Raw genomic sequence first — 136,088 nt, forward strand, 5'->3', positions numbered from 1 at the left:
CACTCCTAATGAGATCAAAACAGAGCTCTCAGCTGGAAAGAACCACCTAAATAAGCCCTAAAGTAAACTAATAATGAAAGCTTGGATTCTCCTGATCCCAGCCTCCCTCTCTGTGTGAGATTGTCTCAATGTTCCAGCATGCTGTTGGAGGCTCTGGTGATGCCAGGCAGATGGAGTTACAAAAATAATCGCCCAGCCAGAATGTTCACTACCAAGTGGCAATGAATTCGTGTCATGACTGCACATGCCCGAGTGATTTCACCATCCAAACAAGATGAAGTTACTCTAATGGCTCCCACTGGCTCCATATGGCCTCTCGATGTTCTATTCCCTGCGGTGGGATTTCCTTTGGTCTTATTTCTTGCTGTGAAATTTATTAAGAGGAAGAAAGGGAATAATAATGAAACACAAAACCCTTACTTACCTGAGTTTGTCTGAAGAAAAGGAAATTCTATGGAAAATACATGGAAAGAAAAGACCAAATGAAACTGTAGCACCTCTTCAGTCTTTGACCACATCTTCAGTAAAATAAAATAAGAACTTCTTGAACTAAAATTTTATGATGCTATTTGTTCTGGGTATATTGTGTGTTTCTGTTAATACTCTTGAAGACAGTTGTGTCAACATCTATAGAGATTTGAAGTAATTAACAATATCAATTTCACCAAAAATATTCAAATAATTGAATAGAAAGTTAAAAGCATGCATATTGGGTTATCAGTTTATTACCTTCTAGCTGTGGAAGTTTGGGCAAATTACTTAACAGCTCCACTTCATTTTTCTCATCTTTAAACTAGCCATAAAATGATGGTCTTGTTGAGTTTTATGAAAATTCTATAGGTAAAGGGAAAACTAAAGCATGTTATCAAAAGTTGGTGAAAAAAGTAGGGAATGTAGAGTTATAAAGGTAAATATTAGAAACTAAAATTGTTAATATAAATATCAAGTTTTAGGAGGGCAGGAGGAAGAGGTATAGTGTGTGAGAACTTAAGCCTCATCTTTTTATTGAAAAATTAACAAAATGTCATTTGTAGGTGATAGATTTTAAAATGGAAGTATATAAATATTAATTAAATTTAGTGTAAACCACCATAAAAGCAAAGGACAGCAATGTTAAAGGTTGATTCTGGGATGTGGGGCAGGGATGAGTGAGTGTTGTATGCAAGGCTATTAGTTTTTATCATAGTCTCTTCTGTATTCTTGGATCTACTTCCACATGCAAACATATGCTTCTATTTAATAAAAACTGAAGCATCATAAAATTAACAAGAATCAAAAATACAAAAAGGTTTAAATCAAAATAATACTGTGAAAAAAATTAACATATAGTTTCTTTTTTTACAAGTCTAATATTTTATTAATTATACAATATAAGAAAACTTTTCAACTATTTTTCGTGTGTTATAATTAACCGTAGCACATAATTTAAAATATTAATCAAATATGAGGGAAAATACTTTCATCAGATATACATCCAGTTATTGCCTATCATTTGATGTCTAATGAGACATATTTCTTCAGCTCTATTTTGAAGCATATTTAATAAACATTGATTCAGAGAAGTACAAATATAACTTTTTCAGTAAACATAATACACATAGTTATGAAACATTATCTTAAAAAATTGTCTTTTACTCTAGGCAAGAGAAACTTTTCCAATTATCCTTTAGTCTTCCAATTATCTTTAAATACTTAGTCTTAAAATAAGACAAAGTGTTTATTATCTAATGTAATAGTACAAGTGTATTACAGTATATGAGTAGGAGGATGTGATCTGGAACTAGGCTGCATAGCTTCAAAACTTAGCCCCTTATGTGTTTCTGTACAAGCTATTTAGACTTTTAGAAACACTTTTCTTTTCTGTAAAATGAAAATAATATTGACTACCTAATAGAGTTTTCATGAGAATTAAATATATTTAATACCCGGAAGCTCTTAGAATATTGCCTCTCCCTATGCCCTATGCCATTGGCAAGTATCAATAAATGTCAGCTATTATTACTACTACCTCCTATTTTCAGCAAAATTTATCTTTTTAATTTTTTTTATTATACTTTAAGTTCTAGGGTACACGTGCACAATGTGCAGATTTGTTACATATGTATGCATGTGCCATGTTGGTGTGCTGTACCCATTAACTCGTCATTTACATTAGATATTTCTCCTAATACTATGCCTCCCCCATCCCCCACCCCACAACAGGCCCCACTGTGTGATGTTCCCCACCCTGTGTCCAGGTGTTCTGATTGTTCAATTCCCACCTATGAGTGAGAACATGCAGTGTTTGGTTTCCTGTCCTTGTGGTACTTTGCTCAGAATGATGGTTTCCAGCTTCATCCATGTCCCTACAAAGGACATGAACTCATCCTTTTTTATGGCTGCATAGTATTCCCTGGTGTATATGTGCCACATTTTCTTAATCCAGATCTATCATTGATGGACATTTGGGTTGGTTCCAAGTCTTTGCTATCGTGAATAGTGCCACAATAAACATACATGTGCGTGTGTCTTTATAGTAGCATGATTTATAATCCTTTGGGTATATACCCAGTAATGAGATTGCTAGGTCAAATGGTATTTCTGGTTCTAGATCTTTCAGGAATCGCCATACTGTCTTCCACAATGATTGGACTAGTTTACACTCCCATCAACAGTGTAAAAGTGTTCCTATTTCTCCACATCCTCTCCAGCACCTGTTGTTTCCTCACTTTTTAATGATTGCCATTCTAACTGGTGTGAGATGGTATCTCATTGTGGTTTTCATTTGCATTTCTCTGACGACCAGTAGTCCTAAGCTGAGCCAGAGTATATGGGGACTCTAAACCTTCACCCCTCTAACACTCGCCCTGTGTGCAGTTTCTGCGGGTACCTGGGGTGAGAAACCAGCTTAGTATGTGTGCCCCAGGCCTGTACCCTGGGAACAGAGAAGACAAAAAAATCTAGAAGATATTTCTCTCGAGTAATTTCTGGGCCGTTTTGGGATCCACATATCATAGCTTAATGGGAAATGAGGGAAGGGGCATGCTGCCATTGCTTTGAGGAATTCCGTAGGGCCCCAGCTCAGGAAGCACCAGAGCCTGGAGGAGGATGTGGCGGAGAGGGGTGGGATTTACAGTTTGGGGAGCACTGGGAGTCACACCCTAAAGTGGGAAAGTGATGTCCCCATGGACGGTAGAATCACAGTGGCACGTTATGGAGGGCTCACAGGCCACAGGCCACAGTAGGGTACATGGGACACAGCCCTGCATTACCTGAAATATTTGGGACAACTTTAAGGGTGGTGTTGAAGTTCTGAAGGTCTATAGATAGGGCTCTGAAATAACAAAATTTAGGAAACCATTTTAACATGACCCCATTAGTGTCCACAGGCCTGAGGAAAGGTGTATTTCATAAGTAGTCCTGACTGAGATAAAGATGGAAGCTGACGCTTGTTCTTCATCCTTCCAATTAAAGATGGATTCATATCATCTTGTTGATGGCTTAAGAGTGCACCTGCCTAGAGGCATTGCTGGACAACAACTTCCCATAGTCACTAATAGTTCCTGTTTCTACAATTATGTGGCAACTTCTTCTTTTAAAATGTCTCACAGCCTCTCTTTAAAATGTTGTTGGCCGGGCGTGGTGGCTTATGCCTGTAATCTTAGCACTTTGGGAAGCTGAGGTGGGTGAATCACGAGGTCAAGAGATCGAGATCATCCTGGCCAACATGGTGAAACCCCATATCTACTAAAAATACAAAAATTAGCTGGGCGTGGTGGTGCGTGCCTGTAGTCCCAGTTACTCGGGAGGCTGAGGTAGGAGAATCACTTGAACCCAGGAGGCACAGGTAGCAGTGAACCGAGATTGTGCCACTGCACTACAGCCTGGCAACAGAGGGAGACCTTTGAAAACTGGCACAAGACAGGGATGCCCTCTCTCACCACTCCTATTCAACATAGTGTTGGAAGTTCTGGCCAGGGCAATCAGGCAGGAGAAAGAAATAAAGGGTATTCAATTAGGAAAAGAGGAAGTCAAATTGTCCCTGTTTGCAGATGACATGATTGTATATTTAGAAAACCCCATCATCTCAGCCCAAAATCTCCTTAAGCTGATAAGCAACTTCAGCAAAGTCTCAGGCTACAAAATTAATGTGCAAAAATCATAAGCAGTCTTATACACCAATAACAGACAAACAGAGAGCCAAATCATGAGTGAACTCCTATTCACAATTGCTTCAAAAAGAATAAAATACCTAGGAATCCAACTTACAAGGGTTGTGAAGGACCTCTTCAAGGAGAATTACAAAACTGCGCAATGAAATACAAGAGGACACAAACAAATGGAAGAATATTCCATGCTCGTAGGGAGGAATAATCAATATCGTGAAAATGGCCATACTGCCCAAGGTAATTTACAGATTTAATGCCGTCTCCTTCAAGCTACCAATGACTTTCTTTACAGAATTGGAAAAAAAAACTACTTTAAAGTTCATATGGAACCAAAAAAGAGCTCTCATTGCCAAGACAATCCTGAGGCAAAAAACAAAGCTGGAGGCATCATGCTATCTGACTTCAAACTATACTACAAGGCTACAGCAACCAAAATAGCATGGTACTGCTACAAAAACAGAGATATAGACCAATGGAATAGAATAAAACCACACATCTCCAACCATCTGATCTTTGACAAATCTGACAAAAACAAGAAATGGGGAAAGGATTCCCCATTTAATAAATGGTGCTGGGAAAACTGGCTAGCCATATGTAGAAAGCTGAAACTGGATCCCTTCCTTACACCTTATACAAAAATTAATTCAAGATGGATTAAAGACTTAAACGTTAGACCTAAAACCATAAAAACCCTAGAAGAAAACCTAGGCAATACCATTCAGGACATGGGCATGGGCAAGGACTTCATGTCTAAAACACCAAAAGCAATGGCAACAAAAGCCAAAATTGACAAATGGGATCTGATTAAACTAAATATCCTCTGCATGGCAAAAGAAACTACCATCAGAGTGAACAGGCAACCTACAGAATGGGAGAAAATTTTTGCAATCTACTCATCTGACAAAGGGCTAATAACCACAATCTACAAAGAACTTAAACAAATTTACAAGAAAAAATCAAACAACCCCATCAAAAAGTGGGCAAAGGATATGAACAGACACTTCTCAAAAGAAGACATTTATGCAGCCCGCAGACACATGAAAAAATGTTCATCATCACTGGCCATCAGAGAAATGCAAATCAAAACCACAATGAGATACCATCTCACACCAGTTAGAATGGCGATCATTAAAAAGTCAGGAAACAACAGGTGCCGAAGAGGATGTGGAGAAATAGGAACACTTTTACACTGTTGGTGGGAGTGTAAACTTGTTCAACCATTGTGGAAGACAGTGTGGCGATTCCTCAAGGATCTAGGACTAGAAATACCATTTGACCCAGCCATCCCATTACTGGGTATATATCCAAAGGATTATACATCATGCTGCGATAAAGACATATGCACGCGTATGTTTATTGCAGCACTATTCACAATAGCAAAGACTTGGAACCAACCCCAATGTCCATCAGTGATAGACTGGACTAAGAAAATGTGGCACATATACACCAGGGAATACTATGCAGCCATAAAAAAGGATGAGTTCATGTCCTTTGTAGGGACATGGATGAAGCTGGAAACCATTATTCTCAGCAAACTATCTCAAGGCCAAAAAACCAAACACTGCATGTTCTCCCTCATAGGTGGGAATTGAGCAATGAGAACACTTGGACACAGAAAGGGGAACGTCACACACTGGGGCCTGTCGTGGGGTGGGGAGAGGGGGGAGGGATAACATTAGGAGATATACCTAATGTAAATGACGAGTTAATGGGTGCAGCACACCAACATGGCACATGTATACATATGTAGCAAACCTGCACATTGTGCACATGTACCCTAGAACTTAAAGTATAATTAAATAATAAAATAAAATATCATTGTTCCTGAGTGTTAAGTATAAAATGTTTGACAATTATCTAATCAATAATAGTAGTTAAACTATATATATATCTCTAACTAATAATTCTAGTAAGGCTATACATATCAAGAATCCACAATGCATGCCTACATTTTAAATGTCTTAAAATATGACCTAAACTTTGATTTGTTCTATATATTTATCAAATTACTCAGGGAATTCTAACAAAATATTTGTTAAGACAGAAAAGCTATAGTTATGTCATTTCAGGAGATAAGAAATCTAATTCCATTGATAGAAAATATTATAAATTACATTTTAAATTTCTTAATACCTATTAAAAATAAGAAAGTTATGCTTATTTTATTATTATCATTCAGATATATGACAAATTCATTCCAGAGATATGCAGATCAAGTTTGCGGTATATATATTTCAGAAAAAATCAGATTATGTGGCCTTGAGTAAGTTACTTAACCTCTCTTAGCCCCAGTTACCTAAACTAAGCATTCATTTATTCATTTATTTGTTCATTCAAGAGGTATTGATTGGGTTCCTACTGTGTGCTTAGCACTATTTTGAGTATCCTCAGTGAGTACTGAGTACTGAGGATATACTGAGTACTGATGATACAGTCTTTCAAGAAAGACAAGTTCCTTGCTCTCAATGGAGTTGACATTTCTAATGGGAAAGAAAGACAATTAGAATATTGAAAATTCAATAAATCAAAAATAATACCTGCTACCGAATAATCGTAATAGCTCTTTCTGGCATCCAGATCACAGCTAAAATATCACCCCCTTAGAAGAACTCCCTGTCCATTCAGTGGTTCCCTTTGTATGTAATCTAACTACATTTGATCCAATACAAATAGAAGGATTGAATGACAAGAAAAAGCAAGCCATGAAAATGTTAGGGGAAGAGCATTTGAAATGGAGAGAATGAAAACTACAAAGCCACTTCGATGGAGGAGAGCTTGGTGTGTTCAAGAATGAAAGAAAAATTCTGCCTGGCTGGAGCCTGATGAAAAGGGAAGAGGGTGGTGCCACAGTTGGCTCGCTGGATAGGTAGGTAAAGGAGAATTTGAAAGGCTATGATTAAGTAAAGAAATTAATTTTAAAAATAAAACCATTAGAGGTTTTATTCTGAATGTGATGGAAAGTTTATCTATTGCTGTGTAACAAATTAAAGGTTGCTGCAAAAGATTTGAAGTTTGTCGCAAAGCCATTTCTTAATCTTATCATCCTTTGCCATTAGAAGCAGCTGAGAATTTTCAGAACCTCCAAGTCCAGGCTCCTTCTGTTTAGAAGTACTTCTTTAATCTTATCTCTTTCCTCTTGCTTTTTAATGTAAGCAGGAAGAAGAAACCAGGAGTCACCTTTAACACTTTGCTTGCGAATCTCTCTTACCTAGGAAACGTAGCCTGTTAGGCACATTTTCTGCTTTCTACATTATCAGCCAGGCACGATGGCTCACAGCTATAGTCCTAGCACTTTGGGAGGCCAAGGCAGGAAGGTCACTTGAGCTTAGGAGTTCGAGGTTACAGTGAGCTATGATTCCACCACTGTACTCCAGCCTGGGTGATAGACACATTAACACAGTTTAGTGTTGCTAAACTTTCTGCCCCTATATGGGAAGGATGATCCTCTATCCTCTAATTTCCAATACCATTTTCTTTTTGAGTCTTCACCAGTACCTCTTTGAAAGCCATTGGGCTTCTGCTAACACTTAGTCAAAACACCTTATGCTTTCACTAACACATTTTCTTAAAAGTTCTTTCTACTTCCACCCACTGCTGGATTCCAAAGCTACTCCCACAGTTTTTGTTATGGTAGCACCCAGTGTTCATGTACTAACATCTATGTTAGTTACCAACTGCCATGTAACAAATTGCTCCAAAACTTAGTGCAAAAAGCAACAGATATTTTTAATTTCTGAGAGTCAGGATCCTGGGAATAGTTTACCTGGGTGGTCTTACCCTGAGTAACTCATGAGATTTTAATCAAGGTGTTAGCTAATAGGGTGTAGTCATCTGAAGTCTTGACTGAGACTAAAGTATCCAATTCCAAGATGCTTCATGTAAATAGCTGGCAAGTCTGTGTTGCTGGTTGGCCGTGACTGCTTGTCATGCAGTCCTCTCCATGGGGCTGCTTGAGTGTCACGACATGACAGCTAGCTTCTTTCAGAGTGTGTGACATGGGAAGAACAAGATTCAAGCCACAATGTCTTTAATGTTTGAGCACTGAAAATTTCAAATAATCAGTTCTACGATATCCTAGTGTTTGTACAGTTCTAACCCATTTAGGGCAAGATGGGAATACACAAGGGCATGAATACAAGGAGGCAGATATTGGGACCATCTTTTTTTTTTTTTAAGATTCAAGGGTTTCGTGTGGAGGTTTGTTACATGAATAAATTGCATAATGGTGAGGTTTGGGTTTCTAGTGTACCCATCACTTAAATAGTAAACATTGTTCCCAATAGATAATTTTCCAACCTTCACCCACTTCCTTTCTGTTCCCTTTTGGAGTCCCTGTGCCTATTATTTCCATCTATATGCCTGTGTGTACCTATTGTTTAACTCCTGCCTATTAAGTGAGAACATGCAGTATTTGATTTTCTGTTTCCGAGTTATTTCACTTAAGATAATGAGCTCTAACTCCATCCATGTTGCTGCAAATGACATGATTTCATTCTTTTTATGGCTGCATAGCATTCCATGGTTTATATATCCCACATTTTCTTTATCCAGTAAACCATTGATTAGACACTTAGGTTGATTTCATCACTTTGCTATTATGAATATTGCTACGATAAACATACAAGTGCAGGTATCTTCTTTAAAAAATGATTTCTTTTCTTTTGGCATATACCCAGTAGCGGGATTTCTGGGTTGAATGATAGTTCTATTTTTAGTCCTTTGAGAAATCTTCACACTGTTTTCCACAGACATTGTACTAATTTACACTCCCATCAACAGTGTATATGCATTTTCTTTTCCCTGCATCCATGCCAACATCTGTTATTTTTTTTTACTCTTCAATAATCCATTCTGATTGATGTAAGATGATATCTCATTGTGGTTTTAATTTGTATTTCTCTGATGATTAGTGAAGTTGAGCATTGTTTTCATATGTTTGTTGGTCACTTACAGATTTTCTTTTGAGAAATGTTTATGTCCTTAGCCTACCTTTTAATGAGGCTGTTTGTTTCTTTCTTGTTGAATTTTTGAATTCTTTGTAGATTCTGGATATTAGTCTCTTGTCAGAGGCATAATTTATAAATATTTTCTCCCATTCTGCAGGTTATCTGTTCACTCTGTTGATTATTTATTTTGCTGTGCAGAAGCTTTTTAGTTTAAGTCCCATTTGTCTATTTTTGTTTTTGTTTCATTTGCTTTGGGATATTAGTCATAAATGCTTTGCCTGAGCCAATGTCCAGAAGAATTTTTTTCTGGGTTTTTTTCTAGGACTTCTATAGTTTCAGGTCTTATTTAAATCTCTAATCCTCCTTGAATTAATTTTTGTATATGTTGAGAAATATAAGTTCAGTTTCTGCATATGGCTAGCCAATTTTCCCAGCATGGTATATTGAAAAGGGTGTCCTTTCCCCTTAGTTTTTGTTGACTTTGTTGAAGACCAGCTGGTTCTAGGTATGTGGCTTTATTTTGAGGTTCTCTATTCTGTTCCATTGATCTATGTGTTTGTTTTTTGTACCAGTACCATGCTGTTTTAGTTATTATAGCCTTGTAGTATAATTTGAAGAGAATGTGATGCCTCCAGCTTCATTCTTTTTGTTTAGGATTGCTTTGGCTGTTCAGGTTCTTTTTTTGGTTCCATATGAACTTTGGGATTGTTTTTCTAACTCTGGGAAGGATGACATTGACAATTGGATATAAATTATATTGAATCTGTAGATTTCTTTGTGCAGTATGATCATTTTAACAGTATCAGTTCTTCCAATCCATGAGCTTGGAATGTTTTTCCATTTGTTTGTGTCATCCATAATTTCCTTCATCAGTATTTTGCAGTTCTCCTTGTAGAGATCTTTCATCTCCTTGGTTAAGTGCATTCCTAGGGGTGTGTGTGCGTGCGCGCACATGCGTGTGTGTGTATTGCAAACGGGATTGAGGTTTTTTGTTTTTTGGATTTTTTTTTAAAGCAAAGTTTCACTCTGTGACCCAGGCTAGAGTGCAGTGGTGAAATAATGGCTCACTGTAGCCTCAACCTCCCAGACACAAGTGATCTTCCCATCTCAGCCCCCTGAGTAGCTGGGCCTACAGGCACTCGCCACAACACCCAATGAATTTTCTTACTTTTTGTAGAGATGGGAGTCTCACTATATTGCCCAGGCTGGTCTCAAACTCCTGGGTTCAAGCAATCCTCCACCTTAACCTCCCAAAGTGCTGAGATTACAGACAAGGGTCACTGTGCCCACAAGAATTGAGTTCTTGATTTGGTTCTCAGCTTGAATGTTATTAGTATATAGAAATGCTACTGATTTTTATACATTGATTTCTTATCCTGAAACTTGACTGAGGTTGTTTATCAAGTCTAGGAGTCTTTTGAAAGAGTCTTTAGGATTTTTTAGGTATTAAATTATATCATCAGTGAGCAGAGATAATTTGACTTCTTCCTTTCCAATATGGAAACCTTTTATTTCTTTCTCTTGCCTGATTGTTCTGGCTAACACTTTCATTACTATGTTGAATAGAAGTGGTGAGAGTGGACGTCCTTGTATCATTCCAACTCTTAGGAGAAATGCTTTCAACTTTTGCTCATTCAGTATGATGTTGGCTATAGGATTGTCATATATGGCTCTTATTATTTTGAGATATGTTCCTTGAATGCCTAGTTTGGTGAGGGTTTTTATCATAAAAGGATGTTTGATTTTATAGAATGCTTTTTCTGCATGTATTGAGATGATCATATGGTTTTTGTCTTTATTCAGTTTATATGGTGAACCACATTTATTGATTTGTATATGTTGAACCATCCTTGCACCCTTAGAATTAACCTCAGTTTACTGTGATGTACTGTCTTTTCAATGTGCTGTTGGATTTGGTTTGCTAGCATTTTGATGTGAATTTTTGCATCTATGTTCATCAGGGATATTTGCCCGTATATTTTTTTTGGTCATGTCCTTTTTTTTGGTTGTGTACTGGTTTATTGTCTAGTCTTCTGCCTTCTACTCTTGCTCCTCTACAATCAATTCTCTCCACAGCAGCAAGTGAACTTTTAAAGACACAAATCAGATCATGTCACTCTCTTGCTTATAAACCTAATGGCTTTTTGTAGTAGCCAGCCTTTAAGATGGCTCCAAGGAAGGCCTATGTTTAGCCTCCTTAAGGAAAATAAACGGGCTGGGTGCAGTGGCTCACAACTATAATCACAGCACCTTGCAAGGCTGAGACAGGAGTATGGCTTGAGCTCGGGAGCTCAAGACCAGTCTGGGCAACAAAGATCCCCATTTCTACCAAAAGAAAAAAAAAAAAAAAAGCCAACCAGGCAAGAATTTTATATTCTGCCAAACTAAACTCTATAAATGAAGGAGAAATAAAGTCTTTGCAAGGCCAGAAAATATTAAGAGAAATCATCATCATGAGACAAGCCCTACAAGAAATGCTCAAAGTTGTTCTAAACATGAAAACAAAAGGACAATACTCACCAACACAGAAGCACACATGAGTAGAAAGCTCACAGATCCTGTAAAGCAGTTACACAATTGAGACTTCAAGACAACCAGCTAACAGCACTATGACAGAAACAAAATCTCATATATTAATATTAACCTTGAATCTTATATTGATTTGGGTAATATTACTATCTTAACAATATTTAGTGGTCTAATCCATGAACATTAGATGTTTTCTAATTACTTAGGTCTTCTTTAGTTGATTTCCACAATATTTTATAGTTTTCATGGTAAAAGTCTCACATTTGTTTTATTAAGCTTATTTCTAATTATTTTTTAAATTTTTGACACTATTATAAATGGGATTGTTTTCTTAATTTTATTTTTGGACTTTTCTTTGTTAGTGCATAGGAATAAAATTTATCTTTGTATGCCAGTCTTACATCCTGCAACCTTGCTGAGCTCATAAGTTCTTTTGTGGATTTATTAGAATTTTCCACATATAAGATAATGCCATCTGAGAATAGCCAGCACTTTCAACATTATGTTGAATTAGTGGTGACAGCAGACATCCTTGCCTTGTTCCAGATCTTAGCAGAATATTATTCAATTTTTTACCATTAAGTACGATTTAGCTGTCAATTTTTTGTAAATACCTTATCAGTTTGAGGAAGTCCCCTTCTATTTCTAGTTTGATACATATGTTTATTATGAAAGGGTCTTGGATTTCATCAGATACTTTTTCTTCATCTTTTGAGATGGTCATGTGATTATTGTCCTTTATCCTATTAATATGGTATATTACATCAATTTATTTTTCTGATGTTAAAAAATCAAACCTGTGGAGTTTTTTTGTTGTTATTAAATCCTACTTGGTCAAGTTGTGTAATCCTTGTTTAAATATGTTCTTGAATTCACTTGACTACAGTTTTCTTGGGAATTGTTGCATGTATGTTTATAGGGAGATTAATCCATAGTTTTTTTGTGATTTGTCTGTGTGGCTTTGGTCACAGGATAATATTGGCTTCATAGAATATGTTAGAGAGTATTTCCTTCTCTTCTACTTTTTGGAAGAGCTTATGAAGTGTTGGAATTAATCTTTTTAAAATCACTAGAATTTGATGGTGAGGCATGTCATCTGGGCCTGAGGTTTCTTTTTATGTAACATTTCAAAATTACTAAGTCAATCTTTTTTTCTTGTTATAAGTCTATGTATTAATACATGTTCCAATTGTTATTCAGTCAGTTTAGGTAGTTTGTATTTTGTAGAAATTTCTCCAGTTTATATAGATGATCCATAGATAATCAGTTATTCACAATATTTCTTTGTAATCCTCTTTTTTTCTGTAAGGTCAGTATGAATGCTCTCTCTTTCATTCCTGACGTTAGTAATTTGAGTCTTCACTCTTTTGTTCTTGCCAATCTAGCTAAAGTTTTTCGATTTTGTAGATCTTTTCAAAAAGCTAACTTTTGGTTTGTTAGATTTTTTTTTTTCTATTGTTTTTGTATTCTCATTGGGAGAAGCTCAGAGATTCCAAACTTTGCCCTTCAAGAGAGATCCAAATATACAGCATCGCGATGTATATAGCACTAGAGACTTAGCAATCAATCTTTTATGGTTATTCCTCACAGCTTGTATATGAGGTCAGATCGAAAGAATTTGTTTTGATCTGCTCAGAGGTCAAAAAAGATTTTTAGAAGTCAATGGGAGAAATGGCTTTCCATTCCTAACTTCATTCCATGCATCTTGAATGCTCCCAGTTTGTAACAGTTAAATATTTCCAATGGGAATCCTTGTTCACTTCAAAGTAATCATTTCTCCAGACAATGGCTATAAAGCTCCCTCTAATAAAAATGTAGTCCCATCCAACATTTAAGATAAATTTAACATGAGACGAAGTTTTAATTTAAGATTATCAGGTGCATATTTTAACAGTAGGAGCCAATACACAAAATCTGTGGTGCTGTGAAAATAACTGAAACTGTGATTACCCTTGAACAAATATTAGCATGGTCACACTTTTTTGCATAGCAGGTGTTTTTAATTATCTTACCCATTCACAGACTGTCTCTCTGCAGAGTTCATAAGAATTTTTATGACAAAATGCTATCATACTTTCACCTACAGCTTTTGGCTTGCTCTCCTACTCTAATTCCTGAATAGTTAATTAAAACTCTCAAATTTTGTCAGGAGACTGGAACATTTATTGAGCATTTACTGTATGCATATAGGATATTGGATTAGGCACAATAAGTGAGAAACCTTAAATAAATCAAACACTGCAATAATAAATGTCGTGTTTTGGGGAGATCGTGTACTGGAGGATAGATTCAATATGTGCTTCTCTTCAACTTCAGAAAGGGAAAAAGTTTGTAACCCATGGAAGCATCCTAGAACTGTCAAAAGTATATTAAATCTATGAATGCTGTGATAAATAAGGACTTGTTTTATTTGTTTCTTCAACAACGTGAAAAATACAAATTGTTCTTGGAAACAGAATAAAAACACAAGTAAACTAGTTGTACTTTGCTATGACAACTGACAGTGAAACTTCTTTTGAAACACATTGCGAAAATAATCAGCATTACAACTTCTGACAAGGCTGTATGCCCTAGTCCTTATTGGCTTCTTCCCTAATCCGCAAATATTTTCTTCACCTGTGCCCAGGACTGACCCTAGTGTTAACATACATCCCTGGAAGAACTTATTTACAATGCATATTCTTGCTTCTATGCTGTTAATATGGTATAGATCCCGGATTCTGCATTTTAAATAAGTATCTATATTTTTTTATTCTGGTAGAACCAGGACCACACCTTTAGAAACTTGGACCCATTGTGTTTCTGCTCTATGCAAGGCAGAATCTGTACTGGAGAAGCTTAAAATTTAGTCAGAGAGTCAAAACACAGTAACAAAACAAAACAAACTGGAGAAAGAGATAGCAATATTCATTCATTCAACAAAATTTATCAAGTGCCTACTATGAATCTACGAGTTTACCAGAAAAATAATAGGGTGTTTAAACTTTTCTTGTTTCCAGTTTGAAGTTTCAAGATATGGATACCACATTTTAAAGTGAGACTTGAAACCATCAGGCAGGACTTGCAATAGAAGGTTGTGGGAAACTGGAATTTTCCATAGCTGATTGCCAATCTTCAGCCTTCAAGGCTGAGGAAAGATTTGGAGGTGTGAGAAAGAGTGTCCAAGAGAATAGCTGGTGGGCTGTGTGTCCCACCCTCTTTTATGGGAATGGAAAGGGAATCTTCCTTTTTTACTGAAAATCAACACAGAGGGACTCTAAAGTAGGTTAATACGAGTCCCCACAGCTGGGGGACAAGACGCACTGGTTTCTGACTAATGACTGAGGAATCTATGGGGTAGGAGAGGAATATCTGGTTTGCTAGAGGGATTTTCCCATCATATTGCTCTGCCTTTTCTGCCAAGGGGGGTTCTTTGTCCTGACTGAGTTTCATGATGTTTTTCAACTAAGGGCCACAAAGTGATTAATTGTTGAACTCCTCAACACCCTGGTGAGGTAGTTAGGTATCATTATCCCTGATGTCCAGCTAGACAAACAGTGAAGGTTGGCTGCATTGACTTAGATCACACAGGGAGCAGGTTTAGGAAGAGAAATGGGTTGTAGCCTCCTGAAACCAGAGTGAGAACTTGGTCTGATCTCCCTAGGAAGATTCCCAGTTGGCCAAAATGTTCACTATGCCTCCTTCAAGTGCAACAATGTGTGGGGCATTTTGCAATTGTCAGTGTATGTGAACTGAGAGCAGCTGTGTGATAAAATATGAGGGAGGGAAAGCTTTTCTGAAATGTCTGGTTTCCAATTTGTGCTTGACTGGCAGTCAGAGAAAATTGTGCTGATTTAATTGGCAAGGGAAATGTGCACCCAAGGCACTTGCTGGGGTTTCCTTGCAAGGAAAATATATATAAATGTATATTATATAAATATTTATATATAAATATTTATATTTATATATTGTATAAATATTTTATTTTTCAATTTAAAAATATGTTTTGAATGAGTGCTACACATCTTAGCATGCAAGCCTTTGGCAGCATCAAACTGTTCTCAGAGCTCTCTAGAAGTGCTGCCCTATGCAACAAATGGTTAATAACTACAAAACCATTCAATCGAACAAACATTGAATTAGCCTGGGAGCAGATTTGGGAGGTAGGTGGACAAAGAGATAAATATAATACAGTCCCCACCCTCTAGAAGATTACAACCTATCCTGAGAGGTGGAGCTGGATGGTAAAACACACAACCAAATAAACAAAATGCAAAAACAGAAGTTTACAACCTAAGCATTGATAAATATAGCAGAGTTCCCTTTTAATTGGGGTTGGGTTCTAAAATCAGAGAATAAATAGAAAATCTCATTTATTCAAAATTACCCTTGAAGGTTTCATTAACTTGTCCATAAAGTGTTACATATATGGGTCATAGATATAAGTCTGTGCAATAATTCTTATGTCCTTTAAATTTTTAAGAATCAATGGAGTTAAAATATAAGGAACATAAACAAAGGGCAGGTGCTTTGTGTGAACATTCAAACTTGCCCACCAATGAGATGATTATTGAAGACCTAGCTGGGAATGGAGGTTGGAGTGTAAAATCATACAGTGCATCTGCTTGATTTTTCTGCATAAGAAACAACTCCAAATCTCAGTGGCTTAATATAACAATCGTTTATTCTCATAGAACTGTTGGTCAGTTGAATGTCAGCTCTCTTGCCTGGGCTTGGCTGGGACAGTTCAGCTTTGCTCCACAGTTTCTCCATTCTCCCTGTAATACTATTGAGCTATCCTGGACATGTTTTTTCCATGGCGATTACAGAGACTCAAAATCCCAAGCCTGGCCGGGCACAGTGGCTCACGCCTATAATCCCAGCACTTTGAGAGGCTAAGGTGGGGAGGATCACTTGAGGTCAGGAGTTCCAGACCAGCCTGGCTAACCCCATCTCTACTAAAGATACAAAATTAGCTGGGCGTGGTGGTGGTTGCCTGAAGTCCCAGCTACTCAGGAGGCTGAGGCATGAGGATTGCTTGAACCCAGGAGACGGAGGTTTCAGTGAGCCGAGGTCATGCCACTGCACTCCAGCTTGGGCAACAGAGTGAGACCATGTCAAAAACAAAACAAAACAAAACAAAACAAAAACAGTCAACAAAATCCCAAGACATTTCACTCAAGCGCCTTTTAAGATTTTGCTTGGTTGGGTGCAGTGGCTCATGCCTGCAATCCCAGCACTTTGGGTGGACAAGGCAGGTGGATCATGAGGTCAGGAGTTTGAGACCAGCCTGGTGAAACCCTGTCTCTACCAAAAATGCAAAACTTAGCCAGGTATGGTGGCGGGCACCTATAATCCCAGCTACTTGGGAGGCTGAGGCAGGAGGTTGCAGTGAGCCAGGATCGCACCACTGCACTTCAGCCTGGGCAACAGAGCACGACTCCATCTCAAAAAAAAGAAAAAAAAAGACCTTGCTTACCTCACACTGGCTATGACTGAAGGAAGTCACCTGACAAAGACCAAAATCAAGTGATGGGGAGATAAGTTCTGCATCTTTAGTGATTGGAACTGTAAAATCACATAGCAAACAGTATAGACACAAAGGAGGGTGGAGTCAGTCCATCACTGGAATTTATTTCATTTCACATTTCAGAGTTTAGTCTCTAGCCTTCTTATTCATAAAGCAAGCTACTTTCCCATAAGTTCCTTTTCTGCTTGAGTTGTAAACAGTGTTAGTTTCTCTTTGCAACAAATAAAAGTTAAATGTGCATAGCAAGTGTAGGGGCAAAGGGGATTTCCTTTCGCCCCTAGAAGATTTGAGTCTTTAAGTCTGCTGAAAAAAGCAGGAGGAAAAGCATACAAATTTATTACCATGAATGAGGACATCACAGGGAGGTGAGCACCCAGTAACCCAATGAAGTTCAGAAGCTTAGAGACCCTTCTTCATAGGTGAGAGGGAAATGGGAAGTGTAGGAAATAATCAATTGTAGAGGTGTAAAAAGTGACTTTACGGTAGATATGGGCCCAAGAAAACAGACAGTAGCCTCAGAAAAAGTTTGTCTTGGCTCTAGGTATAGTGTTTGGTTTTTAGTCTCTTCTTCCGTGATTTGTGTTTAATCTTCCCTGGTTAATGAAATTGCAGTAAGAAGGTTGAAGGCAATTCTGTGCCTTTTTAGCAGATTTGATCTTTAGGTTGATAAGAGAAAAGCCTCATGTAGCATCTACTGATCCCCATGTGCCTTTAATTTTAAATTGTCAGCATACCAGGTTGCTATATTTTGGGGTGACTTTTCTAGGACTTCTTCAGAAGCAGCTCCTCTGCCAGGCAGACTGTGAGATACACATAAAGTGAAATGGAGACACGTTAATTTTAGCAGGGAGAGGACATCCAAGAAGACTTTTTGGAAAAGTTGCGATTTATCTGGAATTGTGGGGAATGGGTAGGATTTGGATATTCCAGGCTGAAGTGAGGTTTCAGAGAGAAGGTGAGAAGCTCACTCTCTGTTTGGAAAGCAAGTCCTTTTTTTTGTTATCTATATAATCACCTGTAGCTCTGGTCTCAAATTATTTCTATAGATAGAAAATAAGCACTTTAGAAATCACCACTGTGTGCATATAAAGTAACACATGTCTCCTACAAACATGCCAGAACTCAGCTTAATCAAGCTTTCCTCTCAAAGCACAGTCAAAGCAGACATCAGGAAGGATCCAATGTGGGGACTGAAGGAAAGTAAAGCTGGCTTCATTGTATTTAGCTTATGCTGCCCTGAAACACAGTTCAGTTTTCACAGAGCCTCGGTTTCCATGCCTATGTGCTCGACAGTGTTGCCTAAGCTTGGGTCATGGGGAGATTTGTTCCCAGAGAGAAGCTTGACCTCCACCTTCACATCAGAATGGGACCATCTCCAGTGCACAGTACTAAGAATGGAACTAAACTTTGATGACTACAGAATTTAGCTAGACTTTAAACAAGAAGAGGAAAAGGATGATGGTTTTGGGAGATGGGGAGAGTCAGAATAAAAGGATTCTTTTTCACTCAAATGGTGAAAAAGAGTAGATAAGGGAGGAAAATTCTAAAGAATGAATACTTAGAAAGTCAGGAGTGGGAATTCATCAAGGTTTTGGAGAAGGGAAGACTAAGTTTTATGAAGACCCAAATTATCTGTTTTGTTCATTGTTATTTTCCTAATATCTGGCATATGATACAATTATACAAAGCAATAATGAAATATATGAATGAAAACAATTATATAGATACACAATACATATGTTCATATAGGTATATAAACATAGTTCAAAATTTTTACTTGTCAATAGTATACAAATTGATACTTGCAAAAAAGTCAATTAAAATGTATGTAAAGCAACAGTGAAAGCTGTTTTTCACTAACCCTGTAATTTCACTCTCTTCCCCAGAAGTAATTGCAGCTGTGAATTTGATATGTGACCTTTCAGATAGTTTTCTCTGACTAGATGGCCTACAATGTGAAATGTAACTCACCCTCTACTGGATTGATCTAAATTACCCCTTAAATAATGTCAAAAGCAGTACATTTACTTGTAATCTACATTCATTCTTTCTTCACTCATTACATGAAACTTTCTCATTCTAAGTGGAGTGATATGCCAAATTCTAAGAAAGTTGTCTAACTTAAGGAGTTCAACCCCCATTTAAAAGGCCGTACCAGAACCACTTAGGCTTTTAGCCAACCATAAACATCGTGTGTGTGTGTGTGTGTGTGTGTGTGTGTGTGTGTGTGTGTGTACTCCACAATTCTTCCTCTTCAATTCAGAAAGAGTTGCTCCCAAGGCAGCTCCTAAATGCTGGAAGTATTCCTTCTCTAGGGCTGCTATAAGAAAGTACCACAACTGGGTGGCTTAAACCAGAGAGATGTATTGCCTCATAGTTATGGAGACTGGAAGTCTGAGACCAAGATATTGGTAGGGTTGGTTCCTTCTGAGGGCTAGGAGGGAGCGATCTGTTGATTACCTCTCTTCTTGGCTTATAGATGGCCATCTTCTCCTAGTATCTTCACATTGTCTTCCCTTTGAACACATCTGTGAAAGTGTCCACATTTTTCCCTTTTATAAGGACATGAGTCATATTGGGTGAGAGCTCACCCTAATGACCTCATTTTAACGTGATTACCTTTGGAAAGGTTTTAGCTCCAAATAAGGTCACATTCTGATGTGCTGGATGTTAGGATTCCAACATATATTTTTTGTAAGGACACAATTCAACCCATAACACTCAATTACTAGGGATTATATTCATAAAACACTCTCTCAGGAATCATTCTTTTAGTTGCTTTGAATTATTGTATTTGGAGGAAGCCAGACCATTAAAGATCCTGAACCATATTGTTGTGGCCACTTGTACATTTGTTGTCGGTGAGGCAGTTCGGGTTCTTGAGTTTGCTGCACAAAATAATTTGAGAGTGAGTCCAAGATAAGGGTAGCACAAGAAGTTTATTGCAAAGCAAAAGTACACCTGCAGAGGCAAAGCAGGCTGCTCAAAGGGTGAGACAGCCCCTAGTGTCTTAAGGGAAACTCCCTTGATGCGAACTGTACATACATATTCATAAAATACTGGTGAGGTCAAGCATGCAAAGGTGGACCTGAAGCTGATGCATGTACTCAGCATCTAGATGCTCTAATATGCATCACATACATCATTGGCATCTAAAATCTCTATCTAGTGGTGTGTTTTTTCTATTAAAATGAGGAAAAGTTCACTATAAGTTAAATCTTGAGCCTAGCTGCACAGATGGGACCCGGAAAAGTCCCTGCCTCCCCAAGGCAGGAATTTGTAGCTAATAGCTTCTTGGGCTTTTGGTGCTGATTGGCTGGAAATTAGGGAAGCCACATCATGAATAAGGGGTTCTTGTTTTCTTTCCCAGGCTATTTTGGGTGTCAGAAGCTTGAAACCATCTGGCAGTCAGTCGGTTGACATCCTGTAGGATTGCTTATCATGCAAAAGAGTTAGGTGTTGAGGCAGAAGGGTGTGAGGATGTGAGACAAGCCCGCAAGGCTTCACACAAGGGGACAAGTCAGTGTAGCCTCCTAACTTTACTTATCCTACCTCGAGTTGGCTTTTATTGACATCTCTCACACATTAACAACATTTTACTTATCAGACTTTTTCATGAAAAATGAAAATGCAGCTTAGCTGATGAATAAACTTAGCAAATAAGATGGGTAGAAAAGCTCAACCCTCCACTCCCCTACTTTAAGATAGAGAATACAACAATTCTTTGGGAAATAGGGACAACTTCATAGACTCCAGGTGGACATATTTTTTCGGGTGCCACCACTCAACATATTATACTAGCATATGAGAAAGAAGAGGCAAAATAGGTGGGTGTGGGATTCAGAAACGATCAGGAGAGAGTGCCAAGGATCAAATTTGCTGTCTTTGTAATCCTGCCTTGGAATTGGAAGCAGCTGATGCACCCTAGAACACTGCTGCCAAAAGCTGTTGATGCCGCATTAAGCTACTAGAACTGGCTCAGATAGTTGAAATTAAAGGTTCTCTAATTTTGCCTAATTTTTCAGCATTCTATTTGTGGCAGAGCCACAGTATGTATTAGCCCTCAGTATCTATTCTTTCCTTCTTTCTTTTAGTAATAGAATCTCCAACTCAAGTATTTTTCATATTTTTATTGTTTTATTTTGTTTTAAATTGCCGAATAATCAATTTACATTTTTATGGGGTAAAGTGTGATGTTTCAATACATGAATACATTGTGTAATGATCAAATCAGAGTAATTAGAATACCCATCACCTCAAACATTTATCATTTATTTGTGGTGAGAGCATTCAAAATCCTCTTTTCACTATGTTGAAACAAGCAATACATTATTGTTAACTATAGACATCCCACTATGCAATAGAACACCATAACTTATTCCTCCTAACTGTAATTTTGTACTTGCTGACCAGCTTTTCCTATCTTTACTCCTTCCTCCCCTGTCCAGTCTGTGGTAACCACTATTCTACTCTCTACTTCTATGAGATCAATTTTTGCAGATTCCACATATAAGTGAGATCATGTGATATTTGTCCTTCTGCTTGGCTTATTTCACTTAACATAATGTCCTCTAGGTTCATCCATGTTTTTGCAAATTGCTGGATTTTGTTCTTTTTTATGGCTTAATAGTATTTCATTGTGTATATATACCACATTTTCTTTATCTATTTTTCTGTTGATGGGCACTTAGGTTGATTCCATATCTTGGTTATTGTGAATAGTGCCACAATAAACATGGGAGGCCAGATATCTCTTCAACATATTGATTTCCTTTCGCTTGGATATACACTCAGTAACGGAATTATTAGGTCATATGGTAGTTCTATTTTTAATTTTTTGAGGAATGTGCATACTGTTGTCATAAGGGCTGTACTAATTGACATGCCTACTTATAGTGTATAAGAATTCCCCCTTTCTCTACATCCTTCGCAGTATTTTTAATGTTTTTGCCTTTCTGATAATACTCATTCTATCTGGGGTGAGGTGATATCTCATTGTGGTTTTGGTTTGCAATTCCCTGATGATTAGTGATGTTCAGCATTTTTCCATTATATCTGTTGGCCCTTCTCATGTCCTCTTTTGAGAACTGTCTATTTAGGTTTTTTGCCTGTTTTTCAAATTGGATTATTTTTTTGTTGCTATTGACTTGAGTTTCTTATAAATTCTGGATGTTAACCTCTCATCAGATGCATAGTTTGCAAATATTTTCTCCTGTTCTACAGGTTGTGTATTCTGTTGATTGTCATGCAGATTTTTGTATGACATAATCCCATTTGTCAAGATTTGCTTTTCTTGCCAGTGCTTTTGGGGTGCTATCCAAAAATTCCTCACTCAGACCAGTGTCATAAAGTGACATTTCCTCTGGTTTTTTTTTTTTTCAGTAGTTTCATAGTTTGGGGGTTTTAGATTTGTCTTTAATCTATTTTGAGTTGATTTTGTACCTGGTGAGAAACAGGGGTCTAGTCTTATTCTTCTGCATGTTGATATCCACTTTTTCTAGCATGCTTTATTGAAGAGACTGTTGTTTCTCCAATGTTTTGTTACCTTTCTCAAAAATAAATTGTCTGTAAATACCTGGATTTATTTCTGGGTTCTCTATCTCTTCTATTCGTCTGTGTGTCTGTTTTTGTGCCAGGACCATCTCTTTTGGTTACTATAGCTTTGTAGTATATTTTGAAGTCAGCTAGTGTGATGCCTATAGCTTTGTCCTTTTTGCTCAAGTTTGTTTTTGCTATTTGGGTTATTTTGTTGTTTCATATGAATTTTAGAATAGCTTTATCTATTCCTGTGAAGAATGCCATTGGTATTTTGATAGGGATTGCACTGATTTGGTAGATCACTTTGGATAGTATTAATATATACATTTTAATGATATTAATTATTCCAATCCATGAACATAAAATATCTTTCCATTTGTGTCCTTGTCAATTTCTTTCATCAATATTTTATAGTTTTCTTTGTAGAGATTTTCACCTTCTTAATTAAATTTTTTCCTACTTGTTTTGGTAGCTGTTGTGAATGGGATTATTATCTTGATTGCCTTTTTAGATAGTTCACTGTTGGCATATAGAAATGCGACTGATTTTTGCACGTAGATTTTATATCCTGCAAGTTTACCAAATTTATTAGTTCCATTAGTTTTTTTGGTAAAGTCTCTAGGGTTTTTTATATAAAAAGATTATGTTGTTCCAAAACAGGGCTAATTTGACTTCCTCCTTTCCAATTTGAATGTTCCTTATTGTTTTTTTCTTGCCTGATGGCTCTGGCTAGGGGTGCCAGTACAATGTTGACTAGATATTAAAAGTTGGCATCCTTTTCTAGATTTATATCTTACAGAAACCTTTCAGCTTTTATCCATTCAGTATGATGTTAGCTGTGGGTTTGTCATACATAGACGTTATTGTTAAGTACATTTCTTCTATACCTAGTTTATTGAGGATTTTTAATTATTAAAGGCTGTTGAATTATCAAATGCCTTTTCTGCATCTAATAAAATGATCTTTTGGTGTTTCTCTTCATTCTGTTAATGTAATGTATCATGTTTATTGGTGTATGCATGTTGAGCTATCCTTGCTTCCCTGGGATGAATCCCATTTGGATGTGGTGAATGCTCTTTTTAATGTGCTGTTGAGTTTGGTTTGCCAGTATTTTGTTGAACATTTTTGCATTTGTATTCATCAACGATATTGGCTTCTGATTTACTTTTTTTTGTTGTGTCTTTATCTGGTTTTTTCATCAGGGCAATGTGCTGTCCTCAAACAATGAGTTTGGAAGAATTCTTTCCCCTTCAATTTTGTTGAATAATTTTAGAAGAATTTGTGTTAGTTCTTCTTTAAATGTGAGGTAGAATTCAGCAGTAAAGCTGTCAGGTCCTGGACTCTTCTTTGATAGGAGACTTTTTATTACTGATTCGATCTTGTAACTCATAACTGATCTATTCAGATTTTCTATTTCTTCATATTTCAATCTTGGTAGGTTGTATGTGTCCAGAAATTTATTATTCATTTCCTCTAGATTTTCTAATTTGTCAGTATATAATTTTTCATAATAGTCTTTTATGATCTTTTGTATTTCTGTGGTGTCTATTGTAATGTCTCCTTTTTATCTCTTATTTGAATTATCTCTCTTATTTTTAGTTAGTCTAGCGAAAATTTTGTTAATTTTGTTTATCTTTTCAAAAATCCAACATTTTATTTATTTTTTGTAATTTTTTAGTCTTTATATTGTTTATTTCTGCTCTGATCTTTAGCATTTCTTTCTGACTACTAATTTTTGATTATTTTTCCTTGTTTTTCTAGATCCCTGAGGTACAACTTTATTTATTTGAGACCTTTCTACTTTTTTGATGTTGGCATTTATTGCTATAAAATTCCCTCCTAGAATTGCTTTTGCTGTATTCTCTAGGTTCTGGTTTGCTATGTTTCCATTTTCATTTGTTTCAAGAATTTAAAAAATTTCTTTCTTAATTTCTTTATTGACCCATTGGTTATTCAGGAAAATGTTGTTTCATTTTCATTTATTTGTACAGTTTTGAAAGTTTCTCCTGTTATTGATTTCTAGGTTTATTCTACTGTGGTCATGAAAGACATTTGATATTATTTTGATTTTTAAAAAAATTGTTGAGTATTGTTTTGTCACCTAATATGTGCTCTATCCTGGAGAATGTCTCATGTGCTGTTGAAAAGAATGTATATTCTACACTGTTGGATGGAATGTTCTGTAAATATCTTTGGTCCATTTGGTCTACAGTCTGGTTTATTTGGCATGTTTCTTTGTTAATTTTCTGTCTGGATAATCTGTTCATTGGTGAAAGTGGGATGGTGAAGTCCCCTACTATTATTGTATTGCAGTGTCTCTCTCCCTTTAGATCTACTAAAATTGGCTTTTACATTTAGGTGCTCCAATGTTGGCTGTATATATACTTATAATTGTTGTATGCTCTTGTTGACTCACCCCTGTATCATTATATGACATTCTTCTTTGTCTCTTTTTACAGTTTTGGCTTAAAGTATATTTTATCTTATGTAAATAGAGTGACACCTGCTATTTTTTCGGTTTCCATTTGTATGGAATATCTTTTTCCATCCCTTTACTTTCAGTCGTGAGTATCCTTACAGATGAGGTGAATCTCTTGTAGGCAGCATATAATTGGGGCCTTTTGAAAAAAATCCATTTACCCACTCAATGTCTTTTAATTGGAGAATTTAATCAATTTACATTGAAGGTTAGTATTGTTAGTCAAGGGCTTCCTCCTGCCATTTTGTTACTTGTTTTCTAGCTGTTTTATAGATTCTTTCTTCCTTTCTTCTTTTCTAACTCTTTTTCTTTGTAGTTAAGTGATTTTCTCTAATAGGATGTTTTGATTCCTTTCTTTTTATTTTTAGTGTATTCATTATAGATTTTTGTTTTGTGGTTACCACCGGCTTACTAAGAACATCTTATAGTTATAACAAATTGTTTTAAACTGATTAGAACTTCACTTTGGTAACAGACAAAAGAAACATAAAACCCTGTACAGTTTGCCTTCATTCTCCCTCCACATTTTGAGTGTTTGGCATTACAGTTTGTATCTTTTAGTATTGCCTATCTCTTAACAAATTGTCTTACCTATTATGTCTTTAATAATTTTATATTTTAATCTTCATACTAAAGATATAAGTGATTTACTCACCAAAAATTATGGTGTTAGAGTATTCTGAATTTTTCTGTATACACACTTTTACCAGTGAGTTTTATACTTTCAAATGTTTTCTTGTTATACATCAGTATCTTTTTCATTCAGTATGAAGAACGAGCTTTGGCATATCTTATAAGACAGGTCTGGTCATGACAAATTCTCTTACCTTTTGTTTGGGAAAGTCTTTGCCTCACCTTAATTTCTGAATGACAGCTTTGCTGAGTACAGTATTCTTGGTTGCCAGTTTGTGTTTTTTCAGTACTCTAATTATATTATTCCAATTTCCTCCTGGCCTGCAAGGTTTCTGCTGGGAAGTCTATTGCCAGACATATTGGAATTTCCTTATTTGTTATTTACTTCTTTTCTCTCACCAATATAGCATCCTTTCTTGGTCTTTGACCTTTACAATTTTGATTATAACATGTATTGGGGTAGTTTTAATTGGAATGACTCTGATTGGTGACCTTTGACCTTCTCTACCTGGATATTTATATCCTTTTTTAGGTTTGGAAAGTTTTCCGTTATTTCTTTGAGTAAGACTTCTACCCTTTATTCTTTTCCTGCTCCCACTTGAATTCCAGTGACCCAAATGTTTTCTCTGTTAATGCAATTCCATAGGTACTGTAAGCTTTCTTTGTTCCTTTTTATTATTTGGTCTTTTTTTATCTCACTGTGTATTTTCAAATAGTCTATCTTCAAGCTTACTGATTATTCTGCTTGATTAATTCTGCTTTTGATGCTCTCTATTGCATTTTTTAATTTCACTAATTGTATTTTTCAGCTTCCACATTTTTGTTTCATTTTTTAACATTTTAATCTCTCTGTTAAATTTTTAAAATAAAGTTCTGAATTCTTTTCTCTTTTCTTGAGGTTCACAGAATTTTCTTAAAGTAGAGATTTTGAATTTTTTGTCTGTCAGATCACATGTCTCCATCTCTTTAAGGTCTGTCACTGGCACCTTGTTTTGCTCATTTGGTGAAATCCTAATTCCCTGATTGTTCTTATTTTTGTGGACATATGTTATTTTTCTGGACTTATTTTGTGTGACATATGTCAATGTCTGTGCACTGAAGAATTGGGTATTTATTCCAGTTTTTGAAGTTTGCCTTTGTGTTGATCTTTCTTCAGTGGGTCTGTCCAGAAATCTAAGCAGACTGACTATTATCAGAGCCCATAATCACTGAAGTCATTTCAGCACTAGTGGATATCCTGAACCTGTGTTTGCTGTGAGTCTTGCAAAGGCTCTAAGGTTGATACAGCACCTTGGCCTAGAGGGACCTGGGGAATACCCAAAGAGTATACCCAGGCTGTGTAGGATAACACCGAAGGGGCCAAGTGTGAAAGTCTCTACTATTGGCCCAGACAGGCATGCGTTTCATAGCAGATCTCTGAACAGGTGAGACAGTTCTCTGACTGTACCCTCATGATAAACTGTGGAATGGGAATCAGTGGGCTTACCCTAGTGGCCCTGATGTGTATGCTTGTGAGCATTCTTCTGCTCAGGCAAGATCTCCTTGATTATGATAAGAGAGTGGAAACTGGCCCCTTAAGAGCTGCTGTGGGACAGACAACTGTGAGGCTTTTCCAGTAGCCCAGGCAAGTATGCATTCCCCAGCAGTTCCCCACAAGGGTGGGTGAGCTCCCTGAGTGCAGCAAGCTGAGACTGGCCCCCTCAGTCTCTACTTTTGGATGGAGAACAGAAGGTACATTTTGGAGGCTTAGATGGATATGAAATATGAGTGAGTCTTGCTCAGGATCCTTGTATGTGCAGTAATAAGTAGGAACCATGCTGAGGGAGCTCAGCCAAGTTATAGGGTAACTATCAGATCCAGTCTTGAGAACGATGGCAGGCAGAAAAGCTTTTCTGCTGAGGCAGTAGTGTGCATGATTCCTTCTAAACCTTTGGCAGATGGTTTTAGTCACAGGATCAAGGACAAACAGGGTTGTAGCCATACCCAAAGGGGAATGGGTTTGAATCTAGGAGCACAATTGGCAGGTCTGCTACCTGGTTATTGGTCTGCAATCTCAAATCAGCCTTCCTAGGTTTTAGGCTCCACCAGGACCTCAAAACCTCCTACTTGAATTCTGAGGCTCTCACAGACAGACTTTTGTCTGTAGATGGGTGTAGACTTCTTGTTGTTGTTGAGGGATATGAGCACGTTATATTCTATTCTGCCATCTTGCCAATGTCACTATAGCCCAACCCAAGTTCTAACAGAGCATATGTCTACCCATCTAAAGACTACAATTCACAGGCCTTTCAAAGCTAGGCCATATGACTGTGTTCTGGTCAATCGGGTATATGAAACCATGTATACAACTTTTGCATGTAGGACCCACATCTCTAGCAATGAGGATGTGAGGAAAGAAGGAGATCTGAGAGAAACAGGCAAGAGGTCAGAGGTATAGCCAAATGAACTGCACTAAGGTTAGTCCCCAGGGAAAAATTTTAACTCCAGTGTGGGAAACTGGTGTACTATTAGCAAATCAAGGCAGAAGCCAGATCATACACAAGTTCTGGAAAAGTAAGACCAATATAATCAGAGTAATATAGTTCAGAACAATTGAATTTAGAAGGCACACAAAGCTAAAGACAGTAAGATTAATTTCAACACGATGTAGTAATAGTTCTTGATGCTGGCTTTCATAGGGACTGTCAGACTCTGGAAGAGGCTGAAATTGTAGTTCAAAGATGCTCAGGAGAATTGCGTGAGCAAGGCTGGGGAGTTAGGGATTGGAAGCACAGGTGAGACTAAAACACAAAGGGAAAAAGTTACTGAAGCCTTCAAATCACTTCTAATGCATTCTATAAGGTTTTATCACCATAAATGCCACTATTGTAAACAAATAAATGTAAAAAAATGGTTTAAACTTGTATTTATTCTTTTTAAAAAGTAGATGGAGCCAGGTGCAGTGACTCACATCTGTAATCCCAGCACTTTAGGAGGCTGAAGCAGGTGGATCACTTGCAGTCAGGAGTTCAAGACCAGCCTGGCCAATGGGGCAAAACCCTGTCTATACTAAAAATACAAAAACTAGCCAGGCACTGTGGTGTATGCTTGTAATTCCAGCTACTTGGAAGGCTGAGGCAGGAGAATCACTTGAACCTGGGAGGCAGGGGCTGCAGTGAGCCGAGCTCATTCTATTGCACTCCAGCCTGGGTAACAGAGTGAGACTTCATCTCAAAATAAAAATAAAAATAAATTTTTTAAAAAAGAAAAGTAAATGGAAGTGATTTTCATGTGTTAAGTTAATATCTGATGGAACACTACCATTGCCTTTTCCCTCATCTCAGGTTTGCTGCCTCATCTGTTTTTCTTTGTGTGAGGCTCAAGTCCTATTACTGGCTCAGAGTGTATGAAATTGTATCAGGTAAAGCGTAAAATCATTACACCTTCTGAAAGAATCTAAGCACTGAAGACAATAATCTATGATCCTTACTACAGATCAGCAGGGCCCAAATCAACTTTCCTCAGCCTCCCAGGGAAGGGAAACGTTGCTACGAGTCTTGTGTTTTATAATTGAAAGTAACGCATACTTTCTGTTTCCAATGGTTGTAAGTCTTAATGAATATTTTGTGTGTGTGTGTGTGTGTGTGTGTGTGTGTGTGTGAATATATACACACTTTGTTTTAATCTGATGTTTTCCCCCAACTATATTATCATATAAATCAAGAACATATCTGTTTGAGCTACAGGGAAAATAACTTCTTTCCTTTTTTTTTTTTTTTCCTGAAATGGGGTCTTACTCTGTCACCCAGGATGGAGTGCAGTGGAACGACCTCGGCTCATTGCAATCTCCGCCTCCTGGATTCAAGTGATTCTCCTGCCCCAGCCTCCCGAGTAGCAGGGATTACAGATGCCTGCCACCACAACCGGCTAATTTTATACTTTCAGTAGAGACGGGGTTTTTCCATGTTGGCCGGGCTGGTCTTGAACTCCTGACCTCAGGTGATCTGCCTGCCTCAGCCTTCCAAAGTGCTAGGATTACAGGCATGAGCTACCACGCCTGGCCACTTCTCTACTTACATATAGAATTTTAATACTAAAATAGGCATGCAGATTTTCCAGAATTAATTATTATGTTAATTTAGAAAACTAAAGCCAAAAATATCAACCTTAAGTAGTCATTCTTCAATAGTGAATGGATTCAGCCCAAATATGAAATATTACAGTGATATACAAAACCAATAACTTTGCAAAGGAGTTTATAAAAAAAAAAAAAAATAGGCCAGGCACAGTGGCTTACACCTGTAATCCTAGCACTTTGGGAGGCTGAGGTGGGCAGATCACCTGAGGTTTGGCGTTCAAGACCAGCCTGACCAACATGGAGAAGCTCCATCTCTACTAAAAATACAAAATTAGCCAGACATGGTGGCACATGCCTGTAATCCCAGCTACGTGGGAGGATGAGGCAGGAGAATTGTTTGAATCCGGTAGGCGGAGGTTGCAGTGAGCCAAGATCGCACCATTCCACTCCAGCCTGGGCAACAAGAGTGAAACTCCGTCTAAAAAAATAAAAACGAATAAATAAATAAAGTTACTAAGAAACTAAATTAATCCAAATAAAAACAATAAACCTATTAGAAAGTTTTTGAGAGAAAAATAAGTTTAGAAATGTAGTAAACGGAATCAAAATAAACCAAACTGTTTTAGTCTAATGTCTGGAAAACATTTTTAATTCTAAAAGTAATACAATAAATCCTTAAAAGTCACCAGAACCAGATGGTTCTACAGGTGATATTTTTTAAAAAGTTCAAAGAATGTGTAAGTCCTATTTTACAAAGACTTACTCAGAATATTAAAAAGAAGTAAAACATATTATCTCAGTGTTAAAACTAGCCTAATACTAATTTAAAAACCAGACACACTTGGTACAAAGAAAGAAAATAGCAAGTTAATTTTACTTTTAAATACAGATGCAAAAGTTCTAAATAAAATATCAGCAAATCCCTATCATAAATAAAGTGTTAGCAAATCAAATTCAGTAGTGTTTTGAAGGAATATTACATCATAGTTATGTAGAATTTAGTCTAAAATTGCAAAAATATGGTTCAAAATGTTTTCAAAAACTACCAATTGTGATAATAATGAATAAAGTCCCCATGATTATCTTAATCACTGCTAAAACTATTTACTAAAATTCAGCACTCATTCCTCATTTTAAACTAACACAGACACATACAACAAAGCACAGACTAAGAGCAGCAGCAACCAGTGAAAAACAACAGAAAATCCTGTGACAAAATATGAAATATACAAATCAATGATTTTCCTATGTAGCAGCAGTAACCAGTTAAAAGGAAAATGATCCCACTAATAACAGCAACAACAATACATGTGCAAGATGTACATGAAGGAAACCATTAACTTCACTTCAGTGAAAACCTGGATAAGTGAAGTAATGTATCATGTTTCTAGAATGGAACATACAATATTATAAATATTGTATATTTATATTATAATAAAATATATAAGTATTTACATACTCTGAATTAATTTATAAATGTAATGCATTTCCATTGAAAATATTAACAGGATTTTTTAATGGAAGTTACAAGCCAATTCTCAATTTCGTAATAGAGTTTTGGAAAACAGTAATGTGACAAAACCTGGACTACCAGATATCAAAATATACTATCAGCTCATCAAATTCAAGACAAAATTAAGACACAAGTACACAAATAGATTATTGGACAGACAAAAAGTAAGAAAAACATATTTGCATGCACATGAAAGTGATATACCTAATCAATGACCAAAAATTAGACTCTTCATCATATGGTGTTGCAACAATTGGCTATCCTCTTGGAGCAAAAGGAAAGTAGGTCCTTAGTCCATCCCACTTACAGAAGTAAATTACAGATAATTAAACAATCATGGTAACTAAGTGTGGCTGCAGTCACCTCAAGGATCAATTGGAGAAAAACCCACATTCAAGATCACTCACATCGTTTAGAGTAGGATGTGGCTTCCTGTGGACTGCTGGGATGAGGTCCTCAGTTCCTTATTGGCTGTCTTTGACACTTGGGTCTCTCCAAAAGGGAGCTCACAGCATGCCAGCAGGCCTCATCATAGTGGGCAAATGAGAGAAAGCCAGAGAGAGCTCCAGCAAGATGTCACATTTTTGTAATCTAATCTCAGAAAAGAAATCCCATCATTTTGTAAATATTCTGTTTGTTAGAGGTAAATCATTAGTTTCATCCCGGATTAAAGGGGAGGTGATTATACTAGGGTGTGGGTACTGGGAGGAAAGGATCGCTAAGTTCTATTTTAGGAAGCAGCCTGACACAATAAGCAATGGTTACAAATGGGAGATTCATAGAAGAGGGAAATGAAAGCTCAGCAAACTTAAAACACTGTGGAGGAGCTCAGATTGTCCAGAGAATTCAAATAGAAACAGCATTTCATTTTTCTTCCATTTGACTGGCAGAATGTAAGCTCTGGGATCATGTTGCCTGAGTTAGTATTCCAGCTTCACCATTTCCTAACTGTGTTACTTTGAGCATTTGCTTAATTTCCCTGGCCTCTATTTCCTCACCTGTAAACAAAAGATAAAAATAGTACCTACCACACAGCAGTGTTTTGATGAATAAGTAAGTTGATATATGCAGAGCACTTAGTGCCTGAGACATAGTAAGTGCTCAATAATTACTTTAAAATATCATTGTTATCCAAGGCATAGAAAAGTAACATACATTGCTGGTTAAGAACATGAATTTGTGAAGTATTTTTGGCTATGATTTGAGAGACTCTTTTATTATACTAGTAAATAGTATACAGTAAACCCTCACTTAACATCATCGGCAAACTCCTGGAAAAGGTGACTTAAGTGAAACAACGTATAGCAGGTAGTTGAATAAAATTTCCTTCAATGATGTTTCATTATAATACTGATGAGAAAAAAAATTGGTTTTGTTATATGCTGTTTCACTTAAAGTTGAAGTTTCTAAGAACCTATCAATGACACGGAGGACTTACTATATTCCCTTTCAACCAGCAATTCTACTTGTCTAGAGTTGTAGTCACACGGTTGCTTGAAAATATATGTTTAAGAATTTTTGTTTGTAATAAAGAAAAATTTTCTAACAAAATGTTCATCAGTACAGAAAGGGCAAACATAATCTGATACAATTACATACTTTGCAATTCTTTACAGCAGTTGAAACTTTTTTAAATGTAGCAAAGGCCTAAAGTTACAAAATATACAGCAAACATTGAAACCTGTCATCAAAGTGCTTAACATTTGTTGAATGAATGAATTATTACATTAAAAAGTAATTCTATATATAGTGAAATGGAAAGGCTGCTAAGAAATATCATTACTGAAAAAAATGAAATGCAGAATAGTGTTTAGTGTGGTACTGTATCTACAAATGACCACAATTAACCTATGTGTAGATAAATGGCTTAAACAAGGATCTGGAAAGATTCATGCCAAACTGATAAGGAATATTAGCTCTGAGGAAAAAACTAAGATCTCAGGTTTTGGTGAAGGGAGCCTGTATATGTATTTATTGCTTGATTTTTTACAACCGTGTATGTATTCTATATTGTATAATTTTTAAGGAAATACATATATTTATTATTTAATATGTAGAAAATTATAAAAAAATTAAAATGTCCATAGACCACTGCACAGAGTCTTAGCATTTAGTGATATAGTCTAGTTTTCTTTACACATGTAACTGTATGTGTGTTTGTATCTATATATGTGTGCATATAAGAAGAATCTTATAATTTCAGGAAAAGGTATAAAAGCTCCATTACCACTTTGCTACAGACTGAATGTGTTCCTCCAAAATTCATACGTGAAACTCTAATCCCCAATGTGATGATATTTAGAGATGGTGACTATGGGAGGTGCAAAGGTTTGAATGTGTCCCCTCGAAAATTTAGGTAGTGCCAACCTGATACTATTAAGTGAAAAGTCATTAGGCCATGAGGGCTCCTCTGTTGTGAATGGGATTAGATTACCTTATAAAAGAGCTTGATGGAGGGAGTTGGCCCTCTCTTGCTCGTTTGTCATCTGCCATGTGAACATGTTGGCATCTTGGTCTTGGACTTAGCCTCAAGAACTATAAGAAATAAATTTCTGTTAATTGTAAATCACCCAATTTGCGGTATCCTGTTATAGTAGCACAAAACAGATTAAGGCAGAAATTGGTATGTAGAGTGTTGCTATAACACATACCATACAACTGTGTTAGCAGCTTAGGAATTGGGTAATAACTAGAGGCAGGAACAATTTTGAAGTGAACATCAGGAAAAGCTATCTTGCTGTGAAGACAGCATTAAGGGTGATTCTGGTGAAGGCTCAGAAGAAGAAACCTCTAAGGAAAGCCTCATTCTTTTTAGAGATGAGTTAAACTACTATAAACACAATGTTCGTAGAAATATGGACAGTAAAGGCCATTCTGATGCGGTCTCAGAAATGAGGAACAAGGTATTGGAAACTGCAAGAAAACTCATTCTTGTTATAAAGTGGCTAAGAAATTGGCTGAATTTGTCTGTTCTAGGACTTTATGGAAGGCAAAACTTAGCAATAAACTAGGATATTTGGTTAAAGAAAACGTTAAGCTATCAAGTGTTCAGGATGCTGTGTGGCTTCTTTTAACCACTTATAGTAAAATGTGAGAAGAAAGAAACAATTTAAAGACAAAATGTATAATCTAAAGGGAAGCAGAATGTAAACCTTTGGAAAATTATCCCGGCCATGTAAAGAATAAAAACTGTGTTTGGGCCAAGGATTTGGCCCAAGTGACCATTTTATAAAAAAAGCAGTATGGATATAAGGAAGTCATGTGATATTCATCAAGACAATGGGAGAATGACCCTGAAGCCATTTTAGAGAGCTTCAAGACTGCTGCTCCCATCACAGGCCCAGAGTGCTGGGTCCTTGAGGGCAGAATGGCTTAAGGGGAGGGGCCCAGGAACAACTGGGGCCTCAGGGCTCACTGCCCAGGGCCACCTCAGTCTATGCTCCCTGAATTCTGATGCAGTGCTCCTTAGCTGCACCACCTGTGGCTCAAGCAGACCTAGATGCTGCTCGGGTCACTTCTCTGGAGTGTGCAAGTTGTGAACCTTGGAAGCATCTACGTGGTGCAAATTCTGTAGCCCCAAAGAGCAAAAGAGCTGTGTAGTCATGGCTTCCTCCACTTAGATTTCAAAGGATACCTTGAACAGTTCTGGGGCCTAGGCTGAGACATAACATCATGTCAGAGCTTCCACAGAAAGTCCCCATTAGGGTAATGCTAGTAGAGTTATGAGCAAGGTTGTCCCTGAGACCTCAGACCTGTAGAGATACCAGCATGCAGCAACAACCTGGGAAAGCTGTAGGCATGTAATTTCAGTGCATGAGATCTGAAGCATTAGCAAAGCTATGGGGATGGGGCGGGGCTACTCTGGGGACTTGGGGCCCAACCCCTGCCCCAGTGTGTCTGGAAGGTAAGATATGAAGTCGAAGAAGATTATTCTAAGCTTTAAAATTTAATGTTCCCTGCTCTGTTGTGTTTTGGACTTACTTGGAATGTGTTACTCCTTTCTTCTTTTCCATTCTCCATTTTGTAATGGAAACGTCTTTCCTGTGCCTATCCCATCACAGTATTTTGGAAATACATAACTTGTTTGATTGCACAGGCTCACAGTTGGAGGGAAATTTGCCTCAGGATGAATCATACCTTGAGTCTCACCCACAAGATGTTTAGATGAAACTTTGAACTGGACTTTAAAGTTGATTCTGGAATGAATTAAGAATTTTGGGAGCTATTGGGATGAAATGAATGTGTTTTGTATATGTGAAGAACATGAATTTTGGGGGATCAGGGATAGAATGCTATTACTTAAATGAATCTTCTCCAAAATTCAGGTTTTGCCAGTGTGATAGTATTAAGAAGTGGGACTTTAAGAGGTGATTGGGCCATGAGGGCTCCTCTGTTGTGAATGGGATTAGGTTCCCTTATAAAGGAGCTTGATGGAGGGAGTTGGCTCTCTTGCTCTTTTGTCTTCTGCCACGTGAGAATGCTGCATCTTAATCTTGGACTTCTCAGCCTCAAAAACTATGAGAAACAAATTTTTATGCTTTATAAATCACCCATTCTATGGTATTCTGTTAGAGCAGCACAAAATGAATTAAGACAGGAAAAATTAGAAGTATGGAGCCCTCTTGATGGGATCAGTGACCATATAAGAAAAGGCAGAGAGAGATTGCTTTTTCCCTCTCTCCTCTTCACCATGTGTGACCACAATAAGAAAGTGACCATCTGCAAACCAAGAAGGGGGGCCTTCATTGGACATCTGATCGGATGGCAACTTGATCTTGGATTTCTTAAGCCTCCAAAACTGTGTGAAATAAGTGTTTCTTGTTTAAGCCACCCAGTCTATGGTTGGTTTTTTTTAATAGAAGGCTGAATAGACAAAGACATATTCTGAACCAATATGTCTTTCACCTTCTCACTGATGTTTCTTTTGTCTAGAATCACGTTAATTTCCACCATTATTTAAAAATCCCTCCTTGTACATGATCCCAGCTATTCTCTCCTTCACTCCTTATCTTTGCTGTCACTTGTCATTCTGCCAATTAAATTATTTTAAACAAAACTTGCCACATTTCAGAAGTTAGCCCTCTCAACATTATTTTGATAAAAACATGCCCCACTTTTTGTATTTGTCTGTGCTTATATGACCCACATATCATCTTTTACACATTTATTTAAAAATTAAGTTCAGAGACTTCCTCATGGAGCCAGAAAGGCTTTCTTTACTTCACTCCTGCTACATCCTCAATCTTGATGTTTTCTTCATCAAGGTTCTTCATGGCTATCTTGTGATAGGGAAAGTGTCTGAATTAGTCCATTTTCACACTGCTATAAAGAACTACTTGAGACTGGGTAATTTATGAAGAAAAGAGGTTTAATTGACTCACAATTCTGCAGGTTTAACAGGAAGGCATCAGGAAACTTACAATCATGGTGGAAGAAGAAGGGGAAGCAAGCACATCTAACCATGGCACAAGCACATCTTACCATGGCAGAGCAGGAAGGAAAGAGACATAGCACAAAGTGGGGAAGTTTCACACACTTGCCAACAACCAGATCTCATGAGAACTCACTATCATGAGAAAAAAAAGGGGGAAGTCTGCCCCAGTGATTCAATCCCTCTCACCAGGTCCCTGCCCTGACATGTGGGGATTACAATTTGAGATGAGACTTGAGTGGGGACACAAAAACAAACCATATCATTCTGCCCCAGCCCCTCCCAAATCTCATGTCCTTCTCACATTTCAAAATGCTATCATGCCTTCCCAACAGTCCCCCAAAGTCTTAACTCATTCCAGAGTTAACCCAAAATCTCAAGTCCAAATTTTCATCTGAGGTAAGGCAAGTCTTTTCTTCCTATGAGCCTGTAAAATAAAAAAAAAAAACAAGTTAGTGACTTCCAAGATACAATAGGGGCACAGGCATTGAGTAAATGCTCCCATTCCAAATGGAAGAAATTAGCCAAAACAAAGGGGCTTTAGGCCCCATGTGGGTGTGAGACCCAACAGGGCAGTCATTAAATCTTAAAGCTCTGAGATAATCTCCTTTGACTCCATGTCTCACATCCAGGCCCCACTCATGTAAGCGGGGGGCTCCCAAGGCCTTGAGCTGTTCTACTCCTATGGCTTTTCAGGGTACAGTCCCTGCAACTATTTGTATAGGATGACATTGATTGCCTGCAGGCACACGGTGCAAGCTGTCAGTGGATCTACCATTCTGGGACCCAGAAGGCAGTGGCCCTCTTCTCACAGCTCCACTAGGCAGTGCTCCAGGGGGGGACTCTGTGTGGGGTATCCAACCCCACATTTCCCCTCCACGCTGCCCTAGTAGAGGTTTTTCATGAGGTCTCTGCCCCTACAACAGGTATTTCCATACATCCTCTGAAATCCAGGTGGAGATTCCCCAACCTCAACTCTAGCTTTCTGCACACATACACACCACACACACACACGCCCAACAGCACATGGAAGCCACCAAGTCTTAGGACTTTCATCCCCTGAATCAATGACCCAAATTGTACCTTGGCCCCTTTTAGCTACAGTGGGAGCTGGAGCAGCTGGGATACAGGATGTCATATCCTGAGGCTTCACAGAGCAGCTGGCCTCTGGGACTGGCCCATGAAGGTATTTTTTCCCCAGGCTTCAGGGCTTGTGATGGGAGGAGCTGCAGCAGAGGTCTCTGAAATATCCTGGAGACCTTTTCTTTATTGTCTTGGTTATTAACATTCAGCTTCTCTTTAGTTATGCAAATTTCTGCAGCCACCTGAATTTCTCCTCAGCAAATGGGTTTTTCTTTTCTACCACATGGTCAGGCTGCAAATTTTCCAAACTTTTATGCTCTGCTTTCCTTTTAAACATAAGTTCTAATTTCAGACCGTCTCTTTGTAAACACATATGACCATGTGAACCCTGAGTACCTGAGACAGGTCTCAGTTAATTTAGAAAGTTTATTTTGCCAAGATTGAGAACAGACACCCATGACACAGCTTCAGGAGGGCCTGATGACATGTGTCCAAGGTGGTCGGGATACAGCTTGGTTTTATACATTTTACAGAGACATGAGACATCAATTAATATATGTAAAATGTACATTGGTTCAGTCCAGAAAGGCAGAACAACTCAAATAGGGAGGGTGCTTCCAGGTCACAGGTAGATGAGAGACAAACTGTTGTATTCTTTTGTTTCTGATTAGCCTTTCCAAAGGAGGCAATCAGATATGCATTTATTCTCAGTGAGCAGAGGAATGACTTTGAATAGAATGGGAGTCAGGTTTGCCCTAAGTAGTCCCCAGCTTGACTTTTCCCTAACTTAGTAATTTTGGGGCCCCAAGATTTATCTTCCTTTCACAACTTATACTGTTAGGAGCAGTCAGACCACATCTTGAATGCCTTGCTGCCATGAAATTTCTTTTGCCAGATACCCTAAATCATCTCTCTCAAGTTCAAAGTTCCACAGATCACTAGGGTAGGGGCAAAATTCCACCAGTCTCTTTGCTAAAGCAAAGCAAGAGTGCCCTTTACTACAGTTCTCAATAAGTTCCTTATCTCCTTATAAGACCACCTCACCCTGGATTTCACTGTCCACATCAGTGTTACCATTTTGGTCACAACCATTCAGCAAGTCTCTAGGAAGTTCTAAACTTTCCCACATCTTCCTGTCTTCTTCTGAGTGCTCCAAACTGTTCCAACCTCTGCCCATTACCCAGTTCTAAAGTCGTTTCCACATTTTCAGGTATCTTTATAAAAATGTCCCACTTTCCTGGTACCAATTTTTTTGTATTAGTCTATTTTCACACTGCTATAAAGAACTACCTGAGACTGGGTAATTTATGAAGAAGAGAGGTTTAATTGACTCAAAATTCTGTAGGCTTAACAGGAAACATGACTAAGAGGCCTCGGGAAACTTACAATCACTGTGGAAGGAGAAAGGGAAGCAAGGCACATCTTCCCATGGTGGAGCAGGAGAGAGTGCAAGCAAAGAGGAAGTGCCGCCCACTTTCAAACGACTAGATTTCATGAGAACTCACTCACTATCACGAGAACTGCAAAGAGGAAGTGTGCCCCCACGATTCAATCACCTCCACCACACCCATCTCCTGACATGTGGGGATTATATTTTGAGATGTGATTTGGATGGGAACGCAGAGTCAAAAAATATCAGCCCCCATCCTCCCTAAGCTGGATTTTTTTCTTTTCCTTTCTGTTTAGTATGTGACTGATATAGCTTGGATATTCGTCCAAGCCCAAATCTAATATTGAAATAGAATCCCCAGTGTTGGAGGTGGAGCAGGCCTGGTGGTAAGTGTTTGGATCACGGGGGTGGAACTGTCATGAATAGTTTGGGACATCCTCTTGGTGATAATTGAGCTCTCTCTGAGTTCTCACAAGATCCAACCATTTTAAATGTGTGGTGCCTCCCCCTGCCCCACTCTCTCGCTCACTCCTGTCCCCCTTCACCTTCTACATGAGTAAAAGCTCCCTGAGGCCTCCCCAGAAGCCACACAGATGCCATTACCACGATTCCTGCAGAACATGTTCTGCATGCAGAACAATGAGCCAATTAAACCTCTTTTCTTTATAAATTACCCAATCTCTGGTATTTCTTTCTAACAGTGCAAAGAATTGCCTAATACACTGACTATGTTATTAGTTATTAGTTCTTTGAGTTTCTAGAGTCTGTATGTACTTGTATATAATCAATATTTCCTTCATTGTTATTATTATTCCAAGATACGTGATCATTTTCTTTCCAGACTCACTTTTACTTCCATGGTCACTTTTAAATTTTTGATTGATACCAAGTGCACAGTTACCATTTCCCTGATTATTCCTGACTTCTGAGAGAGTTCACATTTTCAAAATGGCAATCAAGAATTTGCCTAATAATCTTCTTTGAGCGGACCAAGACTTCCTGCAGAGATCTGCATAGCTGAGGGCCCTCATCACCACTCATTTTTACTGCGCTAGTTGTGTTTGTGCATGTGTATGTGCTTCATTTGCATTGTAATATCTCACTTATTCTGCTATTTAGCTGGATATCGCAGTAAAATTCCACAATTGAAGCATTGGGTTTGCTCTCCCCTCATAGCCTCTCTCAAATAATGATCATTGAACTTACAATTTCATATTCATGGATTTACATCCAGATATACATCTTATCGGCATGCAATGCTGACCTCCGTTCTCCTACTATACATGTTTCTTTTGAAGAATGTCCTCAGTCATTCTTCAAAATGGACAATGAAATGTCCTACCCATGGACAATGAAAATGAAATCCTAAGGCCCCTCAACCAACTGAATGAAAACCATGTTGGCCAAAGAGACCCCAGAGAAACCTTGAAAACTGAGTTCCCAGCCATGCTGGGATGGGAGGTCAGACATACCTCATTATATTTTCTCCTTGGGTCTTCCCTAAGGGTTAAAAAGAAAGAAACTAGCCCTTTGGAAAGACTTGCTGCATCTCTGATATCAACCAACTGCCTAGCGCTACCTCTCCCTTTTGCAGTTTTAACAAAACAACTGACCAGCATTCCTTCCTGATAGGCCAATGACAAGGAGTGGTTCTGGCTGGTTAAGGGAGGATGTGCAGTGAGGGTTTTTGTGTCCTCCGCTTCACGCTTTGACGTCAGAGGGCTGAAAACGCCTCCTTTGGATCATGCTACCGCTACCATTTTTTTTTTTTTTTAACATGGGTCTCAAGGAGAGGCTTCAGCTCAGTTGTAAATGCACATATTTTTCGTTTCATAAATATTCATGATTCCTCATGTAACTAATTAAATACGTATATTTGCCCACCTGATTCAGCACAAATCTCTGTCTTATTCTTCTCACCCTTGAGGTGTCTGTTTCTGGCTTCTGGCCAGAGGCTACACCACCCAGCCTGTCAGAATGGCCACCCTGTAAGCTCCAACCCTTATTGAAAAATAAGGTTCTTTTTTCCAAATGTATAAACCTCATTCTTCAAAAGACGGTCATATTACAGTTATTGTTTTGGTCCTTAATACAGATTATACTTATTTCCTTGTGTTAAGATTTTAATGTCATTTTGTCATATTATGCCATTTATTTACAATTTGTTTTATATAATGATACACATAGCATATGATACTCATTTATAATACACACAAACAGGAGCATATTGAGATTCTGACTCAACACCTCACCTTTGTGGGAGAAGTAGAGGCCTGTAACAATTTATAATTGTTGTAACTCTTAAAGGAAAGGGGTCCCAATCCAGACCCCAAGCGAGGGTTCTTGGATCTTGCACAAGAAAGAATTCAGGGCAAGTCCACAGTGCAAAGTAAAAGCAAGTTTATGAAAAAAGTACAGTGATGAAAGGACAGCTACTTCCTAGACATAGTAGGACAATCCTAAACGTAAAAGGAAGAACAAATTTACCCCAGGTACAATGCTTGTATATATAGGGAGATGTGCTCTGCTACAAGGGTTTATGATAAAAAATTAGTTTTCTTAATTACTATATTTTGCAAGAATTGATATTATTATCTTTAAAGCAAAATTAGGAATGCCTTCATTCGCAAGATATTGGGATATTAGGACACTCCCAAGTCCGAGTCTGTTTAGTAAACTTTACTAATCTGCTCCCTTAACCATAAACATCTAGAGGCTAGGAATACCTTTCTTTCTGAGAACACAGCCCAGGAAGTCTCAGCCCCATTTTCCCAACCCTCACTCAAAATGGAGTTGCTCTGGTTTGAATGCCTCTGACATATCTCCCCATCCCTTTACCAGAGGACCTTTAATCCTAAGGGTTGCAGAGGGATGAAGATCCATCTTCTGTAACTTCTTCAGGCTGAATAGGGGCAATGATATGCCTGCCTAACTATTAGGGTCTCTTGTATTCAGGGTAGAGAGAAGCTGAGTCAGAGAGTGTTGGTATGGTGGTCATTCATAACTCCAAGTTCTGACAAAAGGTGATATCTGAAAGATTAATAAGTGTCCAATTTAAGAAAGTGTTGAGTGAGTGTGTCTTGCATTCCTACACAAAGAGTACAACTGCAATATATCCCACAACGGCAAAGCAAAATAAGTAAAATCATTCCAAGGAAACTAAACAGAAAGGCTTTCCAAGAACTGGGCAGTTCTTGGAACCAAGCATATATAGTGCATCAATGGCGTAGATATGAGTATCTGCAGCTTTCATAGCCTGGGTAATATGTGAACAGTTTGGAGCATACACACAACATTCAGTTTTGATCAAAGCACAAGTTCCCCCTTGGGCCGCTGTTAAAATGTCCACATACCTAACAGTTTGTCTGATTACGTAGAGAGGCTAAAGTCTATGCCCATCAGTAAATAAGTAACTGTCTGCATGATTCCAACTTATATCTAGGGGAGGAGACCACTCCTCATATCATCTTATGCCCAATTTCTGCCTCCAAAGAAAGAAGTAAAAACTAAAAGGCAGCAATGAAATCCACAGGCAGATAGCCCGGCACCACACTCTGGGCCTGGTAGTTAAAGATCGACCCCTGACCTGATTGGTTATATTATCTATAGATTACAGACATTGTATAGAAATGCACTGTGAAAATCCCTATCTTGTTTTGTTCCAATCTAATTACCGGTGCACGTAGCCCCCAGTCACATACTCCCTGCTTGCTCAATCAATGATGACTCTCTCACATGCACCCCCTTAGAGTTGTGAGCCCTTAAAAGGGACAGGAATTGCTCACTCAGGGAGCTCAGCTCTCGAGACAGGAGTCTTGCCGATGCCCCCGGCCGAATAAATCCCTTCCTTCTTTAACTTGGTGTCTGAGGAGTTTTGTCTGCCACTCGTCCTGCTACATATCCAAAGGTAGAATGCCAATCCATATCTTTATATTACCCATCCCTTTCATTTTTTCTGAATGGGAGTCAGAGGTCACTGATTGGATCACAGGAATAAACAGGATCAGTCTCTTGTGTTCTGTTGGCCTGTGGGACTTCATAAGAGACAGGTTTAATTTGAGATAAGTGGACCCAGCTGTTTATTCCCAGAAGTTTAACTGCAGTTGGGATGCTAAGGAGAACTTGCTGCGGTCACTTACATTTTGGAGAAAGCTGACCTGCTGGGATCCTTCCCTCCAACTTTTTAATAGGATGCAGTCTCCCAACTGGGTTGTCACAACCAGCTTAGTTCTTCCTTCATGGGGAAAGGGTGTCTTTGATTTCCATATTCAAGGAGTGCATTTTGCACTTGTCCTAAGTTAATCACATAATTCTACAGCTTGAAATTATCTATGTCTATTAAGAGGACTGTAGTTAAGAAAGGCCTTCCATACATTATTTCGAAAGGGCTGAGCTGCAGATTTCCCTTACGGACCACTCGAACCTATAATAAGGCTACAGGCAATAAAGACAGTCTGATTTCTGATGTCTCTTGGCATAGTTTAGCAAAAGTCCTTTTTAGAGTTTGACTAGCTCTTTCTACTTTTCCCGAAGACTGTGGCCTCCATAGTAAGTGAAGGCGGTACTGAATTCCTAGGGCTGAAGATATGTTTTGGTTAATTATCACTGTGAAAGATAGGTCATTATCACTCTGTAAGCTCCTAGGCAGCCCAAATCTAGGAATTATTTCCTTTAGTAGGAGTTTAGAAACCTCATTTGCCTTTTCAGACTGGGTAGGAAAAACTTTGATCCAACCCGTAAAGGTGTCAACAAATATTAATAAATATTTAAACCCTTTAGATGTGGGCATCTGAGTATAGTCTGTTTACCAGTCTTCATCAGGGTATGTTCCCCTATGCTGAACAGGCCTTACTAGAGGAGGAGGTAAAGACTGATTATTTAGGTTATTCCAGGCACGCAGTTCACAAGCCTGAGTTACCCACTTTATTGTTTTAAGTAAGCCTTTTCCTATAAAAAGCTGGGACATTAATTGAAATAGGGAATCTCTTCCCAAATGAGTACATTCATGCAAATGTTAACTATTTTTCACTGATGAGCACCTGGTATTAACAGTTTGTTTTCATTGATAAACCAGCCAGAAGGATCTTGCATTATACCCTGGCCTTTAGCCCATTCTTGTTTCTCTTTAGTATACCTAGGTTCTGTCATTATCCTGGCTTGGGGCATTAGCATGCGGACAAGCCCAACTAGCTCCTTTAACGCTGCTGCCTTAGCAGCTGCATCTGCAAAAGAATTTCCCTTAGCCACACTAGAGTCTCCTTTTTGATGTCCTCTGCAATAAATTACAGCTTCTTCCTTGGGCAGGAAAACAGCACCCAGTAGATTTAGAATTTCTAACTGATGTTTTATAGGAGAACCCTTAGCAGTTAAGAGTCCCTGTTCCTTCCAGATAGCAGCATGAGCATGAAGTACCAGAAAGGCATACTTAGAATCAGTATAAATGTTAATTCTTAAGTCCTTTCCCAATTGCAGGGCTCTAATAACAGCTATTAATTCTGCCCTTTGAGCTGAGGTAGAAGCTAGTAAGGCCTAAGATTCAGTTACCTGGTGTTCACTGACAACAGCATACCCAGCTTTCCTGTTTCCCTGGTGCACAAAGCTACTTCCATCTGTAAACCATTCTACCTCAGGATTACCTAGAGGCTCATCCTTTAAATATGGATGACTGGAGTAAACTTGCTCCATAACTTGTATACAAGAACGATCCAGGGCACCTGTGGATTCAGGCAAATAGATGCTGGATTCAAAGTTTGACATACTTTAAGTCTTATATCAGGAGCATCTAGCAACAAAGCCTGATATTTACTCGAAGGAAAGGAGAAGGAGGAATTTCTTGTCTACCTGTGATTTCCAAAAGAGACTACTGTTTGCAGTTGAGTCAACAAATCCCTTCTCAACAAGGGAATGGGGCATTCAGGAGAAAACCAAACTCCCTGAAGATCAGCTTAGAGGATAGGTAAAATGATGTCTATGGGCTTGTCCATCTATCCCCTTGACCATACAGTTTTGGGGTGACAGAAGCCCATTATAATGGGTCAAAACAGAGTAAGCAGTCCAGAAGGAAGTTAATGTTCTTACCTGCCATGTCAAGGGTTACCAAGGCTCATCCGGAGATATGTTGTCCAACAGGAGCTGTGACGGAACATCCTGGGCCCTGTCACTCTTGGGCTTGCCTGGCTATTTCGGCCATCATTGGTTTGGGTGTCGATGGCTCCCTTCAGGATGCCAGGCAACCCCTCTTCCAGTGGCCAGTTTTTTTATAGTGTATACACTGATTTATGCTCAAGGTGCAGTGACTTAGATGCCCAGCTTTGAGCTTCCCACCTTTCAGTTCCCCTTGTTCAAGCCAAGAGCCAGGAGGGTAACCCCATGTGGGAAGTGAGCTTAAGGCTGCAGCCAAGAGCTGCACATTGTGGGAAGTTCCTCTTGCTCTTTCGGCTTCCTCTGCTTTGTCCCTGTCATTAAAAACTAAAAATGCCATATCCAAAAGCTGTCCTATAGGAGTTTGGGGACCATAGCTGCTTTTTTTAGTTTCCTATGAGTATCAGGGGCAGAGTAGGTTCTAAAATGTGTTCCCAAAAGGGTTTGTCCTTCCCTTGAGGCAAGATCAGTGTTAGTATATTTCCTGATGGCCTCAACTAAACACCCTTGAAACAAAGCTGGATTCTCCTCTTCACCCTGAGAAATTTCCTTAACCTTTTATTAGTTAACAGGCTTTTTCATACACTTCTTCATCTCTTCCAACAAACAAGTGACCCTATGATTTCTCCTCCCCAAGTCCTCACTGCTCCGTTAATAGTTCCACTCTGGATCTTGATCTGGAACTCCTGTACCTCCTGCTTAATATATCGTATGGTTCAGGTTGCGAGCCAATACCTCATCTGCATGGGTCCTAGCTGTACCAAAAATGCATTGTTTCCCTTCCACTGTACAACACAGAGACAACAAAACATGCAGATCCTGCCAAATTAAACCATAGGTCAGAGTTAATTTCTCAAACTTACCTATGAATTTTATTGGATCTTCAAAAAAATGACCAAATTTCTCTTTACATAGAGCCAAATCAGACATGGAAAAGGGAACATGTACTCTCACAATGCCTTCTTCCCCATTTGCCACCTCCAAGTGGACAAAGGTTTGGCTTTGGAGGTTGACAGGAGGCTCCACTATAAGTAGTACTCACTGGGCTAAGTTCCTTAGGGAGTGGTGGGTGGGTGTAGAGTGGGACTAGATGGGTACAAAGGAGGGGATGAATGGTTCTCAATACAACTTTCAGGTGGACTACAGGGAGAAAGGACCAACACATCTGAACCTTCAGAGTTGACAGAAGGAAGTGTTGCTCCACCCGAAACTGCCCGCCAATTCTGGGGCGGGAGGGCAGTGCGTGGGGCGGGGTGGGTGTTGCATTAAAGGATCATCTAGTATGTCCAGCTCTTTTTCTTCTTTTCCTCTCATCAAACATGTTCCACATTATCCATATAATATTAGTGAGCTGAGACATGAATCTTAAATAAATCACAAGGACTTTGACAAAAATGTTGAATAAGGAAAAGGAAATGAAGAGGATTTAGATGGGAATGACCAGAGTAAGCAAGCAGGTTCTGGCCAATAGTGGCAGTGTGGATTGGACAAGTAAAGCTGGTTTGCCCGAATCCAGGAAAGGAAAGAAGTTTTTCATGTGCAAAATGAGACAAATGAAAGGACACAAAGATAGATGTGTACCCGCCCCCCACCCGCTACACCCTTGTTCTGCTCTCTAATCTTTGCACGTACCAGAGGTTTCGTAAGTTCTGTAAGTACATGTTTCTCTTTCTGAGGCCAGGTCACAAGGAATGTTTAAGTAAGATAGCCAGGTCACAAGGTGTGTTTAAGCAAGATAGCCATAAACTGGTCGTGCAACCTGATGCAATATAATTAACTGCCTTTGTGTAAAAATGCTCTTCCGCCTCAAGGGTTGTACTGAAATATCAGAAATGGCGGGAACCAATCATAGTTTGCCAAATCGCTTTGTTCAAACTCCAGCCAATCATACCTCTAATTTGTATAATGATTCTATGCCTACTTTCCTTAGACTATATAACATTGTTCGGAGCTCAGTAGGAGAGCTCTCCTGCCCGTCTCGTTTCACGAGCAAGTGAGAGCTCCAGGTTCGAACCTGTAATAAAGATCCTTGCTGCTTAGCTTTGACTCTGGACTCTGGTGGTCTTCCTCGGGGAATAAACGGTCTGGGCATAACAAATGGGGGCTCGTCCGGGATTTCCCCCAAGCCCACCAGACCCCCAAGTCAACGGATCTTAATCTGTAGGTAAGCCGGCTTTGTCACTGTCTCTGTCTTTGTCTCTGTCTGTCTCCCTGAAATTTCGCGAAATCCGTAATCTGTAATCTGTATTGGTCTGTTCTGTAAGTGGCACGGTCTTGGCGGACGCGCTAGAAGACAGCCACTCGGGACTGGTGGGAGACGTTCCCCAGTGCCCATCTGGGGGCCTCCATCCTTGGTTGCCCCGTCTGACTCAGGTCGGAAGTCCGACACGCGCTCGCGAATGCTCATCGTTATTACTGTCTGTCCGTTATTGTTAAGTGTTAAGTGTAAGCCCAAAACGAAACATAAAACCTTTTCTTCCCCCTCCAGGACCGGACCTGTCGGATACTCCCCTCTGCTTCACACTCATTTTCGTCCCCCCTTCTCTTTGTAGGAGCAGTCCAAAGATGGGCAACAACCAGAGCACGCCGCTCTCACTCCTTGTTACCAATTTTAAGGATGTGAAGGCTCGGGGGCGTAACTTAAGCGTAGAACTAAAGAAGGGAAAGCTAGTTACTTTCTGCCGTTCGGAGTGGCCCTCTTTCGGCGTAGGGTGGCCCTCTGAAGGAACTTTCTGTCTCTCTATTATTACTAAGGTAAAAACTAAGATTTTCCTGCCAGGGCAGTCAGGACATCCTGATCAAATTCCTTATATTCTAGTGTGGCAGGATCTTGTGGAAAACCCACCACCCTGGATAACTCCATTCATCCTTGAGCCCTGCAAAGTCCTAGTAACGCGACCTACAAGACAAAAGACTCCCTCTGCTCCCTCGGCCCCTGTGCTGCCGGACAGCCAGGACCCCCTAACGTTAGAACCCACATTTCCCCCACCATATCAGCACCTTATCCCGCAGGACCCAGTCCCCCAGGGTGGTGCTTCCGTAGAGGGAAACCGAGAAGCGGAAGCAGCCGAGAGTGAAAGTAACCTGGGGGGGCCGGCCGGCCGAACACGAGGCCGCGTACAGCGGGACCAAGCTTCCCGACTCCCTGACTCCACTGTAGCCCTGCCTCTCAGAGAAATAGGATCGCTCGATGATACCGGGCTCTCCCGTCTCATGTATTGGCCTTTTTCCACCAGTGATTTATACAATTGGAAGTCCCAAAATGCTCGGTTCTCAGATAATCCCAAAGATCTAACCTCGTTGTTAGACAGTGTCATGTTTACTCACCAGCCGACCTGGGATGACTGTCAACAGCTCCTCCGAATCCTGTTCACAACGGAGGAGCGGGAAAGAATCCAAGTTGAGGCCAGAAAACTGGTTCCAGGAGATGACGGCCAGCCAACTGCAAATCCTGACCTCATTAATGCGGCTTTCCCTTTGACCCGGCCCAGATGGGACTACAACACGGCAGAAGGTAGGGGACGACTGCTCATTTATCGCCAGACTCTAATGGCGGGTCTCCGGGCTGCAGCTCGCAAGCCCACCAATTTGGCTAAAGTATATTCTGTGTTACAAGGTAAGACAGAAAGCCCCGCTGTGTATTTAGAGAGATTAATGGAAGCCTTCAGGCAGTTTACCCCTATGGACCCGGAAGCACCGGAAAATCAGGCAGCGGTAGTAATGTCCTTTGTAAACCAGGTAACACCAGATATTAAAAGAAAACTCCAGAAATTAGAAGGTTTAGAGGGAAAGCAGATTCAGGACCTCCTTCAGATGGCCCAGCGAGTTTATAATAATAGGGATACTCCAGAAGAAAAACAGTTCAAGGCAACCAAAGAAATGACCAAAGTCTTAGTAGCAGCTTTCCCCCAGGCAGGAAATGGCCAAAACAGAAAGCAGAAAAAGCAAGGCCCTAGGCAAGGATTAGAAAAAGATCAGTGTGCTTATTGCAAGGAACGTGGCCACTGGATTAAAGACTGCCCAAAGAAACGGAGACCAGCTAACCCTACCTCCGTACTCGTTACCCAGGACTCTGACTAGGGAGGACGGGGTTCGGACCCCCTCCCCGAACCCAGGGTAACTTTGCAAGTGGAGGGGTCCCCAGTTCGCTTCTTGGTCGATACTGGGGCGGAACGCTCAGTCCTAACCAAACCAATTGGAAAAATGTCTAAGAAAACATCCTGGGTGCACGGGGCCACAGGCATCAAAAAATACCCCTGGACAACCCAGAGGACTGTAGACTTAGGAACGGGAAAAGTCTCCCATTCCTTCCTAGTCATCCCAGAGAGCCCCTGCCCTCTACTAGGGAGGGACTTGCTGACAAAGATGGGGGCCCAAATCCACTTTGAGCCAGAAGGGCCCAAGATAACTGATTCCCAAAACAGGCCAATATCTATCCTGACTGTCACCTTAGAAGATGAGTACCGACTCCATCAAGAGCAAAAGCCCCCCGATCAGGGAATTGACTCTTGGCTCCAGCGTTTCCCTGAAGCGTGGGCAGAAACTGGGGGCTTGGGGCTAGCTAAACATCGACCTGCCATATTTGTGGAAGTTAAGCCAGGGACGGACCCCGTTCGGGTTCGGCAATATCCTATGCCCCTGGAGGCAAGAGAAGGAATTATGCCCCATATCCGCCGACTCCTAGACCAGGGAGTCCTACGGGCTTGCCACTCATCCTGGAATACTCCACTGTTACCTGTTCGTAAACCCAACAGTACGGACTACAGGCCAGTACAGGATTTAAGAGAAGTTAATAAAAGGGTCATGGACATACATCCCACTGTGCCCAATCCATACACCCTTCTGAGTGCCTTACATCCCAAAAAACAGTGGTATACCGTTCTTGATCTAAAAGACGCTTTCTTCAGCCTTCCTCTGGCTCCCAAAAGTCAAGAACTCTTTGCATTTCAATGGACGGATCCTGAGAGGGGCATCAACGGTCAGCTAACATGGACCAGACTGCCACAAGGGTTCAAGAACTCGCCAACTCTGTTCGATGAAGCCCTTCATGAAGATCTGGGTGAGTACCGGCGGCAACACCCTGAAATAACTCTTTTGCAATATGTTGATGATCTCTTAATAGCGGCCAGGTCCCCGGAAACTTGTGTTCGAGGGACTGAGGACCTCCTGAAGACTCTGGGGGAGCTAGGCTACCGAGCCTCAGCAACAAAGGCTCAGATCTGCAAGTCGGAGGTAACTTATCTGGGGTACCTATTAAAAGGGGGGCAACGCTGGCTAACCAAAGCCCGAAAGGAAACAGTCCTACGCATCCCTAGACCCCAGTCAACACGGCAAGTGAGAGAATTCCTGGGGTCGGCAGGGTTCTGTAGGTTATGGATACCCGGATTTGCTGAGTTAGCCAAGCCCCTATACCAGGCAACAAAGGAACGGCAGCCCTTCAATTGGACGGAAGAGGCTGAGCTGGCCTTTCAGCAAATCAAAACTGCCTTGTTATCAGCCCCCGCGCTGGGGCTCCCTGATGTCTCCAAACCCTTCCACTTATACGTGGATGAAAGTAAGGGTGTTGCAAAAGCCGTGTTAACACAGTACCTAGGCCCCTGGCAGAGGCCAGTTGCCTATTTGTCAAAAAAATTAGATTCAGTGGCTGCTGGCTGGCCACCCTGCCTCCGGATAATCGCGGCGACCGCCCTAATGGTCCGAGACGCTGATAAACTTATCATGGGGCAAGAGTTGCGCGTTATAACCCCGCATGCCATTGAAGGCGTCCTCCGGCAGCCGCCGGACCGATGGATGAGTAACGCCCGGCTCACCCACTATCAAGGACTGCTGTTAAACCCCCTCAGAATAACTTTTCTGCCCCCAACCTCTTTAAACCCTGCTTCACTGCTGCCAAATCCAGACTTGGACGCCCCGTCCCATGAGTGCACTGAGATACTGGCTCAGGTGCATGGGGTGCGGGAGGACTTGCAAGATCGTCCGCTCCCCGACACAGAACTCACCTGGTTCACTGATGGCAGCAGCTATGTCCACCAAGGCCAGCGGTATGCAGGAGCGGCTGTAACGTCAGAGACTGAGGTAATCTGGGCGGAACCCTTGCCTCCAGGGACATCGGCCCAAAGAGCCGAACTGATAGCCCTTACACAGGCCCTCACCCTAGGGGCAGAGAAAAAACTAACAGTATACACGGATAGCCGCTATGCTTTTGCTACTGCGCACATACATGGGGCCATCTACAGAGAAAGGGGACTATTAACAGCCGAAGGCAAAGAAATAAAAAACAAGCAAGAGATCCTAGCTCTTTTAACTGCTTTGTGGAAACCAAAGAAATTGGCTATTGTACATTGCCCTGGGCATCAGAAACCAACTACGCCAATTGCTCGAGGCAACTTCTTAGCCGACCAAACCGCAAGGAGCATAGCAAAAGCTCCCAGTCAGCTCCTCGCGCTCCAGCTCCCCGATCCTGGCCCGCGAAATTTGCCATGTTTTCCCGACTATACCGAACAGGATCGCGAATGGATGAACACGCTTCCACTAAAACAGGTTAAAAATGGGTGGTGGACTGATATAAATGACCAAACCATCCTACCAGAAAAATTAGGACGGCAGGTGTTGGAACACATCCACCGGACAACCCACCTGGGTGCCCGGCGAATGATGGACTTAATCAGGCACGCCAAGTTTAGAATCAGGCGCATAGCTGAACTGGCCAGCGATGTCACAACAAATTGCAAAGCCTGCCAACTAAACAACGCTTGCCCCCAAACCCAGACCACCACAGGAATTAGGTATAGAGGAACTAGGCCTGGTATCTATTGGGAAATAGACTTTACTGAGATAAAGCCTGGAAAATATGGGTATCAGTACTTACTTGTCTTTGTAGATACTTTTTCAGGATGGACAGAAGCGTTCCCAACTAAGAGAGAAACTGCTCAGGTTGTAGCAAAGAAAATTTTGGAAGAAATCCTCCCCAGGTATGGCTTTCCCGTCCAAATAGGGTCAGACAATGGACCAGCCTTCGTTGCTAAGGTAAGTCAGGATTTGGCTTCCATTCTGGGGGCAAATTGGAAATTACATTGTGCTTATAGGCCCCAAAGCTCAGGACAGGTAGAAAGGATGAATCGGACTCTGAAGGAGACCTTAACTAAATTGACCATGGAGACTGGCGCTAATTGGGTAGTACTTCTCCCCTACGCTCTGTTCCGGGCCCGAAATACCCCTTACAGACTAGGCCTCACACCATATGAAATCATGTATGGCAGACCCCCACCCCTGGTCCCCAGTCTAAAAGATGACTTACTCAAACCTGAAACTGAAAATGTCTCTGAGCTCCTGTTCTCCTTACAAGCCTTACAGAAAATTCACCAGGAAATTTGGCCCAGACTACGAGAACTGTACGAGGCAGGACCTCCGCCGACGCCTCATCCGTTCCAGCCGGGAGACTGGGTCCTAGTCAAGCGCCACCGGCAAGAAACTCTTCAACCCAGGTGGAAAGGACCACTGCAAGTACTCCTGACTACTCCCACCGCTCTCAAAGTAGAAGGCATCGCTTCGTGGATCCACTACACACACGTCAAACCAGTGGACCCAACATCCGACCTTCTCGAGCCGTCTGGAGCACCGGTTACATGGACTGTAGACAAAGCTAAGAACAATCCCTTAAAGCTAACCCTGCGCCGTCATCCCCATAGCCGTAACCATGTCTAGCTTACCTATGCTTTTATGCCTTATGCATCTGACTCTCCTCACTGCTGCGCCGTCTAATCCCTATGTCTGGAGGTTCTGGCTCTATGAAAACAAAACTCACCCCGGGGAAACCCCCCAAGCGGGTAAACTGCTAGCTAGCACAGACTGCCCCCCCTCAGGGTGTAATACTATAGTTTACCTCAATTTCACTAGGTTCCAGATTGCCCAACCAGCAACACCCATGATCTGTTTTGAATATGATCAAACTGAATATAATTGTAAAAATTATTGGTGGCACCAGAGTGCAGGTTGCCCATATAGCTACTGTAAGACGCACTCTGTCCGATACTGGAGAGAACGACAAGGGTGGTATTTTTACAAAACTGAGTCTCCCGTCACTTACACTTGGATAATTAGAGACCCATGGGACTCTCGGTGGACAACCCCACAACATGGGGGAGTATATTACTCATCAACTAGTACCTGGCCCAGTAGCCATTTATATCTGTGGAGAAGTCTAGTCCAGATTCAACCCTTAATCCACACACAAATCCACAGGCAAGAAACCAAGTTATCACAAGACTTGCAGCCCTTCTCCTGGCTAACTCTATTACGGGAAGGGCTAGCATTCGCCAACCTCACTAGGCGACCTGTCCTCTTGCTTTATGTGTGCAACCCTAGGAAGACCACCATTAACGGCTGTTCCTCTATCCTCCCCTCCCACAAACTATACAGGTTTTAACTCATCGATAGTCACGATACCCGATGTAGCCCTGTACCGTGACCCATACCAAGAGAAATACCCCTATTGTTATTCGGCATTTAGCAACAGCCTCTGCAACCAATCGGCTACATACCCTAATAGTCCCATATATGCTCCCCCTGGTGTGTTCTTCTGGTGTAATATGACTCTGTTAAAAACTCTGTCCAAAAGCATCTCTGATGGACAGTTGTGTATCCCTGTTACCCTAGTTCCCCGACTGACACTGCTAACCCCGGCAGAGTTCATAGGCTGGGCAGGGACCGCCCCAACTAAAACTGCGCGACATAGACGAGCAGTTTTTCTACCACTAATTGCCGGAATATCCTTAACCACCTCTGTCGTCGCAGCGGGGTTAGCAGGAGGGGCCCTACAACACTCCATGATAGAAAACGACAAGCTGTTACAACAATTCTCTGTTGCTATGGAAGACTCCGCCTATTCCCTAGCCTCCCTTCAGCGGCAGCTCACCTCCCTAGCACAGGTCACCCTTCAAAACCGCAGAGCCTTAGACTTACTCACGGCTGAGAAAGGAGGTACCTGTATGTTCCTCAAAGAAGAATGCTGTTTCTATATAAATGAGTCAGGGTTAGTTGAGGAAAGAGTGCAACGCCTACACGAACTAAGCTTAGAAATGAAAAAGCAACAATTCACTACAGCCGCTAACAATTGGTGGAGCTCTTCAATGTTTTCCCTTCTGGCACCCCTTTTAGGCCCTCTAATGTCTTTACTACTTCTATTCACTATAGGCCCCTGTGTGGTAAATAAAATTTTACAATTTGTCAGAGAAAGGTTTGATACCATCCAACTAATGGTCCTCCGTAGCCATCACCAGCCTCTCCTGCACCCAGAAAGTGAGGCTATATTATAAGACTCTGGAAATCCAAGATTGGACATCCAGTTACTTATGAGAAGGGAGAAATGAAAGGACACAAAGATAGATGTGTACCCGCCCCCCACCCGCTACACCCTTGTTCTGCTCTCTAATCTTTGCACGTACCAGAGGTTTCGTAAGTTCTGTAAGTACATGTTTCTCTTTCTGAGGCCAGGTCACAAGGAATGTTTAAGTAAGATAGCCAGGTCACAAGGTGTGTTTAAGCAAGATAGCCATAAACTGGTCGTGCAACCTGATGCAATATAATTAACTGCCTTTGTGTAAAAATGCTCTTCCGCCTCAAGGGTTGTACTGAAATATCAGAAATGGCGGGAACCAATCATAGTTTGCCAAATCGCTTTGTTCAAACTCCAGCCAATCATACCTCTAATTTGTATAATGATTCTATGCCTACTTTCCTTAGACTATATAACATTGTTCGGAGCTCAGTAGGAGAGCTCTCCTGCCCGTCTCGTTTCACGAGCAAGTGAGAGCTCCAGGTTCGAACCTGTAATAAAGATCCTTGCTGCTTAGCTTTGACTCTGGACTCTGGTGGTCTTCCTCGGGGAATAAACGGTCTGGGCATAACACAAACAGCAGAGAAAAGTCCCCTGATTTCCATCCCAGTGCTTCTCAATCACACATAGTCTGCATAGCAGCAACAAAACATAGCTACATCTATCTGATCTTATTGCTCATAGCTGTTAAATATCGATCTCAATCAGCAATTTTAGAGATGAAGCATTCAATGATTTTTGTCCCAATGTTTCACAAGCGAGTGGACAGAAATCAGGAGTCACATAGGAAATGAGTAAGGTAAAATCCCTAAGACTAGTTAAATAAAGTCTCCTGAAAATGACACTGAAACACAGACAGCAACCAAGACATTGATTTATGCAGCAAGGATGACAAGGCAGATTAATATGAAGAGCATAGCTTGAGGTGCCAAACCCATTTTCAGCCAAGAAGGACTTTACTTAGAGGAGCCTCTAACCCCCTAAATCTTAGAAGGGACTCTAACCTTCCTAAGTTGGGCCTCTAATACGAGGTCAGTTAAGCGTCCTTGCCTTTTTGTTAAGAGGGGCCTACAATCCACTCGGTCTTAGGAGAGACTCTACCTACCCTAAGTTGGGCCTCTAACCCCATCTCATTCTTTACCCAGGTACCCCACCACTTATCCAAAGTCGTCCAATCAGTGCTGCAGTCTATTTCGTTTGGGTTGGGGGGGTTTCTTCTGTGGTCTCCAGAAATATGTTACAGGAAAGGGGTCCCAATCCAGACCCCAAGAGAGGGTTCTTAGATGTCATTCAAGAAAGAATTCAGGGAGAGTATACAGTGCAAAGCAAAAGCAAGTTTATTAAGAAAGTACAGTGATGAAAGGAGAGCTACTCCACAGACACAGTAGGATGCTCCTGAAAGTAAGAGGAGGAACACATCCACCCTAGGTACAATGCTTGTATATCATGAGGAGATGTGCTCTGCTACAAGGGTTTGTGATAAAAAATTAATTTTCTTATTACTACATTTTGCAAGAATTGATGTTATTATTTTTAAAGCAAAATTAGGAATGCCTTTGTTCTCCAGATATTGGGATATTAGGATGCTCCCAAGTCTGGGTCTGTTTAGTAAACATTATTAATCTGTTCCCTTAACGGTAAACATCTAGAGGCTAGGAATACCTTTCTTTCTGAGAATGCAGCCCAGCAAGTCTCAGCCTCATTTTCCTAGCCCTCACTCAAAATGGAGTCGCTTTGGTTAGAACACTTCTGACATAACTATTAGCAATACATTTCAGACATAGAAACTCATAACTGGCTCTAGTATAGATAACATCAGCCCTAGGGTTTATACAATAGCTTGGACTCTATCTCTTTATGCCTCACAGAAATGACTTAATTGACATGATATGGATAACTTGAAACTAATGTAACTTAAAAAAATCTCACAAAATTTATTTTGTATTGAAACCACCTTCACAAAATTATGACTGAGACAGTGAAAAAGATTTAACTTAATCAACTCCATCTTGCCTCTAATCTCCAAGTTGTCCTTGTTCATTCCTGGGTGTATGCTGAACTAACTTTGGGAGAAATTTAGTTTATAGTTTAAACAAAGATGGTAACAGCCCTTTCCCAAAGCATGCCTCCTTCTTGCCTGGGGACTAGATTGCCTTTGTAGGACTAACACTAGCCACAAGATTAGAATTTATGGTTTAGGAGGCAGGCAGTTGGAGGCTACAAGATTCTGACCCTCACTAAACTGCTCCTAAGATCAGTGCTTAAGATATTTTGCAGACCCTGCACTTGACAGATCAGCTGGCACCACTCAGATTGGCTCATCTGATCTTGTAACCCCACTCAGGAAATGACTCAGTGCCAGAAGACAGCTTAAACTCCCTATGATTTCATCCCTGACCAATCAGCACTCCTGGCTCACAGGCTTCCCCCCATCCACCAAGTTGTCCTTAAAAACTGTGCTCCCTGAATATTCGCGGAGACTGATTTGAGTACTATAAAACTCCGATCTCCCACACAATTGGCTCTGCATGAATTACTTTTTCTCTACTGCAATTCCCCTGTCTTGATAAATGAGCTCTGTCTAGGCAGTGGTCAAGGTGAACCCACTGGGCACTATAGTATTGTTAGTAACAAAATATAACTTACCTCATGATAAATTAAGATACACTGATGTATCACTGAAGAACTGCTCTGTGCCTTGGTATCCAAAACCATGAATGTTATTCTTGACCTACTTCCTTATTAGTTTCACCTGAAAATTATGAGAACTTCTTCCTTTTTCACGTGTTCTTCTTGTATGCCACTGATTACCCCTGCCTCCATTATCCATTACCCTCTTTTCAATGTTAGTAACATAATGTCCTCCAAGATTTCAGCTGGGCACATGGCTGCCCAGCTGGACTACATTTCCCAGCCTCCCATGAAGCTAGATGTGGTCATGTGACTGGGTACTGGCCAATTAAATGTGAGCAGAAGTTACGTTACTAACATCTATGCTAAATTTCAAATAAAGTAATTATTTGCATTTGGTACCAGTTTTAGACCCAGGCAACAGGATTGCCTTCCATGAGGCCTGTACTTTTCAAGGCCCTATCCTGGATGTGTCCCTCCCTATAGGATGAGAATTCTGCAGGACCGAAGGGACCTTTGTTCTTCTATTGTTCTTCTAGACCAAGCTTTAAGTCCATGGAACCTTAGAATTCCTTGTCCAAATGTCTCTGAACCTGTTTCCAGAGCCTGCATGAGCTTCTTCTGTGGATCTATCCTCCTGAGTGTAAACCATGCCACCAGTTCATTCACTCCTAGGACGAAGGCTCACTGAGAAACAGCTGTATAGTGGGGAGGTGTACCGACAAAAGAGTGTCTTTACCTTCTGGGCAAGGATGCTGGCAGTGCAGGATGGAGCTGGAGTGGGAGAGAAAACGTGGTCAGCCATAAGCTCAGGGTCAGGTGTGAATTCTCCCTATGCTGTCATATCCAGTTCAGAATTCCAAGAGGTCTGAGAATCCTAAATTTGCCCCTGGATTTCCAGGCAGTTAAGAAGGCATACTGTCTCAATAGTAGGTTCATTGGCAGTGTTTTTGTTTGTTTAATAATTTGGAAGTATTTAGACAAACAGCATGTGGGCCTATAATTGTATCTCTGTCCTGGTCTCCTGAATGCAGAAAAAGGCCTGCTTACACCTTTCTTCCTTTTTTCCTTAGGCTGGAATATAGATGCGTTGCTGACCAGCAAGCTCTGACCTTGTGTGGACAAACACAGTATCTAAAGAGATGGCAGAGCAACCCGTTCAAAGGAACTGACTTCCTGTATGAGCCTGCATTCTAGAGTCACCCCAGCTCTGGAATGCTCATACCTAACTGTTCCCTGGAGAAATGCCAACTTCTCTCTTATTTGAAACACTGCATTTTGGATTTTTTTTTTAATCGGTATGATCTGTATTCTAACCAACACAACGAGTTTCAGTCTCTTCTTCCCACTCTGCACACCACTGGTTCTATTTGAAGACCTTCTTAATAAGATGAATAGATTACTAGTGAAGCACACTCTTTCTACTAAATATAAGATTCACTTTGTCTCATACTAGGTGCTCTACAGTCACACTGCTTGAGTTTGTGTCTCAGCTGTCCTTTCACTTTCTATATGTGACCTTGACAATGTTCGTCAACCTCTCTGTGTCTCATGTTTCTCATTTGTAAAATGGAGATTAAAATAGTTTCTTCCTTCTCAGGTTGTTGGGAGATTAGATGAGAATCTTAGTCTGTTCAGGTATAACAAAATAATATCAACTGGGTGGCTTATAAACAGTAGAAATTTCTCATAGATCTGGAGGCTATAAGTCCAAGATTAAGGCACCAGCAGTTTCAGTATCTGGTAAAGACTGGCTTTCTGGATCATAAACAGCAGTCTTCTCACTGCATCTTCACATGGTGGAAGAGCTGAGGGAGCTCTCTGAGGTCTCTTTCATAAGGGCACTAATCCCATTCATGAGGGCTTTACCACCATGATGTAATCACCTCCCAATGATCCCACCTCCAAATGCTATCACATTAGACATTAATTATTAGCATGAATTTGGGGGGAAACAAACATTCTGTCTATACATGCACAAGACCAAGAACAATATCTGGGAAAAGTAGGTTATCAATAAATTTACAATTTTTTATTATTATTTGTTTCAACTGGCTTTCATTTTTTATTAGATTGTGCTACAGTAACAAACAGTTCCCAAATCTCAGTGACTTACAACAAAAAACTTATCTCCTTGCTCACCTTGGATGGGAACTACAGTTCTGTTTCAGATACCTCCTTCTTTCCATGATCAGGCTGTTTGAGACACTGGTGTTCTTGTGGAGGAGGTAAAATAAATAAATAAATATAGATAGATATAGATATATCTTGATATCCCTACGGTAGAGAAGCATAACCCACTCACATAGAGAGGTAGTGAAAAGTGGAAAATAATAATGCCATCTACCACATTCTCAATCTAGTGCCAACGCTGTGGTGCATAAAACCACATTCTTTGATAGCTGCGATTTTGCTGGCTCAACACCACACCTTCTTAACTTCCAAAGTGACAAATAGAGGGAAAGATGTTTGATCCATCTGTGCCCCTGATTTTCCACGTCCCTGATATTTCTACCCCTGTTTTAAGTGACCACAACAGCATTTTATATTTTTTCTTTCTTAATCCTTCCTTCTCCTACAACTAGGGAGGCAGGAGAAATGGGTTTGATGGTTTTTAGGCTCCAGGGCCATAGGAAAACTTTGGGGGGTAGATTGTGTTATTGCTCTCAACTCTTTACTCTCCCTTTGTACAACAGAAGTATACATCCTACCTGTTGCCATGAATATTCAGTGTCTCTTATGAGAAAAAAATATGCAGCCCTGTCCTATTGACATAGGGGTTGGCCATGTAACTTGCTTTGGCCAATAAAGCGGAAATAGATAAAACTTATGCCACATTTAAACAGAAGCCCTTTGCCATAAGAGTAGCATGTTATAAACAGGGGTTCCTTCAGCCTGTATCCCAAGCGAAGTCACATCCAACAGAAGCAAAGCTTTGTTGCTGCAAACCACAGAGCACTGGGCATCATTTGTTACCATGGCAGACAGAATCAATGTGCCTTTTAATTTAGCACCACCTGTCATCACACACCCACCTCAGTACTTTGAAGATGGGAGGTGCAGAGCTCTATTTCTTGTCCCTCCCTCCCTTAACGGGCATCAGGATTCTTCACTGGGAAAATGTTCCACAGAGCATGGGAGCTTAGTTCTTCTGAGTGGCCAGTTTTACCTACTGTGGAAACAGGCTCCTGTGAACAACACCAGCCGTAGTGTCTTCTTCTCTTCCCCTCCAGTATCATATACTCATATTTAATCCTTGATATCAAATTCGATTCTCCCTTGATTTCTTGACATACTGCTTTTTTTTTTTTTTCTGTTTCCTGCTTGGATAACTTCTCTCATGCTCTCCAGAAATATTTCATGAACTAACACAAAGAAAGGCAGGTAAGAGGGTACTATAGTGACAAACAGGCAAGACCCTGCCCTCATAGAGCTTACATTCTAGTAGGAAAGACAGACAAGAAATGATAAACAAAAATGCAATGTCAAGTGGTGAGGAGTGCTACCTAAGAAAAATAAATCAATTAAAGCGAATAAGAATGACATGGAGTTTTACCTTAGCCTGGGTGGGCTGGAGCAACTGCATGTGTTAATACACTTTAGCATGGTATCACTCTGTACACACACTGTAGAGCATGTCTTTGGCTAAACCATAGGATGTCGCTAGCAAAAATCCTGAGTGCTGAGCATTTTCAGTATCTTTAGCACATACAATATCAGTCACACCTGAGAATATCCCCCTGTGTTCTACTTGCTGCTTTGAGAACCCCAATGCTGTCTTCTTTCTTAATTGTAGACCAATGTGTTGGTGACTCACCTCAGGTTTGCATATTGCATTGTTTTAAAATATTTCTCTTCGTGCCTCAAATTTAGAAGGGAACTCAAGACAGAAGTGAGGAAACAAGAAATAGGAGAAAATGTTTGTTTGCAATTGGCAAAAGAACAGCCAAGAAAGAGCCTGGGCTGTTGCGCTTTACAACTTTGCTGCCTTCCTCCACCCCTGGGATTGGGGTTCATTTATAACAGGGAAGCAGCTTGATAAGAAGCAAATATGACTAATCTGTAATATTTTATTTACTTTAAAAAAGAAAGAAAGACTAGAACCAAATCTGACTAAACTTAAAACTTACTAATTTTGCATGGTAGAAAGACGAATGTTTGTTATATGGGTCTTTATTCCCTTTTGTGTTTAAAATGTATCTTTAAAAAAAGGTTCTTAAGGAAAAAGAAGAACAGAAGATTCAAAACATTTGGTCAGAACATTTGGTAGCAGCCCTTGCATTACCATGTCAGTCTATGCATCCCTGAGCAAGTTATTGAAGTTCTCTAAGCCTTGTGATCATAAGACCCGTGTTTTAGGATGTGGTTAATATTAAATCAGAAAATGTATGCAGAACACCCAGTATTGGACTTAGATGCATATGTTCTTAATTCATGGCAGCCACTATGGCTACTTCCTGATTTCCCAAAATGTGTTTGCTACAGTCTTAAATGTATATTCTCTCCGAAATTCCTGTTGAAACTTAATCCCCATTGTGGTGGTGTATTAGGCTGTTCATATACTGCTAATAAAGACATACCCAAGATTGGGTAATTTATAAAAGAAAGAGGTTTAATGGACTCACTGTTCCAGATGGCTGGAGAGGCCTCACAATCATGGCAGAAGAGGAGGGAAGAGTAAAGGATCATCTTATGTGGTGGCAGGAAAGAGAGCTTGTGTAAGGAAACTCCCCTTTATAAGACCATCAGATCTCATGAGACTTATTCACTATCATGAGAACAGCACAGGAAAGACCTGTCCACATGATTCAATTACCTCCCACTGGGTCCCTCCCGTGACACGTGGGAATTATGGGAGCTACAGTTAAAGATGAGATTTGAGTGGAGACACAGTCAAACCATATCAGGTGGTATTAAGAGACAGGGCCTTTGGGGAATGAATTAAAGCACTTATAAAAGAGGCTTCAGAGAGTCTTCCATCTCTTTTCCTTCCATCCCCTCTGCCATGTGAGGACACAGCATCCCTTCCCTCCTGAGGATCCAGCCACAAGATGCCATCTTGGAACCAAAGAGACAGGGCCCTCACCAGCCAGCACCTTGATCTTGGACTTCTCAGACTCCAGGACCATGAGAAATAAATTTCTTTTGTTTATAAATTACCCAGTCTGTGGTATTTTGTTATAGCAGCACGAACAGAATAAAGCAGTGTCTATGGAACAATAATATCATAAGAGGTTCCGAGGTATTCTGAGGTCAAGAAAGTTTAGGAAACTATACTTTACATGTCCTTCTTGAAGATTCAGAGAGACATCAGGATATTAATAGCACAGAGAACTTCTACAGTTAAGAAATCTGTTTTGTTTATCTTTGTTTTTTTCATTTACATCAGTGTTTCCCAGGTTTTGAACATGAGACACAGGCCTACAGTACTTTTGCCTAAAAGGAAGAAATGAAGCTACACTTGGGGTTCCTAAACTTTGTGAGAAAGGCATTGAATTTCTTTTCCTCGAAAAACATGGTGCAGAAGTTGCAGGGGCAACTGCAAGTGACCATATTCTTCCTCACTACTGGGACACGTGGCAACCTGTAGAGAGGGAGGGCTCAAAGCTGCACCTGATATGGAGGCCAACCAATAAAGCCCTGAAGTCTGCTGCTGGGTACTCATTAACTAGTTGGAAAGCTAACCCTGTTATCCTCTACAATTAGAAAATTATGGGCCAGGCCAGGTGGCTCATGTCTGTAATCCCAGCACTTTGGGAGGCTGAGGCGGGCAGATCACCTGAGGTCAGGAGTTCAAGACCAGCCTGGCCAACATAGTGAAACCCCGTATCTATTAAAAATACGAAAATTAGCCAGGCGTGGTGGTGTGCGCCTGTAATCCCAGCTGGAGACTGAGGCGGGAGAACTGCTTGAACCCGGGAGGCAGAGGTTGTAGTGGGCCAAGATCACGCCACTGCACTCCAGCCTGGGCAATAAAGCAAGACTCTGTCTCAAAAAAAAAAAAAAGAAAAAAAAGAAAATTATGTAAAATGTTGATGATCTCACAAAACAAACAAGCAAACACATTTTTATTGACCAGGTATTGTTAGCTACTAATAATTACCCAACAGCCAAAAATCAGCTTCACCCTAAAGTACATCGTGCCCCGTTTTGAAGTGAAGAGACTGTTAATAACAGCCCCATCACAAATCCTATTGGCAGATTGTCCCTCAATATGAAAAGGCCAAATATAGACGAGTTTCATGCTTGAAACTAATGTTTAAGATCTGTTCGAGCACTTAAGCATTTTACCATAAAGACGATATGTCCCCTGTGCGCTAGGCTACATATTCGAGAAGAGCTCAGCCAGAGACGCTGGGAAGAGGCTGAGCAGGGGCTGGAGAAAGTCTGCATTATTACTGGCAGTGTGTCCTGGGGTCCATCAGCTGGGTGTGACCATGGAGGATGCAGACAGACCTTTAAAATCGATGACAGCATGTCTCCAGAGAAGATGAGTAGCCAAGGAGAAAAGCAGCCTGCCCAGAAACCCAGGCAGGAGCCGAAGTGATGGAAGCGATAATATCCCCTTCCTAGAGAACAGGGCTTCTCTATCGTTACGTTTCTTTTCCGTACATTCATGTTTTCTAAAGAAGGCAGGATTGAGAGTGAGAAGAGGTGGAGGGGGTCTTACTGGGTGAGCTGAGGGGGCCTTTTCAGGGTCACGAATTTATTAATTCAGCTCTCCCAGGCCAGATTTCCAACTATAAAATAGGGACAGTAGTAGTATCTACCTAATGGTGCAGATCAGATGAGAGTCTTGCCACAGTACATGGCCTGTAGGAGGAGCTCTGTTAATGTTGCTTAATTTAGACGATGATAGTAGAGTGTTTGCCTCCTTGAGCTCATGTCATATGCTGACCATATTTCGCTTTCTTCTCCTAAGAGGGCCTGTGTCCCAGCAGACGCTTGGCTGAAGCATGCTCATGGTAATTGAATCTAAGGTCTGGTGGTGCTGTGTAAAGAATAACTGATATGCAGAGATTCTGAAGGGAGCTTTGGGAATGGAACATCTGGTTTGGAAAGAAGCCTTGTAGGCCAACCCCCTGTAGGCCAGAGTAGGAGAGGAAAACAGGAAGTTTTATTCATCTTACTTTCTTGGTTTTTCAAGTTGCAGTCTCCAGCTGTTTACATCAACTTTGTTTTTCCTAAAGAGGAGAGAGAGTATAAAGCACTGTAAGTCACAGTCTTTCCATGAAGTAGCCCTTTGTGGAAAATCGGAGTTATTCTTTGACTTGGCTAGTTCATCTTTTATTTTTCTCTTCTTCACCCAAAGCAAATATCTTTTCCCTGGCTTCTTTTCAGGCCCGAATAAGTTGTAGAGAAGGACAAGAGAAAAGAAGTTTGGGGAGAAGAAGGTGGGGAGGAGCAGGAAGGTGAAAGAAGCAAGAGAAAAACCCAGGGGAAGAGGAAAGAAAGGAAAAGAGTTCATACCCCAGAAATTTAAGATACTAACATGTTTCCAGGGTTGGAGAGTCTGCACGTGGATCATTGTGAATTCAGTGGGGCATCACAGACAGGGGTCATTGTCCTCAGAACTGAAGAAGAACAGGAAACAAACCCACAAAAATGAAGACTATGCGTTTCTTGAAAATAAATTATATTCAACTTATTGACAAATACCACTGCAAACACTTAACGTGACATTTTCTAATCTTCCTGTTAACCTCATATCTCTTCCCTCTAGGGTCCGGGTGAATGAATAGTCTCTGGTGCTAGATTACAAGGGTTCAGACCCCAACAGGGCTATTCGCCAGTCAGGTGACCTTAGGCAAACCACTTAACTCTCTGGGCCACAGTTGATTCATTTGTAAATGGGGATGATGATGATGATGATGATGATGATGGTGATAACTTACCTACAGCCTAGGCTATCCTGAGGATTAAATAAGTTAACATATGTAAAGTGCCTGCGCACAGGGCAAGTGCTATATGAATGTTAACTATGATTATTCTGGCCACTCTGCTGAGATACTTGAATCCTACAACACAAAGTGGCATGCACTCTTTTTTCATAGCACTTACTGTATGCTTTGAACACTTCATATATAATGACACCATTTTATGCCCTAGGAGGCAGGTACATTATGAATATGACCCATATTATAGATGAGGAAACTGAGGCACAAAGAGATTAAGTAACATGCTTAATTTCCTGTATCTCATAAATGACAGGGTTGACTTAAACCTAGGTAGTTTAGCTCTAGAGAAGGGGTCAGCAAATGAGGGCCTGCCACCTGGCTTTGTAAAAAAAGCTTTATTGAACCAAGGTTATTCCCAATCATTTATATATCATCTGGCTGCTTTTGCATTAAAATGGCACATTTGAAAATATTTGTTATCTCGTCTTTTTACACTAAACCTTTGCTGACTCCTCCTGATCTACACACTCTAACCACACTTGTAGCTATTAAGGTAGGGTTGCCAGATTTAGTAAACTAAAATATGGGATGATCAGCTAGATTTGAACTGCAGGTAAACAATGAAGAGTTTTTTTTCAGTATAAGCATATCTCATGTAATGTTTGGTAACTCTACATTAAGGTAACCTGCCTCTCTGATCTACCTTTGAATACATGGCCAACATTTTTCAGAAACCAAGTTCCCTTTATCTCTTCTGAATCATGGTGAGCTAGAGCTGCAAGGGACCTAAGATGGTCAATAACTTGCCCAGCATCCACTCAAGACTTCATGACAAAGCCGACCTGGAACTGTCTCTTTGTATAACAGGTGGCCTTGTTAAAGTTTTTAAAGTGTGGTGGTGGTGGGGAAGTATGATGTTTGTGGAAAAGACCTGGACCAGAAGCATGGCTGAGCCTAGGAACAATCATGACACAGAAAGTCACCTCTGTTAAGCACAGACAGACAAAACCACACGATCTCACTTATATGTGCAGTGTAAAAAGGTTGAACTCACTGGAACAGAGAGCAGGATGGTGGTTACCAGCGACTGGGGGTGGCAGTGGTTAGGAAGATACAGATGTTGGTCAAGGGATACAAAATTTGAGTTAGACAAGCAGAATGAGTTCTAGAGATCCATTGCACAACGTGGTGACTACAGTTAATAACAATATATCATATACTTGAAAATTGCTAAGAGAGTAGATTTTAATTGTTCTCGCCAAAAGTAAGTAAGTATATAATGTAACACATATGTCAATTAGTTTGATTTAACCATTCCACAATGTATCTGATATGGTTTGGCTATATGACCCTGCCAGATCTCATGTTGAATTGTAATCCCCAATGTTGGAGGTAGGGCCTGGTGAAAGACGTTTAGGTCATAGGGCCAGATCCCTCATGGCTTGGTGCTGTCCTCATGATATTGAGTGAGATTTCCTAAGATCTTGTTTTTGTAAAGTGTGGCACCTCCCCATCCCCCAACTCTCTCTTGCTTCTCCTGTGCCATGTGAGATGCTGGCTCTCCCTTTGCCTTCTGCCATGAGTAAAAGCTTCCTGAGGCCTACCCAGAAGCCAAGCAGATGCCAGCACCATGCTGCCTGTACAGCCTGTGGAACTGAGAGCCAATTAAATCTCTTTTTTTTTTTTTATTAATTACTCAGTCTCAGGTATTTCCTTATAGCAATGCAAGAATGGCCTAATATAGCATCTCTGTTTCAAAACGTGATGTTTTACACTATAAATATATACAATTTTTGTCAATTTAAAAATAAATTTTAAAAGGAAGGAAAAAAAGAGACAGTCATCTCGTGACTTCCTGTCCACTGGTCACCTCACCAGCCTCAGTTTCCCCCATCAGCAGACTTGATGTACATCTTTACAGCTGACGTTGCCTGAAACCATCTTAACTGCTTCCTTTCAGCTTCTGTGAAGTATAATAAAACCAGCAATGCTCTTCCTAGATGAACTGAGACTTCTCTTCTCCCTCCTGTGAGCTGGAAAAAGTCTTGGAGATTGGAAAGAAGCAGTTCAGAGTCAGACCCATTTGTTGTCAGGGGTAATGAGAGCTAATATGCAACCTGTCTGGGCTGGAAGAGGGAAACACCTGCTGTCGCCCAGGCCTTGCCCTCAGAGGGATGAATCTTGTCCTCTGTGCATGCAGGAGAATGAGGAGATCAGGGTCCCATGCCTGATTCCTTGTCTTCCACTTCCAGCTCTGTATAACTTTGAAGCAATTACCTAAGTCCATCCACATGCAGATATTCAAGCCAGAGTTCAGTAGATATTCTATTCTTGTATTCAGGTGAGGTGGTACTTGAAAGGTTTATTCCCTTCAGTCTCCTCTCTTCAGAGGACAGTCAGAGACACACACCCTGGGCCTGAAAGACAGGGGACTACCTTGTATGTTAAATTACCAGTTTACCTCCTATTTCCTGAGAATACATTGATTCATGCCTCTTAGGAGTTTCAAAATCTTGAGACATGCATGCAGAATAAAAGTGAAGATCAATTGGTTTTAAAATATGGGCACAAATTCTTCAATGCTCTTCCCATCAAGAGGTGGGTGAGGGTCTATATCTACTCTTTCATCTGTGTAAGGTTATGTCTGCTTTGACCTATAAAGTATGGTGGAAGTAACGCTATACAATTTTCAAAGGTAGGTTATAAAAGGTCACACAGCTTTTTAATCTCCAAGATTGTTTACTAGAATACCTACTCTTATAGCCACACCATGTGAGAAATCCAATGACCCTGACAGGCCCTAAAGGGAGGAAATCCAGCCACATGGAGAGACCACATGTAGATGCTCTGGTCAACAGTCAGCTGAGCTAGCATTCAACTTAGAGATACAAGTCATTTGTGTGCAGAAACTTCCATAGGTACCAACACCCAAACTTTCATGTCACTTCAGGCTGTCTGAGTCTTCAGAGCTGAGACCTCAGATGTCATAGAGCAAAATGTCCCCTGTTTTGTCTTGCCTAAATTCCCTATCATCAAACCTATAAATATAACAAAATGGTTACCTCTTATGCCACTAAGTTGGAGTGGTTTGTTATGCGGCAACAGATAAACTGAAACAATCATAAGCATGAGAGAGAGAGAGAGAGAAAGAAAGAGGGAGAGAGATAGCATTGTATTATAATTGTATTATAAGCCTTTGGGATCTATATTAAAATTTACATTTTAGAATCTTAAAACTGTGAGAAAGAGTAGATAAATAGACATATCACTGATTAAAACATGAAAATAATTTTTACAACTCAAGATGGCTCATTTAATATTGGCCAATTATCTTCAAAGAGGTTTGCTCAAGTATGACACCACAACTTGGAACAGCTCATTCGTGAAAAGGTAGCATCCTGAGGTTTGCAATACCCAACGTTTATTTTCCAGGGGGATGTTTACTTTTACTTTTACTTTTACTTCCCCAGAGGCCCCAACTCCCTATTATTCTTTTATTCTTCCCTCCTGGTATATAACCTTTCAGCAAAAGATCAAACTCTGGCCCTATTTCCCCTGAGAAAAGAACAAGGGGAAATTTTGGATCTAAAGAAATCCACGGAGACCCTATATAACTGGGAAATGTGCCATTTGCATTTGTTTATTTTATATATGGTTTCAAATTCTTTGAGATCCTCAAGGACTTCGGTTTGCCTGACTTTGGAGCATAAGTAAGTCTGTAGTTGGCTCCCTCTCTTGATCTATGCTTTGCTCCAGTAGCATAGCAAAGGCTTGCTTTGTATTGCAGACAAACAGAAGTAGACGTTTGGAAGTTTGGCATCAGGGTGGAGCCCAGAAAGTAGGTAAAAGTTAAAACAGACAAAAAGTTGAAAAGATGAACTATTAATCTTGATAGTAGGCATATAAGCTCACTAAAGAAGAAAGCACTTTGTATATGAAACCACTGCATAGCAAGGAAGACCCAATACCTGAAGATTAAATTAAATCAAAGTAGAATTGCTTCTAAAAATTGTAATAATGAGAAAGCTATTGGAGTTGTATATTAAATTATAGATATTTGGCATAAACCTTGTAACCAGATGAGTTTTCATGTCTCTGTAGGCTCTTTCTCCTCTCAAATCATTTTGCACACCGTCATTATATTAATCTTCCAAAAAGTTTATTTCCATCAAAAAGTGCCAGAAAATATTTTCTCCTACTGTTCTATTTTGGATTTGAGAAACTGAAAGCCAGAAAGGTGATTTAGCCAAGGTACACAACTGCTTCATGAACTGGAGCCCAGATCATCTAATTCCTGACAAAAACTATATACTTTCTTAAGGCACAGACATTGAAAGGCAGTAAAGAAGACAGAAGAGATGTGGTGAGGAAGCAGGAGCCAAGAGACTTGGGTTATCACCCAGGGAAACAGAAAGAAACTCACAAAAAACTGTGAATACTGTTCATCAAAAGTAAGTATAGGTGATCAAAACAGAACTGCAATTACACTTGAAACTTTCTGTTTCAACAATCATAATAAAAGAATTCATGATTGAAATAACCCATATTAAGCATCCTATATGTGCACTTACACCCCATGTACATCAGTTTTTGTGACCAAATGGATTTGCTTCTTGCAGAATAATTTATATCATCTATGTCAGACTGATTAAAAAATCCTCACAGAGGATAATATGTATCTAAATAGTTTACATATTTTGACTTCATAGCACTCAGAGAAGAGAAACTAATCTCACAGAGGTATGTTGATAGGAATAAAAGAAAATAGGCTTGGCACGGTGGCTCACACCTGTAATCCCAGCAATTTGGGAGGCCAAGGCGGGCGGATCATGAGGTCAGGAGATCGAAACCATCCTGGCTTACACGGTGAAACCCCGTCTCTACTAAAAATACAAAATATTAGCCAGGCGTGGTGGCGGGCGCCTGTAGTCCCAGCTACTCAGGAGGCTGAGGCTGGAGAATGGCATGAACCAGGGAGGCGGAGCTTGCAGTGAGCCAAGATTGCACCACTGCACTCCAGTCTGGTAGACAGAGAGAGACTCCATCTCAAAAAAATAAAAAAATTATATATATATATATATATATATATATGCTTCACCGCATTCATAATAGAAACACCAGGGCTGAGCACAGGCATGGTGGCTCATGCCTATAATCTCAACACTTTGGGAGGCTAAGGTGGACAGATCACCTGAGGTCAGGAGCTCGAGACCAGCCTGGCCAACATGGCAAAACGCTGTCCCTGCTAAAAATACAAAAATTAGCCAGGCGTGGTGATGGGCACCTGTAATCCCAGCTACTCGGGAGGCTGAGGCAGGAGAGTCGCTTAAACCCAAGAGGCAGGGGTTGCAGTGAATTGAGATCGTGCCACTGTGCTCCAGCATGCACAACAGAGAAAGACTCCATCTCAAAAAAATAATAACTAAATAAAAAACCAATCTCACAGAGGCATGTTGATAGGAATAGAAGAAAGGATTTCAAAGCAATTTTATTGAGCTCAAGATACCTATTTTTAGATTTTTGTCTGAAATGAAGAAAGAAGGTCTATAATTTCAAAACTTTCATCCATTGAAATAGCATCTTGTTGTGCCTAAATTACGTTGAGTTTTTGCAATGGTTGTCCTTAAATTGCAACACTCAGTACCAAAATCCATGCTTCAGATATGGGTTATTAAAATTAGAATATAAAATCAGTATCTTGAAGAGATATCTCCACCCCATGTTCAATTGCAGCATTATTACAATAGCCAAAATATGGAAACAACCTAAATGTCCATAGATGGGTGAATGGGTAAAGAAAATGTGACACACACACACACACACACACACACACACACACACACTGGACTATTACTCAGCCTTAAAAAAGAAGGAAATCTTGCCATTTGCGACAACATGGTTGAATCTAGAGGACATTATATGCTAAGTGAAATAAGCCAGGCACAGAAAGACAAATACTATATGATCTCACTTACATTTGGATTCTAAAGAAGTTGAACTCATATAAGCAGAGAGTAGAATGGCAGTTGCCAAGGAATGGGGAGAGGGGTGAAAAATGGGAGATGGTGGCCAAAGAGTGCAAAGGTTCAGTTACGTGGGATGAATGGGTTTTGGAGCTGTAATGTACAGCATGGTGATTATAGTTAATAACAATGTATTGTATAGTTGAAAATTACTTTAAAAAGTTGATTTTGAGTCTTCTCACCACACACACACACACACACACACACACCCCACAAAATCCTAACTTTGGGAAGTTATTGTGTGTTAATTAGCTTAGTTGTGGTAATCATTTCACAATTTATACCATCACCTTGTACACTTTAAATATATACAAAATTTGTGTGTCAAGTCTACTTCAATGAAGCTGGAAAAAAAGAGTAGGAAAACATTTCCCACAAAAACCTTCCTCAGTAACCAGATTCCACCCTTCCTGACCTAAGTCCAATGGAATGAGGAGAGTTCAGAATCCAAAATGAAGTTGAGTCACAGAAAATGCACAATGTTTTCTTTCTTTTATGCTGGAGTTTGTGAAATGAGAATCATACCCATTAAGTGTTTCATATATCAAAAAAGAGTCTCTTAATGGTGCCCTTAGAACCTTATAGACTCTCCCAAAGACAACTGTTTTATTTTATTTAATCAGTGAACATAACCTCTCTGAAATGTAGCATCTTCAAAGACAATCAGTTTTAGTAAAATTTCTTCCTTTAATTGATTCTCTTTCTTGTATATTTAATATAAAGAAGAAACATATGTTCCTGGAAAGATCCATTTTACAAAGCATTAGATTGGGTCCACAGCCAGATGGAACAAGGCAAGACGTAGAATGTGCAGCAGCCAGTGTGACAGGGCTTGCAGCTCAGACACTCATTGAGCACCTTCCTCAAGGTCTTATTAAAGACTACATGAAGCCCCAGTGCCAAGCATTGCAAAAGAGACAGAAATAACATACTGTTTTTCCATCACCTCTTTTGGTTACAACTGAGTTCACTTAGCAAATAATGGAAAAGTAAATGGAATGGGTTTTACCTTCTTCAATAGCTGACATTGCTATTTTGATCTTTTCCCATACAATAGTAGAGGCCCTAGAACCAACAATGGATTTTATTCTGGTCAGTGACATTTTCTTGAAGGAGTCCCAAGTTTAATAAAATGGAGAAACATTTCTTACAATTGACATAAAGCTTTGTGTCTGTAAGTCATAAAATCTGGAAGAAAACACCTTGAATATTTAGTCCAATGTTGCTGTTTTTCCCCAAGGTGGTTATTAACAAACACACAAGGCTAGCAATAAAATTCAATGATGTTTCTAACAACAGGAGAAAAATTATTGCTGAATCTGCGGTAATAAGTAATTAATATAAGGCAAATAATGACACTATGAGATTAGGAGCAGGAAAAATTCATTAAAATGCTCTTTGTGTACTCAAAGCAGTTTGCATATTCAAGTGAATTACTTGAATGCTGGAGGACATTTACCCTCAGCATCTGTTTTATTATCCACTAGGAACCTGTGCACATACCTTGGCAAACCTCATCCTTGCTCCACCAAGATAAACATGCCAGAAAGGGATTGGGTTTGGCCAAGAATGAAGTATTCACTACACCATCAAGCATTTTCTTCTTTGTCATAAGGGAGCACTCAACTGGTTTTCCAAAGGCACACGTGCAAAATAGAATTATCTCTGCCTAGCTGTGATGGCTATTCCTCCTTCCTGTGGGGACAGCCCTGCCTCAGTGCACTTTCCTAAGGGCAGCGTCTTTCCTGCATGGGTCCTGTGTGATTTTTAACTCTGGAGAAAACTTCCACTCCATCTAATTGGGTGGTCAACATTTGGACTCGATTTTGAAATTCATTATCTGTTACTCTTTGTAAACCTAACAAAATAAACAAGTGTGGTTAATTTAGATGTCTCTGGGCAATTTTCATCCATATGTACCTTGCGGCTTAAATGAAAAAGCAATTGAACTGGAAGACTCTATTTTGCTGTCAGAAAATTGATCTCTTAAAGGGTGTGTGTGTGTGTGTGTGTGTGCGCGTGTGTGTGTGTTTCCAATAAATAAACATAATGAGTCATTGGATTGTAAGCTCCTTGAGGGCATAATTTGTTTAAACAAAATATTTAATTCAGTTATTTTTATTTATCCCTTTAATCAACAAATATTTACTATGTGCCTGGCACTATCAATCAGTGGATAAATGAATGAAGGAATAAATGAACAAATAAATGAATAAACCATCCACTTCATGGCCTTGCCGTAGCTCTCCAACATTATATCCTCTTGTTTTTCATGCCCTGAAAAAATACAGCAATTTACAAAAACCCCTTGCAGCCCACAGATCTTATACTTGGGAGTGAACAAGCAGTACCATCACTAGTATTATGAGAAAAAACATTTTTTTAATGTAAAGTATGTGTACCTCCTTGGTAAAGAATAATTCACCTGAGTACCTTCTGGATTTACATACACTATGGGTATTTTAATAATATCAGTTAACATGAAGGCTTTACTTTGGCTGGAAAAATATTCTAAGTTTTAACATACAGTAGTCCCTCCTTATCCACAGGGGATACATTCCAAGACCCACAGTGGACACCTGAAACTGTGAATGCTACCAAACCCTATATATACTATGCTATTTCCTGTACATACTATGCTTTTTCCTATACATACATACCTATGATAAAGTTTAAGTTATAAATTAGGCACAGTAGGAGATTAACAACAAAAACTAAAAATAGAACAATTATAATAATATACTGTAATAAAAGTTATGTGAATGGTGTCTCTCTCTCAAAATATTTTGTTGAACTGTACCGGTGAGTAACTGAAATCTTGGAGAGCAAAACTGCAGATAAGGGGGACTACTGTATCTTCTTATTTAATCCTCACAACAACCCTATGAGGTAGGTATCACCCCTACTTCATATCTGAGGAAACTCAGATACAGAGAGGTTAGGTAACTCCTGTAAGTCTGCACAGCTATTCGGTGAGAGTGCCGAGCTCTTGGTATCTGCAGTCTAACTCTTGTACCTCTGCTCTTAATCTCGACACACTCGCTCCCATCTCCACAGTGCCGCAGCTCAGTCCATATACAGAAAAGAGGCTGGCAGGCCACAAAGGACTCTATTTGCTTAGAGCAAATTTTCGTCTTCACCCACTTAAACAAGGAAACAGAGGATTGTTTGAGCTACACTGACCAGCAAACAAGAGCTTTAGGAGCCATCATTCTTGTAAGAATTCTATTTATGCAACATGTGTGTGCACGTGCATGCATGCATAAACCGATGCAAAAAAAGAATAGTTACCAAAATATGAATGTTTTTTATCTCAAACTGATGAGATTTCTGAGGAATTGACTATTTCCCCTTGCATTTTCCTATATTGTTTGAATGTTTACAAGAGCAATAAACAATTGATACAATCAGAATAAATATATTAAATCATTTTTATTGTGAAATAGTGATGGCTCTGGAGTCAGCTTGGGTTTAAATCACTTTTATCTGAGCTTAGGCATGTTTCTTATCCTCCCTACTTTGGGCTTCCTTATCTGCAAATTGAGGTTAATAAAAATACTGCTATCACCAGACCTGGAGAAGATGAAAATGAAAGACACACCCTGCCTTCACAGAGTGTGGCAAGTCCGGAGCCACATACATGTGACTTCTGGAGATGCAAATGAAATTTCTACCTTGAAGACCTGCCATCGGCTCTCATTTCTAACAAGGAAGGCCAGGCCACCACACACAGCTCAAACAGTGAGATGTACTCCAACTCCATTTGAGTTGTCAAATCCTCTTTTCTATTTTATATCAGGAGTTCAGAACAGCCCCAGGCAGCAGCACTACAAATGGCTTCACCCTTGGCATTCCTAGCATGAGAATCAATGTCTGAACAACATACTGGAATGTTGAGTCTATTCATCTCCTTTGATCTGGCCAAAGAGGCAGCATTTTCACATAAGACAGGTACAGTAGTTCTTTCCTTTCACGCTGTCTCTATGCATATTGACTTTTGAAAAGAACAGTGATTGACAGTGAAACCCACCCATGAAACAGAGAATGGAAATAGCTGGGAAGACTGGTTTCCCTGCTGCTTGTGGGGTAGAGAACGCTGATAGAGGCCATGGCAGCTCAGAAGAGAAGAAAACAGGAGCCAATGGTCTGTGGAACAATAATAACGATGATTACACCTTGTCACCTTCCCTGGCTGCAGAAGATCTTTGCTATAATATATTTGGAAGAATTCACAGCCATACATGGCCAGATTCAGTAAGAACCAGTATCCCTGGGTTTCCTAGCCAGGAAAAAGCATGTAACAGGGACTCCTCTACTCAGAGCCACTCAACTGAGACTTATGTGACTATAACAGGTCCATTGCCCAATGCGCAGTAAGTCAATACACCGACACCTAAGGCTGCCGCAGAGAATGTTTCCATCGTAAGGCTGCCAACTGAGGGGATGGGAAGAAACCTCAAATCCGCCTCCCTGGGGAGTTTGGGGATAGGGACTTTCAGGGGTTTGGAGTGGGTCAAGGTGTAGGGATCGTTGATTGGTCTGAGAATGCAGGGTGAAGTCATGGGATGGGGAGGTGAAGAAACTGCATTCTCATGCTGATTCAATTCCTCTATGGGGATCTTCAAACGGCTGTTCCACCGGAATTCAGGATATGAAAAACATCTGAAGCAATGTTTAAGGAAAAAGCCTTGTGATTCCAATGTGTGATCCTATCTATTGAAACAAGGGATGCAAATGGTCAGTGTCTACAGTTTTGTGACTTTTTGTTATAAGAAGGTGGGCCAGAATGCAGTCTGATGAATGCTTAATTATAACTGTATATCTGCCTAGAGCTCAGTATGTAATTCTTGTTAACCCTGTGGGGACAGTTTCACTTCCAGTTAGGAAGGTTTCACTTCCAGTTAGAAGGAGGCTCCCTGGAGCTACTGTTTTACTAGTGAGGGCAGCACTGAGATATCTGGCTTCCAGAAGTGCCAGAGAGTCACAATGTCAAGTTCCTGGCAAGGCCCTGGTATTGGTAGGACAGTGGTTTTGGCCACAGTGGTTTTTCTAGTGTTGGGCAGGGAAGCAGTGGCATTGTCCTTCTCAAAGCATTCTAGCATCGGTTTGTGCATCCCTCCTGGAAGCCTAACCTCAAGTCTCCCAATATTCTTTACCAAAATCCTTTCCTGCTTAGTTAGTGGCAAGTTTCTTACATATAACTAAGAACCCTAAAGTTACTAATGCCTACTGTAAAGAAATATTTTTAGCCTTCTAGGAGCCTGAGAACCATGGCTGGGCAAAGTTGTTGCTAGCCAGTCCTGCACGTGGAGACTGAGCACAGGACTGCTCTGCCCATCTGTTTATTCCCATCCAGGACAACCAACACGTGAAGGGGCCCTTCTACCACTCCTGCACTCTGGGTGTCCAAAGCCCTCATTGTTCTTAAGATAAGAGGTTCCCCCTCTCCCCCATATCAGTGGCTTTCAAAGTCTGCTATATGACAATCAACTGGGAGCTTTTAAAAAACACTAATGCCCAGGTCGTACTCCATATAAATTAAACCAGAGTCACTGGGGTGGACTCCAGGTATCATTAACTTTTAAGCTCCCCAGGTGATCCCGATATGCAGCCAAGTCTCAGAACCACTGGTCTAACCAGTGGCATTCAAACTGTGCTCCCCAAACAAGCACCTCCAGGGAGCATTGTTAGAAATGCCAATCTTAAGCCCCGTGTGGTGGCTCAAGCTTATAATCGTAGCACTTTGGGAGGCTGAGGTGGGTGGATCACTTGAGCTCAGGAGTTCAAGACCAGCCTGGTCAGTGTGGTGAAACCCCATCTCTACTAAAAATACAAAAATTAGGCGGGCGTGGTGGTGCGTGCCTGTAATCCCAGCTACTCGGGAGGCTGAGGTGAAAGAATTGCTTGAACCTGGGAGGCAGAGGTTTCAGGGGGCTGAGATCATGCCATTGCACTCCAGCTTGGGCAACAAGAGGATACTCCGTCTCAAACAAATAAACAAACCAAAAAAACAGAAATGCAAATCTCAGGCCCCACCCCAGACCTACTGAATCAGAAACTCCAGGGGGAGCTCACTACCCCACAAGCAGCAATCTCAGCAATCTGGGATTTTATACTCGCCCTCCACGTGACTCTGCTGCATGCTCAGGTCAGAACCACTGGACTAAATCACTCCCAAGCTGAAATTTAGGCAGTTTTAGAATTTACTGTTTCTAGTCATTGCTTAAGAACACTTTTATTCTTGCAATTAATATGTCATGATGCAAATTTCTACGTAGAGAGAATTTTTCATGGGTTCCAGGGTGGATACAGACTGCAAACCAACTTTATCCGTGCCCCCACCCCCCAACTCAAGATCAGAGTGAATCCATTTTTCAGAAAATATAAACTACTTCATGACGTTTATTCAACCAGACTGTGTGACTTCATTTTGAAAGGTTGAACTGGAAAAAAAAAGGTGGGATGATTAGCATATAGAACCCTTAACCAGAGACTTGAATTATACCAATGAAACACATAAACACACATTTGTGCCTGCATGCACATGCCCACACACATGCCCATACTCTCTCTCAGACATACACAGTTCCATGAAATGAGTATTGCCTGTCCCTAGCAGCACCTGTGGATCTCAGGGACAGGAAGAAATTGGTAGTTCACCAGGAGAGATCCAATATGCAACACTGTATGGCTTGGCACAAAAATCATACAGTCCCAGGTGAGGAAGGATTATCTTGTGACCTTTTCTGTGTAAGAGAAGATTAGACAGACCTGTCTTCAAAGCCAGCTTCTGCCACCTACCAGCAGCGAAATAAGAATAATCATTTTGATCCTGTAGTAACAAGTGCTATCAATAAAAGGTTTTATGGTTGCTAACTTAATTATTGCTATTCTCATCATCCTGGCAGTGGCCACGTGGAGTTCTTCTAAATACAATCGCCCTCTTGAGACTTGTAAGCACAGAGAAGGATGACCTCATCAAACTGATTTTTCTATCCAGTCCTGATAAAGGAAGGCTTCAAGAAAGCCCGAAAGAGAGGAGAGGTCTGATAAATTTTAAGCACAACTGTCTCCTCCCCAGGCTCCAAAATAAAGTAGAGCATCTGGGCTCCAGGAAATCGTAGAAGAGAGTAATTGCTTTAGAATGTTATGTCTCTTTTCTTTGTGATACGCTCATTTTTTAAAGTAACATGATGAGTAACAGCCAACACCCTAGTGGAAGCCTAAAGAGAGAGAGGAGGTTGCAAGAGCTTATAAGTAGAGAAAGCAAAATGCAGGGAGCTCAAAAGTGATGGTTAATAATCACAACTAACATTCATTAACTAGGCACTTACAATTTGCCAGCCCCCCAAAGGACTCCACCTAGTTTTATCCATATATAATCATGAGCCCCATGTTGCGGATGGAAACCAAGCATAGGACGGCTAAATAAACAAAGTGAATGTGGAGATTTGAACCTGAGTTTGCCTGGCTGTGGAGTTACCACTCTCAACGTGCTGAGGAGTAAGGGGTGACCCCCACAATTAGAACCTCTGGAGCCCTACTTGCCTCTGCTATAAAGACACTATCATGTCCATTGCCATGGTTGGGGGTGGATATGATGGTGTAGGCGCAGGCTCAACTTCAAATGGAAATACAGAAAAATAATTGCCGTATATTGCAATTATTGATCACCCTGGGGATGTCTCAATGGGAGTGACAGCTGAGCTGAGACCTGAAGGAGTCACCACTGTTCAAGAGGGGGCAGAAGGGAATTCCAGGCGGAGGGAACAGCCGGCATGGATGCCTGGAGGCCTGGAAGTATGGCCCTTTAGAAAGACATAAGTGTTCAGTGTGGCTAAAATGCAGACCTAGGCTTTTGACGTTACCGTGGCAACTGAGAAGTCATTAAATAATTTTAAATAAGGAAGGGTCTTGATCAGGTTTGAGTTTTAGAAAGATTGTTCTGGTTGCAGCCTGGAAAATGTATTGGGTTTAGTAGTTGCTGTTCAGAGTTAGAGAGACCATGAACAAATAAGTATTGAGAACTTACTATATGCCCATGATAGTTCTATCGTTGCGCTCTGTGGTAAACTAGGTAGCTTCAAGCATGCTCTCTTGGAACTCACATTCTAAGGGTGGAAGGAAAACAAGCAAGTTGCCACTAATACAAAGGCTATGGAAATCGTTCATGTGAGAGGTGGAAGTCCTCCCTCCTGTGCTTCTCTGGCTATCTACAGTATAGGAAAGGATAAGATTTCCCCAGCTCATCCCAGATCCACATGTGATCCTAATGGGCATAATTAGTGCACCCTTACACAACATGGGACCCACCACTCAAGTCTGACAACACATGAATTGGACTTTCTTTATTCAGGGAGACACTTTCATTGATTCTGTGTGTAGATGTTTGCAATAAAAGTTTCCAGAGCCCTACTCTCAATTACTTTTTGTTCGTTTGTTTGTTTTGTTGTTTGTTTGTTTTGAGACAGAGTCTTGCTCTGTCACCAAAGCTGGAGTGCAGTGGCACAATCCTGGCTCACTGAAACCTCCGTGTCCTGGGTTCAAGCGATTCTCCTGCCTCAGCCTCTCGAGTAGCTGGGACTACAGGCGTGCACAACCACTCCCAACTAATTTTTTTTGTATTTTTAGTAGAGATGGAGTTTTGCTGTGTTGACCAGACTGGTCTTGAACTCCTGAGCTCAAGTGATCCGCCCACCCCAGCCTCCTAAAATGCTAGGCTTACATATGTGAGCCACCATGCCTGGCCTTAATTACTCTTAATCAGGGTGGACTGTGATGCTTCTCCCTGGGGTAGAAGTGAATCTGGAGGAAGGCACAGCATTGGAGATATTGACAAGATGGGCAGCTGATGGAATACAAGAGATGTCTGGGCAGATGAGTATGTGGGCTTGAATTTTAATCCACGAACAGGTGAGAAGTGCAACACACATTGGAATTTCAGTTCCTTCAACTTAAACATCATTCTGTTTCACTGTCCTACATCTTAGATCAACTTGTGTAAATGGTAAAGTCCATTGGAACTGACTCACAGTGAAAAGCAAATACTGTTGCTAACTGAATTATGTTGGAGCACCTACTGAGAACGTGACGGGGAAGGGATGAAGGAGGAGCAGATCTCGAAGCTGCATGGTTCCTGGGATACACAGCAGGGTGAACCCGCTGTTGCTGGTAGGAAACTGCATTTTCCCAAAAGGCCTTGACTCTCCAGGGTGAGGTCCTCGGTCTGAAACCCTGAGCAGAAATCCTTGTTCCAGTAGCTGCAGTAGCCCAGGAAGTAGCTGCGGGCCCTGGCTTTCTCGTGTTGGGTAGCCTGCTCCATTGAGGTGGTCTCAGTGGTCTTCCTTCTGCTCTTGCAGTCAAGTCCTCGGGTTCAGGGGTTGGCTTCTGATGGCCTTCCGCTCTGGAAAACGCACCACCCCAGAGAAGCTCTGAACAGAAGCACTTCACAGGCCTGACTACCCGCAAAAGACGTTTTTTTAACACAGATGGCTTCCAGGGGAAAAGGGCACACAGCCTTTCACCTTGAATTGGGTGTGATTGTGAAGACTGATCCCCAGAGACTTGGCCCTCCCCCACCTCCCACCCCCTTGTATCCGCCCTCCCCCACCTCATCCCTGGAGGCTCTCTGAGGGTCAGTCCAGGCCGCTTCCTCACTCTATGGTGGGAAACCCATCAGCAGGTAGCAAAATGCCTCGCTGTCATTCCAAATGCAGTGCTAAGTGCAGTGCTGGATGCAGTTGCAGACCCAGACGTGCTAAGGAGATTGAAGGAAGATTGTGACCCATACCACCAGCAGTTTACGTTGAATTGATAATTTCAGAAATCAAACGATCTGGGGACGCATCATTATAGTATATTGTATTTGTGTGTGTTTAAAAAGACCAATTAAGCTGGGCATGGTGGCGCACGCCTGTGGTCCCAGTCTCAGGAGGCTGAATTGGGAGGATGGCTTGCATTCCTGCCTGGGCAACAGGGCAAGATCCTGTCTCTTAAAAAATGTTAAAAATGGCCGGGCGCGGTGGCTCAAGCCTGTAATCCCAGCACTTTGGGAGGCCGAGACGGGCGGATCACGAGGTCAGGAGATCGAGACCATCCTGGCTAACACGGTGAAACCCCGTCTCTACTAAAACTAATACAAAAAACTAGCCGGGCGAGGTGGCGAGCGCCTGTAGTCCCAGCTACTCGGGAGGCTGAGGCAGGAGAATGGCGTAAACCCGGGAGGCGGAGCTTGCAGTGAGCAGAGATCCGGCCACCGCACTCCAGCCTGGGTGACAGAGCGAGACTCCGTCTCAAAAAAAAAAAAAAAAAAAAAAAAAGTTAAAAATTTAAAAATAAAAAAAGACCAATCAGCTAAACATGCTTTAAATATCACAATTCCCATTTATTCATTTAAAAAAAAAAAAAAACCTCAAATAATGAAACCTGTCTGACATTCTCTCGTCATCTAGGACGCTTGCTTCTCCCTCACCCACTCATCCCTAAGGAATTTGTCCATTCATCTCCTTAAACAGGAAAAAGAAAAAAGAAAGCAATAATTTGACCAGCAGGGGGCAGCAAGAGACAAAGAATAAGACAATCGATTTAACTTCCCCAGCCCCCAACTTTGTCTGGAATCCTGGATTAGAATGGTTTAAATTGCGAAAAAGATGGTGGAGGAGTGGGGATGGAATCCAAACCACAGAATCCAAATTCATAAAGTTAAGTGGATGCAGAACTTGCTGGAACAAGATTTACGGAGGACAATAGCCAGACAGTCATTTTTTGTTTTTTTCTTGAATTCTATGGAGGAAGGTCACCCAGCAGATATTTAAAGAGAACCTGGCTCTCTTTGATGATGTCCACGAACTCAGTAACAAACATGTAATTTGGGAGATATCCTATAGATAAAGATGAAAGAAAGTGGTTCCCTTTGAATATTCACCCCACAGTGAATTGGAAATGTGGGTCTCCGACGGGCCAGGAGTACCTGGGCAGCTGGGGTGTCTGGCATCCAGCCCTGGGCATCTCGGGACCCACCTGACCAGGTGAGGAGAAGTGGAAGACGCTGGGAAGAAAGATGGGTGGGCCTTGTGGTCCTGGACGGAATCTCTTACTTCCTGAAGAATCCTTAATGTGTATTAAAATGTCAACCCTGATACAAAGAAACGTGGACCCTAAAGAAGAGAGTAAGGGGACACAGGAAAGGAAATTGTGGTCGTGGGAGGCTTCTTCATGCGAAATGTTTATTTGGGGTCCTAGGCTGAAATGGTGGAATTAAAAGTCCTGTAGCCTTCAGGACACGTGAGCTTGTGCCTATTACAGGCACTTTATATTAGTTTCCTAGGGCTGCCATAACAAAAGTACCGCTAAAGGGGTGGCATGTGACAACAAAAAATTATTCTCTCACAGTTCTGGAGGCCAGAAGTCCATAACCAATGTGTTAGCAGACTACATTCCTCCAAAGCCCCTAAGGTAGAATTCTTCTGCATTAGTCTGTTTTCAGACTGATATAAAGAATTACCTGGGTTGGGGCGGGGGGCCAGGATGGGTGGGTGACTAGAAACAGCTGTGATTGGAGGTTCCAACAAAAAGAACCATAATAAGTGTGTGAGCGCTTCACTGGCAACCAGGGTACCTGGGTTCTCTCATCAGAACTGCCTAGGCGGCTGGAGTGATCCACCGAGAGGAAGAGCAGTGTGGTGCGGCAACCCACTTAAGAGCTTCCCGGGGCAGGGAAGTCCCCACCCGCCAGCCAAAGAAGGCAGTGAGTGAGCTGCAACCCTGCTGGGGAAACAGTGTTTTCTTCCAGGGAACTGTGCAACTCATGGATTGGAAGATCCCACCTGGGAACCCACACCACCAGGGCCTAGCATCCTAACCCCGGATCCTCACAGATTCTCATCAGCCTCTGGGCTGGAATCTGCTTAAGCCTACGGAGCTCTGAGCTCCAGGGGGAGAAGTGACCAGCACCACAGCTGTGGCTACCTTCTGTCTAAGCCCTTTGAGCCCCTTGGGGGAGGGGCAGCAGCCAGCACTGGGACCCACAACCACCTAACACGCTAAGCTTCCTGGGCCGGGGAAGGACAGTATCCATCTCTATGGCTCCAGGCTGTGCTTTTCTCCTGCTGGAGCCAGGGAGGCTGGATGGCTTGGCCCCAAGATGTATCCCCCACAGCCCAACACACCGGCTGTGGCAGGCTGTGGCAGACTGTGTCCAGAGGCTTCTTCAGGCCTGACCCTGACTCATCCTTCCTCACTGGATAGGGCTTCCCTGCAGGAACTCCAATAACTCCAGCCAAAGACTGAGGGACAGAACCCAGATCTCCCTGGGACTGAGCCCCTAGCGGGAGGGGTGGCTGCAGTCTCTGTGGACCGGCAGACTTAGCCTTTCCTCCTGGTAGTTCTGAAGGATCCAGGCAGCCCAGACAAGTGGGTTTCCCCCAGCGAAGCACACCCGTTCCACCAAAGTGCAGTCAAAGTGCTTCGTTAAATGGGTCCTGTTCCCCATGCCACCCAACTGGGTGAGATTCTCCAACAGGGATGTCAGACTCCCTATACAGGGGCAATCCTACTGGCATCAGGTCAGTGCCCTTCAAGGTCAGAGATGCCAGAAGAAGGAGCAGACACCCATCTTTGCTGTTCTCCAGCCTCTTGGGTGATATCTCTGGGCGTGGAAGTGAACCAGATGAATAGGGCCTAAAGTGAACCCCCAGTAAACTGCAGCAGCCCTACAGAAGAGGGACCTGACCATTGAAAGAAAAACAAACAAACAGAAAGCAACAACACCAGCATCAACAACAACAACAAGAAACACCCACAAAAATCCCATCCAAGGATCAGCAGCCTCGAAGATCAAAACTAGACAAACTTATGAAGATGAAAAAGAATCAACAAAAAAACGCTGAAAACCCAAAAGGCCAGAGGGTCTCTTCTCCTCCAAATGATTGCAATGTCTCTCCAGAAAGGGCACAGAACTGGGCAGGGGATGAGATGGACAAATTGAGATGAAGAAGTAGGCTTCAGAAGATGGGCAATAAAAAACTACGCTGAGCTAAAGGAGCGTGTTCTAACCCAATGTAAAGAAACAAAGAACCTTGGTAAAAAGAGGAATTGCTAACTAGAATAACCAGTTTAGATAGAAACATAAAGGACCTGATGGAGCTGCAAAACACAACACAAGAACTTTGTGAAGCATACACAAGTATCAACAGCTGAATCAACCAAGCAGAAGAAAGGATATCAGAGTTTGAACACCACCTTGCTGAAATAAGACATGCAGACAAGACTAGAGAAAAGAGAATGAAAAGGAATGAAAAAAGCCTCAAAGAAATATAAAAAGACAAAATCTACAGTTGACTGGAGTACCTGAAAGAGATGGGGAGAACAGAAACAAGCTGGAAAACACACTTCTGGATATTATCCAACAGAACTTCCTCAGCCCAGCAAGAAAGGCCAACATTCAAATTCAGGAAATACAGAAAATACCACTAAGATCAACCCCAAGACATATAATCATCAGATTTCCAAGGTCGAAATGAATGAAAAAATGTTAAGGGCAGCCAGAGAGAAAGGCCAGGTCACTAGGCTTTCCCTACAAAGGGAAGCCCATCAGACTAACAGAAGACCTCTCAGCAGAAACTCTACAAGCCAGAAGACATTAACTGGGGGCTAATATTTGGCATTCTTAGAGAAAAGAATTTTCAACTCAGAATTTCATATCTAGCCAAACTAAGCTTCATAAGTGAAGGATAAGTAAAATCCTCTCCAGACAAGCAAATACTGTGGAATTTTGTTACCACCAGGCCTGCCTTTCAAGAGATCCTCAAAGAAGCACTAAATATGGAAAGGAAAAATTCATACCAGCCACTGCAAAAACACACCAAAATATGAAGACCAATGACACTATGAAGAAACTGCATCAACTAGTGTGCAAACTAACCAGATAGCATCATGATGACAGAATCAAATTCACACATAAAAATACTGACCTTAAACATAAATGGGCTAAATGCCCCAATTAAAAGACACAGACTGGCAAATTGGATAAAGAGTCAGGACCCATTGGTGTGCTGTATTCAGGAGACCCCACTCATGTGCAAAGACACACATAGGCTCAAAATAAAGGGATGGAGGAAAATTTACCAAGCAGATGGAAAGAAAAAAAAAGCAGGAGTTGCAATCCTAGTCTCTGACCAAACAGACTTTAAACAACAAAGATCAAAAAAGACAAAGAAGGGCATTACATAATGGTAAAGGGAAAAATTCAACAAGAAGCACTAACTATTCTAAATATATATGCACCCAATGCAGGACCACCCAGATTCATAAAACAAGTTCTTAGAGACCTACAAAGAGACTTAGACTCCCACACAATAATATTAGGAGACTTTAACATCCCATTGTCAATATTAGATTAGACATATCAACAAGACAGAAAATTAAGAAGGATATTTAGGACTTGAACTCAGCTCTGGATCAAGTGGACCTAATAGACATCTACAGAACACTACACCCCATATCAAAAGAATATACATTTTTCTAAGTGCCACATGGTGCCGCTTATTCTAAAACTGATCACATAGTTGGAAGTAAAACACTCCTCAGTAAATGCAAAAGAACTGAAATAATAACAGTCTCAGACCACAGTGCAATTAAATTAGAACTCAGGATTAAGAATTTCACTCAAAATCACACAATTACATGGAAACTGAGCAACCTGCTTCTGAATGACTCCTGGTAAATAATGAAAATAAGACAGAAATCAAATCTTTGAAACCAGTGACAATGAAGAGATAACATACCAAAATCTCTGGGACACAACTAAAGCAGTGTTAAGAAGGAAAATTATAGCACTAAATGCCTACCTCAGAAAGCTAGAAAGATCTCAAATCAACACCCTAACATCACAATTAAAAGAGCTAGAGAAGCAAGAGCAAACTAATCCAAAAGCTAGCAGAAGACAAAAAATAACTAAGATCAGAAAAGAACTGAAGGAGATAAAGACATAAACACCCCTCCAAAAAATCAATGAATTCAGGAGCTGGTTTTTTGAAAAAATTAACAAAATAGATAGACCACTAGATAGACTAATAAAGAGGAAAAGAGAGAATAATCAAAGAGACATAATAAAAATGATAAAGGGGATATCACCACCAACACCACAGAAATACAAACTACCATCAGAGAAGACTATAAACACCTCCATGCAAATAAACTAAGAAATCTAGAAGAAATTGATAAGTCCCTGGACACATACAGCCTCCCAAGACTAAACCAGAAAGAAGTCAAATCCCTGACTGGACCAATAACAAGTTCTGAAATTGAGGCAGTAATTAATAGCCTACCAACCAAAAAAAGCCCAGGACCAGATGCATTCACAGCTGAATTCTACCAGAATTACAAAGAGGAGCTGGTACCATTCCTTCTGAAACTATTCCAAACAATTGAAAAGGAGAGACTCCTCCCTAACAAATTTTATGAAGCCAGCATTATCCTGATACCAAAACCTGGAAGAGACACGACAAAAAAAAGAAAACTTAGGGCCAATATCCGTGATGAACATTGATGCAAAAATCTTCAATAAAACACTGGCAAACTGAATCCAGCAGCACCTCAAAAAACTGATGCAGAAGCAGAAAAGTCCTGTGATAAATTCAACATCCCTTCATGTTAAAAACTCTCAATAAACTAGGTATTGATGGAATATGTCTCAAAATAATAAGAGCAATTTATAACAAACCCACAGCCAATATCATATTGAATGGGCAAAAGCTGGAAGCATTCCCTTTGAAAACCAGTGCAAGATAAGGATGCCCTCTCTCACCTCTCCTATTCAGCATAGTATTGGAAGCTCTGGCCAGGGCAATCAGGCAAGAGAAAGATATAAAGGATATTCAAATAGGAAGAGAGGAAGTCAAATTGTCTCCGTTTGCAGATGACATGATTGTATATTTAAAAAAAAAAAAAAACATAATCTCAGCTCAAAAACTCCTTAAATTTCAGCAAAGTCTCAGGATAGAAAATCAATGTGCAAAAATCACAAGCATTCCTTTACACCAACAATAGACAAGCAGAGAGCCAAATCTTGAATGAATTCCCATTCACAATGACTACAAAGAGAATAAAATACCTCAGAATACAGCTAACAAGAGACGTGAAAGACCTCTTCAAGGAGAACTACAAACCACTGCTCAAGGAAATAAGAGAGGACACAAACAAATGGAAAAACATTCCATCATCATAGATAGGAAGTAGCAATATCATGAAAATGGCCATACTGTCCTATTCCCATCAAACTACCATTGATATTCTTCACAGAATTAGAATAAAAACTACTTTAAATTTCATACAGAATCAAAGAAGACCCCGTATAACCAAGACAATCCCAAGCAAAAAAAAAAAAAAAAGTTGGAGGCATCATGCTACCTGACTTCAAACTATACTACAAGGCTACAGTAGCCAAGACAGCACGGTACTGGTACCAAAACAGACACATAGACCAATGGAACTGAACAGGGACCTCAGAAATAACACTACACATGTACGACCATCTGATCTTCCACAAACCTGACAAAAACTAGCAATGGGGAAAGGATCTCCTATTCAATAAATGGAGCTGGGAAAACTGACTAACAATATGCCTAAACCTAAAATTGGACCCCTTCCTTATACCTTATATAAAAAAGAGGCACTTCTGAAAAAATACAGTAGATATTACTTTTAAACAGAAACTGAAATCCTTCCTTCCACCTTATGCAAAAATTAACTCAAGATAGATTAAAGACTTAAACGTAACACCTGAAACCATTAAAAATCCTAGAAGAAAATCTAGACAATATCATTCAAAACATAGGCATGGGCAAAGACTTCATGACAAAAACACCAAAGGCAATTGCAACAAAAGCCAAAATTGACTAATGGGATCTAATTAAACTAAAGAGTTTCTGCACAGCAAAATAAACTGTCATCAGAGTGAACAGGCAACCCACAGAATGGCAGAAAACTTTTGCAGTCTACCCATCTGACAAAGGTACAGTATCCAGAATTTACAGGGAATTTGAACAAATTTGCAACAAAAAAAAAAACAACCCCATCAAAAAGTGGCCAAAGGATATGAACAGACAGTTCTCAAAAGACATTTGTGTGGCCAACAAACCTATTTTAAAAACCTCAACCTCACTAATCATTAGAGAAATGCAAATCAAAACCACAATGAGATACCATCTCACACCACTCAGAATGACAACTATTGAAAAGTCAAGAAACAACAGATGCTGGCAAGGCTGTGGAGAAGCAGAAACGCTTTTACACTGTTGGTGGGAATGTAAATTAGTTCAACCATTGTAGAAGACAGTATGGCAATTTCTCAAGGATCTAGAACCAGAAATATTATTTGACCCAGCAATCCAATTACTGAGTAGGTACCCAGTGGATTATAAATTATTCTACTATGAAGACACATGCACACGTATTTTTATTGCAGCACTGTTTACAATAGCAAAGTCATGGAACCAACTCAAATGCCCATCAGTGATAGATTGGATTAAAAAAATGTGGCACATATATACCATGAAATACTACACAGCCATAAAAAGGAATGAGATCATGTCCTTTGCAGGGACATGGATGAAGCTGGAAGCCATCATCCTCAGCAAAATAACACAGGAACAGAAAACCAACACCACATGTTCTCACTCATAAGTTGGAGTTGAACAATGGGAACACGTGGACACAGGGAGGGGAACATCACACACCAGGGCCTGTTGGAGGATGGGGAGCAAGGGGAGGGAACTTAAAGGACAGGTCAATAGATGCAGCAAACCACCATGACACATATACCTATGTAACAAACCTGCGCACGTTCTGCACATGTATCCTGGAACTTCTTTAAAAAAAAAAAAAAAAAATGAACTACCTGAGACTGGGTAATTTGTGAAGAAAAGAGATTTAATTCGGCCGGGCGCGGTGGCTCACGCCTGTAATCCCAGCACTTTGGGAGGCCGAGGCAGGCGGATCACAAGGTCAGGAGATCGAGACCACGGTGAAACCCTGTCTCTACTAAAAATACAAAAAATTAGCCGGGCGCGGTTGTGGGCGCCTGTAGTCCCAGCTACTCGGGAGGCTGAGGCAGGAGAATGGCGTGAACCCGGGAGGCGGAGCTTGCAGTGAGCTGAGATCACACCACTGCACTCCAGCCTGGGCGACAGAGCGAGACTCCGTCTCAAAAAAAAAAAAAAAAAAAGAGATTTAATTGACTCATAGTTCCCCAGGCTGTAAAGGAAGCATGTCTAGGAGGTCTCAGGAAACTTATAATCATAGCGAAGGGGAAGGGGAAGCAAGCATGTCTTACCATCATGAAGCAAGAGAGGCAGAGAGCAAAGAGGGAAGTGCCACACACTTTTATACCATCAGATCTCATGAGAAGTCACTCACTATCACAAGAACAGCATGGGGGAAGTCCTCCCCCTGACTCAATTACCTCCCACCACATCCCTCCCCTGACACGTGGGGGTTACAATTAAACATGAGATTTGGGTGGGACACAGAACCAAAACATATCACCTTCCTTTTCTCTTCCCAGAACCTGGTAGTTCCCAGCAGTCCATGGCCTTCTTGGGTAGCAGATGCATCACTCCAGTCACTGCCTCCCTCTTGGCATGACTTTTTCCCTGTGTGTGCATCTGTGTCTGAATCTCCATCTCCTTTCTCTGATAAAGATATCAGTCCCCGGATTGAGGGCCCACCCTAATCCAGTATGCCCTCATTTTAACTATTTACATCTGCAAAGACCGTGTTTCCAAATCAAGTAACATTCTGAGGTTCCAGATGGATGTGAATTTGGGGGTGAGGGGTCACTATTCAACCCAGGACAGAACAGACCCTGAATAGGAATCATGTTGTGGCAATCAAGCTAGATGATGCTGCACTCAAATCCTGTTACTTGCTCTCCCTAAGCCTTGGCTTTCTCATCTGTGAAATGGTAGCATCACCCCTAATGGGATTGGGAGTTGAATCTGAGATTATATGCCCGATGCAGTTGATGTACAACAGTGGTCCAGTGGAAAAGCCAGCCAAGCTGTGGTGGTGGAGGCTCTTTGCCCATTCACAGCCCCAAGGGACCTACCCAGTCCTCACGGGACATTCTACACATCTCCCCAACTCAAGACCAATCACAGAAAGTGGAGGCTTTTAAGCAAGACAATGATTCCTCAGCCCTCAGATGACATCCAGTGGTGACCACCACGAGGGAGGAATGTAGCATTTTATCTTTGTAGCTATCTTATTTAGGACTAAAATGGGAGGTAGGTTTTCCCTATGCAGTTCTCAGCTTGACTTTTCCCTTTGGATTAGTGAGTTTGGGGACCCGAGATTTGTCTTCCTTTCACACACCTAACCTCCCTACTGGTAGGGCCAGTGCTGGCTGTAGCAAGGATTTGTTTCAGAAATCTGGCATAATCAACAACCACAAATTCTGGGAGGAAGATGGGACACTGAGAGAGCTGTGCTGCAGACTTTTTTAATTAAAAAACTTCTTTTAAAGTTTTTTTTCCAACTTGATTTATACATATATATATATATATATATATATAATTTCAACTTTTATTATAGATTAAAGGGTACATGTGCAGGTTTGCTACATGGGTATATTGTGTGACACTTAGGTTTGGGGTCCAAATGATCCCATCACCAAGGTAGTGGGCATGGTACCCAATAGGTGGTTTTTCAGCCCACACTCCCCTCCCTCCCCCTTCCAGTAGTCCCCAGTGTCTTTTGTTCCCATCTTTATGTCTACATGTATTCAATGTTTATCCCCCACTTATAAGTGACAACATGCAGTATTCGATTTTCTATTCTTGAGTTAATTTGCTTAGGATAGTGGCCTCTGTCTGCATCCATGTTGCTGCAAAGGACATGATTTCATTCTTTTTTATGGCTGCATAGTATTCCATGATGTATATGTACCATATTTTCTTTCTCCAATCCACCACTGATGGGCACCTAGGTTGATTTCATGTCTTTGCTATTGTAAATAGTGACATAATGAACACATGAGTGCATGTCTCTTTTTGGTGGAATGATTTGTTGTCTTTTGGATATACACCCAATAATGAGATTGCTGGGTCAGATGGTAGTTCTATTTTAATTTCTTTGAAAGATCTCCAAACCATTTTCCACACAGGCTGAACTAGTTTGCATCCCCCCCAAGAGTGTATAAGCATTCCCCTTTCTTCTCAACCTTGCCAGCATCTGTTATGTTTTACTTCTAAATAATCATTCTGATTGGTGTGAGACAGCTTCTCATTTTGGTTTTGATTTGCATTTCTCTGATGAGCATTTCTCAATTTTTGTTCATCACTTGCATGGTTTCTTTTGAGAAGTGTCTCTTCATGTCCTTTGCCCATTTTTAAATTGGATTATTTGGTTTTTGCTTGTTGATTTAAATTCCTTGTGGCTTCTGGATGTTCGACCTTTGTTAGACACATAGTTTGCAAATATTTTCTCCCATTCTGTAGGCTGTCTGTTTATTCTGTTGGTAATTTGCAGTGCAGAAGCTCTTTAGTTTAATTAGGTCATACTTGTTAATATTTGTTTTTATTGCAGTTGCTTTTGGGGACTTAGCCATAAATTATTTTCCAAAGCTGATATCAAGAAGTGCATTTCCTAGATTTTCTTCTAAGATTTTTATCGTTTGAAGTCTTACATTTAAATCTTAATCCATCTTGAGTTAATTTGTGTATGATAACTGGCTACCCAGTTATCCCAGCACCATTCATTGAATAAGGAGTCCTTTTCCCATTGCTTATTTTTGTCAATTTTGTGAAAGATCAGATAGTTGTAGGTGTGCAGGTTTATTTCTGGGTTCTCTATTCTGTTCCATGAGTCTATGTGTTTGTTTATGTGCCAGTACCATGCTGTTTTGGTTACTGTATCCCTGTAGTATAGTTTGAAGTCAGGTAATATGATGTCTCCAACTTTGTTCTTTTTGCTTAGGATTGCTTTTACTATTCAGGTTAGGGCTCTTTTTTGGTTTCAAATGAATTTTAGAAGTTTGTTTTCTAATTCTGTGAAAAATGATACTGGTATTTTCATAGGGATAGCATTGAATCTGTAATTGCTTTGGGCAGTATGGCCATTTTAACAATATTGATTCTTCAAATCCATGAGCATGGAATAGTTTTCCATTTATTTGTTTTGTCTCTATTTCTTTCAGCAATGTTTTGTGGCTCTCCTTGTAGAGATCTTTCATCTCCCTGTTAGATGAACTCCTAGATATTTCATGTTTTGTGGCTATTGTAAATGTCATTGTGTTTTGGTTTGGTTTTCAGCTCGAACATTATTAGTGTATAGAAATGTGACTTATTTGTGTACACTGATTTTGTATCCTGAAACTTTATTGAATTCGTATCAGTTCCAGGAGCCTTTTGGCAGGGTCCTTAGGTTTTTCTATATATGGAATCATATCATCAGTAAAGAGAGAGAGTTTGACTTCTTCTTTTCCAATTTGGATGGCTTTTCTTTTGTTCTCTGGCCTAGTTGCTCTGGCTAGGAATTCCTGATGCAGGTATTTTACAGGAATCTTTGTTTCAGTGACTCTCACTTTGAGGCTGGCTCAGACATGATACTTAGCATGGTTTCACAGCATACTTTCTGAATGCAGTGTCCACACTGAGGTAGATAACTGCAAAAGTTATTTCATATTTGCCATTGGTATTCACTCATTTCGCAGCCAAAAGTCTTTATTTTATGTCTGTTGGATAAATGTATTACTTCAAAAAGCATTTTGGGAGGGTGCTAATAATCTTTTTTTTGTTTAATCAAGGAAAGATTTTTTTATATGTCTAAGATTTTTGTAAGTCTGAATCTTCTTGAGCGAGTCAAAGACAGTTCACTGGTAATATGTGCCTTCCACATCCAGATTGGCAGCACCCAACCAGACACAAATAAACTTTTTAAGGAAGTGCCCTTCTTGTCCCACTGACTCAACAAAGCTACAAAAATATCTAATTGTAGCAGCCAGATCCTTTTGAAAATGGGCCTCCATTGAAATGTGCTTTCACCTGTAAGTGTACAATGATGTATATTGACTTTGTCAGAGATGCCATAGTTTGATCCTTCATTTTGATTGGCATCAGAGTATACAACCTCATTTATGCAATTATTCATTCATTCAACAAATATCCATGCATCAAGTGGTAGGACAGTCTCTAAAATGTCCCCCAACAGTCTCTGACTCCTGGTACTTAAATATTCTCCTACACTTGAGTGTAGGCTGGGCCTAGTGACCTGCTTTTGGCAAAAAGAGTGTAGTTAAGTGATGGCATGTCACTTACAAGATTGGTAGGTTATAAAACTAACTTCTGTCCTGTTCGCATTCTCTCTCTCTCTCTCTCTCTCTCTCTCTCTCTCTGTCTTTCTCTTGCTTTCTCTGATGCAGTAAGTAGTCACATTGTGGGCTGCCCTATGGAAAGACTCATGAGAAAAGAGACAGAATCCTGCCGATCCTGTCAGTGAGCTTGGAAGCATCTCCTACCCCAGTCTAGCCTTGAGTTCACTGCAGCCCGGGCTGATATCTTCTTTTAAATATCCTTTTTTTCTTTTTCTTTTTTCTTTTTTCTTTTTGTTTTACTATACTTTAAGTTCTGGGATACATGTGCGGAATGTGCAGGTTTGTTGCATAGGTATACAAGTGCCATGGTGATTTGCTGGACCTATGAACCCATCACCTACATTAGGTATTTCTCCTAATGCTATCCCTCCTTTAGCCCCCCACCCCTCGACAGGCTCCAGTGTGTGATGTACCCTTCCCTGTGTCCATGTGTTCTCATTGTTCAAAACCACTTATGAGTGAGAACATGCAGTGTTTGGTTTTCTGTTCTTGTGTTAGTTTGCTGTTGGGGTCCGTGCCGGGGGTGGTGGAGAATGAAAGAACACACAAAAGACAAAGACACACAGAGAACATGGCAGCCACGCTCAGAGCCTCCACCTCACTTTATTTATACTCCATAAACCCCACGTCAGCAGAAAGAATGCAATGCAAAACAAACTTTCTTTTCCCAGATGTAACCTTCTACTCAGTTCTTTGTTTCTATGCTCTTCCTTATCTGCCCGCCTTCTTGGCACCTACGGGAGTTCATTAAAAGTTCAATTGGAGATACTGTCCTTGAGCCCTATCTATTCTCAGCATACTGTTTTCAAAGGCCCCTGCATTTCCCCCCTTTTTTTTTTGTTTTGCCTCAATCCTAAAAAGGTAGCCCATATTTGTTCTTGTGTTTTCTTTTGTTTTTGGAGGTGATGGAGGGAGCATCGAATCACCAAAAGAAGTAGACCCAATCCAAGTGCCCAAAGCAATATACTTCCAGAGATTGTAGAAATCCATGTCTTCATCTGGGTCCATGAGTTAAAGGCAGCAAGGCGCTGACCCAGCTCCTGAAGGGTTACAGTTCCGGACAACACATGTAATTGTTGTCAAAATGCTTCAGAAATGTTCTGAGTGAGCTCTTGGATGTCCAAACTAATATTTTTATGGCCTATTAATAATTTTTGGATTATGGTCCAATTTTGAGAGATGTTAAAAAGCACAGGTGTTACACAAAATTGAGTGGAGTTCCAATCACATTGTAATGTTATCCGAGTACTGAGGACAGTGAGCTGATCTCCAAGCCATGTCAAGGCTTGTTCCATGTTGTCCAATCTTTCAGCAAGTTGAGAATCAATGTTTCGTTGTTGAAGCCATAACCGGTGAGATTGTTCGTCCCATTGCTGCACAAATTCAGCATTTTGTATGCTTTGATGAAGAGTGAGCCCTGCTATGGCTGCAGTGGAGACGATGGCGACAAGGCTCATCACCGAGGCAATTATAAGTCCAAGGGCACGGAGGGTTCACTGGAGAGAAGTCCAAATATAAGTTTCAAGAGGTGATGCCCCCCATGGTCGCGTAAGGTTAACAGGTAGCCAAATTTCCGTACGAGCCCTGAGGATATAAATATCCTCAGTAAAGTTGTGCCACCAGGAATGATTGAGGCAAGACAAAAATGTACACATATCTGTACAATTAACAATCCCCGTATCATTATCCCATGTTAAATTCCCTGCTAATAATAGGTAGGGCTTACGGACATAAGCAATAATATATCAGGAGGTATTTCGATATAACTGAATATGAAAGGAGTTATTCGGGTTAGAAAGATTAAGGGGCATATTCCCCACAAAAGTGCTAATGGCATCACCTGCAGATAACAACTTCCAAAAATAACTCTGTACTTCAGGCCTCCTTCACGCCATACCAAGGTTTCATTACTGTTAGCAGCAATACTTTTATTTACCCAGTGTCATTTCAAAGGTATGTGACTAAATTTTGTTTGAAAATCACTGTACACACTTCAATCAGTTATTTGCATCCCATTGTATTCTAATAAAATCCGGGGTTTAGTTCCCCGACATTGTTCTCACTCCAGCACCTCAATATTAGGAGAAACCTCTAGAATAGGACAAAAAAGTAAAGAACTAGGAATAGTTTCATTACTATATACAGTATGATTATATTAAAAACTTCTAGTTACAATAATAACAGTATTAGCAGTCACATGACTATGATTATAATGAACAGCCCAGGCTTCATGCGATCTTCGGAGACAATGAGAACTATTTCCCATACATATTGGAACTCCTTCCACTCCAAATTGGTATGTGTTGTTTATAATTCCCGTTTCCCGTTCTATATTATCCTTGTCTATATAGGGGGACGGCATCCAAGTAGTGTCATTGGTGAAAACCTTAATTTCCGCCTCCCCCCAGGTGACTCCCTGATACAAGTGTGGAAAGGGAATATAAGTCCAATATTCATACAAAGCCTCACTAAGAGAAATAAGTCCCCCGCCGAGGCACATCTAACAAAGGAAGAAATGCATGCTGAATCCAGTTTTCTTTTCAACAGGGTTTCAATCATCTTGTAGGAAACCACTCAGGTCCGCTCCCTGTAAGGACAAGAGCATAGCCCCATCCCTGTTTTAGAACTTGCCCTTGAACATACTTACCTTCTTCATTAGGATACCAAACCTTTAAACTGTCAGTGGGGACTATCACCGAGGGAGGTGAGGAAAGATGGGTTACGGCAGCGGAATCTTGCAATTGTCTCCATTGATTCAAAAAAAATTAAGGTAAAAAGAACCTTCAAAATCTGGTTTCAAAATCTGGTTTCTGGGGGGCTCATTTCCCCCTTTTTGTTTTGTTTTAATAGTTAAGTTTTTAAAGTTAAATTTGCGCGCTCAATGATGGCTTGACCTTGACTGTTGCCCGGGATACCGGTGATATGTTGAATATTGTATTGCTGTAAGAAAACTTGTAATTTATGAGAGACATAAGCAGGGGCATTATCAGTTTTAAGTATAAGAGGAATGCCCATGAGGGTGAAACAAACTAAGAGATGAGTAATAAGAGAAATGAGAAAAGGTATCAATTGTATGATGAACGTTTTAATCGTCCAAAAGAAGGGACATCTCGTGGATTAACCCCAGGATGGAAGGATGGAATGCTCAAAGGAGCACAGGAAGGACAAGCTCGAATAAGAGAACGAGCTTGTTTGTGAGTTAAATGAAACCATCATTGAAGGCCAGAACTATTAGTGTGATGTAGAGTATATTTTTGTTCTGCAGCATGTAGGTGGCCGATTAAAAGCAGATCAATCTGAGTATTACCATGAACTAATGGTCCAGAAAGTTGAGAATGAGAACGAAGATGAGTGATGAATAAAGGAGCTCGACGTTGGCTCAAAGTAAAGGATAACAAAGAAAAGAATTTCTGAAGAGAAGAAGTAGCACAAAGAGGTAAAGTGGCCTGAGAAATATAAGAAGTAACATAAACGGCGGATTGAGAATCACTAACAATGTTACAACCAGTAGTAGGGAAATCAAGTAAGACTATGAAAATAGCAAACAATTCTCCCTATTGCACCGAGGGATAAGGATAAACCGTAACTCAAGATTGATGAAGCTTCTTGCCAAGAATCAGAAGTTGCAAGAAGATAAGTGATCTGACTATGAGTGAATTGAGAGATAATTAAGGAAGGATCTCCTCCCCAAAGTTGTCGACAGTGATGCCATCCTTTGATGATCAGTTCAGCTAAACGATCGATATAAGTAGCCAAGCGTTTAGATATTTTATTGGACAAAAAGATCCATTTTACTGGTCGACTAGTTTGATGAATCATTCCTGTGGGAAAAGGTAAAGTATGAAATAAACAAAAGGAAGGGCCTTTTGAAGTTGCTCTTCAACAAGCTGGAGTTCCTGTAAAGCCAAAGGAGTTAAATGGCGTGAGTTGTCCAAGTGACTGTCTCCTTCTAGAATAGAAAAAAGATGTTATAACTGATATGTTGGTATTCCTAAAACAGGACGCATCCAATTAATGTCTCCTAGAAGCTTTTGAAAATCATTTAATGTTTTTAAATGATCACGTCGAATTTGAATTTTTTGGGGTCGAATATTTTGTGCCCCCAAGGTATAACCTAAATATTGAATAAGAAAATCCAGTTAAATTTTTTCTATGGCAATATTAAGTGAGTAGAAAGAAAGCTGAGTTTGTAATGATACAAAAGCATCTTGCTGCTTTTCTCTGGTTTTAACTTTGGGGGATAAGGGCAGGATTAGGAAGACCAGGCTGTAAACTTTCCCTAGGTTTAATGTAAACATTTATAGTTTTAAGACAAGACAAAGACGGGAATTCCATGCAGAAATACGTGGCTTTATATTACTCTCGGCCATTTGTTTTTTGACTTACTCTTTTAGAGTCCTAAGTATTTCTTTAAATAATGGTCACTGTTTCACCTAAATAGGAGTGGTGGCTATGAGTTTAAAGGATTGTAGCCCATTTTGAACATCTTATTTTTGGCAGCTGAGGAAATATGAGGAATGTTTAAAAAAGCAGCAAATTGTTGTGAAAGATCTTGTTCCCAAAAATTAATATTGATAGGAACAATATAAAAATAAAAAAAAACACTTGACCTTGTTGACCTTTAGGACCGACACAGGTTAAAGGTTCTACGTCTTGATAAATCACAGAGGCAGCACCCAAGCCAGTGAGTATAACTGAAACCTGTCTTTTTTCCCATTGTATAGGCCACTAATTTAAACAAATAATAGACATATTCACCCCCGTATCAATTAACTCTTTTAAAACTATCCCGTTAATGTGCAATGAACATAAGGGCTTTTGATTAGAAATTAAAGTTTTCCAAAAAACAGTTTTTTCTGTGCTACGAAACCCTCTCTATTGAGAATACGTTCCCCTGCCTCTAGGCGTATAAATTGTGAAACTTGTACCAAAATAAAAATTTTATTAGTAATATCATGTCCTTTTGGCAAAGGGCCACACACTCTAATAACTAATTTATATACTCCTCTATTAGGAGACAAAGTATAAGGCTGAGTAATAGCTAAGTCAGCAGCGGCACTCTGCTTAGTTGCCGCATAAAGCTGAGAAACTGGGGTAAGGTGTAGGATCCTTAAGGAGGACTTGAATTTATTCCTTAATGTTGTAGGCCATTGCTCACTGAATATTGTAGTAGACTTGTATTGTAATTGTTGGGGCCCCAAGCCTGTGGGCCCCGGCTCCCGTTTCCCAGGAGAGGAGACAGTAAATTTCCACTTTTATCAGTTTTGGAACGACATTTATTTGTCCAATGTCGACCTTTACCACAATATTTGTACACCTCTGAAGGCAGCTTTCTGCTTTGAGGGATAAAAGTGTTCAATTTTTATGACATTCTTTTTTGAAATGTCTAGGTTTACCACACTGAAAGCAAACACCTTGTTTGTTATTTCCTTTTAAGGCTTTAGACAAAGCTCCAGCAAATAATTGAGCATTATAAATAGCCCCTCCAACACTAACACAAGTTTTAATATATTTATCTAAATTGGCCCCATTGGCCTTTAACGATTTTAACAATTTTTAACAGTCAGCATAAGCATTTTTAAAAGACAATGTTTGTAACAAAATTTTTGAAGCAAGGCCAGCACCCACAATTTTGAAGACAGCATCCTGAAGACGGGCTACGAAATCTGGATATAGTTCATTTGTGCCCTGTAAAATCTTCACATAGGAAAGGGAAGTTTTTCCTGTTATCTCTACCTTATTTCAAGCCCTTAAAAACAAAGTCTTGATTTGAGTAAAGGCAACATCATCTAAACCAGCCTGAGCATTAAGAGTAGCATATTGGCCCGTGCCTGTGAGTTTTTCCTCAGTGGGTCCAGGGGGATCACACATAATATTTTTCCTAGCCTATACATGTGCCTTGTTCATTTACCAGCTGTGCAATTGTAACCACTGAGAACGATCAAGAAAAGCCTTCCCTCAAAGTCTTCCAGTCTATAGGAATTATCAAATTTTCTGATGAAAAATATCAAGAAGACCAAGGATAAAAGGAGATTGAGGTCCATAGTTAGAAATGGCAGCTTTCATTTCTTTTTAAAAATTTAATTTGTAAGGCATTAAATTGGACATTATTGCCACCATTTGAAAACTGAGCATTAGGAGCAAAAGAAGCACAAATAATTGGAAACAGATCCAGCTCCTTAAATTTTTTTTTTAATTAAAAGTATATATAATATATAATAATACTCATATCCCCAAATATAAAGAATCTCAACATATTAATAAGAAAAGGCAAATAACCCAACCAAAAGTAGCAGAACAAGGAAATGACAATAAACCTATATGTCCAACATCATTACTCACTAGGAAATATGTATATTAATACCAAATTGAGAATCATTACATACACAATACAATGGTTAAAATTTAAAAACACAGAAAATATCAAGAGGTAGTTAATGTGTTAAGCAGCTCGAATACTCAACTTCTGTTTGGAGTGTAAATTGGTGGAACCTATGCACCCCTATAACATAACAATTTCCTAGCTGGGGTTATTAATACTATATTAATATTAATAGTTAATATTAATGTGCTTATTTATTGACTATTGAAATACTCATAATATTTTAACAAACAATAAGATATACATATACACTGGTTTTGACATATTAAACAGGTGTTTAGTATAAATTTAAAGTATGTCTGATGTGAACAGGGCTTCAACTTTGCCAAACAAAGGTAAAGATAAGGAAGCTGGGGGGTTGGAGGCACTGGAAAATCCTCTTTTAACAGGGCAGAAGGAAAAGAAACAGGGAAAGCTCACAAAGGTGAATTAGAAGAATGTATCTGTAATATTTGTTGAAGCATTTCCATAATACACTGCAGGTCAGAATTTCCCTTAGAAGAAGGAAGAGCTGGCTTTTTCTCTTCTCCCCCTTTTGCTACCCCCACCATCCTCTGTTATCCTGGCACAAATGGGCTCCATTTCAGATTTATTTATTTATTTATTTTTTCCAAATCCTCAGATACCTTTCCTCCTGTGGCTACATTACCACACTCTGAATCAGTCTCAAGTAACTCTAATGTCTGAGTGATAGAGTCACACAAGGTCCACAATTTTAGAGGCATAATATCCCCTAACTGGAGAGCTCTAAGCAGAGTTTTTACTACCTGTAACCATTCTCTGCGATTCAGCTGCACTTTAGTCTGATACTGAAACCAGTAACAATGTTGTTCAACATAAGCAAACAATCACTTCAAAGTCTTTTTCTTTCACTTCTACTCCTATAGACAGCAACAGTCCTTGAAACAGCCGTAAATATTCTGAGGCCAGAGAGATGGAATTACCCATAATGAAAGCTTAAGAAGGTTCCCCTTAACAATATCTGGGCCTTACCCGCCCCTAGGGGGTTCCCCTTCTTGTTCTCCCCTACTCACCCATGCTGACCCTGCTCGCTGCGCCACTTTTTGGGGTCCGTGCCAGGGGTGGTGGAGAATGAAAGAACACACAAAAGACAAGGACACACAGAGAACATGGTGGCCGCACTCAGAGCCTCCGCCTCACTTTGTTTATACTCCATAAACCCCACGTCAGCAGAAAGAATGCAATGCAAAACAAACTTTCTTTTCCCACATGTAACCTTCTACTCAGTTCTTTGTTTCTATGCTCTTCCTTATCTGCCCGCCTTCTTGGCGCCTACAGTAGTTCATTAAAAGTTCAATTGGAGATACTGTCCTTGAGCCCTATCTATTCTCAGCATACTGTTTTCAAAGGCCCCTGCAGTTTGCTGAGAATTATGGTTTCTAGCTTCATCCATGTCCCTGCAAAAGACATGAACTCATCCCTTTTTATGGCTGCATAGCATTCTGTGGTGTATATATGCCACATTTTCTTTATCCAGTCTATCATTGATGGGCATTTGGGTTGGTTCCAAATCTTTGCTATTGTGAATAGTGCTGCAATAAACATATGTATGCATGTGTCTTTACAGTAGAACGATTTATAATCCTTTGGGTATATACCCAATAATGGGATTGCTGGGTCAAATGGTATTTTTGGTTCTACATCCTTGAGGAATCGCCATACTGTCTTCCACAATGGTTGAACTAGTTTACACTCCCACCAATAGCGTAAAAGCATTCCTATTTCTCCACATCCTCTCCAGCATCTGTTGTTTCCTGACTTTTTAATAATCACCATTCTAACTGGCATGAGATGATATCTCATTGTGGTTTTGATTTGCATTTCTCTAATGACCAGTAATGATGACCTTCTTTTCATATGTTTGTTGGCTACATAAATGTCTTCTTTTGAAAAGTGTCTGTTCATACCCTTTGCTCACTTTTTGATGGGGTTGTTTGTTTGTTTTTTTTTTTTCTTGTAAATTTGTTTAAGTTCTTTGTAGATTCTGGATATTAGCCTTTTGTCAGATGAATAGATTGCAAAAATTTTCTCCCATTCTGTAGGTTGCCTGTTCACTCGGATGATAGTTTCTTTCACTGTGCAGAAGCTCTTTAGTTTAATTAGATCCCATTAGTCAATTTTGGCTTTTGTTGCAATTGCCTTTGGTGTTTTGGTCATGAAGTCTTTACCCATGCCTATGTTTTGAATGGTATTGCCTAGATTTTCTTCTAGGGTTTTTATGGTTTCAAGTGTTACATTTAGGTCTTTAATCCATCTTCAGTTAATTTTTGTAGAAGGTGTAAGGAAGGGGTCCAGTTTTCCCAAGACCATTTATTAAATAGGGAATCCTTTCCCCATTACTTGTTTTTGTCAGGTTTGTCAACGATCAGATGGTTGTAGATGTGTGGCATTACTTCTGAGGCCTCTGTTCTGTTCCATTGGTCTATATCTCTGTTTTGGTACCAGTACCGTGCTGTTTTTGGTTACTGTAGCTTTGTAGTATAGTTTGAAGTCAGGTAGCATGATGCCTCCAGCTTTGTTCTTTTTGCTTAGGATTGTCTTGGCTATACGGGCTCTTTTTTTGGTTTCATATAAATTTTATTTTATTTATTTATTTATTTATTTATTTATTTATTTATTGAGACAGAGTCTTGCTCTGTCGCCCAGGCTGGGGTGCAGTGGCCGGATCTCAGCTCACTGCAAGCTCCGCCTCCCGGGTTTAGACCATTCTCCTGCCTCAGCCTCCCGAGTAGCTGGGACTACAGGCGCCCGCCACCTCGCCCGGCTAGTTTTTTGTATTTTTTAGTAGAGACGGGGTTTCACCGTGTTAGCCAGGATGGTCTCGATCTCCTGACCTCGTGATCCGCCCGTCTCGGCCTCCCAAAGTGCTGGGATTACAGGCTTGAGCCACCGCGCCCGGCCGGTTTCATATAAATTTTAAAGTAGTTTTTTCTAATTCTGTGAAGAATGCCAATGGTAATTTAATGGAAATAACAGTGAATCTATAAATTACTTTGGGCAGTATGGCCATTTTCACAATATTGATTCTATCCATGAGCATGGAATGTTCTTCCATTTGTTTGTGTCCTCTCTTATTTCCTTGAGCAGTGGTTTGTAGTTCTCCTTGAAGAGTTCCTTCACACCCCTTGTAAGTGGTATTCCTAGGTATTTTAGTCTCTTTGTAGCAATTGTGAATGGGAGTTCATTCATGATTTGGCTCTCTGTTTGTCTGTTTTTGGTGTACAGGAATGCTTGTGATTTTTGCACATTGATTTTGCATCCTGAGACATTGCTGAAGTTGCTTATCAGCTTAAGGCGATTCTGGGCTGAGACAATGGGGTTTTCTAAATATACAATCATGTCACCTTCAAACAAAGACAATTTGACTCCTCTCTTCCTATTTGAATACCCTTTATTTCTTTCTCTTGCCTGATTGCAGAACTTCCAATACTATGTTGAATAGGAGTGTGAGAAAGGACATCCTTGTCTTGTGCCAGTTTTCAAATGGAATACTTCTGACTATTATCTTCATCCTGCTAGTGAGCTCTTGAGTCAGAAGGCCCAGCTAAGATTTCTGACCCATGGAAACAGAGATAATATATGTTGTTGTTTTATGCCACCAAATTGTGGGCTAATTTGTAACACAGAGATAGATAACTAATACATCTTTACTGGTGCTGAAGTTATATATTATATATACAATATATTATATATTATATATGTAATATAGTATTATATATTGAGAGCAGTGGCAGAATGTCCTGTTTCTCAAGACATGCAAACAATTGCCACAGGAAGTGGCAAATGGCCTCATTGCACCTCTGTTCTAAATGTGATGATAACATAAGTAAAGATATGTCTTCACTTTTTAGCTTAAATACATAGGGTTCATAAAACTGACCAAACTTTAAGGTGATTTGGAATGACTTTTAATTACATGAGATATTTCTGACTGCTTGGAAATGGTTCACTATGGACTAGAGAATATGCATACATCTCAGAATAAAATATGTTTGGAGCTTGAAATCAGAATTATTTCATGATATGATATCTCCCTCTGCAAAACTCATTTGTATTGATAGAACCACCATTTTAAAAAATTAGAAAAGGAGGTAATAAGGTCATTTCATCCATTCCATTTTTGCTTTCTTCATTTTCACCCAGTATTATATTTTTTGCTCTTTAGTAGCTGCAAAACATGGACTATAAATAAAGTATACAAAAATATTTATGTCAATAAAATAGAAAGTCTTGAAGGAAACTTAAAAGAAAGGGCCTTGTTAAAATTTTGGGCCAGGATGCACCAACTCCTATGAAATCAAAATACATTCATGAATTTTAGAATCTGTTAGAAACTCCCTGCATTTCTAAGGCTGGGCACAGTGGTTCAAGCCTGTAATCCCCAGCACTTTAGGAGGCCAAAGCGGATGGGTCACTTGAGCTCAGGAGCTCAAGAAAAGCCTGGGCAACATGGTGAGACCCCAGCTCTCTCTCTCTCTCTCTTTCTCTCTCTAAATATATATATATATATATATACACACACACACACACACACTTATATATATACACACACACATATATACATTTATATATACATGTTATTTATATATATATATATATATATATATATATATATATATATATATCCCTGCATTTCTACTCTATCAATACCTATATTCCCAAATTTAATTCCAGAAAATTAGGTAGATACCAAAATGGAGTGAAGCTAGGCAGTTGGATGTTGGATATAAGAGTCTAGAGCTCAGGAGAAGGATTCAGGCTGTATGAGATCTCCAAGGGAGTGGTAGAGATAAAGAAGAAAAGAGCCCCAAGGCTATAGACTGATAAGCTCCAGTATTAAGATGGTGAAAAGAAAAGGAGCAACTCACAAAGAAAACTAAGGAGATCTGGCTCAGTCTCATTCAAAGCAGCCTTCACTGGGAGGGATAGAACATTCCTGCTGACTCCTAAAGATTGTGTCCTTGGTTCTTCCTATCCTCTCTGCATGCTCCCACTCTTACTTATCTCATTTAGCCCTATGATCATTAACATTCATCCTCATGAAAATTACTCCAAACTCTGTCTCTATTCCTACCTTTGGGACAGCTTTACCTGGCTATCTATACCCAGATGGTGTCTCAGTGAAACATATCCCAAATCAAACTAATTGCCTTAAATCTCCACAGAGATGCCATCTTCTCCTAAGAGACTTCCCTTGAGCAATTTTGATGTGATCTTCTCCTAAAAGGCTTCCCTTGAACTATGTATCTATAAAAGCCTTCTACCCTTTCCCCCAAATGTTCTCTATCTCCTTAGGTTGTTTTATTTTTGGTAATAGTATTTCCTAATACTCAACATTGTATTATGAATTTATGTCTGTTTAAATTCTCTCTCTTGCTCTAAAATAGATGCCCTATGAGGACAGGGATGTAGATTCTTTGATTCCTTGATGTATCCTCAGCTCCTAAAATGGTCTCTGGCCAAAATAAGAGCTCAATAAATACTTCCTGATTCAGATTTTTTTAAGCTTCTCATTGCCAGATTTTAAAAAATAAATTTATAATTTTGGAGCCCAGGTAACAAAACCAAAAATAGATAAATGGGACTGCATCAAACTAAAAACCTTCTGCATAGTAAAGAAAACAACTAACAGAGTAGAGACAAATTATGGAATGAGAGAAAATATCTGCAAATTATACACCTAATAAGGGGTTAATATCCAAAATATTTAGAGAACTCAAACAACTCAACAAGAAGAAGACAAATAACCCAAATAAAATTTTAAAAATGGGCAAAGGAGATGAATAGACATTTCTCAAAAGATGACATACAAATGGCCAACAGGTATATGAAGAATTGCTCAACATCACTAATTGGGGAAATGTAAATTGAAACCACAATGAAATATCAACTCATGCCTGTTGGAATGGCTATTATCGAAAAGACATAAAATAAGTATTGTCAAGTATATGGAGAAAAGGAACTCTTGTATAATATTGTCAGAATATAAATTAGTATAGCCATTATGGAAAATAGTATGGAGGTTCCTCAAAATATTAAAAATAGAACAACCATATGATTCAGCAGCCCCACTTCTGGATATATAACCAAAGGAAGTGAAATCAATACGTCCCATGTTCATTACAGCACTATTTACAACAGTCACAAATGGAATTAACCTCATGTTCATGGATGGATGGATGAATAAGTTTTTAAAGTACTATTCAGTCTTCCATTAGCATTCATATTTCCTTGTCATTTTTAACAACGTGGATAAACCTGGAGGACACTAGCTAAATGAAATAACCCAGGCACAGAAAGACAAATATTGCATGATCTCACTCATATGTGGAATCTTAAAAAGTCAAACTCATGGCCGGCAGCGGTGGCTCACACCTATAATCCCAGCCCTTTGGGAGGCCGAGGCGGGCGGATCACGAGGTCAGGAGATTGAGACCATCCTGGCTAACACGGTGAAACCCCGTCTCTACTAAAAATGCAAAAAATTAGTCAGGCGTGGTGCGGGTGCCCATAGTCCCAGCTAGTCGGGAGACTGAGGCAGGAGAATCGCTTGAATCCAGGAGGCGGAGCTTGCAGTGAGCCGAGGTCGCGCCACGGTACTCCAGCCTGGGAAACAGAGTGAGACTCCTTCTCAAAAAAAAAAAAAAAAAGTCTAACTCATAGAAGCAGAAGTAGAATACTGGATGCCAGGGGCTGGAGAATGGCAGGAGGGAAGAAGACAGAGAGATAGTGGTCAAAGGGTACAAAATTCAGTTAAGATCAATAGGTAGTTCTGGAAATCTAATAGACAGCATGGTAACCATAGTTAATAATGTACTTGAGAGTTGCTAAAAGAGTAAAGCTTAAATGTGCTCACCATTGTATCACAATATCATGCATACTGTGTTTTTTCTTCCTTCTTGATGATTCAGGGTTTCTTCCTTTATAGTTCCCGTCCTGCTCAGAGAGGGTCAGTTTGTTATCCTTTTAGGGCAGGTATGCTAATGACAAATTATCTTTGTTTTACTTTGAGAATGTTTTGATTTCTGCTTCATTCCTGAGGATATTTTTGCTGGGACTATGATTCTGGGTCGACAGTTTCTTTCTTTCAGCATTTGGAAAATGTTATGCCACTTTCTTCTCGCCTCCATGGTTTCTAATGAGAAATACATCATTATTTGATTTGTTTTCCCGTCTTAGGTAAGGTTTTGTTTCCCTCTCACTGCTTTCAAGGTATCTTTCTTTGTCTTTAATTTTTAGAAGTTTGAAATGATGTGTCTTGGTGTGATATCTTTTTAACTTATCCTGTTTGGGGTTCGCTGAGCTTCTTGCAACTGTTAAATCATATCTTTTGTCAAATTTAGGAAGTTTTCAGCCGTTATTTCTTAAAGTACTTTTTCAGCCCCATCTTCTTTTTCATCTCTCTTCGGTACTCTGATGACGTGAATGTTAGGCCTTTCATTATAGTCTGACCAGTTCTAATGTAAGAAACGTCATTCGGATAAAGTGCAAGGTTGGAGTTTACCATTTTTCTTATAGTTGCAGCTAGGCACTTGCACCAGCGTATACACAAAAAGAAATCTGTGCCCACTGTGAATCTATTTCTCTCACAATCCAGTGACCTTCTATTTGAGCTCCCATATCCCTCCCATATTAAAGGCAGGCGGGGACTTCACAGCATTTAATGGGCTCTTTATCTCCTAAAGAAACATTTACAAAAGAGTTATAGAAAAGGCAAAATGAAATTTGGAATAATGGAAATAATTTTTAGAGAAAAAGATCAAAAAAGCGGTAAAAAAGAATAAATATAGTGCATTGTTAAAAGGCTGGCTTGAACATAACACTCCCTCAAAGAGGCTTGAAGAGAAATCAAATGGTGTTCAAAATTCCTAATACAGCCTTCACAACAGTGATTTCCACTTGATTAACAGCTGGAAAGCCCTCTTATGCAAGCAGTTTGAACCTCCCTTATTGAATACAGTGCTTACGGCTAAAAAGTTTATTCACGTTTACAAGATGACCACATCCCTCACTTACATAAGCTCTGTTTCCTGCATTTGTGGGTTTGTGCCATTGCTGCTTCTTGATTGACAAGTGCAGGGTCTAGTGGGCACTCCTGGACCATACCATAAAGTGCCCTCCAAACCCCAAAGTGCTTCTAAAACCCTCTGAACTTCCTCTGTGTTAACAATTTTCACATTTTGCTGATACTCCCCCTTGAACATCTGTCTCCCAAATTGACCCTGTGTTCTGTGAGGTCTGTTGCAAATCCCATCTTTTTTACTGAGCCCCAGTGTCTGGCACGTAGGGGACACTCAATAAATGTTTTGTCTAATAAATTTATGAATGAACAAGATCTCTCTGTACGTATAGAAAAAGATCTACACACTCCAAACTCTATACATTCATTCATTCAGTCATTTATTTCAAAAGGTTTTTACTGAATGCCTCCTATGTGCCAGGTGAGGTGCCAGACACTGAAAGTATAAGAAAAAAAAAGAATGTGATTTATTTTCTAATGAGGAACTCCCATGTCAGACTTGTGCTCCCAAATATTGGCCTGAGCTCCCACATCTGCCCCTAGATCAAGAACTGGAAAACTTGACCATTTCCTTCTTTTGTAAATAAAGTTTTGTTGGGGAATAATCACACTCATTTGGGTACTGCCTATAGCTACTTTCATGCTACAATGACCTGCAATGCTTAAAATACTTAAAATCTCTCTCTATATAGGAAAATTTTACCAATCCCTGCCCTAAATCACAAATTGCAGAATGTCGTTTGGATACACCCTCTGCTTGCCTGGAAATACCTACAGTGTCAAACAGGCAAGATCATGGCTCAATCCTTCAACCAACACTTGCAGTCAATTTTATTGGGGGATATTAAATTAATAGACAAAATATAAGCATTTGCCACCCCCCCAAAAATCCTCAGATCACATATCACTCACTGCTAATCAAAGCCCCTGATTTTACTGCAATGTGTTCTATCTGCATTAAACTCACAGAATGGATATAACCAAAGGTGGTCTGCAGTCAGCATTCAGGACAATTGTTTCGGCTCCATCACTTAGCAGTGGGGAATACTTTATGTTTAGGCACGTGCAATATACAGCTCACATTCCATTGACCTTGAAGTCAGAGCATGTTTGGAATGTTTGAGGAAAAGCCAGGGGTTCAACAAGGCTGGAAAAGAGTGATATGGTTTGGCTGTGTCCGCACCCAAATCTCACCTTGAAATGTAGCAATTCCCACATGTCAAGGGTGGGGCCAGGTGGAGATAACTGAAACTTGGGGGTGGTTTCCCCATACTATTCTCACAGTAGTGAATAAGTCTCACAAGATCTGATGGTTTTATAAATGGGAGTCCCCCTGCCCATGTTCTCTCTTGCCTGATGCCACATAAGAGATCCCTTTGCTCTTTCTTCGTCTTCTGCCATGATTGTGAGGCCTCTCCAGCCATGTGGAACTGAGAGTCCATTAAGCCTCTGTCCTTTGTAAATTACCCAGTCTTGGGTATGTCTTTATTAGCAGCATGAGAACTGACTGATATAGGGAGTGACGGGGTGCACTAGGAGATAAGAAGGGGCAAAGGGCAGGCTTCTCTGAGGACTTGGATTTCCACTTCAAGTGAGATGGAAACCACTGAAGGATTTTGAGCAGAGGAGTGATCTATCTGACTTGTGTTCTGAGATGATCACTCTGGTTGATGTGTGGGGATTAGATAGTAGGGGTGAGAGTGAAAGCAGGGCCATGGGAGGAGGCCAGTGAGACTCAGCACTGAACCTGTCACACAGTGGGTGCTCCTGAGATGGCAACTGTAATTATCATTATGAACTTGACATACCTGCCTGGCTTACTTTTCACTGCTTGATCATCAAACTGGTGAGTATCTCTTGTGGAAATAAAAAGATAAATTGGGCCGGGCATGGTGGCTCACACCTGTAATCCCACCACTTTGGGAGGCCAAGGCAGGCAGATCACCTGAGGTCGGGAGTTCGAGACCAGCCTGACCAGCATGGAGAAACCCCATCTCTACTAAAAATACAAAATTAGCCAGACGTGGTGGTGCATGCTTATAATCCCAGCTACCCGGGAGGCTGAGGCAGGAGAATCTCTTGAACCTGGGAGGCGGAAGTTGCAGTGAGCTGATATCACACCACTGCACTCCAGCCTGGGCAACAAGGGCAAAACTCCATCTCAAAAATAATAATAATAATAATAATAATAATAATAATAATAATAATAAAATATATAAGTAAAAAATAAAATGAGTCTAAGTTTCCTTTTGTAGTTTAAAAACTGGCCATAAATTCAATTCCCTAAGAAAGGTTTCATGTTTAACCAATTATATAAGAGGTTCCTATGGAAAGATCTTTGAAAGATGGGCTCCTGTTTGTAGGTAAGAATTCCAGTGTGGTTGTAAAAGCAAGTCTCTTGTTTTGTAGTCACACCTAGGCCTATGAGATGCAAAACTCAGAAGAGAGAAAAGGAAAACCCTCTATTACCATTTTACGAGTTCACATAGCCAGAGCAAAATAGTTTTGCTTCAGAAAACTTCTAATCATTAAGGCAGCCTTGGAGTTAATTTTTCCCACTTGTCAGTCCTTGTGGCTACCTCAGCAAATGCTTTTTAATTCTTTTTAAGGAGATGCTGCATCCATTGACTGTCTAGCCCTCCACCCTAAGGAGAAGTCTGCACAGGCTTCATAACAAGGCACCCTTCTCAAACCACTGGCTTTCTAAATTAGCAGAAGCGCTTCTGCAAAAGCAACATGGTATTAATGTAGCAGAAGCCACAAAGATGCCAGAAACACTATTCCTTTGCATTCATTCTAAGGCAATAATCAGAATAAATAGTTATATGCAAGAAGATGCTTTCGGCAACATGTCCTAAAGAATGGTAAAAATGTGAGAAGTGAACTAATTACTTAACAATGTGGAATAGTTTAATAACGTATGAAATATTAGGCAGAGGAACATTTTAAATATGAAGGCTTCAGAAACATAGAAAATATTTTTGGCATGATGTTACGCAAAAAAAGCAGGACACAAAATAGACATTGCTTTGTGGTCACGAGTATATAAAATATTTATGTGTCGTTAGAGATGGGTGGAAAATGAGCAAAAAATGAAAATTATTACTTGAAGGTGCTGGAAATAGAATTTTTCACTTCAAAATATTTGTTGATGTTGTTGCTATGACAACTTTTCCATAAAACCGTTTAAAATAATTAAATAAATCAAAAGTACCAAAGATGCAGACTCCCTAAGGCTGGGCAAAATGATCCATTCTCTCACACACTGCGTACCAAGTGTTTTCTTCCCCCATTGCTTAAGCACAGATTATAGATCACCTGCTGACATTTGTCTTCTCACTTAAGGCAGAAAGCTGCTGCTCCCTGGTAAGTCTTCAGAATGTGACCCACAAGCATCAAAGCGTCCAAACCAGCATAGCCAGAGCTGGAAACACTTGACGCCTCCACCTGGAATTTTATAATGACTCATCTCCTGTCCGTAGAAACGGGGTCTGGATGGATGAAAAAGTTTGAGTTAGATCCCTTTACCTATGGGAACCATATGGTCTATGCTTTTGAATAATCAGTCATTTAAGCCAGACTAAGCTTGTAAACAAATTCATTTTTTTCTGCCCCATGGTAACCCATTCATCTATTTATTCATTCAGTCCCCAAGCCTGGATGAAACAGCTTTCATTTGTCCAGAATTTGCTCTGCATTAAAGAAGTAAGATGTATCAGAAATAATCTCATCAAGAAGCTCAAAAGGGAACTGGGAAAGACAAATACATCTTCAATTTTGTATAATGAGTTACAGTCTTGCTTTCATCATTTGGGAAATGGAGGAAGGAGTTCCTACTTCACAAAGTTAAGGGAGGATTTATTGAAATGTCACATGTAAAAAGCCTTCAGGAAATAGATAGTGACTCAGGAAATGTGTCTTTCTTTCCTGTTGACATTTCATGCTGAGCTGCTGTCATCAGTCTAACATGGAGGAGGAAGGGAACTCCAGGGATTTTGCCAATGACAGGCAGGGAAGAGTCCTTAGAAGCAGAAATGTTCATGCTAAGCCTGGGTGGATGGGTGGGATTCCTCCAGGGGGAAGAGAGGGGACAGGATCATTCCAGACTGAAGAAACTGTGTGCACATGTATGGACGGGGTGGGACTGTGCTACATGCATGCCCCTCCGTGGGTATTGCTCTAGCATGCTTTACTTGCTTGGAGTTCAAGATTAGGTTACATTACTTTCAACATTCTGTGAGAATAAACAGAGACCAAGCAAATGAAAACAAGCAAAGACTACTTATTCAAAATTTGCAACTGCAAGACAGTCAGTCACCATGACTTGTATTTGGCAGAAAATCAAAGGCAGGCAGAGGAGTGGGAAAACTTTACTGGCCCAGCACACTTCCGCTGTGCAACTCTGAATGGAAAAACTTTATCATGGAAGAAAGAGAAGCCTTCAGGTATCCCCTGATCAGAGGCTGTTGGCCTAAGGGAGCTACAGTTGAGCTAATTAGAAGCAGGACATCCTAGGAGGTTGGTTAGGAGTGCATATTTGGGCTTCTCTAGTTGGTCCTGAGTTGAAGTGAGGACAAAAATTAGGGAAACTGTCAGTTTTAATCAAGTCTACTTTGGAGTTACTATTTGCCTTCCTGGATTATTGCTAGAGATGGTAGTCTGACTTCCTATAAGTGTGACATAGCAGGCTGGCTTCCTGGGACTGGTTACTATAGATAATCAGTTGGTTTCCTGGGCTGGTTACTGTAGATAACCAGCTGGCTTCCTGGGCTGGTTACCGTAGATAACCAGCTGGCTTCCTGGGCTGGTTACTACAGATAATCAGTTGGCTTCCTGGGTTGGTTACCATAACCGATTGGCTTCCTGGGCTGGTTACTATGGATAATTGGTTGACTTCCTGGGCTGGTTACTATAGATAATCAGTTGGCTTCCTGGGCAGGTTGCTGCAGATTATGAGGGAGTCCTATTTTTATACATGGTCTGGCCATTGTCTGTTTATATATTCACTCTGTCAAGTTAAATTAAATGCCCTGCATCCTCCATCTCGTTTGGAGGAAAAATGTCATTTTTTCTCCCAGGAGCTCACCATAGGGCCCACTTGTGTCTAAAGGGTTAATTTTGAAAGTCTCCAGGGAGCCAAAACATAGGCATAGGCATAGCCCTCCTGAGTATGGCAGATGCCCCCACCACCACCCCAGACCCCAAGTACACTCTGTCAGCCCAGAACATGATTCATTGCTTTGCCTCTAGTCCTCCCTGACATCCTGGCAGTCTGGTAAGACCTGAAATTTTCCCTCTGGCCTTTTCTGGTGTTGTGCTTGGACCCAGTTTGTGTTCTGTCTGAAGGCACATGCTTGGTCCTCCTGCCTGGCTGCCAGAGCCAGAACTCAATTCATTCTTAGCAAATAGGCTTGGATTAATAATTGGCAGCAACTTTGACCATGATTTTGCAAAATACGTATTTTTTCCACAGATGGGTTTTTTTTTATTTCCCTGTACCAAGAAAAAAATGAAATAACTTTTTCCCACCAAATGCACTTCTGTGAAAAGTTTGATTAATAACAGAGTCTGGACCTACTGTTTTCTGATGAGTTGACTTTGTGCATGGATAGAGCTTAGATAACTGAGAGAGTCGGGAGTTAATGTGCCCTTTGGATGGTCTCTTTGAAAATCAGATGTCTCAACTGCAATTTTGGCAAATGCTGGGCTGCAGTCAATTCTGGGATGAATTCTCTGACAGGTGCCTAAAATGACAATATTCTGGGCTATTGATTAAAGCATAATCCATACGTTTTAGATGCCAGATGTGTGAGCAAGCAAAGTCAACCTATAGTTGAGAAAACCTGGGAGCCTGACTGATATTTGCCCCAGATAGACTGCTGGGGGATCTGGCAGTAAATGAAGTATTATTTTGGGAGGGTTAGGTCATAAAGCACGAAAGAGGTCATTTTGTCTTGAAAAGATAGAAAGAGCATTCAAAAATAAGTTTTAATCTGCTTGGGTCTCAATCAGCTTATTTTTAAAAAGTGACTTGACCTTCAATTTGAGAAAATAATTGTGTACTAAATGTCTGCCTGACTTTAATTTTAAAAATAAAAGACAGATACATTTAAAGTAAGCAAAATATAAAATAGTGGGTAACTATTGTATATTGGCTGCTCCTCAGAACACTGCTTTGAAGCAGGGCAGAACTGTTGGCTGATGAAATAGACCCTCTGCCTCAAAGGAGATGTGTCCTCAGCTTACACATTAACCCACTGTCTGCAAAACACTTGCATTAGCTCGTTTTCATGCTGCTGATTAAGACATACCAGAGTCTGGGAAGAAAAAGTTTAATGGACTTACAGTTCTAGGTGGTTGGGGAAACCTCACAATCATGGCAGAAGGCAAGGAGGAACAAGTCACATCTTACATGGATGGCAGTGGGCAAAGAGAGCTTGTGCAGGGAAACTCCTGTTTTTAAAACCATCAGATATCCTGAGACTTATTTACTATCACAAGAACAGCACAGGAAAGACCTGGCCCCATGATTCGATTATCTCCCACCCATTCCCTCCCACAACATGTGGGAATTCAAGATGAGATTTGGGTGGAGACACAGTCAAACCATATCAACACTAGGCTTTATTCTATGGTAGATGAGAGAAAGGTGACATTTGTCTAAAACAGTGGTTCTCAAGTAGGGCCATTCTGCTTCCCAGGGCACATTGGGCAATGTCTGGAGACATTTTTGGTTGTCACACCTTAGGAAGTGCTTCTGGCATCTAGTGAGTAGAGGCAGAGACCCTGTAACCCTTCTATCATGCACAGCACAGCCCCCACCACAAGGCATTGTCTGGCCCCAAATGTCAATTGTGCAAAGGAGGTTGAGAAGCACTGGTCTCAAGTGAGCTATCCACTCCATTCTCTGAGGAAGCTAAAATTGCTGGTGAGGGCAGCTGGCTCTGGAATGTATTGGACAGAAGGGGGAGACAGCCAGAGACTGCAAGTTCTGGCAGGAAGTGGATTATGGGCTGGCGATTGCTACCATCCTCCTCCTCACTATCACATCACCACTCCTGCCTCACCTTCCTGGGATGCCCATGTATCAGGCACCACATTCCTTGCCTGGAAAATCCATGACTCTTGACCTCCGTATGTTGGTCCCTCTGCCTGAATATCCCACTGCCCCTTTCTTTCTGGAAAAATCCTATCTCTTAAGACCCTACTGAAATGCTAGACACCTCCATTGTGACACCCTCTGTGAACCCCCCTTCACATCCTCCCTGCCCTTCTAGGCAGAGAAGATTCTCCCCCTCCTCTGTCTCCCATGATAGCACTTATCACATTTTATTGTGATGATTTGTTTCCATTTTAGAGAAATCTGAGCTCCTGGAAATTAGGCATGGTGTCTTTCCCATCTTTGTCTTCCTAAGACCTGGCATCATGTCTAGCACTTAGTAGGTGAATGATAATTTTCTGCCAACTTACTTCTTTAAAAAGATCCCCACATACTATGTCTTTCCCACAGGGAGTACAAATTTCATAAACAGAGAGCAACAGCTTTTGTTGTGACTCAGAGAAAATATGTGTTGTCGGGGTTGCATGTAAATCTCCTAGCACAATGCCTGACACATGGATTTATTAAATGAGCATTGTTTCCTTTCAGCTTCCCTTCAAAGCAGCTAGGGTAGCTCAATGAAAAGCGTGGCACAGCCTTAGGGCACATGCAGGGATGAAGGTATCCTCACACACTGCTATGATTAAGACTGGCTATTGTCACTGAGCAAAGTATCTTCTGCCCAATTCTTACCATAGACTGTAACCCCATCCTCGACCTGTACATGTGTGGCAAAGGAGACCAGAGAAATGCACAACCAGATCCATCCAGACCCTTCATCACGCACAGGTGCAGCTGGCAAGAGGCTGCTCAGGCAGCGTCTGTGTCTCTAGCCTCCTTGAATCTAACCATGGGTACGGGACTGGTTCTCAGCAGTCCAGTGTGAGCGGATGTGATCTATACGCCACTGGCCCAAAGCTTTTAAAAAGGAGGCATGTCTCCTCCCTGCTCTGTCTCCTTTTCTGCTGGCCAGGTGCAGACAGCAGCGAGGCCCTGGGAAATGGCAAAGTCACAGGAAAGGTTGAGTCCGGGTCCCTGAATCCCTGCATTGAGGGAGGCACTGCCAGAAACTTGGGACCATTACACTAATATGAAAGAAGCTGCTACTGTAACTTATATGTTCTACAGTCAATTTGTTACAGTTATTTAGCTTACCTTAATTAATTCACCATATTTTTACAACTAAAACAAGTAGAACCGTGTTCAAGGTGACAAATGGCATAATGCTTCTCTCCTCTCCCTCACTAAAATGATGCCAAGAAATAACAGCAAGGACAGGAGGGGGCCAATCAGAGTAGGAGAGTGCTGAGCAGCGTCCCAGGAGAGAGGAAGCAGATGAAAGAGCACTGACCACTGAAACAGGGTGGAGCATGCCGCATCCAGACCCATTGCCCCATGTGGAGTGAGACTGAAGTGTCTTTAGGGTTCTTACCCGCTAGAGTCCCAGGGACCCTCCAGACTTGGAAACTGCTTGTGGTTCAATGGAGAGCAAGAGAGAGGAGCGAGGTATAAAATTGGAGTGTTATTTAATGGTCAGTATGTGGGACAAAATGACCCACAACAATCCCTCCAATCCAGTGCTCAGAATGTCCAGCAGCCAGGCATTTAGCATCCCCTACCCCACTAACATAAAGAAGGTTATTCTCTAATGAGACCAAACAAGCTGTCTAAGACTAACCAGGACAGTTAGTGTGAGTGTTAATATCTCTGATAAACTGCATTCTGATATTAAGAGGAGCTACCAGCAGAAGGGACAGCTCCCTTCCCACTCATCCTAAAGTGAAGCCCGTTGGTCAATAAGCTCTATTCCCCTTGCCAGAGCTCTGAGGCCTCCTCTTTACTGATTTTGATATGAATATGAATAAGTAAGCAAGGGTCTCCAGAAACTTGAAAACAAACTGAAATGTCAGAGAAAGACGAAGAGAAGCAAACTGTCAAGGAAACAGAAATTTAAAGAACCAAAGAGGCCCTTGCTGCCAAAATCGTACAATGATATTGTCAGAAAAACTAGAGAAGATACAGCATGTATGAATAGGATGCTATGAGAAAGAGATGATCAAAGAGCAAGAATGGAATTTTGGAAATTTAAAATGTGGTTACTGAGGCAAATCTCCTATGGAGAAGAATTTCAGATAAATTATGTAGATAGTTGACCCTCCAGTTGGGGACCATAAATTCCCACTCCTTGAGTGTGGACTGTGCATAGTGACTTCCTTCCAAAAAGCACAGTGTGGAAGGGGTAAGAGTAGGAAAAGCATAACTCTCCAGCGGAGAAACTTAACAAACACAGGCTCAGCCAGGTGATCAAGGTCAACATCAAATATCATAAATCATGTTGATAGAATGTTCTCTTGACATGGCATGATGCAAATGGCACTTTACCGCTGTGATCCTCCTCCCAGTAACTCACTGCCCCAGTAACATCAAGAGAAAAACATTAGATAAATTCAAATAGTGGGCCATCCTACAAATCATCTGATCAGTATTCCTCAAAACAGTCAAGGTCATCAAAAGCAAGGAAAGTCTGAGAAACTGCTATGGTTAAGAGGAGCCTGAAGAGACAATGCAATTACATGTAATGTGGTAGCTTGCATAAGGTCCTGGTCAAGAAAAAGAGCAGTAGATAAAAGCTAAGTACGTCTATATAAGCCATGAGCTTTGGTTAAGAATAATGTATGAATTATTTAGCCTACCTTAATTAATTCAATTGTGACCAGTGTCACTTACTAATGTAAGATGTTACTAATAGGAGAAATGGGGTACATGGTATATGGGAACTCTTTGTATGGTCTTTTCAATGTTTTGGTAAATCTAAAACTGTTCAAAATAATAAAGTCTGTTTTAAAATGTGGTTACAGAATTCAGAAAGTTGATAGACAAACTGAAAGAGAAAGTTGAGAAATTTTTCCAAACAATAGTACCAGAAGATGAGGAATAGGGAGATAGCAGTGAAAAGGCAAGCAGTAGAAATAGTTAATTTAGTTGATTCACCTATCTACTAATACAGGTTCTAGAAAGCAAAAATAAGGAAAAATTGAGGGGAAGAAATTGTCAGAGAAAGAGTGCAGGAACATTTATGAAATAAGACATGAGTCTTCGAAGTGAAAGTCTATCCACTGAAATATATATATTTCATACACACACACACCAGGATAAATGAAAAAAATTAATAACCAGAATGTCCAGTTGCATTGTTTGAAGAGACGCAATTCTGCTATAGGAGAAAAGAAAACAAATGGGATGTGAATGAAACACTTAAGATATCTTAAGTACAGATTAGGTAGTAAGTGGAATATGTCTGTATTATACACAGAAGGGATGGAAGAACCAAAAGATAATTAATATTCATGAGGCACTAAATATATATAAGTCATCACCTGGATACAAAATAGTCATGATATATTGAATATTCACCATGCTCAGTGAATACTGAGAAATTGCTGAATATACATGAGACAAGATGTATTTAGTATTCAGAGGCCTAATCCAACCACCCATTAGCAACATCATTTTGGCTTCACATGTCCTCTGCTCAAGAAACAGTACTGAAACCCACAGCCTCTAACCAGGCTAATTGACTAGCTATAGCTATGGCCAGGCATACCTGTCCTGCATCTCTCCAACAAGGCAAGTCTGTGTCATGGCCCTGGGGGGCTTCCATCTCTGGGATCCCTGGCCTAAACACTATCCAGCTTTGGTCCTACTAACCTACCATCAGTGGGGAAGGCTGTTGTGGCAGAGGGAGAGAGAGAGAGAGAGAAAGAAAGAGAGAGAAGAGAGAAGAGACACATGTAGATTGCATACCCAGGACCAGTAGTGTGATTCTTCTACCCTGCTTGCAACATTTCTTAAGGATTAACTTACAAACTTACATACTTGATTTCCCTTAGCCTTTTGTCTTTATGCATTACGTTTTGAATTGATTTAATAAGCTGTGTGATCCCCACATTTTTATTTAGTCTGCGAGTCTATCTCTTCTGTGAGTCGTGGAGGAAGAAGTACACTGATGATTTATCTGCCAGGAAGTATGTTTGAAGGCTACGTTGCATCTGAGCAGTTATTGACATGACAATCCCCAGGCACATCATTATGGAATTTCAGAAAATTAGAGATAAAGGAAACCTCGTAATGCTTTCAGAAAGACAAAAGAGTTCACTTACAAAGAAACAAGAATTACGCAAAAGGCTTCTCATTAACTGCAACTGAGGCTAAAAGACAAATGAGAAATGCCTCCAAAGAAGCGAAAGAAAATTATTTGCAATCTAAAATTCTATACGCTACCAAAATATCAGTAAAGTGACATAATAAAGTTACTGTCAGGTTTTCAAGGATCCTTAAAGTTTACCTCCTCCACATTCTTTGTCAGAAGATACTTGAGGATGTGATCTGGCAAAATGAAGGAGTAAACAAAAAGCCAGGATGACATGGGACACAGGAAACTGGAAAACAAGGGGTAAGGTTGTTTCCAGAGATATGATACTATGTGTGAGGCTTAAAAAGGCAATAAACACAAAAAGCAGGGGGAGAAAAGGCAATCAGAACAACAGAAAAAAACAAACAAACCTACATAATGTAGAAAAATGTAATCAAAGCCAACTATTTGACCCTGTAATGAACAATCTGTATGTACTCTTAACGATGTAACCATGATTTACTAACTTTGTACAGTTAGACTGAACCCACGTACAAACCTTCATTATGCACACAGAAAGCAATCTAAATGTTTCAGCCATGATGATGTTAGTGGAAAACTACAAATGGCAAAGGTAGGGGATAAAGTGAGAGATAAAACCTGCAGTAAGGAGTAAGGAGACTATTTTCATCTTATAAAGAGCGAAGTTGAGAAATAATTCCTGTACTTGATAACTCAAGAAATAATGATGTAAATATTTGAAGTTTCAAAAGTAACCAACATAGGAAAGAAAAAAGAATATTATAACTATTTGAGAATGAATGGCAGAAGAACTGTTTCAGATGAGCTAATCCCTCATCTGTCAGAGCTGGAAATTAGTAGATAATTTCTAAAATTGATAAGGAGTATAGTCGTATACTTACTGACATGGAGGAGCCATGAAAAGAATTCAAAACAGATACTAATAATTATCTCTTCTTCCCAAGCTGAACTGGGGAAGATGTTGGCCAGAGACAGGGTGCATTGTGTTCCAAGTCCTTGTATAAGACACTTCCTTTTTCTTTTCCTTTCTTTCTTTCTTTTTTGAGACAGAGTTTCACTCTGTCACCCAGGCCGGAGTGCAGTGGTGCAATCACAGCTGACTGCAGCCTCAACCTCCCAGGCTCAAGTGATTCTCTCACCCCAGTCTCCTGAGTAGGTGGGACTACAGGCACATGCCACTAGGCCTGGCTAATTTTTGTATTTTTCTAGAGATGGAATCTCACCATGTTGCCCAGACTGATCTCGAACTCCTGTGCTCAAGTGATCCACCCACCTAGGCCTCCCAAAGTGCTGAGAATACAGGTGTGAGTCACTGCACCCAGCCCCTTGTATATGATTTTTATAAAACAGTGTGCTCATGTTGCTTTGATAGATATTTGTATCCTCCTCACTCTAGGCAGCACTAGGCAGCTGGCTCAGCATCTTCCCATTGAGCCAGCCACAAGGACTGGAGCTGAGATATTGTACATGCCCTCACATATGAAGCAAGCCTTGCTTAAGTTTAAATGCACAGCACAAAAATCATTTTCTAGCTGTCAAGATTTTACACTTATAACTTCAGTCCCACATTCTGTAAAATATTGGTTTCTACTGAGAGAAGACACCAAAAACAAAATGGAAAAAATTAATCTTGTTCAACCGCTTCATCATGCATCACAAGTTCTTTCCTCTCCAGAATGTCCTCTTCTATCCACACCCAGCCCCACCACCTCCACTACCTCAGACACACGCACACACGCACGCTCAATCTGTTCACCCTTCCAAGAATTTTCACAATGTTTTCCCTCTCTGAGGGCCTTCTCACACCCATGCCCACCAGACACATGCACACACACACACACACATGCACTCACATACACATACACTGTCGATCTGTTCACACTTTCAATGCTTTTCACATTGTTTTCCCTCTCTGATGGCCCTCTCACACCCATGCTCACCAGACACAGACACACTCACACACACACACTCTCACAGACATACTCTCACACAGACACTCACACACACTCTCACACACAGACACACTCTCTCACACACTCACACACACTCACACACACTCACACACTCACACACACTGTCTCACACACTCACGCACACTCTCTCACACAGACACACTCTCACACAGACACACACACTCTCTCACACAGACACACACTCTCACACAGACACACACACTCTCTCACACAGACACACACTCTCTCTCACACAGACACACACTCTCACACAGACACACACTCACACACACTCACACAGACACACACACTCTCACACACTCACACACACTCACACACTCACACTGTACACACACACACTCTCACACAGACACACACACACAGACACACACACTCTCACACACTCACACACACTCTCACACAGACACACACACACTCTCTCACATACACACTCTCACACAGACACACACACTCTCTCACACAGACACTCACACACTCACTCTTGCAAACTCCTAGTCCTCTTACTATCATTTTTATGGCACTTGGCCCATGGTAGAGCCTTGAAAAAATACTTAGTGTGTAACTGTGTCAGGCCATGCCCTAGTGTACATGTTTGTTTCCCCACCATGAGTGACCTCCTCAAAGCAGGACCTGTGTCTTTTCAGCTGAGACTGCATGGCAGAGTGATTTAAGGTTTACTAGCAATGAATGAAAATCTGAAAATACATTTATGAAATTGAAAATTAGTGAATATTAAATGTAATTATGTAAATCAAAAAGATTTTGAGTTCAATAAAAATTTCATAAATGCCAATGATTTAACCCACTATTAATTCATTCATTTCACTGTCATTGTATCTTAAGTCAAATTCAGTATTTCTGAACAGAAAACAATTTTTTTTTCAAAATTACCTTTGCCATGTTTACACTTTGAAAGAAATTTGCTTCATCCATAACTTAAGCAGGGTGTATTATTATTATTATTATTATTATTATTTTGGTTTGATAGTACAGGCCCAAGCAAAACTAGAGTTGCTAAGAACTTGGGTTCTTGACTGAGATTATCTGGGTTCAAATCCTTTTACCTTTTAATAATTGGGTATTTGGGGGTAGATGACTTGCCCTCCCTGTGCCTCCATTTTCTCAGTCTTTTAAATGGGAATAACAGTTATAAGACCTAATGTGATTATTGAGTGGATTAAATTAACTAGTGCATGTATTAGTCTTCTCAGGATGCCATAAAAAATATCATAACAAAAAAAAAAGACTGGATGGCTTAAACAATAGAAACTTATTTTCTCACAGTTCTGGAGAGTGGAAGTCCAAACTTAAGGTGCCAGTACGGTGCGTGTCTGGTGAGTGTTCTGGCCTAGGTTTGCAGATAGCCATCTGCTTGCTTTTTGTGGTGTGTGAGCACTTTGCTGTCTCTTCTTATAAGGACACTAATCCTGTTGGATCAGAATCCTCCTCATTATGGCCCCATTTAATCTTAATTACTTCCTCAGAAGCCCCACATCCAACTATAGCCACACTAGGGACCAGAGCTTCAACATATGAATCCTGAGGAAACACAAACCCTCAGTCCATAATGGATGTAAGGCAGTTGGCAGAATACCTGGTGTACAGGGTCAATACCAGTTAACTGTTTTTGTAAGCTACTTTCTGTTCATGTGAATATACATGCTTGGAGCTCTTAGGAACAGAATATGACAGCAGAGCCAGTAGGGACTAGAGAAAGCAGAGACTAGGTGTAGCTTCTGCCTGGTCTGAGAAGGTCAGGAAACCAAGTGGGGGACATGCTGCACCTGTGCAGGCCAGCAACCAGGTGAGGGCCAGCCTCCAGATGAGGGTCAGCCTCCAGGTGAGGGCCCTCCAGGTGAGGGCCAGCCTCCAGGTGAAAGTCAGCCTGCAGGTGAGGGCCAGCCTCCAGGTGAATGCCAGCTTACAGGTGAAGGCCAGCCTCCAGGTGAGGGCCAGCCTGCAGGTGAGGGCCAGCCAGTGGGTGAGGGCCAGCCTCCGGGTGAGGGCCAGCTTCCAGGTAAAAGTCAGCCTGTAGGTGAAGGCCATCCTCCAGGTGAGGGCCAGCCTGCAGGTGAGCCCCAGCCTCTGGGTAAGGGCCAGGCTCCAGGTGAGGGCCAGCCTACAAGTGAGGGCCAGCATCCAGCTGAGGGCCAGCCCCCAGGTGAGGGCCAGCTTCTGGGTGGTGGCCAGCCTTCTGGTGGTCTCAGGGAGTCCTGAGGCATGATCTGGAGGACAATACCCACTGCTGGACCTCTCAGATTCTGTCCTGCAAATATTTGCTGTGTGTCTCACCCTAAATTGGACTCATAGACTGGACAAAAACCACTGGAAGTTGAAGCAAGGTGGTGGTGCAAGGTGGTAATTGTGAGGGGAAAGCAGGAGCCAGGGACCATGCAAAGCAGATCAGAGCAAAGCAGAGAACCTGAAAAGAGCCAAGAGAGGAAGGAAAAGAACCAGAAGACAGGGAAGGCGGTAGGCACTGACAAGACAGCGGACAGGGAGGAGAACAGGCTCTCTGCAGAGAATGCTCTCAGCAAGCAAAACGTCAGTTCAGAGAATGGTCTAGAATTGTGTTTCACAAGGAAGCATAGTGAGATTACAGAACAGTCCTCACTTGCTTCCAGCATACTCAGCATTTCTCCCTTACTTTTCTTGCTCACTGTCTCTCAGGCGGAAGAACTAAAGCTCTACATCTAAACCTGTGGAAAGTGTGCTTCAGTCTCCTGGAGGTAAGAACAGATAACCATTTAGAAAAGGCAGACTCCTGTCTAGAGATTTTTAAAGGAATGGAAGGAATCAGCATATATTTACATATAGACTACATTTTAAGCACTCTGCTGTGTGTTTAAAATATTTTATGATATTTAATTCTTACAATAACATTTATAATCCTCTAATTTTCAGATGATGAAGTTAAGTTCATAGACACTGTTCATGACCTTAGCAAGACCACATGTTAGGATGGAATTTATTTGAAAGCAAGTCTAACTATGAAACATAATAGTTGGAGACTTCCACACACAAAGATGTGCAAATATGAAAAGCCCACTGCCATTGTGGGAATTTTGTGTTTGCAGAATGTTTAGATAGAATAGAATTATCTGCATTTTAACAAATACTATTAATAGTAATCGACTCCAATTTTAGTGCAGTCTCGATGTTTCTTATATTTGAACTCTGAGATGGAATGAAAACCTCAGCAATTTGCCACAAAGCAAAAGGCAGTTATGATTTAAAGATTATTAATAACATAGGCTGTGTCTCTGTGATACAGCTGAGGAGTCCCAGCTGATTCAAAATAGATGTCTTCTCATTAAAAACAAATGCTACTCAGACAAACATAATACAAGTTACACTCAATTGAAGAAAAGATAGTCTGAGATTGTGTAACGGCAAACATCTGGATTTGGGGGAATGGATGATTGGCTGAATTGAGTTGTTCATGTTTGGACAGCTGGATTATATCACATTTACAGCAGTGTCTTCTCACCAGCCTTGCCCCTGTTTCCCACCAAAGAAAAATAACTTATTTCTCCAAACCAGTCCCAGGACATGCTTCTAATCTCCACTGGTGTACAGATAGTTGGGGCTAGAGGCTGTCACTTCATCAGGCCAGTGATCTGCAACCTGAGGCTCCTGGGGTTATGCAGGAAGCTGAAAGGCTTCCAATCACAATTTCAGCATTTGTGAGACTTGGGCAATAAATATCTCTGTCGGCTTCTGAAAGAGCAAAGCCATGACATCTCACTGCTGTTCTACTTCTCTTTGCTCAGAAAATGAAACAAGGTCATCAGAACCAAAGACATTTTTTATTTTCAACAATTCAAGATTCTTGTTTAAAGGGACATTTCAGAATGTCCTTGTTTTCCCTTAAGCCTTACTTGATCAGTGATTATTTGTTTGGCTTCCAGCAAGATAAAGAGGTAAGAAAGAGAAAAAGGTGTGATCCTTGTTTACATACAAGAATTTTCATGGCAGCATTGCTCATTACAGTGAGAAAATGAAAATAACTAAAGTATCCAATAATAAAGGGTTAAATAGATTGTAGAACATTCATTCTTTAGAGCTATTAAAAATTGTGCTTTTAGAGAAACCTTTAATGGCATAGAAAAACATTCACAGGAAAATTATGGTGACCTAAATGTGCAGTGGGGGGGTCATTCTAGAGAGAAAACAGAAAAGAGGAGAGAAAGAGGAGGGAAGGGGGAGTCGTGAAAGGTAGGCAGAAGAATTTAGATTTGATCAACTATTTCAGTGGGAAGGACTGTCAGTTCCACAGTAAGAAACTAATGGAATGAAAGGGGGTTTGCATGTATCTATAGGTGAACTGGGAGTAAGAAAGACAGGAAATATGGACCCCAGGCAGGAGGTTGCTGCAGTAACAGAGGCCTGTGGTGGTAAAGACTTGGGCTATAGCAGTGTGGACAGAGGGATGGTGATGAAGGTGGTAAGATGTTAACACAGTACATAGTTGTATATAGGTGATGGTAGTGGCAGTTATGGAGGTGATGATCGAGGGAATGGTGATGGCCATGGTGATGATGATGACAGTGGTGGTAAGTATCAGTGGAACAAGAAGAGGAATAAATGGCTCCTATGTTTGCTTAGAGAAACCAGCCTGTTCTGAGCAGCACCTATCTGCCTCCCTGCCACATTTTGCTTCTCTCAATGGCTTTCAACTAACAGACAAACTTTAGCCATCTAAGTAGCACCCTCACAGTTGTAACATATTCATGTACTACCTGTACTATCGTTTGCTTCTTCAAGTCACCTACTTTTTGAATTCAAGAAATATTATTTTTAAAAGGAGATTTCTGTGTATTGTTACTAACATGAAATTTATTTTTGAAAGGGAACACAATTATTTATTATTGTAAATGGAAAATGATATATCACTTGGCATACATTGAAAATGTTAGCAAAAATTAAAAACTGTAAAAACAAAACTTTGTTATGAAATTTTTATGTGCTGAAGACTCTGACCCTGAGATCTGCTCTTTCTTTGTTAAAAATGAAGATTGTGAGTGTTAGAGAAGCATTAAAAGCATAATAGTACTAAACCAAAACTTTCCTTTTCATGAAATCTAAATGACTAGAAGAGAATTAAAAGGGAATGGCTTTTTCAGTATGTAGCAAAATGTTATTTAATGGCACATCTGTGTGTCATCTAAAATCACCTAGAACCATGTCCCATGGTTTGGAAACACTGTTCTAGGGAAAGATTTTTTATCTTCATCGGGACCCCTGGGGACTCATTTATCTTAGGAGCGATGAACCCATGAGGGAAGAGACCATGGGTGGAGAGAGAAGAGAAAAGAGGGAGACGGGGACACAAAAGGGCAGGCTCTGTTGAAGCAGCAAAGGCCCTGAGAGCTGGAGCCAGGTGGTTGGTAAACATACCCCTGTTTAGAATTTTTACATCACAAAAAATTAGCAAGAAAGAAACCATAAATAATCACATAAGTTTGTTAAGGAACTGAAAGAGAAAAAGAACTTCAATACCACAACCTTTGTAAGATGCCTACATAAACAAACGAATTGGCACAGGCCAACTCACAGAAGGCCACCTGGGAAGTGGTGGTGTGACTGAGATGTTGTCATTTGTAGAAACGTAAAAGTGCTATATATCTTTTTGATCTGGGAAAAAAAAAACAAAACAAAACCTTGACATATGTCTCCCAATTTATGTGGCTGATTTCCTATACTTTCAATAATGTTTTCCCTCTGGTAAGTTGGTAAAAGCGTGCTTGGGTTTCTTTGTGTCCTCCCCTACTCTCCACAGATGTTTACATAAATATTCTCACTTTTATCCTCACAGCAGCTCTAAGACGTGAGTAATACCACCCCACTCTTACAGAGATCTGAGGCTCTTAGCGATAAAGTAAGTAACACAGCCAGTGAGCACTTAGATTCATCTGTGACTCCCCATTTCTTTTTTTAAAAAAAATTTTACTTTAAGTTCCAGGATACATGTGCAGAATGTGCAGGTTTATTACATAAGTATACATGTGGCATGGTGGTTTGCTACACCTATCAACCCTTCATCTGGGTTTTAAGCCCCGCATCCGTTAGGTATCTGTCCTAATGCTCTCCTTCCCCTTGTCCCCCACTCCCCAACAGGTCCCGGTGTGTGATATTCCCCTCCCTGTGTCCATATTCAACTCCCACTTATGAATGAGAACATGTGGTATTTGGTTTTCTGTTTCCGTGTTAGTTTGCTGAAAATTATGGCTTCCAGCTTCATCCATGTCCCTGCAAAGGACATGAACTCATTCTTTTTTATGGCTGCATAGTATTCCACAATGTATATATGTCACAGTTTCTTTATCCAGTCTATCATTGATGGACATTTGGGTTGGTTCCAAGTCTTTACTATTGTAAATAATGCTGCAATGCGACACCCCATTTCATGCCTTCACCATTATCCCTCTTGCTCCTAGGTAAAGTGGCTTAATCTTTGGTGATTAAAAAAAAAAAAAAAAAAAAAAAAACTCTTCTTTGTACTCATAAAACTCCTATTCTTTGCTCAGCATTACCACTAAGTGAAAAAAAAAAGCATTGCTCTTCAATGTAATGGTTATGCTGTACCCAGTTATGAAATTGCACACAATCTTGGATAAGTGGGAAGAAAGCGCATGCCCACCACAAGGTCCAAATAAGATCCAGAAAACTCACTGAGCCATTGGCTTCTTAGTACTAGAGTTTCCACACTCCGTATACACTTTTCTTTAAAAGAGGTTGTTATTCAGGAACTGGAAAATATTTTTTGGTTTGATAAATAGATGTTAGTGTCCTCAGATCACATTTATCAAGTGCCCACACAAGCCTGTGAAAGCTGCAATATTGTTTAATTTGCATGACAATTAATTAGTGGCTTAAATGTTAATAAATATCTTAGGAGTACCTCAAAAGAATATGCCAAATAAATGTCTGAGATAGATTCAAGAGGAAGTCCTGGGGTTAGAATCATCAGAGGGATTGAGCCACTTCCTGTGTTGCAAGGTAATTTTTACTATCCCCGGGGCACTATTTAAAATACTCATGAAGCAAATGTAATATCACATAATGATTTGGCTTCTGTCCATCCACACTGCTCTACTAGACGACTTTTCTTCTTACTCCTGAAGGTACCACACAATGTGAGAGTTCAGTCAATGAGCCAATGTTTAGGGACTGGCCATGTGCCCAGATCTGTTTTCACAGAGACTCCAGTTTTCCCAGTTTGGGTGAATGAGTAGATAATCACAAATGATTCATCAGGGTGGTGTGTGAATGGGGACCAAGAGGACAGATTTCTATTTCCACTTTTGCTAACATGCTGGGTCTTGTGAGATGTATTACAGTTTTCCTCTATCAAATGAGAAAATTGGTTAGGGTCCCTCCACTTAGAAAGCAAACTAACAAAAACAAAACAAAACAAAACAAAACGATTTTAAGTTTCTGTTCTCTAGAGCTTGAATGTTGATATAGAAAGATCTGTAAAGTGCATCGCTTCTCTGTGTGAACTACCATAGCGAAGCTGAAATGATACAGAGATTTTGTGACTCATCTGATCTACAATAAGCTGGAGAAATGTCATTGCCAAGCATTCACTGGGCATGATCATTGCTTGTTCCACTATAGGGTTCATAGAAGTAGGAGGAAGTAAGTTGCAAGTTCCTGACTGGAATCTGATTCCTCCAATTCCACCTTAGACTCGATCTCATGTAGTCATCTTAGGTTTACTTCATGAGCTAATGTGTTAGTCAGTTTACAAATGAGCCTTGGAAACGCAGGTTATTTTATAAATTGATGCTCTCTACTGAATTTAGAGTTATGAAAACATGTGTTCCTGAATCAGCACATCCTCACCAGACTGCAACATTGACCTCCATTGTTAAGCTGGACACCAAGATTAAGTTCTACCTAGGTGTCAAATATATGAAGAGGGAAGGGTATTCATTAGAATTAGGTGTGGTCAAAAGACACCCCCACCCCACCACACATACACACAAGCATTGCTTTAAACAAGATTAAAGTATATTTCTCTTTCAGGTAAATAGAGACTGTCCATGTGCAGAAGAGTTAACACAGCAGGCCTGAGGCTGTTCTTCTTAGAAAGGGTTGCTTGCAAGGTCAGCCTTGACTGGCATCTGGGAATACAACTCTTGGAGTGACCCTAGTCAACAATTAGCTGATACTGGGAAACAACTAACTGTCTGCCACAACATGCACTATTTTCCAATAGATGAGGTGATTTTTTAAAAACTGGGATCAAACATTAAACACAGTACCGAGACTGCTGTCCTTATGGCATTCTGGAATTTTGGTACATGGCTAGACAGAGGGTATCTAATATGACCCCAGCTCCTGCCTGGGTTTCTCTACACAGAAACATCACACACAAGTTGCTGCATTTTTGTTGATGGTGGAAGAGTGAGCTCCTTGCAGGAGTCAGAGAGCATAAGGAGTCCTGCACATGGATTTCTCCAGGCCCTGCTTATGTGTTTTCCCCCAGTGATCTAGCCATGTATCCTTACCACATTGCTATATAAACCTTAGGCATGAGTGCAATGACATGCTGAGTCCTTCTAGTAAAACCTGGAATGTGGGGGCGGTCTTGGGGAGCGTGAAACAGTTTAGGACCAGTATGGCAGCTCCACAGTGACAGGCACCCTGGCTCTTGCCACCTTGTGGTCTGCTATCTTCAAATGCATCTGGACCTTATAGTCCAGGATGGCTCTTTTTTATACCCTACATTCTCACTAACAGAGACAAGAAAAGGGAAGCCCTCATTACACACCACTGTTTAAATACAATTCCTAATTTTTACAGAGCACAATTGCATCCCATTGGCCAGAATTTAGTCAGATGGCCATACCCAGCTGCAAGGGAGGCTGGGAAATGTCTTTATTCTGGGCAATCCTGTGTCCAGCCAACATCCTGGAGTTCTCTACTGAGAAAGGAGAAAATGAGTACTGGAGGACCACTAATAGTCTCTGCCACAGAAGGCAAGAAAATGGTGGGGAATTATTTTTTTAATTGAATCAAGTAAAGGATCTTTATGCCAGTAAGCAAAATTAATTAAACAGCTCAAAATATTACATCAGTTTTAGGCTGAATCTCCTAAATAGTGTAAAAGGGGCAGGATTTTTGCCTATAAAAAGATTTATTCTGGGACCAGTGATGAGCTGCTAAATCATTTGCAAGCTGTTAAATGATTTACATATGGACAGAATTGAGAATTCCCGGACATTGAGTTCCTACCACTTTCCTCACTCTCCCTCCCACTTCATTTTCTCAATATTTCTAAAAATAAAGCATTTGAATGGAAATATTTAGGCCAAATTAAAAAATCAAGGCTGTGAGACTTGGTTTTCTATACATCTCTGAAAACACCTACTACACAGAACTGTACCAAGTCAACATACTATAACTCTTGTCCTCAAGGAATTTTCAACTTAGTCCATGATAATATTAAATATTGTGATATCTTTTATGTAAACGCAATAGTACCAACCATGCACAGATGCATTGGTTATTAACCTGAAGATTTATGGATGGGCTTCGTGAAGTTGTATGCACATTCCTGAAATGGTGTACAAAATTATTTTGTAAACATATTTTTTTCTGTCAATTTTGTCAGTTTCTCAAAGGAGTCTGGGACTCTTCAACAATTATAAATGTTTTGCATTCATAGTTTAACTTCTGATTGTCTAGAGATAATACATATGCTGTGGTCCATTCATGCTGAAGTCCCAGTGTCCTAGAAACTGGTGGTGAGGGGAAATTTACCAGCCATCCAGAGCCAGAGGGATAAGCTGGACAAGAAGCAGAGTGAAATAGCAGGCCTTAGAGGGTTAGATTGAGCTGGGTCTTAATTATAGAGTAGCTCTACCAAACAACACATTCTCTTAGAACAAGTCATACCTAAATAACATGTCTGACTTTCATCTAAGATGGCTTGTAGTCACCCAAATCAGCAGCCAATGCCAACCCAGGGACATCCATTTCACATATAAACCCAATGCATCTTTGCCTAGGCCTCCTGTAACGGTCTCATATCCTAAGTGTGACTTCTGCTGTTTCCTGGTGAGGGCTATGATGAATGACAGGGGCAATTAGAGCAAAATTCAGAAGCCCAAGTTCAAACAGGTAGTACACCACATCTACTTAGGAATCTTTCAGTAGCCAAAGTCAATGAGCCCTGATAACGAACAATAAAATCTGTGTGTTTGAGAATATGGGTGATGAGATTTCTCACATTTGTTTTGTGTATTTCCTTCACTTGATTGGAAGGTTGCAGGGCACATGTCATGGTGAGAGGACCCATTTTGCTCAGCCATGGGAAAGCAGACTTATTCTCATGAGATTAGAAGTTTGGATGTAAGAGTGATTAAGGACTCTAACCATGTGATGTTAGGTATATGCAGAATGCAGTCTGCATCTGAAGGCTGCAGCAGACTTTTAAAGCAGCAGGGACAGTCAGATGACACTGTTTAGAGATTGAGCCTCATAATGCCGGAAGGCAAATAGGCCTTTTTCCAGAATGCTTTGGGGGCAAGCCATCATAACATGCAGTTTTTATAGATCTGGAATGCGGCAGTTTAGACACTCTAGGAAATGTTGACTAGTGCTCTTGAATTACGGAAATTACATTAGTGAGTAAATAATTTCGGTTACCAAAAAAACTACAGTGACTCAAATGAGATAGTAGTTCCTTGCTAACTGCTCAGTGGTAGATGGGTGGCCCAAACAGCACTCCACAAAATTGTCCAGGGACCCAGGCTCTTTCTCCCTTGTTGCTCCATCTTATCAGGGAAGACCACCAGCAGCAGCACCTCATTCCAGCTTCCAGGAAGAGGAAAAGAGAGAACGTAGAGAACAGTCACTCTCTCTCGAAGGATGTGATACCCAGGCAGCTCGCGGTACTCTGCTCACATTCCATCCTGGAGAACAGCACAAGGTCACACCTAGCTGCAAAACAAGCTTAGAGATGGAAGTCATAGCCATGTGCTCTGCTGAAATTGTCCAGGGGCAGGAGGGAGTCTGCTCTATTATTAGAATTTTTAAAAGGAGAGTGGATTCTGGGGAAGAAGGATCATGGTTGATATGAGATAGTTAAATATCCAACATGCCAAAACTGCTCATGCCAGTTAATGCCAGGAAAAAAATCACGGGCACACTACTAGTACTTCTTTGATCCTGTTGTATGCATTCTCCTAGGAGGAGCCTTCATCTTCAGGGAATCACTCTGCCACAGTGTGATTCTCTTTCATGGAATTAACCCAAGGCAGTAGAGCATCCTAGAAAGAGCATGGGCTTTTGAGTGAACCAGAAACCTCTCATTCCTGTGTCGCTTACTTAAATCTGTGTAATTTTGAACATATTACTCTACCTCAATAAACTTCAGCTTTCCTAACTGTAAGATAGGAAATATAATAGGTAATAATACCATTGGACTATGGAGATTAAATCATTGTTATATATGTTCACAGTGCCTGATACATAGGGGAAAAAAGTGTATGTGTGTGTCTGTATATGACTTTTACCAGGTTATACTGAAAGGAAGTAGACACAGAAAATATTAATGATCAAGGTTGCATTGACCTTGAAAACTGAAATGAAAAATAACTTTGCCTTGTAAAAATTCCATTTGATCTGTGTCCTTACCTAGAGGAGACACACTCATTTCGGAGAAGGAAAAGGCAAAATGCTTCCCTTCTATTAATAAGACAGTGAACAGTAACTCCAGCACTTTGGGAGGCCAAGGTGGGCAAATCACACTTGAGCGCAGGGGTTCGAGACCAGCCTGGGCAACATGGCAAACCCTCTCTCTACAAAAAATACAAAAATTACCCAGGCATGGTGGTGTGTGCTTGTGGTCCCAACTGTTCAGGAGGCTAAAGTAGGAGGATCACCTGAGCCTAGGAAGGCCAAGGCTACAGTGAGCCATGATCACACCACTGTACTCTAGCCTGCGCAACAGAATGAGACTGCCTCATAAAGAACAAAAAACTGGCAGCGGTTGTGCAGTCTAAGATGCTGTCTAATAAGGAATTGAGAGCACCTATGTTAACGTTACACTGAAAATTCTGAACAGAGCTTCACCAGGAATATTAAGAGTTTGAAGTGAATGTTTCTTTCTTCATCTTTTCTGTTTCTCCGAACTCTGCTCCTTCCAGGCCCAGTTTATATGCAGATTCCTCCTTGATGAAGACTTCCCCATTCCCTCACAGGCAGAGGGAATTGCTTGTCTCACTGTAGTCCACAAACTGTCTTCTACTCCTTTCAAGTCCTGCTGCCTTATGTGACTGTTGATAGCTTACTTGTCTGTGTCCTCTAAAAGATTATATGCAATTTGAGGGCAAAGACCACATTTTATATTCATCATTGTCTCCCTTCCTTTCAACCCCTAGTATAAAACGTCACACATAGCACATGCCAAATAATCAGGCCGCTTAATGAATAAATGAAAGAATTCCTACTTGGCCACTCCAGCTCAATGTTCCAGTGACTGTATATTCTGACTAAAAAGAATGATTTGTTTTCTGACAAAGGAACATATTGAGGATAAAGAAACGATGGTTTTAAATCTTAGTTGTTCTGGGGAAATTGGAAACATTTGGTTACATTCAAAAGTCATGCATCTCTCAGTGAAGTAATACAGCTCTAAGTTTTGTTTATCTTAAGCAAGTCATTTAACCTTTATAGCTTTGCATTCTTCCTTAGCCCAATGCGGGTAGTAATACTTGACCTGCCTGCTACACAGGGTCGCTGTGATGATGAAAAAATGAAATCACAACATGGGTGAAATCTCTCTGGGAAATTCTAAATCACTGTAAGATCTGAGATCATAGTTACAGAAGTTGCTTTCCATTTTATGGGACACAAAAGTGAAGCTCCAAATTTTGACCTTCTGGCACCACAACTACATAATCCTTCAAGGCCCAGGCTAACATTGCTTATTTTGGAGGACTAACCTCTCATCTCTCATTACTTAAAAGTTGCAAGATTCAGAGGTCACTTAATAAACAAGTCCAAGTTAATCCCGCAAATCATAGAATGAGATGATCTGACAACCTCTCATTTTACCTCCTAGAGATCAAATCCGCTGTTTCCTTTTCTATCATGGACAGACTCTCCTCTCTCACTTTCTGCCCCAGAATGTACTACGATCTTGAAAGGAAATGCTACAAAAATAAAGTTTAACTGGAATGACGAATGAGGGCCACCCTCATTGTTAAGGTGTTATGTTTCCGCAAACGCAGAGCCGACTGTAAATTTCAACCTTAGAGGGGTAGCATCAATTTAAGATATGGGCTGGTTTCCTAAGGCTACAGTCTACTAACATTACAGTTTGATTAAGGACCGGCTATATGGCTTTAGAATTATGCCAAAGAGGAGGAAGGAGAGAGCAAAGTCCTGCAGGAAATAGGCAAAGGCCTGGAAGATCAAAAGTTCTTGTCCCTGAAGTAAGCTTTTATTATTCATATTGTCCTTTTTAAAAAACCAAAAGTGTCCAGAGGAAGCACAGTAGATAAGTGACATCTGAGCAAGGGAGACCTCTTCTTGTGTCAAAGCAACACAGAATACAAAAGAGTAATTCAGCAGGAAGATGCAGGATTGCGGCTGGTAGGAGAAGGAGGGCTGGGGACCCTCCAAAGCTATGAAAGTCTAGGGATATGATGCATTTGTAGTATTTTCACTTTTTTGGTGCAAGGTTGTCAGCCTCAGCACTCTTGACATTTTGAGCTAGATAGTTCTTTGTTGTGGGGACCTGCCCTGTGCATTGTAAGAACCCCTGGCTTCTGCCTGCTAGATGCAACATCTTCTGAGATGTGAAAATAAAAAATGTTTCCAGACAGTGTCAAATATCCTCTGGCAGCAAAATCTCCCTGCTTTTGACCCGCTGAGTTGAAATATATATATATTTGGCACTTGTTGGGTATATTCTCCTACACTTGCCAGTTAGGTATGGAAGATGATAGTTACTCATATCTTTTATATCTTTGTTGACTTCCCCCCAACTTTTCTATCACTTGATAAGAAAGGGGTGCTAAAATCTGTAACTCTATGGAATTGTCTGACTTCTTCCAATTCTGTCAATTCCTTGACACATTTTTTAACTTTTTTTTTTTTTTTTTTTTTGAGATGGAGTCTCACTCTGTCGCCCAGGCTGGAGTGCAGTTGTGTAATCTCGGCTCACTACAACCTCTGCCTCCTAGGTTCAAACGATTCTTGTGCCTTAGCTTCCCAAATAGCTGGCATTACAGGTGCCTGCCACCACATCCAGCTAATTTTTGTATTTTTAGTAGAGATGGGGTTTCACCTTGTTGGCCAGGCTGGTCTTAAACTCCTGACCTCAAGTGACCCGCCTGCCTTGGCCTCCCAAAGTGCTGGGATTACAGGCATGAGCCACCACACTTGACCTTAACTTTTCAAAAACAACTTTGTTGAGGTATAATTTACTTTTTAGGGTGCTAAGAAGCCTCTTAGATTCTCCCTGTGAGATCAGTAGTATCCCCCAGTTGTGACAACCCAAAATGTCACCAGATATTGACAAATGTCCTCTTGGGAACAAAAGGCCCCTTCCCTAAGAACCATTGTTCCAGAGCCTATGACTACTGGGAGGTGTGAGGGTCAGTATGTGGCTCCTCATACCCACGCTTAGTTTAGAGTAAATGTGGCTCAAGAATGTAATAGGTCCCATTAGTTTTACTCAGACAAATAGAGTAGGCAAAGCTGGTGCAGAGTGTACAGAATTGGGAGAAGGGCAGCACTGTTC

At 40.5% G+C, this 136,088-nt stretch overlaps 2 long non-coding RNA genes across 2 annotated transcripts; both read right to left on the reverse strand.

Annotated features, from left to right (window-relative positions):
- Positions 1–36,724: 36,724 nt before the first annotated feature.
- LOC139362375 (uncharacterized) lies at positions 36,725–45,527 on the reverse strand. Its single transcript, XR_011621177.1, has 3 exons — positions 45,335–45,527; positions 42,095–42,286; positions 36,725–37,210 (listed from the first exon to the last, which is right to left on the reverse strand). It is a non-coding gene; the product is annotated as an uncharacterized lncRNA (long non-coding RNA).
- A 17,237-nt stretch (positions 45,528–62,764) lies between these two features.
- LOC105499576 (uncharacterized) lies at positions 62,765–101,396 on the reverse strand. The gene is made up of 3 exons (XR_011621176.1): positions 101,069–101,396; positions 64,855–64,936; positions 62,765–64,546 (listed from the first exon to the last, which is right to left on the reverse strand). It is a non-coding gene; the product is annotated as an uncharacterized lncRNA (long non-coding RNA).
- Positions 101,397–136,088: the final 34,692 nt, after the last annotated feature.

Source organism: Macaca nemestrina, chromosome 3, assembly GCF_043159975.1.
Source record: "Macaca nemestrina isolate mMacNem1 chromosome 3, mMacNem.hap1, whole genome shotgun sequence".
Taxonomy (NCBI): Eukaryota; Metazoa; Chordata; class Mammalia; order Primates; family Cercopithecidae; genus Macaca; species Macaca nemestrina.